Source organism: Lygodium microphyllum, chromosome 17 (genome assembly GCF_053477565.2).
Source record: "Lygodium microphyllum isolate KBCC chromosome 17, Lygodium_microphyllum_v1.1.10, whole genome shotgun sequence".
NCBI classification, from domain to species: domain Eukaryota; kingdom Viridiplantae; phylum Streptophyta; class Polypodiopsida; order Schizaeales; family Lygodiaceae; genus Lygodium; species Lygodium microphyllum.
The window spans coordinates 140,217,966-140,362,144 of NC_141151.1; the positions used below are offsets into that span (position 1 = coordinate 140,217,966).

The 144,179-nt window shown below is 41.1% G+C and overlaps 1 protein-coding gene across 1 annotated transcript; it reads left to right on the plus strand.

The window, feature by feature from the left end:
- The first annotated feature begins 7,612 nt into the window (after positions 1 to 7,612).
- On the plus strand, positions 7,613 to 80,963 carry LOC148022412 (protein ROOT INITIATION DEFECTIVE 3-like). Its single transcript, XM_087696863.1, has 9 exons — positions 7,613 to 7,693; positions 31,709 to 31,984; positions 32,380 to 32,493; positions 32,614 to 32,747; positions 57,814 to 57,973; positions 58,195 to 58,397; positions 59,029 to 59,156; positions 78,710 to 78,984; positions 80,577 to 80,963. The coding sequence occupies exons 1-9, from the start codon at positions 7,613 to 7,615 to the stop codon at positions 80,811 to 80,813; spliced, it is 1,608 nt and encodes a 535-aa protein (XP_087552989.1). The 3' UTR covers positions 80,814 to 80,963.
- Positions 80,964 to 144,179: the final 63,216 nt, after the last annotated feature.

Sequence of the window (144,179 nt, forward strand, 5' to 3'; positions counted from 1 at the left end):
TTCTTCTTGATTTTATGCACTCATTTTGAACTCGATTATGGGTTGGAATTTTCTGTTTTAAAACAGGGCTGAAGCTAAAATTATTCTTTTCCCATTCATTTCATGTATCTTTGGCCCAAATCTTGGATGCATTTGATTCTATCAACAACATACTTGATCCAAAGGATTGAAATCCATCTATGTACATGAAATAAATGCCATTAGAGCTTGCATTTGACACTCATAAATGAATTGGAAATCTAAAAATATCCTTTATGAAATGATGTATGTATCCTGAAGCATTTGATGTAATCAAGTTAGTCTTATTCCTTCTGTTCATGTATACTATGTACAAAGTGAGAAGGCTTGAATTCCTCTTTCGTACCTAAATCATTTCTAAACCCCGAATCTTATTAAAACCCAATCCATCTTTCATTTCTGAATCTTGAATCCTAAACTCTTCTTCTACACTAAAAGCCCCGGTGGTAGACCTTCAACTCTTAACGCGATGACAGTGGTGAACCCGACGTGAAGGTCCGCTGCGGAAGAAGAAGTCCAATGGGAGAATCATCAAGCTCAGGAGGAGATGCTTTGCAACAATTGGTTCGTCTAATGCAAGAGAGCCAACAACAACAGCTGCAATTTTAGCAGCAGTTGCAATTGCAACAACAATGGAGACAAGAAGAAGAGCGGATTGATGATGCTATCATTAAGGCCTTAGAAGCAGTTGGGTATGAGCTCAAGCAATTTAATGGGCAAAATGTGTCCTCTTTTATCCGTCTCTACACTGACAAGATCGTCTTCTTTGGACTTCCTCGACATGCCTGGAGCCGTTACTTTGCCCGCCTGGCTGTGCATGGTCTCCAGGACCAAATTCATGGTCTTTCCCAAAAAGATGCTGGATGGACTGTGTTCAAAAAGGCTCTTCGAGAAGAATTTTTCCTTGAAGATTCTGGCCTTATGACAAAGAAAATATTCACCGAATGGGTCGAAAGGCCCAATAAGGGTCTAACTGCTACTGCTCTTCATCGAGAATTTGAAAGCAAATTTGTGCAACTAGATCCCAATGACCAACAAGGTATGGAAAGTCAAAAGATTGAGTTATTTTTAAAAGCTGCAGATTCTTCTCTTCAGGAGAAATTGACCGACCGACTTGAAGACCCTGACTCTGAGTCGGGATTAAAGACTGCTTGGAGTGATGTTACTGAAGTAGTTAATATGATTGCTCGAAGAGAGCGATTGTGCCTAAGATGGGGATCAACCCCTGTAACAACTGATTTTATGAAGGAGCCTGTTCCAGCTTCTCGACCTCCTGTCTCTATGGCCGAGCAATCAAGAAATTCTGCTATTCCTTCTCCAAAGAAGGATGTTATGGATGAATTAATTAAAAGCATGCGGGATCTTCATCTTAATTTAACAGAAATCAATTCTAAAGTAGAAAGGCTTGATGTAAAAGTAGAAGAAAGGGGTCGGTTAACTGCCCAAAGACCTGCACGAAAAGGCTTTAAAAGACGCTGCATTTGGTGTGATAGCCTTCAACATGACAAGAGGGAGTGCGGAGCATTCCGTGAAGCTGAAGCACAAAAATTAGTCTTTTGGAAGGATGGTAAAATTCATGCAATCGAAACCAGGCTTCCTCTTGAGCCAAACTTCGGTAACTGCGGCATGAAGAAAAGATTGGAGGATTTGGCAACAAGAACAGCCTATGCAGCTGTTGATGCTGCAACTTATGGGTTGCAAATTGAGCCAACTAATGAAATTGTTAAAGCATGTAAAACTAATGCAAAATCTAAAGTGTGGACGCAGGCCTTGGAACGCATGGAGCAAGGCAAGGCAACTAAGGATGATTTAACCACTGCCAGTCAATGTATTCGAGGGAGAACCGGATGGTCCGAGCCTGTGGATTCATTTTCAGCCTTTGCCCGGCTAGCTGAAATTAATAATCAAGAAGCCATGATAGAAGAAAAAAGAAGAAGAAAAGAAGATGTTGTCGGTCCTTCTTATTCAGGACCGACTAAACACATAACAAGAAGTAAACCAGACCAATAGAAGGCTGCTGAAAATCCGCCACCACCGGAATTTGACATGGGAGATGCCCCTCAAGCAAAGAAGACAGAAGGAAAAAGGAAAAGCAAACATCCCAGTTACAAGTTGCAGTCAGACATAGAGACCGCAATGGATCTTAAACGGATCCTAGAAGAAAGGATTCTTGAAAGTAGAATTGAATTTACATTAGGTGAAATTCTCGGTATTACAAAACGAGGATTTCATGATGTAATAATTGATGTAATTAAACGAAAAAGACAATATGTTGGTGAGGAAACTGAAGAATCTGTTCATGCTTTTTTGCAAGTACTTCATGTGTATTTGCAGGATGAAGAGAAGCTGAAAACTCAAGGTATTCGATTGGAGGCAATCAAAGAATTGATTGCACCCATCGAAGCCAAAGATGAAGACATTTATGAAGCAGAAGCTGAAGAAGCCATAATGGTGGAAACTTCTCAATCTAAAGTGCAGCCCATGCATAAGAAAGAGACTTTTCTTCACAACATGCAGGAAGAAAGTGAAACTCACTTTATTCCAAGTAGTCACTATTCCCGTACCCATTGGGCAAGGGTGACTACTGAAACTGTTGTTAAAATCGGTGAGAAAGAAACTCCATGCATTGCCCTTATAGACCATGGTTCAGAAATCAATGTTATGTCAAGAAGTCTCTATGAGAATGGTGGATGGCCCATTGATGTGGACCCAGGATGGCGCATGAAGGCAGCCAATAACTCTTCTCGCGATCTTTATGCAGCATGTCCTTATGTACAAGTTACTATTGGTAATGTAAAAGATGAATTTCATTTCTTTGTTCAAGATTCCTGCAATTATCCAATCATTCTTGGACGACCATTTATTTCCGAGTCTCGTTTAGAGACAAAGGCTCTTGATGATGGTTCATCATATGCTCCGATAAGAAGCAAGGATAATGATAAAGCTATTCAATTTCTAACTGTCTATGTTAATCACCATCGGAATAGGGATCGATTGAGAGATCATCCTGTTCCTCCTAATGCCCAAGAATTTAAGGGTTTTCGGGTAGCGCTGCTATAAGTGGAGGCTATGGCAGTGCATCATGTTACAAAAAATTGTCTCCACATATGAAGGAGGCAAGGCCAAAAGCTGATTTTCAGGTTTTTTCAGCCAATGGAGTGGGCTGTTATAAACAGTTTTCAGCCATGAATAGGGCTGAAAGAAAGTATTTGAGTCATATAGAGCAAGAGCTGAAGCAAATTGATGTTATACCCAAAGATGAAGAAATTTCAGGACTATTTTATGGGATGAATTATAATGATACAATGGTTGAAATTTATATAGCCATTCATGCAGAAAATCAAGCTGAAAATCAGTCCATACAGGTATGTACATTGGATATGTATGACATAATTCAAGAATTTCAGATTATGAAGCTATTGGACAGCCAAACAAGGATAAAGCAAGAGTAGAAACAAAATATAAAACAGTTGATAAGAAGATCAAGCCGGTAGCAACTCCTCTACCACCTGAAAGTGAAGGATTGGCAGAAAGGGTATCCAAACAACCAAGCCTTCGTGATCCTCAAGATATTGGTCACCAATTTACAGTTGAAAGTCTACAAAAGCTGAAAATTGGTGAAGACTCTTTCCTCTTGCCGCGGCTGAAAAACAAATCTTCATGCAGATGTTAAAGAACCATGGTAAAGCCTTTTCATTTCAACCGCATGAAATCGGCTGTGTAGATCCAAGCATTGTGGCACCAATGGTAATTTTTAGGGTCCCACATGTGCCTTGGAATCTTAAACCAATTCCGGTTCCAAGGGCTCATTTGCTTAAGTTATTGGAACTTTAAAATGAAAACATAAAAATGCAAATATTGGAGCCATCTTGAGCTCCATATTCCAACCGATGGTTTACTGTATCGAAGAAGAATGGATCTTTACGATTCATTCAAGATTTACAATGCGTCAATAAAGTTACTATTAGAAATGTTGGATCAGGACCAATTGTGGATGAGTTTGCTGAAGCTTTTGCGGGCAGGGCAATCTATTCCATGGGAGACTTATATTCAGGCTACGACCAATTTTAGCTTGCTTTGGAAAGCCGTGACATTACTACAATGAAGACACCTCTTGGCCTAGTCCGCATGTGTACTCTACCTCAAGGGGCTACAAATTCAGTAGCTCACATGATGAATGCCATGCATAAAGTATTGAGGGATTATATTCCTCAATTGACTCGCTTTGGAGCAAAGGTTCTTAATGAACGACAAAGAAGGTATGCTCAAATTAAAAGAGAGCTTTGGGGAGTAGTAATTGCGTTAAAATGTGACAGGGAGTACTTCATGGGCGCACATGTTATAGTTGAGACAGATTGCCTTCCACTCTTGGGCATGATAGCCAACTATTCCACTCCTGACATAGCCATGCTAAGATGGATAGCCTATATTAAATCCTTAAATCCTGATTTGAAACATATTGCAGGTAGAGATAATCCAGTTGCTGACATGCTTTCACGTGCCAGATATATGGATGAAGAAGAAATGATGGATGAAGAAGAATCAAAGTTTATAAATGAAGCTGTTTATGTAGGTACAACAAAAATTACAACAAGAACAACAGGTTCAGCTGTTAAGACAACTTTTACATCAGCAAGAAGGATGAATCAACCAAAGAAGGACAATGGACAGCTAGTAAACAACATATTCCATGTTTTGTTATGGTTTGTTCACACTTTAAAGAAGAATATTATGCATATGATTGGCTAAAAATTGGCCAATATTTGAGCACTATGACAAAGAAGGAAGAATGAACTCATGAAGAGTTCAAGAGAATTAAGAGAAAAGCCTATGGTTTTTTTCTTAAAGATGGCTACCTTTGGAGGCATGCAAAAAAGAAAGCAAGGGCACTTGTTCCTGTCTTAGGTGAAAAAAAGACACAAAGACAGGTCATGCAAGAATTCCATGAAAGCCTATTAGCTGGTCATAGAGGCATATGGGGTACTTTTGCCAAAATAAAAGAGAAATTTTGGTGGCAAAACATGTATAAAGACATTGAGCATTTTGTTGAGTCTTGTCATGTTTGCCAAATGTATTCTATGGTAAAGCATAGAGATGGGCTTCAGCCTACCTATCCTTTATCCATTCACTATAGATGGGTTACTGATTTAGTAACCATGCCTACAAGAATTTGGAACATGAGATATCTAGTACTTGCTAGAGAAGATCTCACAAATGAAGTGGAAGGAAAGGCCTTGACAACAAAGTCCACTCATGCTATTTGTAGATTTTTACTTGAAGAAGTATTTTGCAGGTATGGATGTGTTGCTAAAGTAACTGCTGATAGAGAAGAATTGGATGCTGATGAAGCTCGCCATTTCTTTGCTCAATTGGGAATTAAGCTATCTCTTACTTCAGCCTACAATCTTGAAGGCAATGGTAAGAGTGAAAGAGGTCATCAACCAATTCTTAAAAATTTAGCAAAATCATGTAAAGAAAAATTGAGGGAATGGCCTAAAATGCTACCATTTGCATTATGGACTGATAGAACAACCCATAGTGCAGTGACAGGATATATGCCAACTGAACTTATGTATGGACAGCCACCTATTATGCCTATTGAGGAATCCATTGTCACATGGAGTATCTTGCCTTGGGATGAAGGTATGAACAGGGAAGAATTGTTGTCTTTACGCATAAGGCAACTTGAAAGAAGGCCAGAAGATGTCAAAATAGCCATTGAAAGGCTAAAAACAGCAAGATTAAAGAATAAGAAGAGGTTTGATAAGCACCATCGACTCCATCCAAGAGGTATTTAAGAGAATGACTGGGTTCTTGTCTATGATAGCAGCCTGGAAAATCAATATAGTGCTCATAGGAAGTTAGCCAAGTGATGGTTTGGACCATATGTTGTAAAAGTAGTACATAATAATGCTACTTACTCTTTGGCTGAAATGGATGGGACCATGATTAAGATTCCAATAGCTGGGAAACGAATCAAACTCTTCAAAAGAAGAGAATCTTCAAGTTATGAACTTGATGACATAGATATGAGTCCTCTACTTGAAGACATACAGGAATAAAAAGACTTAGAGAATGAAGATGAAGAAGAAGACCCTCCTTGACCTGTAATCTTATGAAATGGCACATGCCGGAGGATGTGTAGGTTAGGAGGGGGTGAATGTCAAAAAGTTTACTGTTTATAATATAAATCATGGGATTCTTATGAACACAAGAAGAGCTTCACTGGAAGTTATATGAGATATTTGCATACAAAATTTAGGCATTATTATCCAATAACCACCTTAGTTATACAAATTCTTTTGTATTTAGCATATAATTTGCAGCTATACCATGTACATTCATGAATAGACGACGAGGTTCCAAAGCAACATCTTCCAAAAGTAGATGCCAAGCATGTCCTCTACACCAAGACGTCTGCTCATGATAATGCTTCAAACTATCTGCTAGTAGGAGCTCAGCTAAGTGCACATACATCATTGCTTGTAAGATGGCATCTCCCACATACAAATTGAAATCCTCCTCATCGGGAATCTGCAAATGCCCCGTAAGATACATGAAAGACAACAACTATACTTCATGCGAAATCAGCTCATCGACAAATCTATCAAACACAGACTTTAACAAATCTCCAGACCAAAAATTCTGCCACCCATCCTTTGGAGGTTCTAAATCCACATTGCTCAAAGAGATATACAAGGAAAAACGTTGTTGATTATACTTGATCCAGAAAGACGGTGGGGGTGACACCAGCTCAGCATAACTAGTAAAATCATCCTGCACACAATTCATACGTTGTTGAAGGCATTCTAACTTAGCAGAAAAACCATTACACAACTTCACCTTCTCATGTAACTGGTCAAGCTCCTCGTTGGAAGATACTACAAAAGAAACCACAAGAGGTGGAGGAACAGAAAGAGTAACAATCTTCTGATTAAGCTCTGTAATCATCTTCTTCTGTGACTCAACAGTTTCGTGAGAAGATTGTAGCTGACCCTCACAAGTACCCAGCCTACTGGCTAAGTCAATCATCTCCTCAAGGGCAAAATTCTTCTCTTTAGTCAAGGACACATTCTCTGCTTCTAGGGTAACTACTTGAGCTTCTAACTTCTGAATGGTGGCCTTCTGGGAATCCATCAGGGTAGTAGCTTCAATCATTTGTTTGTGAATATCCATTAGGGCGGCTTTCTTAGATGCTAGATCCTCCAAAGCCGTACTCAATTGACTAGTCAGGGAATCCACTTTGTCCTGTAAGTATACACCCCTATGTAAATGGACTGAAGACGAGTCGTCAGTGAAGTCTCCAATGTAGCTGGATACCAGAAACTAGCTAAGGAAGCAAAGGTCCAGCTAACATTGTTTGTAAGAAAGCATGGATCTGTTTATCCAACTACCCATCCCTTTGTGCTGCAAATAGATTAGGACATGACAAGAATGAAGGAAGGGAACTGGTAGAAACAGGAGGAACGGAGTCCTGTGCAAAAGAATCAGAAACTGAAATAGAAACAGGACTAAGGAGCCCTTTAGTACGTATCCTTTTACTGCAAGAGAATCTGGCAGGGGGCTTCATCCTCCAAATCAGAATTGGGCTATAATGGAGGAGGAGTTGGAACAGAAGGTGGAGGCTGCTTCGGAAGAGGAGCAAGATCAAGAACTGGGACACCACCAAGAGGAGGTGTAAGGGAGATAATCTTTTGAAGAAAAACACCGTAGGAGACATTACTGCCCTGACCCTTCCGAACTCTCCGAAAATGATGATCCATCTTCGCGAGCATGAATGCTACCCAGTTGAACTTGGCTCCCTCCAGGATCCTAATAGAAGCAGTGAACACCTCCTTGGAGAGACATTTCGAAGCAGGCTTCCCTGACATGAACCTATCTTGCAAAAACTAACAAAGTTATTTCCATACCGGGGAGGAGATGTGAGCTACAGAAACCCCAAAACTAGTGATAACCTTGCTGGAAACCAAAGGAGTTGAGGTTTCTATCTGCAGGAGAGAAAGGATCTCCTCAGCTGTCAATAACTGATTTCCACTAGGGACGAAAGACGCTGAGAGAGGCAAACACAATGCATCACTGATATTTGCTGTGGATAAGCAAAAGCGTCGGTTATAAACCAAGCCAAACTAGTTCTTGTAGGATACCAGGAAGGAGTAGCAAATCATGTTGTCCACTGGTGGAAACTTCAAAGCCACAAACGGATGAAAACCAGCACAGTGAATGCAATCCGCCTCCAGGAGAAGAGCATAGTCATGCACCGGCAATGACACATGCTGGATGACAATAGGAGGAATAGAGGTAGATGCCATTCAGACTAAACAAAAAACCCACACACACAACCAAGGAAAAAGACAAAAAATTTCATGCAAAACCCAAACAAATCAACACCAAGAAGAATATTTAAAAAAAGGACAAACGACCAGACTAGACTAGACCAGACTTCCCCAAGCAATCCACATCCTACGGAAAAATTTTGACAAACGACCAAAATATTTTAAAAAAAGGACAAATGACTAGACTGGACCAAAATTCCCCAAGCAATCCACATCCTACGGAAAAATTTTGACATGACCTACACACTCGTGCGACCGAAAGCTTCATGCTATGCAACAAGCAGGCACTCTGATCCATGAAATCAAACAATCAAAAATAAAAATGCAAACACACCATACCCCAAACAATGACCAAACTCAAACAGAATCCAAGACTTGGACCAATAGAATAAAGACAGATGAATAAGACTAACATCTTGGACTTAACAAATTCCAACCCCTGTAGACGCATTGTGTAAACCTATGGTGCAATGAATGTGGATGGGTGAACACTATCGAATTCATTTTAACCATGTACAAATTAGATTGCATTTCATTATTAATTAACCATTAATGCATAGAGAGTCGACATCTATGCAAGTCACATGTGATCCAGTGCATTAGGAATAAATATTCGTTGCCAGAGTTAAAGGTCATTTAGGATGTACAAATATACTAAACGCACCATGAGCATGATGGGTAAGGATGATTAGAAAATTATGCATAGTACCTCACTAAGAGAAATGGAAGGGACGCATGCATCTAGACTGTATCCTGAAGGCCTAGATGATGAATCTTGCGTTGCCAAGTGTGTTAACTGAACTTGGTTAGAACTGGAAGAACAACGGACCCTTGGTTGGGTTGCGAATAAGGCACCCGAAGGTCCTACCCACATTCGTGGAATGTTGGGTCAATTGGATGCTCATGCAAATAACGATCTAGGGTTTCTACCGTAAGGATCATTCGATCAAATGCTAAAACTCGGATTGAGTTGGAATCCCTAGGACCGAACATTGTCGGCCTAGTGCAATTAGGATTGGTTTGGGTAAGAAGACACCCTAAACCCTGCTTCTTGTCGAAACATAATTCCTCGACTAGGAAACGCCGTTCAATCTACTTTATGCAGAAACATCAGGGTCGAAGCGGATCTATATTGCACTTGGTTCAAGGAGAATGGGAAACGAGAGGGATACAAAGCTTGACCTCTCTGCCCATAAGGCATAGTCCCATTCCGTTCCCCTAAGGTGGCACAAAGCGCATGCATGCGTGACGGCGGGGGTTCATTTTAATTAAAAATAAATTGTGTCTATAGCGCGTGTGCGCGTGCACGGTGGATCTATTTTAGAAAATTATGTGGGTTATTGTGCCATGTGCTCGTGCAACGGCGAGGTTCCTTTTACAATTAACAGTTGAGTTCCTTTTAAATTAAAAATTAATGAAGTGCATTCTATTTATTTGGTGGGTTCAACAGTCGGTTGATTGTATTACAATTACATGTGTGTTACGGTGCAACGTGATGGAGGAAAAAAGAGAAAAAACCTAGCAATGGGTGGGGTTGTCTGCAAAGTCTGATAGCACGTCTCCAAAAAAATAAAAGGAAAGGTGCAATCCACAAATACTCCACACAATGGACAAAAGGTCGACTAAAAATAACTGTCCTATCATACAGAAAAACGAAAAAACAACTAACACGTTGACCAAAAATAATGAAACAAATGATACGTATGACCAAAACAAAAAGATGGATAAGTTGGGATGTTGAATTGATTGGGATTTATGGTTATGATTTTTTTAATAATATATTTTGGTATTATTATTTTAAAAGGATGTGAACATGAAATTTCAGCAACTAATCATGAGCATCAAGTGTCAAAAAGATAATTAGATTTAATTCACATTATTCAGCTCATTTTTTAGATTTAAAATGAATTTTACATGAATTTGGGCATCAAAATCAAAGTTTTATCTTCAAATAATACTTTGGCAACTTAGGGAAGCATTTTCAATTGGTCAAATATTCTCAAAATGTACATGGGAGTTTATGGAATTTTTTAAATTTTTTTTGAAATTATGTTGGTATTTTTATCAATTTTTAATGAATTTTGACCAATTTTTAATGTTTTTGAAAAGAATTTTTGATTTTTGATTTTTTGCAAAAAAAAATATGAGATTTCTAGTTTGAAAAATATTTCAATTGTTTGCAGAAATATTGGAGATTTTTTAGAAATTTTTTTGTAATTTTTTTAATTCTAATTAAATTTTAATGAATATTTGATTTTTTAAATGTGTTTTTAGAGATTTTGGGATTTGAAGTATCCGTGACTGCATATGAATGGCTGCTGATGACTGTGACTACGTACGAATGGCTACAAGACCCTACCGCACGAACAAGGCAGACGCGCGTCCTCGCGCGTGAACAAACGTGAACAGCCACATCGACACCAAAAGATCGACCGTGGCGCACGAAGGGGGGCAAACAAGGGTGGAGGGGCAAAGGGCGGAGGGAGGGGGTGGGACAGGGGCCTTAGGTGGGAGGTGAGGTAAAGGAAGAGAAGGGGAGGGGTAAATGTAGGGAGGGGGTTAAATTTAGGGAAAAGGGCCAAATTTAGAGGGAGGGGGTTAAAGTTGGAGGTGGGAGGTAAAGCTAGGGGTGGGGGTAAAATTTGGGGGGGTTTAAATATGGGGGGTCAAAAATGGGGGGGCGGGGGGGGGGGGTTTTCCAGAAAATGGGCAGGTGGGGGGGTTCAAAAAAGGGGGGGGGGGGGGGGGGGGCGGGGGGGCGTGAACAAGAAGTTGACAAAACCCCCCACATCCTGTAACCGAGTCCTAGTAGCCCTTGCCAATGAGAAAATTCTCCATTCTGAACTTCCAGATAGCATAGTTGTTATTGTCTAATATTTCACCCACTATTTGAGTTATGTTATTAGTACTTTTAGGATTTGCCATCTCTGCAACTCTATGTATTTAATGTAGTCTAAATTAGATAGTGTTTGACTCATTGCATACTAAGTAAACTTTACATAGGATGGTTTTAGTCCTCAGATTTATGCCAATAAATTGACTCCAAAAATCAATGATTTCTCTGCTCAAAAGCATGGCAAATATCTCCAGACATATGTCATAACAACCAGGTCGAATCGGAAGAAACTGGTTTGTTGGATTGAAATTGTGCTTAAGAAAAACACACAGAAAAAACTCAAATCTCAAATCTCAAACACAAAATGCAAACTCATACTCTCCTTGTTGGATTTCTTGTGTGACAAGGTTGCGCATATGCTATTAATTTTTGTGTCTTCTTGGAAATCTTGCAATTCATCTAATGGTGGAAAAAGTATTAAAAGAAGGTAGAAAATAAGGGGTGAAGGGAGAAGAGAAAGGAGAAGAAGAAGAAGAAGAGATAGCGGTACCATTACTTTGATCATATACTCTACCCACTCATCCCTCACTCACACTCACTCATTCTCTCATACTCATCCCTACCCACTCATCCCTCACTCATACGCACTTACTCATTCTCTCAATACTCATCCCTCACTCATACCCACTCACTCATCCTCATTCACACTCATATCTATACTCACTCACTCATACCTACCTCACTCATACTCTCACTCTCTCATCTCTACCCACTCATCCCTCACTCACACTCACTCATTATCTCATAATCATGCCTCATCACTCATCCCTCACTCACACTCACTCATTATCTCATAATCATGCCTCATCACTCATCCCTCACTAATACCCACTCACTCACACTCATTCTCTCATCACTCATCCCTCACTCATACCCACTCCCTCATACCCACTCACTCATCCTTATTCACACTCATACCTATACTCACTCACTCATATCCACAATAACTCATACCCATAACACTCACATCTCACTTATCCTTCACTCACACTCATACCTCACTTATCCCTCACTCACTCACACTAACCAATCACTCACACTCCCACTTACACACACACTACGCCTCAAGGCTCACCCATAACACTCACATCTCACTTATCCTTCACTCACACTCATACCTCACTTATCCCTCACTCATACTCACTCACTCACACTAACCAATCACTCACACTCCCACTTACACACACACTACGCCTCAAGGCTCACTCATACTTGTCTTACTCACATTCTAAATTTGAACCTCTTGCTTTATGTATTTGCATCAAACTACCATCCTTGCCATATTGTTAGCATGACATGGTTGTGATACTTTGAGGAATTTCTTGCACCCATGCACATTGCATTGGAAAGGAAGAAAGCTTGATTTTGTTTACTCTTGCAAGTTTTTGAATCAAAGTGTTGTAAAGTTTTTGAAGTCAAGCATTTGAAGTAAATATCTTAATGACTTAAGAACTCAACAAGGAGATTGTTAAACTAAGTAACACCTCAAGATATTGCAAGGATGTGGCACACATTGCACATAGCACCTAGGCAACCACTGCAACACACACTGGGCTAACATTACCTTAGGTCATTTGGGATCATAATGCACAACTACAATAGTCACTTTCACATCTACATAGGACACACTCCAAGTCATTAGGGAAAAAATCATCCAACCAAAGTTTCCATCATCATGTACTTCATTTCAATCATTATAAGGGTCCAATAAGAGTAAAATATTATCAACCAAGCTACCATGAGTCCTAAGCCCCCTTTGAATCATTTTGACTTATTCAAAGAAAGTTCCAAGACCATAGTAGTTGAGAGAAGAATCCAACCACTAATTTGATAATTTCACCACTTGCACTTAGTGCAAAATCACAAGACCAATTGACCACCAATTTGAAGGATAGGAACTCCAAGTAACAAAGTTGCAAAATCCCCAGTATTTTGAGAAGGCTACAAAAAGCACAAGTGTCAGCTACTATTTTTTGGGGGATTATAGACATCACCACATTATCATGGATGTATTATTTTGTGACAATTACTCCCGTACATATTGTATCTATCACTCGTTGACATTGTTTTCGTCGCACCCACAACTGTTGTGTGGGTTGTGCATATATATTTGTAATTAGAATATCTTAGACTTGGTCTAATTAGGCTAAGGTTGAAGCATGCAATGATGATTAACCAACCTAGAGCCCACAAAGTGGATAGGATTCCCAAGAAAGGGAGTAAACCCTAAACACAAAACACAAAAGGAGTGCAAACCCTAAATGCAAAAGAAGTTGCAACTCACTTCGACAACAATCTCTCACGACGATAATTAGCCTCCCTAACTCCAGCATTGTGTGGTTTTTCCTTTTGCTCTATCAGAAATGCGCCTGTTCATGGCCATATGTTCAATGTTATGCATACAATCCACGATTCATCCTATGGTTATAGGGCATTTGAAGCTTATTTTACAAGCTCTCTCTCAACCAAAGCTTGTAGAAAATGCTTATTGTTATGAGCTGTTACAATAGAAAAACCAATCGCCTGTCCAAAAACCCTAAAGGTAGCCATAGCCATTCTTACTAAAGTAAAAAATATCTTTATTCTCTCACTTCCCTTGGCTCAACCAAGTCATTGCCATTCTGATCTATTGCAGCACTCAGTTTCTAGCCAAGCTATCAGTAAGAAGAGGATTCAACTAAAAGATTCAAGCATTACAAATCCACATCAAGCTTCAAGATAGTATCTCTTGATACTCAAATAGTGTTGATTAGCATTGATGCTCTTGTGTCCTTTGACACAATACATCTTAGCTCTCTTAGTGATCTTAATATAGTCATTGCTGTAGATCCTTGGTCAAACAAGAAGTTTTTAATGTGGATGCAGAGTAATATGACTCTTGTTACTTATCTATGCTACATGGAAACATTGTTTGCTCAACTTGCAAGAATGAGTGAAGGTGTTTGCATCCAAGTGCTACTAAGGATTTAATCAAAATAATATGAAGAGATTTCAGCCACCTTGATCAACATGCCAAAGACAAGCTAGTGGACATCAAAGCCTCTCTCCTTGGAAGAGAAGATCAAGAACAAAGGGGAGAAGCAAGCAAGGACAAGGATAAAGAGAAGAAGGATATAGTTTGTGATTCTTGTCACAAAGTTAAGCATATTGAGAAGATTTTGTTTACTAGAAGAAGATCACAAAGAGCTGACATTGCAACTATTCAAGAAGATAAAGACCATGAAGAAGAAGAAGAAGAAGATACTTAAGAGTAGAAGGACAAGCCTCATCAATCCTTCTATTCCTACTATTCAAAATGGACTTTTTTAGAGTATTGTATGTACTTGCCTTAATGTTCTTATCATAGGCCTTATACTCCTCATATAACCTATGCACCACATCCTTTGCACACTTAGTGAGGCCTTGTAATAGCCCCTAGATGTTTTTCCATGTTTATGGTATGCCCATATAGCCTATGCACCACGTCCTCTACACACTTAGTGAGGCCTTGTAATAGCCCCTAGATATTTTTCCATGTTTATGGTATGCCCACACTTAGCAAGGTTCTGATTGAGGAGGGGTGTTGAGAAATATGCAATCACACCCATATGTGTCTCTTTGTATGGAATAGCTAGGAAAGGAACATGCAGCTCACTCTAGGAAGATTTTCCTTTATCCCATAGGCATAATGGAGGAAAGTGGAACCATCCTACAACTATAAAAGAGTATACTTGACAATCATTTGAATATGAATGTCATTTCCTTTGTCCCATAGGCACAATGGAGAAAAGTGGTACCATCCTACAATTATGAAGAGTGTAGTTGATAATCGTTTGAATATGAATGCCATTGTACTTTGTACTTTCAGTTCTTCTCATGTCCACTCAAGATTGTGTTTATAAGTCTAAGTCAATTAATCTTGGAACCTAGTTCACTTAAGTAATAGTCAATGTGTCTACTCTATATCAACATGCTTCTTGTTGTTGACTTCCAACCTCCATAGCTAACCTTGCTCAAAATCTATGTTTCTCAATAGGCCTCGTCAATTAGTTTATGCAGATACCTAGAAAGCCTCACTTGGATATAGTTAGATACATATTGAGATATGTGAAGTCCCTCTCTCGTTCAAGTCTCTTTGTGACATTATGGACTAGAGAGAGAGAGAGAGAGAGAGAGAGAGAGAGAGAGAGAGAGAGAAACATGAAGAGACTCAAAACAAAAGATGATTCATGTGTATTCTTAGGGTTTTCCATACCTTATATTTTATAGCCACGAAACCCTAATTCCACACCCCTAATTCTTAGGGGTTCTCACACCCTATTCCCCTTTGCCTCATGCAAGGGGATTCAACTCCTTCTATGGCTATGAGAAAATTTCCTTCCTCCCATGAGGGTATCTTCTAAACATCTCCCATCATTTCCAATTTTGTTGTAGACCAAGCCATCTCCGAATGGTGGACATCTTCTTGATCTACCCATGAAACCTCATTGAGTGTCTTTAGTGCCGCTTTTAGCTTCTTATTCGACTAGATTAGTACATTGACTTCCAACTCATGAATTTCCTCAATTTGCACAGTACTCACTAAAGGCGTGGATGCCTTATTCTAACCTTGCTCCTTTGGGCATCATACACCTAGGCTTCTTGGCATTCTCCTCTCTAGTGTTCATCTTGCATCCAAAAGAAATATTGCTTATATCCATGGTAGAAAGTTTCCCCTCGCCCTCCTTCACCTCTTCCTCACCCGTAGCAGTCCTTGCCAAAAGATAGATAATCTTGGTGGATATAAGAAATTGCCCAAACTGAAGGTGTGGATGGCCCCGAGGTATTCCATTTGGAAGGTTGTGATCCGCCTTTGCCTTGCCATGCCCATGTAAGGACCATCAAACTCCAAGCATTGTACTGATATAGACATACATATAATATGTAACTATCCTCCTACAAATCCCACACCAACAAGACTATGGTAAACCATAGGCGATTATGAGATTATGTGGATTGTTTTGTGGCGCATTCACGCTTACTGCTTTCGTGAACCCATTGCAAAATTATGCATGTATTCCTATGCACCAGAGCTTGAGATTCCTCCAAGATGCTTACAAAATGGAAAATTGAATAAATTTTGAAAGTTCCTTTTGGATTACCCTCCTGATTGACAACAAGACCTGTATCTGTCGAAGAACCTATCAATGACGCAGTTTTTCCCGTTGCTTTTACGGAACCCCCTTCCTGTATGGTCGAACCATCGCCCATCAGCCTTCTTTTTTAGACTTTTTGAGCTTCTTAGTACCCTCCTCCTTAAAGTCATTTTCTTCATTACTCCACTATCTTCCTTTCAGTCCACCTCCCAATCTAAATCACTAGACTTCAAACCACAATTTTTAGCAACAAAATTAGTGGTCTTTTTTATTTTCCCTTTTTGACTTTTCCTAAGGACCATGGTGGCCTTGAGAGTACCTGATGGAAATATGCAAAAGTATTGGTAGCTAGATTTTTTGTAGCCAAATCCTTCTAAATCTCTAGATGAAAACCATGGATATACATAGCATGAAGCATCTCCCCAGCTAGCTATTATGCTTGTGTAATTCACACCAACAAAACCTTGAATTGGGCCATATAAGCCTACACAATAAAATCATATTGGTTGGGTTTATGCAACCATTCTAGCTTCTAGGTCAATCTTTTTGGAACTAATGTGCAAAGGTTGCTTGAACTAGGGACTAAGTAGCCCAACCATGATCTTTTCCTAGCCATGCTACCACCTTCTTCCAGAGGGTCAATTTATACACCACCACCTTATGAGCATCATCCACCAATGTAGGAAAATTCATTATATTAGTCCCCTCAATTTTCCACATGAAAGCATTTGGATCATTAAAGGAAGACCCAAAAAATGTCAAGAAAATACGATAGGTGGGTTGAGTGTGAGCCACCATCCAAATACTAATAGAAAAACCAGTCAATGAGATAGGAAAGACCAAAATCAAAGTAAAAGAGGCAAACAACTTGCTGGTGAGCTTTAATGGAGTTTTTAGATCCAAGTCATAGGTGCATCACAAACTAGAGGAATCGAGTGAGACCACTATAGTTGAGACCATTATGGAGTAACATCCTCGAGCTTGTCATTGCTAAAAATGGAAGGAACCTCTAAAGTAGTCGCCCAACACCATTGCCTATGCTACAATCACTGCCCACCAAGTGTAATTAGGTAAAAATAGAAACATCAAACCCTAAAACATGCCATATCTAAAACCAATATCGAAGTGTTTAAACATAACAAATCACTTATAGTGCACAAAACTAAAATATAGAATAGACAATACACCAAAATGAAGAAAGCTTCATGATATATAATACATCAGAGGATACATCAGAGTAGGTAGCACTTGTTTATAATGCTCTGAGAATACAACAATTCACTTAGCATGAATACAATGAGTACATCCATATCAAAGAATACATCAATGTAATAAAAATAAACATATTTGAACTATGAACAAATAGATCTGAATAGTCACACTCCATGACCCTAAGCACTTTGATACTTTAGCACTCCATTGTTTGATCCACTCCAATCCAATGCCCAGTACTAGATTGTACGGGGTAATGAATTGTTGCACCTTTCTCATTGCAAAACTAATCAAATTCCTTAGAGAAATATTCACCCCTATTGTCAGACCTTGGTTATTTTAGCCTATACCTAAACTAGTTCTCAACAAGAGCAACACAGTGCTAAAATGTAGCTAGAATATTCAATTTCTCCTTAATAGGACAAGCCCAAACCTTATATAAATAATCATCAATAGATGTCACAAAGTACTTTGCAACATCCAATGACTAATAGGGCATGGGACCATATATATCGGAATGCAAAAGAGCTAGAGCCTCACCCATGCACATAGAACTAGACTTCTTATATGAGTTACGAGTCTACTTGCCATAAAGACAATGATCACATGAGTCAAAATGTAACCCCTTCAAAGATATGTGCCCAAGGTGACAATGTCATAAAGATACATGTGGAAAGTTTATGATATCCAGTACATGGTCAAGAGTGAAGGGGATGCAATGGCAGTGGAGAAGGAGAAGAGGAAGATGCGGGAGAGAGGAGCACACACAATGTAGGTGCTGTCAAGAATGATATATGACAACCTTATTGCACTATCTCATATATATATGAATAAAGAATATGAGCGGTCACTATACACAGGTAGGCCCAAGTGCTTTTTATCCCAACAACCTCCCACTAAAAGGCCGATGGGCCAGGGAGTGAAAAAACAAAGAAAAAAGAAAAGAGACAAGGTGAGGAATCATGACATCTCACCCAACGCTCAATCGAAAAGCGAGCTGTGTAATAAGCATCAGGAACCTCTGTAGAAGAGTGAAGCATTCCCAAGTCCATGACATCCAGGAGATAAGCGATCCCATAGCTCCATACAACGGAGCAGTCCAAGAATGCTTCTCATGAAGCAAGCACAACTCATGAGTGCAAGGCTGTAATGCATAAGCATTAGAGTAGCACATAGCATCAGCATGGTGCATAGGAGACAACTAAGAGCACATAGACTCTCCAAAGTCAATCATAGAAGAAGGGCTAGTGTCCCATACTACACATGTCATACGGGGTCTCAAGATAGTATGTGGCCTCAGTGAAGTGAAAGACCGACATACGACTGTAGCATCAACCATAAAGCGCACTAAACACGCATCAAGAGGCTTGAGAGATGTCTCCATCTCGTAAAAGATAGCATGACGGCTATGTATAACCTGCTGGGCATCCAAATCCCATAACCTATAAGCCTAAAAGTCACCATCTCCATAACCAAGGAGGATACATTTGTGTGACATAGGCATATTTGGCATACATACAAATTCCTGGCAACAAACATCCTCAAGTAATCATAGGAGCTTCACATTTTGTGACCTTCATTGATCACGCCACCCATCCTATTAAGCAAGTAGACTGCCATCATAAGGGCCTCATCCCAAAATCCATAAGATAACCCAGCTGTGGTAAGCTTAGAAGCAACCTTTGCCTGTAGAGTCAGGCACATGCCATGAGCAATCTCGTAATATCGTGGGCATAGGAAATCAATGCCAGAACTCTGACAATAGGACTAAAAGCTAGGAGAGATAGCATGACTCTCATAATCCATTTGCAAGCATTTAGGCCTGGAACCGGCAAAATCCATAAACTTGTCAAGCATAATTGAGGCATCCTCAATCCATACCAAGGGAAAAGCCCAAACACAATGGGTAGCGTGATCAACAAAGGTCACAAAATGTGAAGCTCTACCAAGTGACTAGATAGGCATAGGTCCATAAATTGCACAATGGACAAGATCTAGAGGATTATGCCTCTCACGATCACCATGAGCCAAAGGGCCTTGGAAGGACCATAAGAGAAATTAGGGCAAGAATCAAAATATGCATGTGACATAGGAGGTAGCAATGAGTCTGAACGAGACAAGATCTCCATCTCTCTGTGGTGCATATGGCCTAGGCGATAATGCCATAACAATGCATGTGGTATCTAAATAACTGCAACCATGGATGCAATGGCAGTGGAGAAGGAGAAGAGGAAGATGCGGGAGAGAGGAGCACACACAATGTAGGTGCTATCAAGAATGATATATGACAACCTTATTATTGCACCATCTCATATATATATGAATAAAGGATATGGGTGTTCACTATACATAGGCAGGCCCAAGGGCCTTTTACCCCAACAAAAAGACACAAATACAAACAAAAAATAAAGGTTCCCAACCTTGGCACTACAAGAAAAAATAAGGTGACCATAGTAGGTAATCTTCCATACATAATCATCACCAAAAGAGACATGATACCCTACATTGTCTAACTATCCATTAGGCTTTTGGTCAAAGGTGGTACATGGGTACATTATGCAAAATAAAAGAACTACATGAAGAAAAATATAGTCTAACATCTCCAATATCAATGATATTCAATGCAATATCATATAGTATCGCAGAATCTATAATTCTACGATAGTTATAAAACTGATCCTGATGTAGAGGAACATGGAAAGAAGCTCTCGAATCAAGTAGTGAACATTGAGAGCAATTAAATGAAGCATCAATCAACTAATGATTATGGACAATGTTGTGATCATCAGACATTGCATTATCCTCCATTTTCCCCTTGCCTTTTTGTTGCATCTATTATTGTGTTGAATATGACCCTATTGCCCACAATAATGACCTATCAAAGAGGGCATACATCTATAGGACTTATTGCAAGATTTTCCATGAGACTGAGACTTTTTCCTATTAGATTATGAGTCTCTACCATTGTTATTATTGCCATTACCACCATTTCTTCCTCTAATAGCCATGCATGAGAAGTGTAGGCTGCATTAATATTCTTCATGTTTGCCTCTTCTGTCAATAGAGCACTCTCTACATCATTACATTTAAAACCACCCTCAAGGGGATGAGTTAGAGCCATACAAAAGGTGTCCCGTGACTCAGGCAGTGTGACAAGAAAGAAAAAACACCTGATATTGTATTCCAATTCAATGCTTATGATACAAACTGGTTGAAAATGGAATGAAACTTATTTAAATGAGTATATATATCCATTTTGTCCCTCATGTGAAGATCCACAAGCTTCTTCAATGACGAGTATAACTTAGATGTAGGACTTTCCTTGTCATAAAGATCACAAATCCTTTTCCATAATGTGTAAATACTACCCTTAGTCTTAATGACATTAAAATAGACCTCATTTGATAATGAGATAGAATGAAAGTAGATTTGTATAGCTCATCAAGTCTTGCCTAATCCTTTTCATCATAAATCCCATCCTTTATACCCTCGAGCTTCAATGGTTTAACTTGCCTCTTTTGCACTAAGACTTGTCATATCTACATCTTCTAGTATTGGAGGTTATTGCCATCAAGCATTTTCTATGAGGTGTCCACCAGGCTCATTTCAAGGTGCACCTTTTTGTAGTCTATCAGTAGGTTTTCCAAATGATGCTACTCGGTGTTCCCTTGGAACATCATGGGGTTTGTCACTTAGACCCCACTGGGTCTACATCGCAACAGATGTAATTCGACCGATGAACTTACTGGGATCAACTTGAATTTTTGGGATCCTAAAATCAAGCAGGTCTCCTAAGAGCCAACTAGCATCACTAATTTTGAGTTCCCACTTCTACATGATTACTCAATAAGTGAACTTGCCATTGCACTTGGTTTGAAGAGAATGGGAGACAAAGGGGAGTGCGGTATGTCAACCCTCCTGCCCATAAGGCAAAATCCCATTCTGTCCCCCGATTCTACCTAATAACTAGTTGGTCAATATTTCATCTTCCTATTTCTATTGCTGATTTAGAAAACCTCCTAGCTAACTGGGACCACCCTACCATTGGACAAACCCGTTACACCCACCCGCTTTTCTTTGATGATGGAATCATCTTAAGTTTTTTTATTATCTATAGCACATTTATTGGAACATATACAACCAGTTTTCTTAATTAGTCCATTAAATCACAGGTTCCTTCACGTAATTTATCTCATGGACACGCACACAATTCAAACAACCCTTGAGTTTAAAAAAACTCTTTATTATATTGGAAGTTTATTACAATTTTCATCTTTTTGACCCTGCGAAAGATATATAGAATTCCATGAGGGTATTCTGCCCACCAAGATTTCACCCTTGTAACTAGTATTTAGGGTTCTAGGATCCCATCCTGGGTCACGAAGGGGCTCGTCAGGTTCTAGAAATAATGCGCAATTTATGGCTAGAGCCCCCCTGGCACCCACATTTCCTACTGCCCGAGGCTATCCCTATGGACAAACGTTTCGCTACACGGAGCCGGTCTAAGCCTCTTGGAGCGATAACCATGACTCCCTTGGAGTAGGGTCTTGTAGCTAGCTTGGGGATAGCCTAGCGTGATCTTTCCTTTTATCATGTTTCTCAATGTTTTTAATCAGAGATCTAGATTCTAGCAAACACAAACAATCCTTTCAAACAATGACAATCACACCATCGTGTAGTTCACAACTTCCTATAAACAATGTAGACCTTATCCTAAGGTAACCTTACATTCTAATGAGGATTCTACTCCCCATAAAGAAGTGTTGGATATATCTCTTACAAAATGTTAAGGAAGACATGAATTTTTCGTTCAGGGCTAACTTGCCCAACGTAAGTGAATTTGCTTTAGAAAAAATATTGCGATAAAAATTTAACGAGATGATTTACAAGACCCTTAAATAGACATTCACTTTTCAAAACAAGCATTAGTCTTGTCGCGTTGACATTATATCAAGTTATTTTATTAATCTCAAGTGCACATATAGTCTCTTACTCATTTCGTGCAATATCCTCCTGCAACTATTTCCATCATGATCTTATGAATTATAATCTTGATTAATCTAACTACAAATCATAGGTAGTAGTTAACTATTTATGTGTGTATTAATACGCTCTCTAGATAAAATTTTCAATTTGTGTAAGTGAAAAATATGGAAGCTAATATTTTTTTGTACTTAATTCTTATATGGATGTTGTCCGTGCAATCTAACAAGTAAAACTTGTACCATTTAATGAAAAAACTAACATTTTATGTAAACTTTTGATAAAATCCTTATTATTTTATGTGACGATATGAAAATAATATCCTATTTTTGAAACATGAATAACATGGTTTGGCACAATGACATTGGGAATTTTGTCTTTGCTTGCACTTATGTTTGCCACACTTGATGTTTTGTTGGTAGTGGCAACTCTGGCAACCTTGGGCCCTCTCGTATCGTAAGTGGACTCGAGAGATAAAGTAGGAGGAATGAACTTGGGATGGGAGAGCATAAGAGAATATGGCTTAGTTAGAAGACCGAGATAGGCCGGTTGAGCTAACTCTCTCCCTCACAACCTTTGTTGAGATATTTGCAATCACACCTACTTCAGTCCCTTTGTGAGGAGCAGTGAGGGCTTAGGACCAAAATCCCATATGCACAGTAAGAGAAAGTACCACCACTCAATTCCTATAAAGCATTGTACTTGCACTCTTTTTCTAATGCAATGATAGTACTATTTTCTTTCCAATAAAGTGTCATGTCACTATCAATACACAAGATTGTGTTTATGAGTCCAAGTCTCAATCTTGGAACCTAATTCACTTGTGTAACAATTTGTCCTTGTCAGGTTCAATGTCTTCATGAGTTTCTTTTTCCTCTTTCAACCTCCATAGTTTTTGCATCTGCCATGCTCTAGATCCCGTGTATTTTAACATGGTATCAGAATGCAACTGAGCATGGCTTAGCTCGGTTTATTAGATCTTCACCTCTGGTCCATCTCTACTCAGCTCAGCCTCAGTCTATGAACTCACTTTCCATCTCCACCTTCAAGTTTGCCTTCATGGCTGCCATAGCCAGCAGTACCCGTCAGATTGAAGTTATTGTATCTCACTCCACATGCCAAATCTTGCCAAACTTCCTTCTAGAGAAGTGGTCTGCCACTACTGATTCTTCTCTATATCATTTCAGAACTTGACATTGCCCCATCCAATACTCAGCATTGCCAATTTTCTCAAGTTCTATTCTATGGCCTCCATAGCCACCTAGGCATGTTCGAGCTTCTGGATCTCTCACTACATGCCACCATTGATCATGATGTCTTCTAGGAAAATCTTATTATTTAATGAAGGATGTAACATATTATTTAATGAAGTTCATTCCATGCCAACAGAATAAGGACAACACTAGCTAGGTGGTTTATTATAGCCATTGCCCAATCTTAAAGGAAAATGGGTGCATATAATAAGACTTTATTACTTGCTTACCTACAACTAAGGAGGGATGGAACAATATCTATGTGATGGTGGATAGAGCCACCAAGGTAGCTCATTTTATTCCTACAAAGATGCAATTTATTACATCACAGGTGCCTAGCCAATTCATGGAGCATATATTTAAGTTACATGGATTATCACAAGTGATTGTCCATGATAAGGACTCTAAGTTCATGAGTAACTTTGCTTGTCATATTAAGCTCCTAAGTTGGATTCCTCTATAGCTTATCATTCACAAACCGATAGCCACATAGAAAGGGTTAACAAGTGGCTAGAGATCTACCTTAGATGTTTCAAAAGAAACATTCTTGTTGATGTTATTCTATAGCTTCTATGATATCCCACATTAACATTTACATAAGATATTGTATGTAATTTCATATGTCTCACTTCCAGATAAGTAGATCTTTCCACATGGTTAAGGTGTTGCTAGACATATCTTGCATGCCTCACTTGATAATGAAGTCTAATTTAAGATACTTACATTGTCTGAGACACAATAGTGCAAGTGGAAGTGAGAATGCACAAGGAACCCAAGGCTAGTGTTCCATTCTTGTGGGCAACGCTGAGACACTTTCAAAATAATGAAAATCAAATGCTTTGATAGTAGGGAAGCCAAAAATTAGAAAATCAATGAAGATCCTCTTATTGACCCTCACCCACTCATTCAATGTGGGCAAAAGTGCTAGCTAGAGCATCCTTCATAGACTTGAGACATTGTTACGCGAGTGATGATCGAGAGCAAGCCTCACTCACAACCCGATAATGAGACGTTAAGAAGTGCCGGTTGGGATAATTGACTTTGTTGAATGCACAACACAACTTGAAAAATTCAAATATTTGACAATACACCACGAAAAACAAAACAATAAAAAACTGCCTCTCGTAGCTCAAACAACTAAAACCCTAATTCGGGTAGAGCATCACACAACCACAACTCAACAAAAAAAATCCAACAATTTGAAAACAAACCAAGTGAAAAAATATTCTCGTACCTTAACAACCATGATCCGACGCTTGGCGCTTTGACATCCAAAGGCTCTGACTTTCAAATTAGCATGACAAGAGCTCACTCTAGCATTGACCCTCCTCTCTCCTCTCTCACAAAATACAATTGTACAAGAGGGGAAAGGCCCTTAACTCTTCAATCTCATCTCCTTATATAGTTTTCTATCCACACTCACACACATTAGGCTTTTTGCTTTCAGCTTTTGGCTTTTGTTTTTCTACTGCTTTTCATTATTTTCGTTTTTTCTGCTCTATGCCTGTCTGCAACTTGTTTGGGTCATAACTTCGTCGTTTGAACTCCGAATATAATTGTTCGGGTACTCAAAACAATTAGAATGCATCTGGTCAACAAGCTCATGAGGGTAGAATTACGAAAATCTATCAAAAATGGGTAAAATTACTGATTTTCGTAAATCGTATCATTTTTCTCCATCTTTTATCTTGGACGACTTATTCCCTTCCTTGGCCTATTGTTCTTGTAATTGCACATACTTTTACCACACATGTCCTATTTTCCTTCAAGAAATACTCGCTGACGATGTAAAGCGTACAACCTTTTTCCTTTGATCCTTGAGTCTTCAAAATGAATATTCTCTGGACATGAACTTGTTTTTTATGCAGTGTGCCCTAGCAGAAATATGCTATGAAAGAGAACTCCATGCACAACCATACATGATCTGAGAAAATATACAATATCAAATCGATGCTATGCAACCATTCAATCGATGCTTCACACAAAAATATGGATGCACTAAAGAAGTTGTGCCTAGCCTATCTAGATGTGCTAGTGCGTCATGCAAAATGCAAACAAAATTTCTTTATTAATTTAAAATTCCTTATCCTCACCTCTTAACTCTCATAAAAAAGATATGATATACTCTGCTCCACCCATCCAAAATCTCACAATCACTCTAGAAAATGATGGTCCTCAAGATTTTGACCAGATAAGAACAACCCATCTCACAATTGGTGGCGTCCTTCACGACCCTCTAACTCACCCAACCTCCTTACACACTCAACCAGAGGTTCCTAACTTTGTGATGAGCATCCGAAATATTGTGCGTGCAAGAAATGTGCGTGCTCAATGACAGGTGCTCTCTCATGTGCACGTGCGTCTAAAATTTACTGCATATAGCTGCAGCGGACCTCATGCCATGCTAGTGCTCAATGATGGTGCAATGCGTGCATAATCCCAACCCATGGCATGGAAGTATTTGATAAAATCAGGAGACGACCCCGGAGTGGAGTGCATCAACAAGTGCAATGTGAAGTGCTCATGAACCCATTATCCCTGTGATGTGCAAAAGTCTTGACAAGAAAACATACCTAGCTCCTCAATGTTCAGTAGCTATTGACAAACACAAGCTTCATCCTGTCCAAAAAAATACCAAGCTCGACCAAGGCTATCAAGTTTCATACTCAACAAATCAAACAAAATGACAGAAGCAAATCCTAGGCTAAACAAACACAAGAAATCCAACTACGAAATAACAAGACAAACTTTCACGCAAATAAGTAAGCTAGCAAAAATCAAACCTAACTACAGTTTGACTAGGGCTTTCAGTTTTCAAAAAAACACTTGACAACGTCCTACCATAACAACATTCCGGGTAGCCCAAATGTGCTTGCCGGTCACACCCCTAATGGTATCTTAGATTCTCTTGGAGCCGTTATTTAGATTTCCTTTAACTTTGGTGAGTACTTGCTTCAAATTGATATTCCTATGTAGGCCATCCCTTCTCGTTAGGGAGAAAATTTTATTCAATAGTTGCTTTATTTTCAGTAAGACCATTAAAAATGTATGGTGTTGTCCTCCTTGCATTGAGATAGGAAACACAAAGGGTAGATTCCCTTGTACATTAACAATTCATCCTTTATGGGAAACTTCCTGGCAAGTATCCTCCACAAAAACAGATCCAATGGTGGGGGTGGTGTGGCTTTTTGAGCCTTTGCTAGCTTATTTTTCCAGTAATCTAGTAGGGTGCCTTGCATAGAGACCTTCCATTTCTTAGCGATGCCAAGACCCAATGGACATGCTTCGATGTGAAATCCTTTCTATGCTTAGCTTTGTTGATAAGCACATTGCAAAAATGTTAGATCTAGAGCATGGTAGGAGCTATGGAGGTTGGAAGGTGAATACTAAATTCATGTTGACATGGACAATGAGTAGACAATTGTTACACAAGTGAATTAGGTTCCAAGATGAAAGCTTGGACTCATAAAGACAATCTTGTGTATTGGATTGACAATGACAATGACAATGATACTAACTAAAAGAGGAAAGCATCGTGATATTGTATTCATCATTATGAAAGTGATAGTCAAGTACAATGCTTTATAGAAGTTGGGTTGTTCCACTCTTCTCACTGTGTATATGGGATTCAGGACATCTCTTCCTGGAGCATACATCATTTGTCTATTTCTCAACACCCCCCCTCAAATGATAGGTCTCTGCACTTGCTGGCTTTTGCCCCCCCCCCCCCCCCCCCAACCCCCCCCTTACATGGCGCACCGCATGGCCCGGGAGACTAGCTCATAGGTAGCCTAGTCAAGTTAAAGTTTGAAACTTTACATCTTTGGCAAGAGTTTTTACAAAGCAAATCTACTAAGGGAAAAATAGAGATCCACTATGGGAAAAACATATGAAATATACTATGAAAATTCTTTAGAACAATTTGTAGAGTTGATGGTAGCGGAAGCATCTTCTTCTTCATTCATGAACTGGTTTTGGTGGTGATCATTCTGCATCCGCTATGCTCTTTTATTGTGGAAACATTCACTGGCTGTATGGCCAATCTTGCCATAGTAATGACATATAATTTGATTCTTGTTGTTGTTGGTGTTGAGTCCTCGACCACGGCCTCTTGCTCCATAAGTGTCCTTGGTGTACAAAAGATTGTTGTTGGTGGTGTGCTCCTTTGCATCCTTGCTTTTAAATTTGCTTTCTCAATCAAGTAGTGAGGGTTCAATATCTTTAAGTGAGAGACTTGGAACATTACTCAGGGTGGACACAAGATTCTCATATGGATCCTTATTTACACTTGCAAGCAGTACATCTATTGCTTCACCTTCATCAATATTCTTCTTAAGAGTTGCAAGCTGGGTTTTAGGCTCTTGAACTTGTTAATGTGTATGGTCATGGAATCACTATCTTTTATATCTAGTTTATAAAACTGCACGAGTAATTTTACCTTTGAATTCTTTGCTTGGGTACCAAAGATCCTATCAAGTTCCTCCCAAGCAGTTCTAGCATCTCTAATGCCAGAGATATGATGTAGCACATCATCACTTAGTCCCTAGGCAATGATGTCTAATGCCTTGTTATTCATCTTCTTCCATTCTTTGGTTTTTGGTGGAGCTACTACAAGGATCCCACCTTCTGAATCTTCTCTCTTGCCATCTGCATCACCTTCATCATCTTCAAAGAGATCCTAGAGGTCTTTTCTCATGAGGTGGTACATTGTCTTTTCCTTCCAGGTATGAAAGCCTTCACCATTGAATTTAGCTATTTCCTCAAGTTCACTCATTTTGAAGGAGGTCTTACCACGAGTGTACTCAAGTATTGTCTATTCTTTTACAAAGGGGTTAAGACTTACAAGAGATTTGATCAATTAGGGCATTATAATAAGCAACTGAGATGGGATAAAAAAATGAGTTGTTCTTGAGTGAGCTGATGATCCAAGAGCTAAGAAGCACTAATGGACTATCACGAGATACTATGCCTTGACTATGCCTTGAAGACTCGATGTTGAGCTCGATAGTTGATACTTGAGTTTCAAATCTTCTTCTTGAGAATTTCTCTTGCTGGAAACTGATCGGACTTTAGTGTTTGAGGCTTCAGTGTGTTGGAATGGAGTGGAAAATGAAGTGAAAAAGGGCTTGAGTTATAATGGCTATGGTGGATTGTTTAGGGTTTTGATAGGCCACTGGTTTTTTATTTATTGCAGCGCGTTCGGGTAACCATTAGCAGAGATACTTGGTGAGGGATAAGCTCTTCTAGTGGGCTTTCATTGCCCTATAGCTGCAGAACAGATTGTGGCTTGTGTGTGGAGATTCGAACGTATGACAGGGATGGACGTAGATTTCGACAACGAGCTGCAATATTCGAAATGCTGGTGCATAGAGTGGCTAATGTCCTATTGTTATGTGCTAGCAAGGAGCGCCCTGAGTAGGAGAAGAGATATCTAGAAGGATTCTTGCCAAGATTTCACTTGGATGAAGAGATTCAAGTGCTCAAACAAAGGTGGGTGTAGCCTGGCTATGGCAGCCATGAAAGCTGGAATGAGGGTAGAGATGAAAATGAGGTTATAAGGTAGCATTGAGCTGGACTGAAGTTAAGAAAGCTTGAGAGAGCAAAGAGAAGAGCTAGATTAAGCTAGGCCATGCTCAATTGAGCTTTGATACCATGTAAAAATGTCGGATCTAGAGCATGGCAGGAGCTATGGAGATTGGAAGGTGAAGACTAAATTCATGTTGACATGGACAATGAGTAGACAATTGTTACACAAGTGAATTAGGTTCCAAGTTGGAAGCTTGGACTCATAAAGACAATCTTGTGTATTGGACTAACAATGGCAATGACACTAACTGAAAGAGGAAAGCATCATGATATTGTATTCATCATTATGAAAGTGATAGCCAAGTACAATGCTTTATAGAAGTCGAGTTGTTCCACTCTCCTCATTGTGCATATGGGATTCAGGATATCTCTTCCTAGAGTATACATCATTTGTCTATTTCTCAACACACACTAGACTTTAACTTAAGGTCGTGTGTTGAATTAGTTCTTTTAATCACATAAGAGGAGGATGAGTCTTCCTTGAGTAGGTCCATTGTGCTTTGCACAAAACTTGTATTAGGCATACTTAGCCTAAAAGTCAATTGCACTTGCTCAACATAAAGAATTTCGAGATTGGCTAGATCCCATAGGTTTGTCTAGCACTTGATTCCCTTATCATGCACCCTTTGAGCCATTACAAGGTCAACCTCTACTAGAGTTGTTTGGTCTCTATAGGGAAATTTGCATACCTAGATTGACAGTAAGAGAAAAGGGGTGTTTTTTATTTCTAAAAATTTCACAGATAAGGGTATTTTAAAATAGGTCTTTAATGCACATGACATAGAGGGTTTACATATAGTGAACCCCCTCGAGACTTTCATTTGTTGTCGTATTATAATGACATTATTGTATTTCCTTTTTACTTTCAATTACTTTGTAATACATTTATTGTGTTGTGCATTCCAGTGTTATATCACTATCATTAGTGCTTAAAGTTTTACACTCGCTTCGATATCTATGTACATTTGAGAGGATATGGACATAGATAGCAAGTATTTGGTCTAACAAGGGGTTAGATCCTTTCATTTTTTAAAACCTACACACATCAAAATATGCATCGACACTGTTTCGTATATACATCAAAATTTGCATAAAAAAGATCATTGCTAATTAATGACGAGATTTCAAAGGAACTCCTATTGAGTGCAAGTTATTACATTCTTCCAGTTTATTATTAAAGCTTGTGCAAGGTTTTAACACTATTACAATCACCTTAAAACTTCCCATTAGAGCTGGTCGTGGCAGTTGAGATCTTCAAAGCCTTTTGGCTTTAACTTGGCTTTGTTGATCACTTCTCTTAAAATCATTGCCCAATGCATGTTAGTATGCAAATCTTATAAGATTGAGAGAGAGTCTTCGGACCTTAAGTTTGAGATATTCCAATCTAACCCCCCTTTCATATTTAGCTTCAGCCACTTGCTCCCATCCTATGGGTGGTATTATGTCGTTTAGAGCCATAGGACCAAATGAAATCCCTAATAACTAGTTTTTCCACTTGCTACCGACATGCTTTGGCAAAGGGAAGATTTGTGCCTAGGTTTACCGTTGTTGATATCATGAAGCACTGTGTAGTTGCCAACTTGCCAATTGGGCATGTTGGAAAGCCTATCCATTGCTTCATTTTGGATTGGATTTGACTAGAGAACCAAGCAAACTTGTCATTCATAGTTATCCCCAATCCCAAGGGCAACCTAGATACCTAAGGGATTGCCGCATCTTGATGATTTTGTAGCCAGTGTTGAGTAGCTATTAGCTTGGGGGATCCTCTAGAGAGAGGTAGACTAGTTTAATTTTTGGGGGATCGATCCTCAATCTAGAGACCTTTGAAAATGGGTTGTATACATTGGGAAGGGTTTGTAATGAGTACTATTATGTAGCGATAACATTAGAGTTATTATCAGCAAGCATCTAGGCAACATATCGATTACTGTTTGGTAAGAAGAGGGCATTTATAGCTCCTTCCGACACCATGGCCTTCAAATTCTAGAAGGGGGCCAATGTTAGCTACCACAACACTGGCCCATTTACACTAACCCCCGAGAGTATTCGTCAAAAGCCATCACACATTGGCCGAGGTTTTCTCAAGGGTCTTACGTGCTTGCACAAGGGTGGTGTAAAAGAACCTAAGATGAGAGGAGGGGTGCTGGTCTTTGCATCAAAGTTTTAACGCCTCTCCTGTACGTGATACCTGTCCGCGGCATCGAATTCGAACAAAAGCAATCACGTTCTCTAACGATGAAATGGCTATGGCGGAGGCCCTGACAGGGCAAGAGAAGCTCGACGGCCTGACAGCAGCAAGGCTAGAGTGAATAGAGAAGAGAGAGAAATACAGCGGCCTCGCGGCCGTTGGTGGATGGGGGCAAACTGGCTTCTTTTGGCGAAGCCCTTGTTGTTTCGTCCCCGCTCGACGCAGGCGTCACTGTCTGGGACCTTGCCTCTGGCACAGAGATCGCACACCTGAAATCATGCGCCTCTCCACGCAATGGACTTGCTTGCGTTGGCAGACAGTTCCTTGCTGCATCACAAGTCCCTAAGCCTGGTTCATCAGCTGCTGGAGGTGGTGCCATCTTTCTTTGGGCCTGGAATAAGGTCAGGCTATGTCTGATGAACACGATCATGTCTCAACATGATGACCAAAGCTAATTGGCTAGTAGCTCTCTTCAAATAGCGCCACATAATCTATTTTAATAGCTTTGCGTGAAGAAGATTCTCCTGATTTCCAGAATTATATTAGAAAAAACTTATGTAGATTGATTATTAAACATATGGACATTGTACCAGTAGCAATTGGACTGACATTTTCTACGGTTGAATCTTTTTCTTGGTAATGTTGATATCGAGTCGCATCTGTATGACTGCAGCTATTAGCATTCTAGACGTTCTGTGGCAATTTTGATTCCAGCAGATTGTATATGTCTGTTTATTGTATTATGGACTATCTTTTTGTATGGAGAATTTGAAGAACGTGTGATGTGACTGTGCAGGCACAGCCTGAGTTCAAAAACTATCCGGTTGAATCAATTGGACCCCTTGCATGTACAAGTGATGGATCGTATATTGTGGGGGGCGGTGCATCTGGAAGGTTATACATCTGGGAGGTAATTTCTTGGTTGAATGATGACTTCAATCATAGTTGAATGTTAAGCTAAGTCTGGTTTGGTTAGAGATGTGCTTTTTTTACAATAATGTGATGTATCATAGGATCTTTGTGTCAATAGGTTGCAACTGGAAGATTGCTGAGAGTTTGGCCCGCTCACTATAAGGCAGCTAGCTGTCTGGTCTTCTCAGATGATGAATCACTGCTTATTAGTGGAGCTGATGATGGTTTTGTCAATGTATGGCCTCTGTTAAGGTATGCCAATATCGTTGCTTGCAAGCTTGCCAAACTTCCTACCCATGAAGGTTGTCTCTCATTCGTTTATTCAGGTTGCAGCACGAACGATAAGCATGATATGCTGGCTCTTGTCACTTCCCATTTGTAGGTTTTGTAAGTCCCTTTAGGATGGTAAACTAATAAATGCGTCTTTGCACATACAAAACCAACTTTCAAGCATTTAACTATGGTAACACCCATTTGGACCATAGACACCTCATTGAATGCACATGCATAGTGACTGAATTGGGTCTATTGGAGGATTTGATGATTTCCATGAGCAGTTGTAGAGCTAGCTAGATCTCTTAGCTGCCATAATACTTTCCTTGGAGCAAGATAGGCATGAGTAGATGAGCGTTGATGATATTGACTTGGGGAAGCGGGGGTAGGTGGAGGTATGAGGGAATATTGACTTTTGTGAGTAGGCATGATTGGAAGATTTGTAAGATACAAAAAAAGAGAGGAAAATCCAATGGTAGAATTGATCTCTTTACTATGACATATATAATTATGAAGGTGAGAAGGGTAGGTTGCAAATAGTGAATCCTTGTTGCACGCAATCTTGTGCGACTTTTCACTTTGTATCCTTTGAATACCCAATTGTTTGCTATCCAACATAGATCGCCTCTAATCATGAACCATGATCTTAGCATTGTCTAGTACTTGGTGTAAATTTTCAACAAATAAATTGATAAAGACTGATAAGCACATGAGGAGAGCCTTCAATAATCCACCAAATTAGTTTTATTAGCTGCCTATCTGTTTGACTAGTCCCATTTGGGTAGTCGATGGGTGCTAGCATATTTGTCAGTTCCCCCTACAACATCATTGAATTGCCACATCATGAGCCCATTCTTGGTCTTGGTTATATAATGACCACTTTGATACACATGGCACTTACACACACACACACACACACACACACACACACACACACACACACACACAACGCCACACCACACCACACCCAACACACCCAACACACACCAACCTCATCTCTACACTGTTAGAGATACAGTTATTGGTCATCCCCTAGACAGGCAGCCACGTCAACAATGCCACGTCAGCAGCCACATTAGATCACCACTTTAATAGCAATCAGATAGGTAGTCAGACAGTTCTGGTGCAGTTGGCCAGATTTGGCAGGCCGACTGCTATTTTTGTTGCCCAATTTTTCTGCTATAAGTTGCAGATTTGCAGCACACATTGGCATTCATTTTGATTGCGGATTTAGGCTCAATTCGGGGCAGAGATTGTGCTGGTTGCTGCAGACTTCAAGGTGTACAACAGGGTGACATCATTGAGTCGGAGATACGTAGACATACAAATTGTGCTCGTGTACATGTCAGTATTCCTTACTCAGTATTCTTCATACAGATATGCTTTCTTCTCTCTCCCTCTCCTCTCTCTGTGTTCACTCTATCTCTTAGTCTCGGTCATACACTTCTGCGCTACTGCACTTTGACATGGTGTCAGAGCAGCATAAAGACTGATTGATCGTGGGTAGACTTGAAGAGGAGTTTTCAAGTGCGACACAAGGCTGCGTTTTCAGCATTCGAGGGCGAGTGGGAGGGTTGCACATCGAAACAAGGTTGAGATCAGCGTGGGCGTGCGGAAAAGGAGCGAAATTACTGATTTTGCTGTGGATTTTTGCTGTACAAGAAGGAGGAAGGCTATGTTTTGAGCCTTCAATTACATATTTTACATTTTCATTGCTTTCGGTGGGTGAAGAAGGCATGAGATGAGTGAAGAAGAGCCCTAGCAGGCTGCATTTTAACAGTTAGAGGGGGTTGCTTTTGTGTTTTTGCAGGCATTTCGGGTGAAGTTGTCTTCAGAGGCTGATATGGAGTTTTAGTCGATTATGGATTGGAAGGTGCTCGTTCTACCGGTTCTGCCATCGGATTAGAAGCTCGATGGTGAGAACTACGGCATCTTTGTGTTATGATGCTTTCCGTCTTGGACTCCTATGATTTGACAGAGCTTGTTACGGAGGCCATTGACTGTCCTACATTGAGAATTGAGTCCAAACTTTTTGCAGGCGATTGTGTGGAGTTGGCCAAGGTTCAGGCACATTGGGACAAATTGAATGCTTGCATGTACTCTTTTCTCTCTCTTTCATATGCTCCAGCCGTGATTGGCCATATTGAACACTTGACGATGGCTAGGAACATATGGTTGGAACTTGATCAGATGTACAATTGAATGACCGTCGTGAAACGGGTGTCTTTGGAGGTGTAGATGAGGTTGTTGAATCCTTCCAAGTTATCTTCTATGCGGGAGTATGTGAACAAGCTACGACAACTTCAGATGTAGGTTCAAAACTTGATTGCTTTACGGTGAGAGGCAACTCTTTGGTGGGAGGAGTTGGTTCCTATGGTCGTGGACCAAGAGGAACAATTTAAAGGATAGAATGTTTCCAAGTTAGATGCATTGACAGGTGAATCTCTTAGAAGAAGGGGAAGGACAAGAAGAAGAAGAAGGATGACAATAGAAGGACTACTTGTCACATCTGTGGCAACATAAGTCATTGGAAAAAAGGATTGCCTCAACAAGGATAAGGACATCAAGAAGGAGAAGGCTTCAAAGAGTTCAGGAGCGGTGGCTGCTCCCTCACCAGCGGCTTTCCTCCATTTGGAGGTGGTTTAGGCATTGTTCCCTAAGGCTTCTGATGCTGTATTGACGGCCCCATACCCCCATGAATGAATTGTTGACATTGGCACATGACCCTTCTTCTGTAGGTATTGTCCATTTGAAGCCTTCATATGGGCAGACTCTCGTAGGAGAGAGCTCTTTTGTTTCCATATAGGGTAGGGGTTATATGCATCCGATTCTAGATGGACGGGGTGGTACTCATACTTCAGAGCTGCTTTATGTGCTAGGTTTGAGTTACCATTTTCTTTCCGTGCACAAGATTTGTGCTCTTGGCTTGTTGGTTGAGTTTGATACAATTTTTTTTTTGTATTCTTAAGCGTGGCTCGAGAATGGTTTTTCCTACAAGTTACGAGGAGAATGGTGTCTACAAGTTGAAGTCTCCTTCTGCCTTGGCTTATTTTCTTCTTCCTTCATAGACACAATCCAAGCTATTGCATGGTTGGTTTGGCCACCTGAACTATGACTATCTTCAGAAGGCGTTTGAGGGGCAGCTTGTTTGAGGTTTGCTGAATATAGTGGTGAGCCGGAGCCTTGTATATCTTGCATTTGTGGAAAACAACGATGCCATTTCTAGCAAGGCTTTGAGGCAGTGTTTAGCACCCTTGGAGCTTGTTTCTACATATATTTGTGGATCTATGTGGTCCAAGTCCTTTGAGGGGAGTTTGTAATTTTATGCTTATTGTTGACGATTTTAGCAAGATGACATGGGCATACTTTTTGATGCTAAAGTCCGAGGCTCTCTCCAACTTCAAGGATTGGTTGCTCTTTGAGGAGAATCGATCACGTCGGAAGTTGAAGACCTTGCAGTCAGACATGGAAGGAGTGTTTGTTTCTAACGAGCTTGCTAGATTTTGTGCAAATTGTGGTATTCACTAGGAGTTTGCCAACACAAACACACCTCAAGAGAATGGCATATTGGAGCGGAAGAAGAGAAGTGCGATCGAGATGGCTCACACCATGACGGAACATTTTCAGACATATCAGTGTCTTTGGGTCGAGGTTGTGGCTACTGCTATCCATATCCTCAATTGGTCACCCACTTCGGTTGTGGTTATTATGACTCCTCAAGAGGCTTATTTTGGAGCCAAGCCAGATGTTTCTTATTTCTTGATCTTTGGGTGTGATGCTTATGTTCATATCCCAAAGACTAAGAGGGACAAGTTTGAAGTGGCTTGAAACGACAGGTGTTTGTGGGCTATAGTCGCAATCCCAGGGCTATCGCTTGCATGATCTCGCTAAGTGAGATGTCTACACAAATTGTGATGTGTGATTTGTTGAGGTTCTAGCTTTAGAGGGGGGGGGGGGGGGTTTAAGAAGCACCTTGTACTTGGAGATCCAGGAGATAGTTGGGCACCAAAGATTGTTCCTTTGCAGCTAGTGTCTCTTGGGGATGTTTCTTATTCAGATGAGGATTCTTTTCCACCACCAGCCACCCCACATAAGCCCTTGCCGGTGGATGTTCCAGAGACCAGTAGATGGAGAGCGATGAGGAGCGATCCGGCCTCTTTGTTGGACACGTGATACACTCTGTGAGGTAGGGATTGAGGGGGTCCTTGCGGAGTGGTAGCTGCGGGGTGGCTCGCGGTGTTCTCGAAGGAACCAAGCCCATTCCATTGAGCTTCTTTGTTCTAACTATTGTTTGATGACATGTCTTATGCAAGATAGTTGGGATCTTGTGCCTTGACTTGTTCATAGGAAGGTGATTGGTGTCAAATGGGTCTTCAAGACCAAATATCACAATGATCGTACTTTGGATAAGCACAAGGCGTGGCTCGTTGTAAAGGGTTTTGCATAGCAGCTAGGGGTGGATTTCCATGATATCTTCTCACCTATAGCTCGGATGGCTACCATTAGAGTGTTAGCAGAGTATTTGTCAGCTCATGTGTGAGTCTGAGCTTGATTTGGGCTGGGCATTTTTATTAGGTATTTTAGGTATTTTTCTGGTGCGGCATTTTATACCAGTGGAGCATTTTATGCACCAGTCGGCCAGCATTAATGCTGTCCGACCAGCATTAATGCTGTCCGACCAGCATTAATGCTGTCCGACCAGCATTATTGCTCCCCACTTTTTTAGCCTATTTATACTCAGTGGCTTCTCCTTAGTCAGTCACTTCACTTCACCATTTGCAGACTCTGTGGAGAGAGGAGCCAGAGCCAGTGCCAGTGCCCACGCAGCCAGTGACTCATTGTTGTATGCGACTGTCTCGTGTTCAGATATATGGATTCCATTTCCCGTGCATACATCTGAGTTCTCATCTGTATTGTGTTCTTTTCTTTTCTTTTCTTTTCTCTTTTTGTCTTGTGTTTCAGCAGTTTATTTCAGCACATGTTTATGCTTCCACCGCTGGTCCACTTCTGACATGGTATCAGTTTTCAGGATGTGTGTTTCTGCTGTGTTTTATTGCTGATTTCAAGACTGTTTTCCCCTTTTCTGCTCAGGCTGCTGCTCCCTACAGGCGACCTGTTTGACCTGCGTTTTCTGCAGTTTTACCATTGCCTGCTGCCTACGCACCCTCTGCTGCCTGTGTTTTTCATCTGCAGCTGCTGGCGACAGTTTTCTACCTGTTTTTCTCCAGTTTATAGCCTGCGTTTTGCTGATTCAGCATCTCTCGTGGCTGGGTGACTGTTACTTCAGGCCGTTTTTGCTGTTTTTGGCAGTTTTTGACTGATTTTTTGACTTTCTGCAGCAGATTTTGTCTTCTATTGATCCGATTTTGGGTTCTATTGCATGTGAACTCTCATTTTCTGCAGTCTGTGCTTGTGTTTTGGCTGTGTTTCCTCTCTAAATTCCATCTCTTCTCTACTTCTCTTCTTATCCTCTCCAGATGGCTCCTCCGTGCACTTCCACTGATGATAAGTTACATGGACTTGATTATCTCACATGGAGTGCTGTCATGAAAGCTTGGTTTGTGCAGAAGTGGTTATGGTACATCGTTTGTGGAGCTATTCCTCGGATGTTTCTTATTTCTTGATCTTTGGGTGTGATGCTTATGTTCATATCCCAAAGACTGAGAGGGACAAGTTTGAAGTGGCTTTGAAACGATAGGTGTTTGTGGGCTATAGTCGCAATCCCAGGGCTATCGCTTGCATGATCTCGCTAAGTGAGATGTCTACACAAATTGTGATGTGTGATTTGTTGAGGTTCTAGCTTCCGAGGGGGGGGGGGGGTAAAAAGCACTTTGTACTTGGAGATCCAGGAGATAGTTGGGCACCAAAGATTGTTCCTTTGCAGCTAGTGTCTCTTGGGGATGTTTCTTATTCAGATGAGGATTCTTTTCCACCACCAGCCACCCCACATAAGCCCTTGCCGGTGGATGTTCCAGAGACTGGTAGATGGAGAGCGATGAGGAGCGATCCGGCCTCCTTGTTGGACACGTGATACACTCTGTGAGGTAGGGATTGAGGGGGTCCTTGCGGAGTGGTAGCTGCGGGGTGGCTCGTGGCGTTCTCGAAGGAACCAAGCCCATTCCATTGAGCTTGTTTGTTCTAACTATTGTTTGATGACATGTCTTATGCAAGATAGTTGGGATCTTGTGCCTTGACTTGTTCATAGGAAGGTGATTGGTGTCAAATGGGTCTTCAAGACCAAATATCACAATGATCGTACTTTGGATAAGCACAAGGCGTGGCTCGTTGTAAAGGGTTTTGCATAGCAGCTAGGGGTGGATTTCCATGATATCTTCTCACCTATAGCTCGGATGGCTACCATTAGAGTTGTTCTTGCCTTAGCGAGCCATAGGAGATGGCCGGTTTATTAGCTTGATGTGAAGTCTACCTTCCTCGATGGTGATTTGAAGGAGGAAATCTATGTTGAGCAGCCTCTTGCTTTTCCTCATCAGATGGATAGGTATATTGGTTGAAGAAGGCTCTCTATGGCCTCAAATAGGCTCCTCGTGCTTGAAACGAGAAGATAGACTTGTTTCTCTAGTAGAGATTGGGGTACTGGTGCTCCATGGCGGATCCACAGCTTTATGTCCACATTTCAGAGGGGGCACATGCCTTGTTTGTGCTCTATGTGGATGATTTGATTTTGACAGGTGATCATGTACAGATGGTCAAGACAACTAAGGCCGCACTTCACGAGCAGTTCAAGATGACGGACATGGGACTTCTCCATTTCTTCTTACCACATGAGATCTATTAGACTCCGTTGGGGATCTTTATCTCTTAGCAACGGTATGTGCAGCAGCTCTTGTCTACGTTTGAGATGGAGATGCAGGTCTCTATTGACTCTAATGGATTTGAACTGGAAGGCCACAGCCCATGTTGATTCTCCTTTGGTGGATGCTACCCATTATAGGCAACTTATTGGGTCCTTGATTTGGCTTCTCAACACTCCTCTTGATTTGTGTTATGCTGTTAGTTTGTTAGCCGGGTTTATGATTGAACCTAAAGAGGTACATTGGTAGACTGCTTTGAGGATTTTGAGGTTCTTGAGGGGGGACCCCCAATCTAGGGTTCTTGTATCTAGTAGGTACAGATGGTTCAGATCTTGTGCTTATTGGTTGGAGTGAGTCGGATTGTGCTGAAAATGTGGACTGTTGGCGGTCCATGATAGGTTATTGCTTTACCTTGGGTGCAAGTGCTGTTTCGTGGAGCAGTAAGAAGCAACCCATAGTTGCCTTATGTTCAACTAAGACGGAGTATTGAGTAGTGTCTTCCACCACATGCGAGATGGTGTGGCTTCGGAGGTGGTTGGAGGAGCTTGGCTGTCCGCCAACCAGTCCTACTACACTTCATTGCCACAATGAAAGTTGCATTGCCTTGGCCCGGAACCCCATGTTTCATGCTAGGATGAAGCATATTGAGATCTAGGATCATTTACTCTGGGAGAAGCTTCTGGATGAGGCTATTGAGAAAGAGAACAACTTAGTAGATTTGTTTATGAAGGTGCTTCCCTAGGTTTTACTTCATTAGCATTCTAGATCCCTCAGTTTCCTGCTGTGTCCAAGATCTAAGAGGGGGTGTCCGAGTTATGGTTATCTGGTCATTCCCTGGACAGAGACAGCCACGTCAGTGGTGCCACCTCAGTAGCCACATCAGATTGCCATGTCAACAGCAGTTGGACAGGCAATTGGCCAGTTCTGGTGCAGTCGGCCAGATTTGGCAGGCCGACTGCTATTTTTGCCGCCTATTTTTTCTGCTATAAATTGCAGATTTCGAGCACACTTTGGCATTCATTCTGATTGCAGATTCAGGCTCAGTTCGGGGCAGAGATCATACTGGTTGTTGCAGACTTTGAGGTGTTAGTAGGGTGACATCATCAAGGTGGAGATACGTAGACATATGAATTGTGCCCGCGTACATATTTGTATTCCTTAGCATTCTTTGTATAGATCTGTGTTTTTTTTCTCTCTCTTTCTCCTCTCCATGTTCACTATGTCTCTCAGTCTTGGTTATACGCTTCGCACCGCTGCACTCTAACGCACACAACACACCCACTGCTGTTAGTTTATTTGTCCTAGACATTTTAGGTAGAGATTTGTTTTTGCATTTGTCATTTCCAGGCAGGCAATTATTGTTAGAGTTGGGGACACATTTTATTGGCCATAGCAGCATTTTTAGTGCATGTTACTTGCATTTGGTCTGACTTGCATTGAATGTAGATTGACCAATTTCAACATTTTGCCCTATTTATATGTGCTTGCCTCTCCACCATGTTATTCATTCAATCATTCTCATCTTTAGTGCCAGCCCTCTTCATCATCAACTTTATATCTCGCCTCCATCTTCTTGCGACCTCACCGACACTCAGAGTTGCATGCAAGGGCTTACTAAGACTAGCCTTGTATCATTTAGGTGAGGACCACTGGATTGATGACCAAGATGGAGAAGATTGGTGTTCTGATTGCCATGAATGAGAGTGTCATCCCGAAGGTTGTTGAGATGGAGATACAGATTGTGACATGGACCAACAAGTGGATTGTGATAGGGTTTGTGCTCACCATATTCTTATTGTGGACTATGATTGGATCCATGATTGGCAATAATGGCACCACCTGTACTGGTGCCGGTCCTATTCACTTTTTTTGCTTTCAAAAAGTTGAATGGAAAGAACTATTGTTTATAGTTGTGCAAAGTTGAGTGCATTCTCGACACTTTTAACCTATAGGAGTTCGTCATAGTTCCTTATCACCGAACTATTGTTGGAGTGACCCAAGACTTGGCAACTTTATGAAATCATCTCAATGCTAGAGCATGCTTATTTCTATTTTTGAGTTGCATATGTATTTTGCGCATACATGTAAGATGTAAACTCATTACCACAAAGGTCTAGTGTCATGAGGACATGCATTTTTGGAACCTCACTTAACATGTGGATTAATTTTTAATCACATGATTAAGTAAATGTTGCACATGTGAGGTGCAACTCGGATTACAGTAAATTTATGAGCTCGGGATCCGAAGAAATCACAGGATGTCAAAGGCAAAAGTTACTATAAGTTATGCCACATAGGTACTTGGTGGTATATGGTGCCAGTTGTCCGCCTAGGTCATCCTTTTGGCCATAAGTGTCAGTTTGGTGACACTAGAGAAGAGGTGTTTAAGGGTACCTAACGCTAATCTGATGGTCAAAGATGGCGCTGAGACACTCGGGAATGGAAGTTGCCTAGTCAATTTAATTATTGGCCAGTGAGATTATTTTTCAGGGCACTGAAATAATTATTAGATTAATTTTCAGTATTTAAAGACTGAAAATTAATATTTAATTATGAAAAATGTTGGAAAAACCATTTGGGAAGATTGCCACTTGTCAAAAATGCCCATGCAAGACTAAAAAACGTCTTTAGAGGTTGGAGAGAGGCATTTCTATAAATTCAGCCTGCAAAGAGAGAGGGAGGGGAGGCTGCTGGACTGATTTGCAGCCATTGGAGGACCTTCTGAGGTAGGCAGGGGCAAAAGAAGACCAATCAACAGTAAGAGACAGCATCTACAGGCTGTTGAGGCAGGGCAACATCAGTAAATGATTGATTTTCTTCAGTTCTTTGCATCTACATGCTATTGTGGCAGGGCAGCAGCTGCACTTGACTGATTTTCAGTCATTCTTCGCGACTAAACTTTGAATTTTCTCTCTCTACAGCTTTTCCTCTCATCTCCCAGTTAATTCATAGCCTTGCTTCGAAGATCTCAGCATTTGGACCCTTGGAGGCTAAAAAATTTCAGATTTCTCTGCTGTAAACCCTAATATCCAGCAGATATTAGGGTTTAGCAGCAACCTCGAGAATCGTGCCAAGAATTGGAAGCTCCAAGACTTGGATTGAATAGGACTGAAGCTGTTTTAGCCTATTTAAGTGGAGGGATTTGTAAATAATTGAATTTGGGGCATTTTCCATTTCCATCAAAGCGGGTGAAGACCAATGGATTGCTCGAATCAATGGGCAAATCGGATTAAAGACTTGTTGGTGATTCATCACAGCAAGGGGAGTTGGAATATCGAAAGGGATTGGGGGAATCCCATTGTAATTCAACTTATTCTTCAATAAAGCTAAAGAATTGCCGAAAGGGGTGCCAATTTTGGGGCCAATCGGGTGTGCATTGTCCAAGATTAGTAGGTAAATTTATATTTTCAGATTTGCATTTATTGTTTGTTGTTGTAATTAAGTTGTAATAAGGGATTTACCACCCTATCCGAGGAGAAAGGCTGGTTTCATGGTTCCATTGCTGCTCTCAGCTGAGAAATTACAGCAATATGTCTTCATACAGTGAGATGGACTCAAGCAGTGATGATGCCTCTTAGTATGAACGTTCACATGGGAATGAAGGAAATGCAATGCCTGACCTTGGACAAGGCTCAGACCATGGACAACAAGCTGAAAATGTTGCTGTTGGGCAAGATGCACGGCCTTCAGGGAATAAGGAGGCTGATGACCAGCAAAGTGAAGAGGAATTTGATGACTAGTTCAAGAATCGGATGAGGACAATACCATATCTCTTTGCTGAATTGGCAAAGAATCCTCAATTTACCCGATTTTTGAATGCTCCAAAGAAGGACAACAAAGGCAAGAAGAAGAAGACGTCCTCTACACCTTTGGGACGGCAAGCCCGAAGAGAATGCCAAACCCTTCATTTGAAGCTCCCAAAGATGCTAATGAAATAAAACAGTTGGTACCTATGGGGCAAGGAATGCAAATGCAATGCCATTTCGGAAGTGCCAATCCAATGGATCTTGGACAGCTAGGCGTGTAGGCTATGATGGGGCAGCTTGGATATTTTGGTGGAAGCACGATTTTTCATGCTATGGTTGGACAAGGACCGCATATACGGGAATGTATAGCACAAATCCCTATGGTATGCAGCGACCAATGCATGGAGTGCAAGGCCCAATGTATTTGGGTATGGTTGGAAATATGCAAAACCCTATGTATGGCAACATAGATTGGCTCAATGCTTGGGGCACAAAGTAGCATGTTTTGTACTGCATCTACACCCTCGAATGCTTATGGGGCTCGAGGAATGAATGTTGGTCATGCAATGCTCCGTTTGGCGTGGTTTTGATGTAAATTCAGCAAATGAAACCTTTTTGCAGCAGCCAATGTATGACAACTTGACACCCAAAGAGGCAGCAAAAGACTATGATGAGGGTGGAAAAGGAGTGAAGTTTGAGTCCTTCAGCGGTGTATAAGATAGGCTGAAAGCTTTGACTTTTATTCATCAGTTTGATGCAGCCTATTCAGGGGGGAACTTCACGGAGTCCTCAAAGATTCGAAAGGCAATCACTTTCTTGAAAGGGAATGCATTACACTGGTGGTCCACTCTTTTGATGCAAGGTAGAGCACCGTCAACGTGGGTACAATTCAAGCAAGTGTTTGCATCGAATTGGTTGACAAGTACCTTTGAGGTGGATATCATGACAGCTTGGAATAAGCTGGATGCTGGAAAAATATGTTTGTGGGCTGCCCAAAGGAATCAGGGATTTTTATATTAAATCCACTGTGTTTAGCATATCTTAGCTTATAGAGATTGCTGCTACAGCCGATGCTTGCTGTGTGGGAAGGATTTGGGCTTCCTAGAGAGTGGGGAGAAGCCAAATAAAAAGTTGTTTAAGACTGAGAAAAGAGGCAGATCTGAATGTTAGCTTGAAAAGAGGCCAAAACAACAAAGAAAGGGCTCGAAAATATTGGCACAACATAGGAAATTGATGGCTACAAATAAATGTTTTATTTGTGAACATGAGGGTTACATTGCAAGGGACTGTCCCAATAGGCAACAAGCTGGAAAATCAGAAAATCAGGGAGATTCTAAAGGAAAGAAGCCTAAAACATTAGTGAGATTGACGCTCGATGTTGTTAGTGATCAGCCCAATGATGATGCTACTAAGTTGTGCAGAGCATGGGGCAAAATTAGAGATCAACATGCATTGATTTTCTTTGATAATGGTGCACGAGCCAACTTCATCTCTGTTGACATGGCCGCCCGTCTAGGCATCAGAGAGGATGAGATGGGACCCATGGGGGAAGTTTGAATGGCATTTAAAGGCCATGCAGAGCCTGTCACACCGCTCATTGGAAAGCTTCGGTTGCACATACAAGGATATGTAGACAGTGAAGAGTTCTTCATTGCTCCACTTGAGGGTTGTGATGTATTGCTTGGTATGCTGTGGTGTCATTGTATGCATGTAGTGATTGATTCTCGTGCAAAAAAGATCACCCTTCAACGTAAGGGAAAGGTACTCACACTTGATGTAAAGTTGAAAGGTGAATCTGTCCTTGTTGTATCTGCAATTGCCATTTCTAAAGTAATGAAAAATCATCTTTTAGTGTACTTGGGTTTTACTAAGGATAAAGATGATAGTGAGAATGTTGGGAACGTGTCTAAGTTAGAGAAGGATCGCATGTCATTTCTGAAAATGTATGCTGATTGCTTCTCTTAGTCACTTTCAAGGTAGCTACCGCCTGAAAGGCCAAAAGAACATGGCATAGATCTTATCCCTGGAAATAGCCCATCTAATAAGTCACCCTACAGAGTCAATGCAGCCCAACAAGAGGAGATTATGACTCAGGTAAATGAGTTACTAGAAAAAGGGTTGATTCAGCCTAGGTCATCTCCTTTTTGTTCTCCAGTGCTTTTGGTGGAGAAAAAGAATGGTTCATGGTGTATGTGCATTGATTATCGTGCTTTGAACAAGATCACAATAAAGAATCGCTTTCCGATTTCTCGAATTGATGATGTTATGGATAGATTGCAAGGGGCAACCATATTTAGCCGTATAGATTTGAAAAGTGGGTATCATCAGATACGCATTAGACTAGAAGATGTGCCTAAGATAACTTTTAGGACATCTTTTGGATTGTATGAGTTCCTTGTTATGCCTTTTGGACTTGTGAATGCTCTTGCCACTTTTAATCGGATGATTAATCGTATCTTTAGGTCACATAGAGGATTTGTGGGCACTTTCTTTGATGACATGATTGTCTATTCAAAGAACGAGGTAGAGTATAGAAAACACTTGGATATGGTGTTCCATGAACTGTGTGACCATAGATTGATTATTAGTGAGACAAGAAAAGTGAATTCTTCTTGCATGAAATCCACTTTTTGGGGCATATTGTATCAGCTGATGGTATTCTCATGGACCTTGCAAAGGTTGAAGCAATATGATCATGGCCACCTTTGAGGAATGTGCATGAGATCCGCAGCTTCTTAGGTTTATGTTCTTAGGTTTATCTCCATTGCATGCCTTGCAGAAGAAGGATGTGTCATTTAGATGGACAACAGTGGAAATTTCAGCATTTGAAAAGTTGCAGGAAAAGACGACTTCAGATATTGTGCTTGTGTTGCCTGATCTAAGGAAGTCATTTATAGTTCAATGTGATGCATGTGGTAACAACATTGGGGCTGTTCTTATGCAAGACGGTCGAGTTATGGCTTATGAGAGCCGAATTCTCCACGGTGCAGAAAAGAATTTGTAGGTCTATGAGAAAGAGCTCTTGGCTATAATTCATGTATTGCCTACGCGGAAACATTATTTGTTGGGGGTTTATTTACAGTGTAGACAGACCATCAAACTTTAAGGTACTTTCTGACGCAGACAAAGTTGTCAGAGAAGCATATGAGATGGGCAAATTTTCTCTCTATGTTTCATTTTCAGATTGTACATATTGATGGTAAAAAGAATGTTGTGGCTAATGCACTGTCACGTAAGCCACAAATTTCAACCGTCAGCATGGTATCACACTGAGTTGGATGCCATGAAAGAGCAATATGTTGCTGATTTCAACTTTGCTAATGTTTATGATCAACTTTGTAATCGTCAAAGGCATGAACACTTTGTGGTAAGAGATGGATTTCTGATGATGTATAGACGACTATGTGTCACAAAGCCTTTAAAGCCTAGAGTTATCACTGAAAGTCATGTTTCTCCATATGCAGGACACAGAGGTATTGATGCCACGGTCAAGGCAGTGGAGCATTTCTTTTATTGGCCAGCTTTGAGACATGATGTAGAATAGTTTGTTAAGACATGCATCGTATGCCAGAAGGTAAAGCATGATAGGTAAAAGTTGCCAGGTTTATTGCAGCCCTTGCCTATTCCAGATCGGCCTTAGCAAAGCATTGCAATAGACTTTATTTTTGAGCTTCCTAAGATGGCTACAGGGAATGATGGGATATGGACTATCATTTGCATGTTTAGCAAACAAGCCCATTTTATTCCGGTGAGGAAGAAAATAAAGGCTGATTATATAGCATTATTGTTTTTGCAGCATATCTTTAAATATCATGGTATGCCAGAGTCGATCATTAGTGATCGAGACCCTCGGATGACCAGTTTATTTTGGAAGGGCTTGTTTGAGAATATGGGTACCACGTTGAAATTCTCATCATCCTTCCATCCGTAGATAGATGGTCAGTCTGAGAGAAAGCAAATTCCATAGTGTTAGATCTTTTAAGGTGCTATGTTTCAGACCACAAGACGCAATGGGAGCAGTATTTGCCCTTGGTCGAGTTTGCTTACAACAACACAGTGCATAGTTCTACGGGCAAAGCTCCATTTGAGGTGGTTGAGGGTGGCAAGAAGGTACCACTTATTTTGAAAACTAAGGATAAGATCTTTGAGGTTGATCATTATGTAAAAAACTTGGATGTAGCCTATGCAAAGATAAAATATGCACTTCAGAGATCGCAAGAAAAGCAAAAGAGGGCAGCTGATCGACATAGACGTGCTTTGCAATTTGCAGAGGGTGATTATTTATTGCTGCGTTTTGAAAAGGCAAGGCTGAAAAAGATGAAAGGAAGAGAAAGATTGTATCCGAAGTTGAGTATGAGATACTATGGGCCCTTCCAGGTGTTGGAGAAGATAAACAATGTGGCATATCGGCTGAAATTACCTCCATATTGGCGGATACATAATGCCTTTCACGTCAGTTTGTTGAGGCCTTTTCATAGTGATGTGCTAGAGGATATGTCTACTGAAATTCAGCCTGAGGTTGAGGAGCTAGATGAGATTTTGGTACGTGAGCAGATTTTGGCACATAAGGAAAGAAAGGTCAAAGGTAAAGTTTCCAGGAGATACTTGGTGAAATTTCATAATTATTCACCAATGGATGCCAAATGGATGGAAGAGGATGACTTGGCAGACCATCCTCAGTTGTTGCAGCTTTATCTAGATGCCTTTCAGTTAGAGTCGACTTTAGTTCGAGCTCCGTCAGGTTTAGCAGAGCAAGGGTTTGGAGTATTGCCTGATGCTCAAGGGGGAGGTAGCACTTCCCCTCCTCCAGTTAAGGACAACTCTCGTATGTAGTGAATCTCGGATGTATTCAGCATGCATCCAAGGTACTGTGCTAACAGTATGTTTGCCATGAGGTCACTACTTAGTGTACTAGTCACTGTGAGATGTATGCAGATGAGTATGAGTTTCACGCGGGTACTGGAACTATACTTTTGTATCGACTTATGATCAATTTAGCATGAATTTTGCTTGAATTTTGAGACAAAAATTTTGATCAGTTTTAGCTCGGTTTTGATCATTTTGAGAACCATTTATGGTCACTTTCTGGATTAGTTTTGCATCAGTTTTTGCACTGATTGCTGGTCAGTTTTTGCAATGAGTTTGTGATCAGTTTGGGGTCACATTTGCAGCAGTTTGTGATCAGTTCTCAGATCAGTAAGTAATCAGTTTATGATCAGATGATGCTCAGTTTTCAATGGTTTACATCTAGTTCCATGGACAATAGCATATGTTATGATGTCATTGATGTTTTAGCTATGGTGTATGCTTGGTTTTCGCTACTGTGGTTTGGTTTTGCGAGATGAGTTGAGCTCATGACTAATAGACATGTCACATGATAATCTGGCAATGTTTTTGAGATTCTTTATGTGTCATATGTTATGTTATGTTGGCTGGTAATTTTCAACATATGTTGGGCATATGGAATGGTTGAACAACAGTGTGCAATGTTGTGTTGACCATGATGCCCTATGGAAATTTCTGTGAGAGTGCGCAACGGAAAAAGAACACGAACACAGAGGAGGAGAGAGAGAACAGAAAATGAAGGAAGAAAATCTGCACTGACTGTAATGAATGCTGAATACAAAACTGTGGACTGGTCAGTCCCTGCACGCAGCCCGAAGCGTCAGTGAGGGCACCAGATCAGGCTGATGATGACGGCAGCACCGAAGACGGAGGAAGATGACGGAGTCGGAGTGTGCACCTGCCAAAGAAGGAGGGAAGTTGATAATACAACTGACTGCCAAGTGGGAAATGGCTATAAATAGCCAAAAAACCCAAAAACTGGCCGACCTGAAATTTGAGGCCATAAATATGTCCGACCAGCATTTAATGCTGGTAAAAATGCCAGGAATGCTCAGAAAAATCCTGGAAAGGGTGGACAGGCTGATGATGACGGCAGCACCGAAGACGGAGGAAGATGACGGAGTCGGAGTGTGCACCTGCCAAAGAAGGAGGGAAGTTGATAATACAACTGACTGCCAAGTGGGAAATGGCTATAAATAGCCAAAAAACCCAAAAACTGGCCGACCTGAAATTTGAGGCCATAAATATGTCCGACCAGCATTTAATGCTGATCCGACCAGCATTTAATGCTAGTAAAAATGCCAGGAATGCTCAGAAAAATCCCGGAAAGGGTGGACAATGTCCGGCAGGTGAGGCAGGCTGAAGAATGCAGAAACTGCCTCGGGAAATGCACATAAAATCCCGACTGGAGGAGAAAATGCACTAAAATGCAATAAACTGAGTGCTCTAGAATGAGCTACCTCCTCCATCAAAACAAGTGATAGACAAGTCAGAGCTCCTAAAGTTCTCATCTGACTCAGACTGAGGCTCACAGGTAGGAGATGACAAGGCATGACAAACATGACTGCTAACACCCCCTCTCAGATCCTGGATGTGGCAGAAGGCCAAGGGAGAAACGGATCCTGGGATGGCAAGAGGAATGCCAAGGTCAATGAAGTCCGTCGATGTAGACTGCCGCTGAAGGAGCTCCTCACGATCCTGGGAATCCCCCTCTAAACCACTAGGGGCCAGGGAATCCACAGCCGCATCACCGAGATCGTCCCTCTCTGAAAGGGATGGGGGGTACGAGGGAACCATCGGAGGAGAAGTTGGGGGATGGGAAGGAACCTGTGGAATAGAAGGTGCACAAGCGGGAACGGGTGTAGCAATAGACTGCCTCGGAGGACCCTGCATCAAAGAAGGGGAATGGAGCTTGTGAAGCCCGCTCTCCTGCCAACCTGTAGATAAGACAGCGCCTGTAAAAGAATCCTCAATAACAACGGCATGCTCGGTGAAGATCACTCGTGTGCCAAGCCTCGTAAGGCCATAAACTGAGAGGAGGGAAGGCCCAAATCCGGAACATGTAGGGCCTGTGAAAAGGAGCTCGAAGGTCGGTCGGTAAACAAAGGCAATGTGCCAACACCACTAATAGGCACCGATAAAATGTCACCAACAGTGACTGAACCCTCGGATGGACGGAGATCCTGTAACAAATCACCTCGGGGAGTCATATGACTCGAAGCACCACTGTCCACTAACCAAGGCTGCGCAGAAGACACTGCAGCCATGGAAGAAGGATCCTCCTCCAAAGCATGGATATGAAGGAACACTGACTCATGGGTAACAGCTGGTGTAGCGGTAGAAGAAGGCTCCGATGTAGATCCACCCTTCGCTCCCGGACGAAGGTGAGGGTACTTCTTCCAACATTTATCCTCGGGATGTGTCCCTTTCCCACAGTGTGGGCACTTCGGTCTCTCTGAATCTGAGTCAGAGCCTGAAGAATTGTCCTTTTTCTTAGCCTTTGACTTCTTCTTCTTCTTCTGTCCTCCCGAACCTGCAACAAAGGCTCTAGTGGAGTCGGATCCACTAGCACTGACCTCTCTGAGTCGCTCGTCATGCTTCAAGACAAGCGGGGATAGCTCCTCCCATAGAAGCTTCTCACGGGTCCTCGATGTAAGAAGGCTGGTGTAGAAGACATCAAACCGAGGCGATGGCAGCTGAGTCAAAAGAATCATAGCCATGTCTTCAGAAGATATCGTCCGACCGAGGGATGCAAGCTCATCCCTCATATCCTGTAATCTGTTGATGTGGTCCTTCATGGAAGGACTATCATCAATAGCGAGCATCCGCAACTTCTTTTCAAGAGATATCTGGTGGGCAAACGTCTTTTGTTGATAGAGAGACGCGAGCTTTCTCCACACGTCTGCTGCAGTCTTCAACCTGTGAACATGAACAAGGACAGAATCCTGCAAACTCAGAAAGAGGAAAGATCTGGCTCTAGAATTGAGCCGATCCCATAATGCTGCACGATCCATAGATGTCCCATTTGCGGGATCCACCTGAGGCCGGGGAATAGGAACAGAAACAAGCTCCCAAAGATCGAAGAAGTCCAAGATACACTCCACCTTGCAAGACCATAGAGAAAAGTTGGAGCCATCCAACCGGTCCTCTTTGGGCAGCTGAGGAAGTACGGGTACCTGTACAGGGGGTACCAAAGGCTGCATCTTCGGCCCACTGGAAGGGGCTCACCGAGATACATGAATAGAAGGGGGACGGGAAAGAGGAATAGACTCCGGACGACGGTCCTCGTGATAGAAATCACGCCTCCGTTCAGAGGAATGATGAGAAAGAAGTTCATCCTCTGAGTTATCAAAGCCCGAAAACTGGTAAGACATCTTCCAATTTGCAAAATACCAAAGAAAGTTGTGCCGATGTCGAAATATGACCAGCAGTGTGGTCACCAACCACCAAGACGCAGGCTGAGAATGCCTACAAACACCTGGATCTGCAAAACGCAAAGATAACTGATGACGATCACCAGAAAAGAGACCATCAGCACCAGGAAACAGCCAGGAAATGAGTCGCCAGCAGGAAATGTGCCTCCTGGAGTGGAAGCGACCAGCAGAACAGCAAAACGCAGGCTGTAGATGAGTCGCCCAACAGAAGGAGGGACAGCCTGGTGGAAAACATAGGGTTGTTGGGTCACTGGATGACGTGGCAGCCTCTGTAGACAGTGTGGACAGAAAACGCAGGCTGAAAAGCCTCCAGAAGAAGGCGCCTGAGCAGTTGTTGATCAGATGGCAGCAGCAGTAAGGTATATCTCTCCAGAAGGTATGTCCTCCGTGCTCTCAATCAGGCGATGATACCATGTGAGAGTGCGCAACGGAAGAAGAGCACGAACACAGAGGAGGAGAGAGAGACAGCAGAAAATGAAGGAAGAAAATCTGCATTGACTGTAATGAATGCTGAATACAAAACTGTGGACTGGTCAGTCCTTGCACGCAGCCCGAAGCGTTAGTGAGGGCACCGGATCAGGCTGATGATGACGGCAGCACCGAAGACGGAGGAAGATGACGGAGTCGGAGTGTGCACCTGCCAAAGAAGGAGGGAAGTTGATAATACAACTGACTGCCAAGTGGGAAATGGCTATAAATAGCCAAAAAACCCAAAAACTGGCCGACCTGAAATTTGAGGCCATAAATATGTCCGACCAGCATTTAATGCTGGTAAAAATGCCAGGAATGCTTAGAAAAATGCCAGAAAGGGTGGACAATGTCCGGCAGGTGAGGCAGGCTGAAGAATGCAGAAACTGCCCCGGGAAATGCACATAAAATCTCGACTGGAGGAGAAAATGCACTAAAATGCAATAAACTGAGTGCTCTAGAATGAGCTACCTCCTCTGTCAAAACAAGTGATAGACAAGTCAGAGCTCCTAAAGTCCTCATCTGACTCAGACTGAGGCTCACAGGTAGGAGATGACAAGGCATGACAAACATGACTGCTAACAATTTCAATGTAGTACTTTGCTTTTGATGCATTTGGGAGTGCAATCGAGGATGATTGCAAGGATTTCAAGGGGGAGGGCTATCATGAGGACATGCATTTTTGAAACCTCACTTAATATGTGGATTAATTTTTAATCACATGATTAAGTAAATGTTGCACATGTGAGGCGCAACTGGGGTTAAAGTAAATTTATGAGCTTGGGACCTGAAGAAATCACAGGATGTCAAAGGCAAAAGTTGCTATAAGTTATGCTGCATAGGTACTTGGTGGTATTTGGTGCCAGTTGTCGGTCTAGGTCATCCTTTTGGCCATAAGTGTCAGCTGGGGACATTAGAGAAGAGGCATTTAATGGTACCTAACGCCAATCTGATGGTCAAAGATGACGTAGAGACACTCGGGAATGGAAGTTGCCTAGCAATTTAATTATTGGCAAGTGATTATTTTTCAGGGCATTGAAATAATTATTAGATTAATTTTCAGTATTTAAAGACTGAAAATTAATATTTAATTATGAAAAATGTTGGGAAAACCATTTGGGAAGACTGCTACTTGTCAAAAGCGCCCATGCAAGACTGAAAAACGTCTTTAGAGACTGGAGAGGGGCATTTCTATAAATTCAGCCTGCAAGAGAGAGGGAAGGGAGGCTGTTGGACTGATTTGCAGCCATTGGAGGGCCTTCTGAGGCAGGTAGGGGCAAAAGAAGACCAATCAACAGCAGGAGACATCATCTACAGGCTGTTGAGGCAGGGCAACATCAGTAAATGATTGATTTTCTTCAGTTCTTTGTATCTACATGCTATTGTGGCAGGGCAGCAACTGCACTTGACTGATTTTCAGTCATTCTTCACGACTAAACTCTGAATTTTCTCTCTCTACAGCTTTCCCTCTCATCTCCCAGCTAATTCACAGCCTTGCTTCGAAGATCTCAGCATTTGGACCCTTGGAGGCTAAGAAATTTCAGATTTCTCTGCTGTAAATCCTAATATCCAGCAGATATTAGGGTTTAGCAGCAACCTTGAGAATCGCGCCAGAAATTGGAAGCTCCAAGACTTGGTTTGAATAGGACTGAAGCTGTTTTTAGCCTATTCAAGTGGAGGGATCTGCAAATAATTGAATTTGGGGCATTTTCCATTTCCATCAAAGCGGGTGAAGGCCAATGGATTGCCCGAATCAAGGGGCAAATCGGATTAAAGACTTGCTGGTCATTCATCACAGCAAGGGGAGTTGGAATACTGAAAGGGATTAGGGGAATCCTGTTGCTATTCAACTTATTCTTTAATAAAGCTAAAGAAATACCGAAAGGGGCGCCAATTTTGGGGCCAATCGGGTGTGCATTGTGCAAGATCAGTAGATACATTTGTATTTTCAGATTTGCATTTATTGTTTGTTGTTGTAATTAAGTTGTAATAAGGGATTTACCACCCTATCTGAGGAGGAAGGTTGGTTACATCTAGATCTAACTTGCATCATCCAGATGGAGGAGATTTAGGATAAGTTTACATCCCTAAGGAAGATTATGGTTGTCAAAGACCTTGTTGTGACACCCTTGTTACATCTCTTGCCATTGAAGTTTGATGTTGACATGCGAGCAACAAATAATGGAAATGCTTTCTACTAACAATCGAATTGTGAAGGAGTGCTAATAGGGGATCTAGACCTTAGAATTTGGTTTATTTTGGCTAGAAACTCTGGCAAAACTGTCAACAACAACAATGTCTAGATAATTACAAGCACACCTAGACACAACTAGGTTCAATCCTTTGAGACTTACGAATGGCTCTCTCTTTTAGTTCACATGGTCACAAAACTCATAACCTCAACCTCAAAACCTTGAGGGGTTTCACGTTTCCCTGTCTTGATGTCGGTATGTGCATAAGTTTCAACAACACCATCCACAACACAATAGCTAACGATCACCACCACTCAAAATGACAGTAGCTAACGATCACCACCACTCATATTTTGATTTGGGGATTGAGATTGATAGAAGTTTGGTGATATATTGTGATAATATAAGTATCATGTTGGCCAAGAATCTAGTTTATCATGTAAAAGAAAAAGCACATAGAAGTTCATCATCACTTTATAAGAGAGAAGGTACTTGAAGGAAAAATTGACTTGGTCCACATGAAGACAAATAACCAAGTGGAAAACATCTAACCAAGGCATTAGGTAAAGACAAGTTTGAGTATTTCTGTGCTACATTGGGGCTATACCTAGTGCAAGCTTATGTTGAGTTTGAGGGAGAGCATTCATCCGATATATTTGTAATAATGTACTACTACAATTAGTGTGGACAACCACCTTGTTCGAAGAGGGAGGTAACAAATTTAATAGCTCTACTGACAACAATAAAGTTGGACTCTGGATCCCAAAGCCTATTAAGTATTACAAGTGGTACTATACCCATAGATATGTGCTCTTGAGACTTAGAGTCAAAGGGACTTATCGGTACAAATAGCATAAAGGGCCATGCTTGCATCACAAGGGCTTGTATCTTAAACCACCAACCCCCACCATCCCCATTTATGATGGGCTTAAGTCCAAGTGTGGTAATCACACAAAGTGCATCACAAATGAGCCCTTGTAATCTTTAACCATCTTAGCATAAGAGCACTTTTAGTCGACGTGTGATAATCACATATGGTGCATCTTGAACGAGGCCTTGTAATCTTTAACTACCTTAGCCTAAGAGCACTTCCTTTGAGTTGTTGTTTATATGTGCTTCTTCTATGTTTGAAGTTAATGTAGGTCGTGGATAAGGGATCATGATGCATATAAATGTTGATGTTATGTTGATTGTTCATTTGTATAGTATAGAAGCCATGGACAATCATCGATATGTGTTAGCTATGCCACAAGAGTCATATTTTATATGTACACAAGGATACATAGTTCTTTTCTATCTCGAATGGGACTTGTTTCTAACATTTCATGAAACTCGTACGAAAGCTCTAAAAGTTAAAACTCATTTCATATCTCTTGTTTCAAAAACCCGTGGCAATTAGGTACATGCTACACCTTTTAGATAGTAGAAAACCTTGCACTGGCAAGCTATATGGTCTTTACAACATGAATGAGCCCACTAAGGAGTTGGAGCTAGCTTAGGCTATATGTCATTCTAGGTGGGAGGATAATTCCCAACTTCATGCAATTGTTTATGTATCTGACCTTCAATTCCAAGGAAATCGGGAAGAGCAAAACATAGGAATCTTATATGGCTGGGGCTTTTTGCTTGAGAGGTTGGTTGAGCTTTTTTAAAGTATGGATTGATCCAAACACAATTGAACCGCTCTAGCAAGCAAGCAAGGTTTTTGGTGGGCAAATGTGTAAAGAGAGAGTCGTTGTAGGCCATTAGTACTCTATGGTGGGAATATCATGGAGCCAAAACATCAAAGCTAAAAGTTTAGCGACCACAATTTTCGGTCACAATGGTAGCTCCCAATATATAGAGCACTTATGGTAATTTCAATCATGTGACAAATTATTGTCTACATGCTTCGGTACGGGTTAAATGTGTCAGAAGTGGATGTGGCAATGGAAGCATAAACAGATGCTGTAATAAACTGCTGAACACACGGATAGAAGAGTAAAACAGAGAAGAACATTGCAAAGAAGAGAACTCAAAAGAATGCTCGGGAAATGGAATCCATATACCAAACATGAGAATGTCGCATACAATAGTGAGTCATTGGTTGTGCATTGACTCCCTCTCTTCAATAGAACCTATAGGTGATAATGATTGACAGTGGAGGAGGAGCTTGAATAAATAGGCCATTAAGAATGAAAACAATGCATGAGGTTGGCCATGTTTAATGCGGGTCAGCCAACATAAAATGCATAAATAATCACTAATATGACCTTCAAAAAATACCTATAATAGTTTAAAATACTGGGCTGAGCCCAGACTCACGTATGAGTTGACTAGATTGCTAACATCCTCTCTTAGATCATGGTTGATGTGATACAATACAATGGTACAATGATAATGACTCATCATAGTCCATATAACAAAAGCATTGGAATAGGACCATGGATACCCAACCAGTGGGTGATCAAGCCACCACCGTGGTGCCTCGGAGAGAACTTGTTGTCGATGTCAATTGTACTAGAATCTAAAAAATAGAGAAGAATCATAACAGATCTCTATGTTTGTCAACAATGTCTCGCAAGAGCATACAAGACCACCCTATCAAAAATGCCTTTGAATATATGTGACTATGGATTCCCTACCTTTGGCCAAGATTGTCAAAGCGTCCCCCCATGTGAGCTCGGACTAGGAGCCATTCTCGCTCTTTGTCAAGTGATAGCCTATCATGGATTTGGATGTCAATCCCAACTCTAGGATTTGAACCTACTATGTAGCCATGGAAGCATAAACAGATGCTGTAATAAATTGCTGAACACAAGGACAGAAGAGAAAAACACAGAAGAACACTGCAAAGAAGAGAACTCAGAAGAATGCTCGGGAAATGGAATCCACATACCAAACACGAGAATGTCATGTATAACAGTGAGTCACTGGTTGCGTAGGCAATGACACCGGCTCCTCCTCTCCAACAGAACCTGCAGGTGATAATGATTGAGTGGTTGCCTACGCAATGAGCCGGTGTCATTGCGTAGGCAATGACACCGGCTCCTCCTCTCCAACAGAACCTGCAGGTGATAATGATTGATAGTGGAGGAGGAGCCTGAATAAATAGGCCAGAAAGAATGCAAATAATGCATCAGGTTGACCAGCATAAAATGCATAAATAATCACTAATGTGACCTTTGAAAAATGCCTAAAATACTCTAGAATACCTGGCTCAGCCCAAACTCACAAATGAGCTGACTAGATTGCTAGCAAAATGATGCTTATAGTTTGGACCTTTTTGTAGTACATAGAGATTTTGAGAGAACAATCTTGTGACCTTTGCATTATTGGATTCATCATTTTCCCTCAAAATGTTCTAATTCTTTGGTTCCTTATCCAAGCTACCTTTGGATGATAAAGTCAAATAGTTTATGTGCCTTCAATTAGTGATTTGCAACAATAATTTTGTGCCTTGTCTTCCTAATGTTGGAACTAATCCATAATATGTCAGTAGATCAAGTGAAAGAGTCTTTCTGTGGTGATAACCAACTAATTTATTGGAATTACTTGTTCAATGGTAGGGTTCTGGATGTATCAGAAGACGGTGGAGCCCAAGGGAAGATACAAGTACCATACCTTTATTCATGGTCAGGTCACACTTTGGGAGTGACAGGGCTTTTCTGTGGATGCGGGGGTTCAAGTTCCATTGTTGTTTCCTGCTCTCTTGACACTCTTTGTAAGGTCTGTAGATGAACTTTGGACTTAGAAAGCCCATTTCTGAGCTTAATGGCATATTCTATATCAGATTCCATATTTTCTTTCCCATTTACACATGAAGTCAATATTTTTCGTGCCTTTTGTCTATATTAAGGAATTCTATTTGTTGTAGCAGTCGTCTGATGCTTCAACTGCACAGGTTTGGATTTATGTTGTGTCACTGGCTGCTGTTTGATTTTCTACAGATATGGAGTTTATCTTTTGGAACTTTACTGCGCACAATCAAGTTTCCCACTGCAATCAATGCAGTGGTCTTAGATCCTGGAGAATATTCACTGTATGCAGGTGGTTGTGATGGCAGGATATTTGCCACCGCTCTTAATTTAGGGATACCTGACACGACTGGGGTAGTCACTGATGACCTGCTCTCTTCTCTTATAGGTCACAGGTATCTGCTGTTTTCTATCAAAATTATATTTTATCAAGTTCCATTTTGGTGAAGATTGATTATCTGTACGACCATAGCATTAACATTTGAAAAATATCAATTGAGGGGAATGGCCATTAACTTGAATTTGATGCATTGGCTGGATTTGGTTCATCTTTTGTGGAGTGCTCTTTTCTCCATGTTAGGTCTTTCGTTGCAGGAAAGTTGGAAACCATTTTAGGTCTCTCGTTGGAGGAAAGCAGGGGTATTTCTTAGATTCTTAATTTGTCACACAATGTGCTGTTTAGCATAATCTGCCTTTTTTAATGCATTCATTCATGACATTGTGCATTTGATTCACCTGGAAGTGTGTTTTGTATTGAGGCAGAATGTACGCTAGTTGGGAAGCCACACTTCGTGATTGATGTTGCTCCTGTGTTTTAGCATAGGAGTGTAGAAAGTATGCATTCAGTGCCTGTTGAGGCCATCTCACAATTCAACATGTGAAGAGAGTTCACATTGAGTTGTATTTTAAGACCAATAAATGAGAGCAGTTGCTCAAATTAGCAACAATGGAGCGTGTTACTTACAGTTGATTCGTTTGTAAGGTTTTCTAACTAATTGTTTTATTTTTTCCTTTGGTTCTCTGCAGTCGCTCAGTGACAGCTTTGGCATTTAGCATGGATGGGATCTCATTGGTATCTGCATCAGAGGATTGTACTGTTTGCATTTGGGACACTGTCAGCTGTCAAACACTGCGTATTTATAAGCATAATAAAGGTAAAATTTATAAGCATTTTAAAAATAAGTACTAAGACAGATACATTGATAGTTTGAACTTAGAAAGTTACTCTGAACGTTCTGAAGCAAACAACTGAAAGAGGCATGATAAATAGCCAAAAAACAAAATCTGAGGTTTTATTGCAGGATATCCACAGCATATGCAAGAGCAGATCTTTAAAGCGCAAGAAAACTGAAAGCAAGAACTTTCAGAAACATTTAGGGAAAACATTGCTGAAGCCTACATAGCATCAATAAACATTCAGTAGTAAACATGCGACCCACATTGCATTTGTTAAACTTGAGGTGAAAGAGGCTATGATGTGCTCAGTATAATTAACCAGTAGACTTGTCTGGCTTGACAGTCTGATCTGGAACATATGAAACCATGGTCCTGTGGTCCCGAAGGACTTTGAATGTTAAAATGTGAAGATATACCCTAGCCATAGAGTTGTGGGAGCTCTCTCTTGAGCTCTTGTGTGGCTTTGTAAGCATCTTTGTGTGACTCTATATATGTGCTTAGCTATCTTGGATACTGCTGATTTCTGGGTGTGTGCCTGTCCATTCTCTCTCCATGTCCTCTTGCACATTATTGGTCACTCTGCTCTCTCACTGCTGTTCTGTACCTGTGCCCTCTTTGGCATAGTGTACATCGAGAAGATATATGGGTCTGCAAGTCCATATGTTGACCATGTGATCATGGACTAGCACATGGTTTCCTCTTTTTAAGTTATGGAACTTGAGGATGGAAGGGCGGTTTAGTTAGCTTCTTCCTGAAGCTTTGGTTAGGTTGCAGGTGCTCTTTGATAGGTAGGGCCTGAGATTTGGCTGGACTGCTTTTGCTATTGTGGTGGAGCTTTAGGGCTGAATTTACAGAGGTTAATGTCTAGAGCTTAGAAGAATTGAGGTTGAGTCATCCCCAACAAGCTCTACCATGACACTCTATTGTTTTTAATCCTCTCTTCTTTTCTACACATCTATTTGTAAGATCCCAACGTAAGGGCGCTCTTTATTTTGGATATAGCTTCTTCATAAATGACTACCATGCTTTTGGGCTGTTGCAATGCTATTCATAGTAAGTATATCAGAGAATTTACAGATTGCACAAATTGTAGGTGAAAAGTTTGCACTGGACAGTTTAAGCACGTACAGGTACATATTCAGTGCAATACTTTTCATGACTTCTTTGACCCAACTTGCATATGCTTTCTTCTCGTCCTCAATAGGACGCAAATGCATGCATTACATCAACACCTCAATTAGATCACATACACATTTTCCAATCAAGAATCTCTCCATTCCATACAAAGGATTCCACATATCAAGAGAGCATGAGAATTAGTATAGAAGATGTATGGCATAAGCATTGAGGGTAAGTTAGCATTGTTAGTACTACCTTCTTATGTCATTTTCTGAGTTAGAAATGTGCAATTAAAAGATGCACATGTGTTGCACATGTGAGGTGCAAGCTACTTTCTCACACTTGAAGACCGAAGGACCCTGTGAAAAAGATGGGTGTCAAAGGCAAAAGTTGTAACAAGTTACACTTGTTAGATTCTAGGTGAATTTTGGTGTCAGGTTGCCCCTAGGACCATTAATTGGCCATTAAGTGTCAGTGGTGACACTAGGGACTAGGCATTAATTAATGGATTAATGCTTGCCCAAGGGTCAATTAATGCATGGGACCACTTTGGGTTGCAAATGGCCTAGCCAATTAATTTTTGGATGGGCAAGGTCAATTTTTTGGGCATGGATTAAGGGCTGAATTAATTTTCAGAATTAATCAATTCTGAAAATTAATTAAATGGCCGGAAATTGCTGAAAATGGATTAAGAAAGTTGCCACTTGGCAAAACTTTCCCATGCAAGTGGGGGAAAGGCTAAATAGGGCTGAAGGGAGAGGGAAATCTCGTTTTTTCATTTTGGAGCTGTTGGAAAGAGGTGTTGGATTGTTGCTGCTAGCTTTTGGGGCCAATTCCCAGCCATTGGAGACCATTTTGGTGATGGAGATTGCATATTTTTGACCTTGGGAAGCTGACAATTGCTGCTGATGCACTTTCTCTGGAAGATCACAGTCTCTGATGCTTCTATTGTTGTTGGTGCATCCGTTTGGGGCTGGTACAACAGGGCAACAACTGATTTTGATAAGTTCTTCGCAACAAATCTCAAAATTTTCTCTCTCTACAGCATTCTCTCATCTCCTTCAGCCTATGCTCAGCAATTCTCAGCAATTCTCAGCCATTCGGAGGAGATCTCAGCCATTTTGGTGGGCTGATCTGTAATTTCTGCAGTAAACCCTAATTCATAGCAGAAATTAGGGTTTAGCAGCCACCTTGGGATTTGTGCCAGAGATTGAAGGCTCAGGGGACTGAAATCAGCAGCTGATAATTGAAGATTATCAAGGGATTTCAGGAGCCAGCCCATCCCGAATTGATTTGGGGCAGCATTTGGCTAGCCAAGGGTCAAATTGGAGAAGAAGTCCTGGGTGAAACAAGGGGCAAATGACCCAAAAGGCTTGCTGGACATTTATGACAGCAAGAGCAATTGGTTAGTAGGAGGAGATTGAAGAATCTCAAGTTGTACTCCTTCCAATTGAATGAAAGCTAAAGAAATACCGCAAGGGGCGCCGATTTTGGGGCCAACAGGGTGTCTACTGTCCAAGAATGTTATGGTAAAGTGTGTATTTCATTTTATGTGCATTTATTTATTGCTGTAATTAACTCTTAAATCAGGTTATCACCACCCATTCCAAGAAGAAAGGCTGGTATCATTGACCCTCCCCCATTCTCAATTTCTCTTCTCTTTTCCAAGACGGACGCGTCAACTTCTTCGTCTTTGCCGAGTATTTCTACCCCCTTCAGCCTCCCCTTCGGAGTCTTTTAGGGATGCTGAGCTTTGTTAGAGGGGGGACCTGTCAGAGTGAAGCAATGCGGAAGCGAATGATCGTGACAAAGAGTGAACAGAGAGAGAAGAGAGAGAGAGAAAGAGACAGTGAAACACAGAAAATCTGCAATGAAGAATGCCATATAAGAATGCAAAATTATACATGGGTGCAGAGGAAATATCTGTGTATGTCTCCACCACGAGGACCTTGATCTCTGTCGGCCTTGAGTGCAGTCTTCGTCTCCAGCAGACTGAAATCAGTTAGATACAAGTGTGGAAGTCTGTTGGAAACTCAGCCTTATAAAGGCTGCAAAGAATGCTTGAAAAATACCTGAAATAATCAGGTCGGCTGCAAGCCGACTGCAGTGGGCGGACAGTCCGACTGCTGCCACGTGGCACTGCTGATGTGGCAGGAGATGACTCTTTACACCCCCTCTCAGATCCTGGACAAGCCAGCAGACGAAGGGATTTGCTCTACACTATGTGACTGATTTCCAGCCAGCGTGACCATCGTTTGCTCATTTTCAGCCTGTTTTCTGCTATTTTTCTCAGTGTTTTGCTGTCTGCCATCTGCATTTACAGTTTATTGGACTGTTTTAGGGCTGGGGACCTGTAACTGACTCTTTGTGTTATGGGGACAGGAGGCTGAGGCCACCTGTTTTCCTGCAGGTAGACTGTATTTATTGTAGTTTTTGATTGTGTTTTATTGATCAGCCTCTCCATTTTACTTTTTTTTTTTTGTCGTGTAGGCTGGGTGATAGTATTTCAGGCTGGTTTTGACTGTGTTTGTTCGGTTTTTTCACTTTATGATACTCTACTTAGCTTTAGAGGGTTCATGTGCATTTGGTTGTCGTGTTCTCATCACTACACTCTAGTTACTATTGATCTTTTCTGTATGTGCTTTCTTCATTGCTTTGAACTTGTGCAATCCTTGTGAGTCTATATTTTTGGCCTCCTTTTATCCCTCAAGATTCCTTGCCTCTCCTCATCTTCTTTGTATCTCCCTCCTCATGGCTCCTTTGGCATCTCCTCACGATGGTCAGTATGTAAGACATTCTTTACTCATCTACTAGTGTTATATTGAAGACTTGCTATGTTCAGCTTCAAGTTTATGTGAGGATGCTATCTCTTGGTATTTTAGATGTTCTAGTTTTAGAGAGGGATGCTACACTGAAGAAGAAGAAGAAGAAGAAGAAGAAGAAGAAGAAGAAGAAGAAGAAGAAGAAGAAGAAGAAGTAGTAGTAGTAGTAGTAGTAGTAGTAGTCTCAGTGCTATTATTGTGGCAAGAAGGGACATCTTTGGAAGGATTGCAAGACATTAGTAGCTTTATGGTAGGAGCAAGAGCGGACAATGACGTAGGGTGATGACTCTCTCGATGCATCTTCCTCATCTCCAAGTTCCTGTTTAGGCTCCAGCTATGTGGCCTTGGCAATGGCTGCAAGAGCCTCCCTTCTAGGTTGCTAGTGCAGGTGATACAGTCATCCCTCACAACTCTCCAGTGCTAGAGAGGGAGTGTGAGAGGGTGGTGAGGTGGGGCAATTATGTACTCTTTTTGATAGAATGGTTTTGTATGCTATTGCGAGACATCGTTGACAGATATTGAGAGCTGCTACTATTCTTCTATGTTTTCAGGAATTGGTACGATCAACATTACCCTTTGATGCTCTTTGAGGTATCTTGGTGATGGGTTGGCCACTCCTTGCATGGCTATCCATAGTTCTCTTCTAGTGGTTATTGTTGTATGGACTATGATGGGTTTTTATCATTGTATCATTATATTGTATCAGATCACCCATGATTTGAGAGAGGGTATTAGTGGATATGTTAGTTCATGTGTGAGCTTGTGCATGCCATTTAGGGCTGGGCACATTGTAGTTATTTTAGGCATTCTTTCTTGTGGTCATTTCATGTTAGTTTGGCATTTATGATGCTAGTCGGCCGGCATTAACAACATTTATTTGAGGTCAATTTCATGCCTCATTCACCACCTTCATGTGCACAAAGCATATAGATGTGTGATATCACTTTATCTTTTGCATGGTTGGAATTTGGAAAAGGGGGGTGGGGTGAGGTATCTAAGGCTTCCCACCCCCCCCAAAAGCGCAACAGTGCAAGAAAAGCGCGAAACACGGGACGCGGGGGTGCAGGAAACGCGGAACGAAGACGCGCAGGTGAGGTGGTTGAAAGAGGCCAATTTTAACTTACGAAATCGTACCGTACGGACTGTTCCGTACCACGTACGGAGGCAACTATGGTGGAAGCTAGCTATGTAGGAAGAGATTAAATCTTTGTATGCTAATGATACTTGGGATCTTGTGTCGTTGCCCAAAGGAATAAAGCCTCTTCCAAACTAATGGGTTTATAAAGTAAAGACAGTTGATGGGAAACCCAAGTACAAGGCAAGACTGGTTGCCAAAGGGTATGCATAGAAGGAAGGGATTGACTTCCAAGAGGTATTCTCACCTGTTGTGAAGATGATCACTTTATGTGTGCTTTTTGCTCTCACTGTTGTATTGGATTTAGAGCTGTATCAAATGGATGTGAAAATAGATTTTTTGCATGGTGACATTGATGAGGAAATCTACATGAAACAGCCCAAGGGCTTTGTAGTTCCTGGAAAAGAGCAATTGGTGTGTAAACTAAAATGCAGCTTGTATGGGTTGAAGCAAGCACCACGGCAGTGGCACAAGAGTTTGACACTTTTATGCTCTCTCATGGGTTTATACTTAGCCATGTAGATCATTGTTTGTACATGAAAAAGGATACAGATGGCAACCCCATCATACTTTTTTGTATGTGGATGATATGTTGCTAGCTAGGAAAAGATAGACTAGCTTGGATGCTCTCAAAGACCAGCTGAAATCAGCTTTCTCCATGAAAGATTTGGGGAATGCAAAGCATATATTAGGCATGAGGATTTGCAGGGATAGAACGCAAAAAAGTCAAGAGAAGTACATTGAAAAGGTACTAGACAGATTTAACATGGCTGAAGCTAAGCCTCTTGGGATGCCCTTACCTCCATATCTTAAGCTTAGTAAAGCCAACAGCCCAAAAGATGACATGGAAGCCAATGCGATGAAGGGACTCCCTTATACATCAGCTTGTGGCTCTCTATGTATGCTATAGTCGCTACTCATCCAAACATTCATCCAAACATTGCTCATGCAGTGGGAGTTGTCAGTAAGTTTATGTCAACTCCTGGCAAACCACATTGGGAGACTGTCAAGTGTATTCTTCGATATCTAAGGTATGGGCAGGGTGCACTTAGTCTGTAGGGTTATTGTGATGCAGACATGGCAGGTGACTTGGATACTCGCAGGTCCACTAGTGGGTATGTCTTTATAGTTATGGTGGGGCCGTTTCTTGATGTTCCAAGTTGCAGAACATCGTAGCATCGAGTACTAATGAAGCTGAATACATATCAGCTACTGAAGCTTCTAAGTAAGCTATATGGTTGAGTAGACTTGTAGAGGATCTCGACATGCCTATGAGTACTCGAGTGTTGGGATGTGATAGCCAGAGTGCTGTGTATTTGGCTAAGAATGCCACGTATCATTCATGCACAAAGCTTATAGATGTGCGATATCACTTTATCTTTTGCATGGCTGGAATTTGGAAAAGGGGGGTGGGGTGAGGTATCCAAGGCTTCCCACCCCCCCAAAAAGCGCAATAGTGTAGGAAAATCGCGAAACATGGGATGCGGGGGTGCAGGAAACGCTAAACGAGGACACGCAGGCGAGGTGGTTGAAAGAGGCCAGTTTTAACGTACGAAATCATACCGTACGGACTGTTCCGTACCACGTACGGAGGCAACTATGGTGGGAGCTTGTCAGAGTGCAGCGGTGCGGAAGCGTAGGACTGAGAGAGAGAGAACGCAGAGAGAGAAGAGAGAGAAAGAGACAGTGGAAGATGAAGATCTGCTGTATAAAGTGTGCTGAATACAAAGATATGCAGATGTATACACGGGCGCAATGCGCTGGACTGCGTGTCTCCACCTCGACGATGCAACCTGCTGTTCACCTCGAAGTCCCCTGCAGTCTGCACTGTCTCCTGTTTGAAATCTGCGAACAAAGACGGAATCTGCGCGTGCCACCGGTCTGTAATCTGCGAGCAGAGAAGTGTGGGAGACTGCTGGAGAACTCCGCTATTTATAGCCAGAATCTGGGCGAAAAACAGGGCGCCAGAAATAGCCTGTCTCATTGTCTGAACAGGTCGGACTGCCATGTGGCAGTCCGACTGCACACGGACGGCACTTGTCCGACTGCACCTGCTGCACAGGCTGTGATCTCCTCTAACACCCCCTCTCAGAGCCTGGGCGGGGCAGAAGCTTGAGGGATCTGGAATGTCTCCGAAGTAGTGCCTGGGGAAGTGCCTTCGTAAACAAATCCGCAAGATTGTCCTCCGTCTTGCAGTACTCCACAGTGATGGTCTCATCCAGAAGCTTTTCTCTGATGAAGTGGTACTGGATCTCTATGTGTTTCGTCCGGGCATGAAACACAAGGTTCCGTGCCAAGGCAATGCAACTCTCATTGTCACATTGCAGCAAAGTAGGACGAGTCTGGGGCCACCCAAGCTCCTCCAATATTCTCCGAAGACACACAGCCTCACATGTGGTGGAAGACGCGGCCCGATACTCTGTCTCAGTAGACGAAAGGGCTACCGTGGGCTGCTTCTTGCTACTCCATGAGATAACACCTGTACCCAAGGTAAAACAGTAACCTGTAGTAGACCGCCTGTGGTCCACATCACCGGCCCAATCCGAGTCGCTCCAACCTGCAAGTACAAGATCTGAACCATCTGTCCCTGCGGGATAATGAATCTCTAAATCAGATGTCCCCCTCAAATACCGAAGTATCCTCTGAGCAGCCTGCCAATGCACCGTCTTAGGTTCACTCATTAACCCTGCCAAGAGCCTAACAGCAAAACAAACATCAACCCGAGTGTTGAGAAGCCAAATCAAGGATCCAATCAACTGACGATAGCAGGAAGCATCCGCCAGGGGAGAAGCTGAATGGGAAGTGGCCTTCCAGTTCGGATCCATAGGAGTAGAAAGGGTCCGACAATCCTCCATCGCAAAAGACACCAAGAACTCCTGTACATATCTCTGCTGAGAGATAAAGATCCCCCTCTGAGACTGATAAATCTCATGACCCAAAAAGAAATGGAGTAGACCCAAGTCCGTCATCTCGAACGTCCGATGTAAAGCTGACTTCGTCTCTTGGACCTGCTGTGCATGATTACCTGTGACAATCAAATCATCAACATACAACACAAAAAGCACACAACCATCCTCGGAAGTGTGAACATAAAGCTGCGGATCGGCCTTAGAACGCCGATATCCCAACTGAGACTGAAGGAACGAATCAATCTTCTCGTTCCATGCACGCGGGGCTTGCTTGAGGCCATACAAGGCCTTCTTCAACCTGTAGACTTTCCCATCTGAAGATCCAAAGCCAGGAGGCTGCTCAACATAGATCTCCTTCTTCAAATCACCATTGAGGAAGGCCGACTTCACATCCAACTGGTAAACACGCCATCTCCTATGGCCAGCCAAGGCAAGAACAGCTCTAATGGTTGCCATACGAGCAGTGGGGGCAAAAGTATCATGACAATCAATCCCTGGGCGCTGTGCAAAACCTTTAGCAACAAGGCGAGCCTTGTGCTTATCCAAAGAACCATCGCTAAGGTATTTGGTCTTGAAGATCCACTTGACGCCAATCACCTTCTTATTTGGGGGGCGGGGCACGAGTGACCAAGTGCCATTCCTCTCAATAGCCTCCAACTCGGCTTCCATAGCTTTCTTCCATGGTGCGGGCTGTAAAGCCTCCTTCACGGAGGTGGGCTCTCGATCCTGCATAACACGGGTCATCAAACAATAGTTAGAGCAAACAAGCTTCGTAGAATGTGCCTGGTGCCTCCATGACCGCTACGGACCATTCTCCTCAGAAACCCCCTCGATCCCTGAATCACAGAGTGTGTCACGGGCCCATCGAGGAGGAGGCCGAACCTCCCCTCGTCTCTCTCCATCAGCTGAAGACTCTGGAATATCCATCGGCGGTAACTCCTCAGGGGTGACCGGTGGGACAATAGACTCTGTGTCAGAAACAGAATCATAATCAAAAGGCACGGGCTCCAATGGAACGGTAGCAGGAGCCCAACTCTCCCCTGGATCTCCAAGAACGGGATGCTCCTCACCCGTTGATATGGCCGGAACCTCCACAATCCGCACATCTCGACTAGTGTACACATCTCGCTTGACGGGATCATACAATCGATAGCCTTGGGACTGGGAGCTATAGCCAACAAATACCTGTCTTCTGGAAGCTGCTTCAAATTTATCACGGTGAGCCTTGGGAATGTGATGTTAGCAGATATTAGTCAGCTCATGGTGTGAGCTTGTGTGCAGAGGCTGGGCATTTTATGTAGCATTTTATGCAGTATTTTATGGCACATTTTTGTGGTCATTTATGATGTACTTTTAGCATTTATTGCTGGCCGACCTGCATTTTATGCTCCCCACTTTTGTGGCTATTTATAGGGCTCCTCCTCCACAGTCTTTGGTACTTCAGCCATCAGTGGAGATCCTTCTGGGAGAGAGGAGCCGGTGCCGAGGAGCCCATGCAGCCAGTGACTCACCGTTGTATGCTGCTGTCTCGTGTTCGATATGGATTCCATTTCCCGAGCATACATCTGAGTTCTCATCTGTCTACTGTGTTCATTCTTTCTTCTGTCTTGTGTTTCAACATTTATTTCAGCATATTCTTTACGCTTCCATTGCTGCACCACTTCTGACATGGTATCAGATTTCAGGCTGCAACCTATTTGTGCTGTGTTTTCTTGCTGATTTCAGGATTTACACCCTTCTTGCTGATCAGCCAGCTGTCCTTTCTGCTGGCGATTGCTGATTTGCTGTTGGCGACCGTGTTTCAGCATTTGCGTTTTGCGTTTTTCTGGACAGATTTGCGTTTACTGCTGTTCCACTCTTTGCTGCCCGTGTTTCCTTCATCCAACTGCTGGCAACAGTCTTTAGCCCCTGTTTCTTCAGTTTGCAGCCTACGTTTTGCTGTTTACAGCATTATTTTTGCCTGTTTTTCTGATTATTCAGGCCGTTTTTGCTGTTTTTGGCAGTTTTAACCTGATTTTTTCACTTTGTGCAGCAGCTTTTGGCTTAGTTTGGTCAGCCTTTGGGTTATATTGCATGTGAACTCACTATTTTTGGTGTTTTTGGTTGCGTTTTGGCTGTGCTCACTCTCCAAACGACCTTCTTTTCTTCTACTTCTCTTCTTATCCTCTCCATATGGCTCCTCCGTGCACTTCCTACAAGCTCCCCCCGGAGTTTGATGGAGTGGCCAATGCTTTGCGGGCGCAGACATCATTGACTCCTGTTAGTTTTACACATATGACCTCGATGCTTCTTGAGCATGAGGCATCCTTGAGATTACAGGGGCGGCTTCTGGCACATTATGGAGGTGAGGCTTATGTAGCTTCAGAGAGGGGTGACGGGAAGAAGAAGTCGAAGGCCCAGTGTTACCACTGTGGCAAGAAGGGACATTTGCGGAAGGACTGCAAGAAGTTAGCGGCTTCCAGGAAGGAGGAGCAGAAGACGAAGCGGGATGCTGACTCTACCGATGAGTCCTCTCCTTCATCAGACTCCGACTCCGATCCTCCGACCAAGGAGAAGTCCAAGGCGCGGAAGGGATCCTCTTCTTCGGATCGCGGGAAGGGCTTGGTGGCTGCTTTCTAGTGGTGGTGATGAGGTCATCCCTCATGACTCTCTTGTGCCAGAGAGGGAGTGTGAGCGGGTGTTGGTGGGGCTGCAGTGCCTCATCTATATTTTGATACAGGTGCACAGGTTCCAGAGAGGGATGTCCCTGACGCATCGACGGTATCTGGCAGTGAAATCCTAGAGACTGGAGTTGATTTCTGGGTTCATGATGAGCTGTTCTTCTTGACAGAGAGCGAGAGGCTTTCGTCTGGAGCTCACATGAGGGGATACTTTGGTGGTTTGGCCAAAGGCGGGGAATCCATGGTCACATGTTCAGAGACATGTTTGGCAGATTGGCTTTGTATGTCCTGAGTGACATAGGTGACATTACACAGAGAGCTGCTATGATTCTTCTCTATTTTCAGGTGTTGTTGGCACGATCGACATCAACATCAGATACTCTCCGAGGCTTCTTGGTGGTGGGCTGGCCACTCACCGCTTGGACATCCATGGTCCTTCTGGTGTTTCTTTGTTGTGTAGTTTATGACTCTCCATCATTGTACTATTTTATTGTATCCGATCACACATGATCTGAGAGAGGGTGTTAGCAGATATTAGTCAGCTCATGGTGTGAGTCTGTGTGCAGAGGCTGGGCATTTTATGTAGCATTTTATGCAGTATTTTATGGCACATTTTTGTGGCCATTTATGATGTACTTTTAGCATTTATTGCTGGCCGACCAGCATTAAATGCTGGCCGACCTGCATTTTATGCTCCCCACTTTTGTGGCTATTTATAGGGCTCCTCCTCCACAGTCTTTGGTACTTCAGCCATCAGTGGAGATCCTTCTGGGAGAGAGGAGCCGGTGCTGAGGAGCCTACGCAGCCAGTGACTCACCGTTGTATGCTGCTGTCTCGTGTTCGATATGGATTCCATTTCCCGAGCATACATCTGAGTTCTCATCTGTCTACTGTGTTCATTCTTTCTTCTGTCTTGTGTTTCAGCATTTATTTCAGCATATTCTTTACGCTTCCATTGCTGCACCACTTCTGACAATGTGAACATAGGCCTCACACCCAAAGACCCTAAAGTAAGAAACATCGGGCTTAGTCCCAAAGTAAGCCTCAAAAGGGGTCATCCCATCAACGGCCGAAGTGGGGGATCGATTAAGGATATGGACGGCAGTAGCCACAGTCTTGGCCCACAGAACCTGAGGGGTCTGTCGGTGCTCCATCATGGTGCGCGCCATCTCGATCACACTGCGGTTTTTCCGTTCAAGAATGCCATTTTCTCGAGGAGTGTTGGTATTGGCAAACTCCTGGTGAATACCTTTATCTGCACAAAATCGAGCAAACTCATTAGAAACAAATTTACCACCCTTGTCGGATCGCAAGGTCTTCAACTTCCGGCCCGATCGGTTCTTCTCAAAGAGAAGCCAATCCTTGAAGTAGGAGAAAGCTTTTGACTTCAATGCCAAGAAATAGGCCCATGTCATCTTGCTGTAGTCATCTACGATCAACATGAAGTACGAGCTCCCACTCAAGGACTCGTTCCTCATAGGGCCACATAGATCCGTAGATACAAGCTCCATCGGTGAAGTAGATTGCCGCGAAGCTGTGTGGGGAATGGCATCCCTATGCTGCTTCCCCCGAATGCAGGAGACACATGGCTGCTGGCTCACCACTATATCCAGCAACCCTCGAACAAGCTGTCAACGTGACGCTCTCCGAAGATAATCATAGTTGAGGTGACTAAACCGAGCATGCCATAACTCTGACTGTGACTAAGAGGTAAGAAGAAGAGTAGAAAGGGCGGTGGAAGACTTTAATTTATAGATGCCGTTCTCCTCATATCCGGATGATAGAACCTTCCTCGACCCACGATCAAGGACTCGCACCGTAGTACTGTCAAACTCCACCAAAAGGCCAAGGGAGCAAATCTTATGAACTGATAGGAGATGATACCCTAAGCTTGGTACATGCAAAACCTCAAAGGTATGGGTACCACCTCGTCCATCTGGAATAAGCTGCATCTTACCCCGTCCTGCAATAGATACTGAAGAGCTATCTCCAATGAGAATATGCCCACGTGAGGGTCGCAACTGGGCAACACCATCTGATGAAGGAGTCATGTGCCGGGAGGCACCACTATCAACGATCCACTCTGGAGCCTGGGGAGCCGTCATCGCAGCATCAGAAGCATTCGGTGAAGAGTTCTCAATGACAGCTAGATGAAGAAATGTATCTGATGAGGGTGCAGCCACCGCTCCAGAATCCTTTGTGTCCTTCTTGTTGGTGTCCTTCTTGTCTTTGTCAGGGCAATCCTTCTTCCAATGGCCAGTCTTTCCACAGATATGACATGTGGATTCTTTGTCCTTGTCCTTGTCCTTGTCCTTCTTTGACTTGTTATCCCCCTTCTTCTTCTTTTGGTCCTTCCCCTTCTTCTGAGAGGCTTGACCTGTCAGCGCCTCCGACTTGGAAGCATTCTGTCCCTTTAGCTGTTCCTCTTGGTCCAAGACCATAGGAACCAACTCTTCCCACCGAAGAGTAGACTCTCGCCCCGAAGCAATAAGGGCAGAGTAGAATGTACCGAATCGTGGCGGCAACTGGGACAGTAGTGTGATCGCCATGTCTTTGGAGGAAATCGGCTTCCCCGCATTCTGAACCTGCATCTGAAGCTGCCTTAGCTTGTTGATGTGCTCCCACAGCGAAGAAGACTTGTTTACGGACAAAGTCCGCATCTGTACCTCCAAAGAAATCGGCTTCATAAGGGTCATCCGATTGTACATCTGATCAAGCTCCAGCCATATCTCCGGAGCCACCGTCAAGTGCTCGATGTGAGTGATCACGGCTGTAGTACAAGATAGAAAAAGAAAGGAACGAATCCTGGCATTCAGTTTGTCCCAATGAGACTGAGCCTTGGCCAACTCCGCACGAGCATCGGAAGAGAGTTTGGACTCATCTCTTACCGAGGGCCGGTCGATCTCCTCCTGTACAAGCTGCGCCAAATCATAGGACTCAAGGATGGCCAACATCATGATGCGCCAAATGTGGTAGTTGTTGCCGTCGAGCTTCTGATCTGCGGGAAGAGCCGGTAAGACAGGCACCTTCCGGTCCATAATCAATTGGAACTCCAAGTCAATCTCTGTAGACATCATCACCTGTAATGCCTTCACAAACGCAAAAGTAGCCCCCTCTGACTGTGAAAACTCAGCTTGCTAAGGCTCTTCCGCGTCCTGAACCTTCTTCACCCGTCGGAGGCGATGAAAAAGCAAAACCTGCACTTGTAGGCTGAAAACTCAAACTTCCTCTGCGTCAAACAGCAGTAAACAGCAGCAAATCCACCACCTGGACTCCTTTCCTGTGCACCCACACTCGCTTCAGCCTTGTTCCGAGGCGCAGCCCTCCTGCCTGCCCTCAAACGCTGAAAACGCAAATTTGTGTCGCGATAGAAACTCCTCTTCAGGTTGGTTCTGCGCTCAGTCAGCCCTCTAACACTGCTCTGATACCATGTCAGAGTGCAGCGGTGCGGAAGCGTAGGATTGAGAGAGAGAGAACGCAGAGAGAGAAGAGAGAGAAAGAGACAGTGGAAGATGAAGATCTGCTGTATAAAGTGTGCTGAATACAAAGATATGCAGATATCTACACGGGCGCAGTGCGCTGGACTGCGTGTCTCCACCTCGACGATGCAACCTGCTATTCACCTCGAAGTCCGCTGTAGTCTGCAATGTCTCCTGTCTGAAATCTGCGAACAGAGACGGAATCTGCGCGTGCCACCGGTCTGTAATCTGCGAGCAGAGAAGTGTGGGAGACTGCTGGACAGCTCGGCTATTTATAGCCAGAATCTGGGCGAAAAACAGGGCGCCAGAAATAGCCTGTCAGTTGCATTAAATGCAGCCGACTATCTGAACAGGTCGGACTGCCACGTGGCAGTCCGATTGCACACGGACAGCACCTGTCCAACTGCACCTGCTGCACAGGCTGTGATCTCCTCTAACAGAGCTAGCTATGTAGGAAGAGATTAAATCTTTGTATGCTAATGATACTTGGGATCTTGTGTCATTGCCCAAAGGAATAAAGCCTCTTCCAAACAAATGGGTTTATAAAGTAAAGACAGTTGATGGGAAACCCAAGTACAAGGCAAGACTGGTTGCCAAAGGGTATGCATAGAAGGAAGGGATTGACTTCCAAGAGGTCTTCTCACCTGTTGTGAAGATGACTATTTTATGTGTGCTTTTTGCTCTCACTGCTATATTGGATTTAGAGCTGTACCAAATGGATGTGAAAGCAGATTTTTTGCATGGTGACATTGATGAGGAAATCTACATGAAACAGCCCAAGGGCTTTGTAGTTCCTGGAAAAGAGCAATTGGTGTGTAAACTAAAATGCAGCTTGTATGGGTTGAAGCAAGCACCACGGCAGTGGCACAAGAGTTTGACACTTTTATGCTCTCTCATGGGTTTATACGTAGCCATGTAGATCATTGTTTGTACATGAAAAAGGATACAGATGGCAACCCTATCATACTTGTTTTGTATGTGGATGATATGTTGCTAGCTAGGAAAAGATAGACTAGCTTGGATGCTCTCAAAGACCAGCTGAAATCAGCTTTCTCCATGAAAGATTTGGGGAATGCAAAGCATATATTGGGCATGAGGATTTGCAGGGATAGAACGCAAAAAAGTCAAGAGAAGTACATTGAAAAGGTACTAGACAGATTTAACATGGCTGAAGCTAAGCCTCTTGGGATGCCCTTACCTCCATATCTTAAGCTTAGTAAAGCCAACAGCCCAAAAGATGACGTGGAAGCCAATGCGATGAAGGGACTCCCTTATACATCAGCTTGTGGCTCTCTATGTATGCTATGGTCGCTACTCATCCAAACATTGCTCATGCAGTGGGAGTTGTCAGCAGGTTTATGTCAACTTCTGGCAAACCACATTGGGAGACTGTCAAGTGTATTTTTCAATATCTAATGTATGGGCAGGGTGCACTTAGTCTGTAGGGTTATTGTGATGCAGACATGGCAGGTGACTTGGAATTTCGCAGGTCCACTAGTGGGTATGTCTTTATAGTTATTGGTGGGGCCGTTTCTTGATGTTCCAGGTTGCAGAACATCGTAGCATCGAGTACTAATGAAGCTGAATATATATCAACTACTGAAGCTTCTAAGGAAGCTATATGGTTGAGTAGACTTGCAGAGGATCTCGACATGCCTACGAGTACTCGAGTGTTGGGATGTGATAGCCAGAGTGCTGTGTATTTGGCTAAGAATGCCATGTATCATTCATGCACAAAGCATATAGATGTGCGATATCACTTTATCTTTTGCATGGCTGGAATTTGGAAAAGGGGGGTGGGGTGAGGTATCCAAGGCTTCCCACCCCCCCAAAAAGCGCAACAGTGCAGGAAAAGCGAGAAACACGGGATGCGGGGGCGCAGGAAACGCGGAACGAGGACGCGCAGGCGAGGTGGTTGAAAGAGGCCGGTTTTAACGTATGAAATCGTATCGTACGGATTGTTCCGTACCATGTACGGAGGCAACTATGGTGGGAGCTAGCTATGTAGGAAGAGATTAAATCTTTGTATGCTAATGATACTTGGGATCTTGTGTCATTGCCCAAAGGAATAAAGCCTCTTCCAAACAAATGGGTTTATAAAGTAAAGACAGTTGATGGGAAACCCAAGTACAAGGCAAGACTGGTTGCCAAAGGGTATGCATAGAAGGAAGGGATTGATTTCCAAGAGGTCTTCTCACTTGTTGTGAAGATGACCACTTTATGTGTGCTTTTTGCTCTTACTGCTGTATTGGATTTAGAGCTGTACCAAATGGATGTGAAAACAGATTTTTTGCATGGTGATATTGATGAGGAAATCTACATGAAACAGCTCGAGAGCTTTGTAGTTCCTGGAAAAGAGCAATTGATATGTAAACTAAAATGCAGCTTGTATGGGTTGAAGCAAGCACCACGGCAGCATATATTGGGCATGAGGATTTGCAGGGATAGAGCGCAAAAAAGTCAAGAGAAGTACATTGAAAAGGTACTAGACAGATTTAACATGGCTGAAGCTAAGCCTCTTGGGACGCCCTTACCTCCATATCTTAAGCTTAGTAAAGCCAACAGCCCAAAAGATGACATGGAAGCCAATGCGATGAAGGGACTCCCTTATACATCCCTTATACATCAGCTTGTGGCTCTCTATGTATGCTATGGTCGCTACTCATCCAAACATTGCTCATGCAGTGGGAGTTGTCAGCAGGTTTATGTCAACTCCTGGCAAACCACATTGGGAGGCTGTCAAGTGTATTTTTCGATATCTAAGGTATGGGCAGGGTGCACTTAGTCTGCAGGGTTATTGTGATGCAGACATGGCAGGTGACTTGGATACTCGCAGGTCCACTAGTGGGTATGTCTTTATAGTTATGGTGGGGCCGTTTCTTGATGTTCCAGGTTGCAGAACATCGTAGCATCGAGTACTAATGAAGCTGAATATATATTAGCTATTGAAGCTTCTAAGGAAGCTATATGGTTGAGTAGACTTGCAAAGGATCTCGACATGCCTATGAGTACTCGAGTGTTGGGATGTGATAGCCAGAGTGTTGTGTATTTGGCTAAGAATGCCATGTATCATTCATGCACACAACATATAGATGTGCGATATCACTTTATCAGATAGATTCTGGAAGATGGTCTAATCACATTGACCAAGATCAAAACACAGGACAACCTTGCAGATGTTGTCACTAAAAGTTTAAGCAAGGCTTAGCACGAGCATTGCATAGGACTAGTGGGAGTTGGTTAAAGGTTCACTTCGAACCTTTAAGTGGGAGGTTGTTGGGATGTAAAGGTCCTTTATTCACTTCTCCGTGTATTATATACGTGTATTATTAGTTGTACAAGTGAATGCACCCTTATGAGCCCTAAGTATAAATACATTTTATTCTTTGTGTACCAACACATTGTTGGTACACCCAAATCAGATTGTACTCTCTCTTTGTTGCTCTTACTCACCTGCACACTTCTCCCGTTGCAAATCCTTACGCTTCCTCTATCCACACGCTCAACATGCTTCGACTGTTGGTCTCTTGATGTATGTTATGGTTGCTATACGTCATAACATTTCATTTGCGGTGGGAGTGGTTAGCAGATACATGGCATATCCTGGCAAAAAGCATTGGGAAGCAGTGAAGGGTATCATGAGATACCTTAAGGGCACAAAGGATTTGTGTATTTGCTTTGGTGAGCAGAAGTCATCTGTTGTCGGTTTCACGGATGCAAACTATGTTGGCCATCTTGACTGTAGGAAGTCTATTTAGGATATGTGTTCATGTTCACAGGAGGAACAGTCCCTTGGATATCTAGGCTGCAAAAGTGTGTTGCATTGTCTACTACAGAGGCAGAATATGTGGCTGCCACAAAGGCATGCAAAAAGGCTTTATGGCTTTCACGTCTTGTGTGAGAGCTTGGGATTACAGAGGTTCCTATTCTCACTGTGACAGTCAGAGTGCTATCATGCTAGCACGGAATCCTGTCTTTCATGCAAAGACAAAGCACATACAGGTGAAGTATCACTTTATCAGGGATGTACTCGACAACAAAGGCATTGAGCTTGTCAAGGTACATACAGATGATAACCGTACAGGCCTTCTTATGAAGGGTCTTCCAGCCGAGCAGTTTGCTCATTGCCACCAGATGATGGGGGTTGGATAGTATATGTCTTTCAGCTTTGTACACACATAGACTTAGCTGATTCTTTCCTCTACCTTCATGCATGTTGCCTTTAGGTGGGAGGTTGTTGGAAATAAAGGCTCACCGTGCCTTTTTACCGAGTTCGGGTGTGTGGGTGTGAACACACCCTTCACTTGTTGTACTTTATATATATATTCAAAACCTAAAAGTGGTACACTAGTCTTTGTACCGAACATCAAGTGTCGTGCTCACTCTCTACTGCTCTCAACTCTCTGCACATTCACTCTCAGCTTCGAAAACATCACATCACTTCATACTTATCAGATGCATGTGCTGAAGTGAGGCATACCAACAATGTGGAAACATCTAATGTACATTTGCTTTGATTGAGAGATGGTTGTGAGCTGTGAAGGCTTTATAATGTTTTTCAGTGTGATAGCACTTGAAGACTTTGTGAAGATCCCTATACCTTTGCATGCAGCAATACTTGTCTTTATCTTCAATTTTGGTCTAATGGGAAAAGACAAACAATGAGGTGCTAGATGTATTGGAAAATCGTATTGTGCTTTGTAGTTCAAAACTTTTGGAAGAATGATTATAAGAATCGTTTATGGTAGACTTGGTTCTTTTTATATGCAACTAGATGGAGTGGAACTGGAGTCTTGTTATGAGTGGTGCAGGTATACTAAGGCTTGAACATTTTGCAATACATGGTTCTCTCCTCTAGGGATACTCTCTGTCTCCTCCCTCTTTAGAGATTGCAATATTCACTTGCTCACATTGCATTGGAGAAGCAGAATTTTCTTGGTGTAAAAAAGCCAAGATCTTGTATAAAGTTTTTGGCCAGTTGGAGAGTCTTGGATAAGAAACAAGGACAAAGCTGGACTTGGATGAGGAAAGACCCTGCGAACAGATGTATTACTGCCCCTGAGCGCTCTTAAGCAAATGCTCCAAAATATTTTTGTCCATTGCTTATTTGATACAGGCGTTCGCTCTGTTGGAAGTTCTCTCTCTCTTTGTTTCTTTGTGCTCTTTTGCTACAAGTGCATGTGTTGTTTTGGGGTGGGTTTGGGTTGTTTGTGGAGAAAGAGAGTGCTGTAAATGGAAATGTGAAACTGAAGCTATCATCCTTTTGCTTCATGTTAGATATACCACACATTAGGAAGTGGTGATACTATTCATGTCATAACTTTATTTTCAAAAGTCTCTTTGGAAGCGATGATTTAAGTTTTATGACCTGGGGGATAATGTTCTAGCAATTGTTTTCACTGCACAGGTCCTGTCAGTAACCTGCTGGTCATTCCACGACCAGCCATACTGCAGCATGGGTTACTTGTTGATCCTCAAGGTGGGCTGATGAATAGGCGCACGTCAATGCTGTCAGCTGCACCGTTAAGCAAGTACATTGCAGCTGATTCGACTTCTCAAGATCTCAACTTCTGCAAGGGAACTGTGGTAGTGGTTCCTTCAGAATGCTGTGCAGATAGTAACGTTTTGGATAGATACACTCATAGTCTGAAGGCAATGGAGCGCCAAATGAAGGAATTCGAGGTGGGGCTAATCATAGGAAGTAAATTTCTTCGTAAATTAGTTTGGTCATCTCAATTATTCTTTTTTGAATGTCTTAATTTACTCTAAAGATTCTTCTTTTGTCAATCCTAAAAATGTAGTTTACATTTCTCTTTATTGCAACTCCTGCCAAGTTAAATGCTTTGTGTCTCATGTTTGGTACAATGGAAAATAATTGTTGAATTATTGATAGGGTGGCATTAAAGTATTACAAAGGCAATTAATCTGTTTTTAAGTACAGATACAACATTAGGGTGAGAAATTTGCCCGGCTCCTCCATGAAAATCTCTGTAGTATCAACAAGTGTTTCAAAGGAGTCAGTAAAAGACAGATGGTTATAGAGAAGTCTTCAGTTAGCATCATGAGGGCAATACATGTAACACACTGAAGCACTCTAAGCTGGTTGAATTTCTTAGGAGACTTATATATGTGGAAGTCTATTGACATGTGTTTAGTTTTATTTTTGCTAACTTTTGCAGACTTCTACGCTTTGTTTTTCTTTTCACTTGGATTCTTTCTCAGCAAAAACAGATCCACAGTATTACTACATTACTTTCTTCCTTGTCTTGTTGCATGGACATGTGCTTGCAAGTACTTAAACTTAAGCTGGATTTCATCAAAAATGAAATTTTGTTCAGAATAAGCTGATGAGGCAAACTCCATGCTAGTCTGAAATTCTAGGAAGCATTAGTTGGTGATTATTACCACCAAATTATTGGCTCAAAGTTAATGCACTTGGTTTAGTAAATCAACTATTGATTTTGGGGTGCATTCTCAACACACTATAAAAGCTGATGCTTGGACTGCAATGTAGTGGTCATTCAAGGTTGCCAAACTCATTGAGGACTCGAAAGTTTGGAGAGCTGGTTGGAAAGGTGAGTTGGTTCAAACCTACGAAAGATGGGGATGCTTGGGCTAGTGCCTAAGATTGTGTCTAGCAACAAGCATATGTAAATATTTTTGAAGGATGCATCATGAGCAAAGTGCAGGTGGATGCGCTGAAGTCTCAAATTGACTTAACTGCCATTTTATTCCTTAACCCAAGCTTGCTTTGACAGTTACAAAACCATGTGGGATCATCCTAATTGTCTTGAATATACTACTGTGCATATGCTAAAGTAGGCAACCCAAACCTGTAGATTACTAAAAAACCTAGATTAATAAACTCCATGTTAGTGTATTTTCATCACAGTTGAGAGAATGCTTTTCTAACGTTTTGAAGCTTGGAAGCTGTTGTGCAAGAGGTCCATTCAAGTGTCCTGCTTGGGCTACTGGAAGAATGCCTTGGGCATTGACTTCTTGATGGGCTTGGAGTCATGTCAAGCTTGTTGGAAATCCTACTCTATCCTCTGCCTATTTCTTTTAGCTTGATAAGTGATGGAGCTTGGTTTCTTCTTGTGTTCACCATGGCTGAACAGAGGGAAAAGAGGGAGGAGTAAAATGAGGCTTAGAGTGAAATTACCTCGTTGACCTTGAAGTTAAAAGACTCCAAATTGGTTCCCCTATAAAACTAGTTTATTATTGTGTTAAACTGCCAGCTTGGATTAACATGTATCTGTTGTGGATATTTGCAGCAACAGGGATCAACTGCTGCCATGCAATTGGAGCTTGAGAGATTACGGTCCGATAGAAGGCGAGCACTCATTATGATTCAGCAGTGGCAGCAGGTCCATCAGGATCTTTATTATTTTTGTGTGGAAGAGCTGATGGGTGGGAATAAAGAAAGAGAAGGTGAAGATGATACAGAGAAAGAGCGTGAGCGCGAAAAGGGTAAGAAGGGAAGAACTAAAGTGGCATCTAAGGCAAGGTGAATATTTGTAATTCATCTGGTGGAAAGATTGGACCTGATATGAGAAAAATGTAAATCAGTATTTAAAGTTTGAGGCAATTTTGTCTATTGAGTGTCTCAAATAGTAGCTTTAATATACAATCAAGATGCTGAAAATCATGGTTTCATGTTTTTTCCTCTGGTGCTAATACTAGATTTAGTGAAGTTGCATTTTAGTAAATGAGTGAAATACACATTTTGCTTTTTAGGCACACAAGCGAGTCAAATGTAGCTATCTGTTTCTGTTTCTTATGGAGATGTCTATCATAACTTCTTAGAAGTCAGCTTTGCTTTTATTCTTGAGGTTTTCTTCCAGTTATAGGACTCCTATTTGTCAAATGTTTATAGGTCTCTTGCATATTGTATAGCTGCATAAAAATAAGTGACTCCTATTTGACAAATGTTTAGAGCATGTAGAACCATATGCATACAACAGTTGTCAGATATTTTGTATTTATGAAATCAAAAACTGAGCTTTAAGTCTGAGAATATATGCGTATTTGCAGGCTTAGGCTTGATATTGTTTGGTGTGAATGGGATTATTCCAAACTGTATAGAGGTGGGCGGTATTTTTCTGAATTGTTCAAGTGGAATTGCGCAGAAAAAGAAGGGAAGATGTTTAAATGCATATAGAAGTTGCATGATGACATGTGAGGCACAAAAAAAGGATATCATGTACTTGGCATGGGGTACATGACACAATACAACTAGTTGGTGATGATTTTGGAAAAAGTGAGCTGAGTATATTTTTTGGGTGTGAGCTTGTTTGTGGATCCACAAATAGTACGTACTATGTGTGAATCTATTTATTGTGTAAATGGTCTCTTATTCAACATTGCTTGAAGCATTTGAATGATTGGTCTCTTGGTGTCACAATAATGGCAGGGTTGATGAATACATTTGAAAGGTGCATGCAGCCTTTTACCCTACATGATCACCATGAAAACAAAAGTTAAATAAGCCTCTGTGTGTGTGTGCATATGATGATAATGTTCACTGGTCTTTCGATGGTAGTGACCATACCAGGCTTTTTGGGAATTATGTGCTTGCTTCATTAATGAAAAAAGTGAGTCTGAATTCACAACTAGTTTACTATGAAGTGGTCTTTAGATGGCATATTAAAAGCATGTTCAACTTGTCGGGGATGCTGTACCGGCTGGATAAGATGCGGTTCTGATGAATCATGAATCTTGACTGAAAAGTGTAGCCCTTAATGTCGGTGAATGCTACACTCTGTAATGTGAGGAAGAGGGAAACCATTCAAGTGCAATGCTATGTCGCCCTTGGTGATTGGATTGGCGAATTCTATGTTTGCAGGGTAGAACATGATGTCCATTCAGAACTTTACCCTATTCAACTTTGTAATAGTTGGAAGAGGGAGGCAATTCCATGTATATAAGATCTGTATTGATTTGTACATACTGAGAATGTGAGGTAGGTTTAGGCAAATCAACTGGCTGGTGTGCCAACCTATTTTAAAAGGTGGTCCGGTTTTAGCATTCATTATGAATCCAAAGCAGGTTTGGGTATCTGTGCAATGGATCTCTCTCAAGTTTACAGGCCTTTGCCTAAGACGAGGACTTGGTCATTGATGGAGCTTCATATAGCTCCTCTCCTACAATCTCACCAAGAACTGGTGCCTATGCCTAAGACAAGGACTTGGTCATTGATGGAGCTGCATATAGCTCCTCTCCTACAATCTCACCAAGAACTGGTGGCTGATTGTGGATTAGTTGGGAGATGATCATACCTAATAGTAGCTTGATCACCTTCCAACTACTGTTCCATGATATAAGCTTTGTTCCCATATAAATATAGCAGAAAATAATGTAGGAACAAACATCTCATCGAAGAGTTCCATTCGCAACCCACGGAAAGTTGTGGGCACAATGCCTAGTGCTTATACCTCTTGTTAAGCATGCCCTTCGAATGGAGATTCAAGGCATTGCAGCAGCTGTGGTAGTTTGTGCATGCAATTTGATACCTTGCTAGTGCTCTTGCAAGAAAGGGTGGGGGTAGTTAGATCTTGACTTGCGTGGTGGTTGGTATTGACTTTGAGAGCTCTTTATTATGTCCAATAGACATTGACTGTGTACTTTCCCATCGCTAAAAGTTGGCTTGTGATGTCTTGGAGATTTGGCCCTTGTTTCAGTGTTAACCAATTGAGTTGGTCCATCAAGATTGAGCTAGTACCAATTGGCCAAGGAGTGACCAATCATGATGGGGATGTAGCTATCCATATCCCTCAAATCTTTTGCTTTCAAGGTTCATAGAATAGCATTGGTTGCCCTACTAGTTTGGAAGCCCTTGTGTGTGGCTTGATTTAACATACATTTGTATCTTGTTGCATGGGAACATGCTCTACAATGGCCATCATGATCTTGTGCTATGGCATCTCATTGTGTTTGTGTAAAGGCATGTGAGTTGTGTTTCATATGATGAGGTGCTTCGTACAAAGTGGCACATGATTCCCAATGGAGTTGTAATGGAATGGTTTGTGGATCAAGTTGTTTGGGTGAGAGGGTTTAAACCTTGTGCTTTGCATCTGTCGAGATGTAAGAAAATATCTATTTGCATCCATAGTAGTATGCCGTTGGCTCAATGTCACAAGGATTCATATAAAGTGTGCTTCAATTCTTGCACTTGGACTATTCTTCTTAAACAAGATGGCAACTACACTTGATATGTCTTTTGGACATGGTTGGGGTTGATGCACTAGCACCAATAGTAATCGTTTGTTGTGCCACTTGTGTAATTGTGTATACATGGTGTCATGCACGAGAGGCATATGGCTTTCTTTTGTGTGCATGCAAGTGCCTATGCACCTCCATGCTTATGCATATGGATATGTAATCATTGTCTAGTAGAGGGCATTCAATGTGTGTGTATCAAATGAACCTCTTTTTGTCCCTCTTATGAAAAGCTTTGTGCACATTATTTTGCTAAACTAAAAGTGAAGTCATTAGAAATAAAAAATGTAGGAAGGTTACGGTGTAACTTAAAAATATGGAAATTAAAAGAGCTAAGAGATGAAAGTGAAGTCATTAGAAAGAAAAAATGTAAGAAGGTTCCTTGTTTGTTTAGAGGCAAAGGGTTTAACTTAAAAATATGGAAATTAAAAGAGCTTACATACGAAAGCCTTGTTGCTAGGTAACTTAATAGGGATTGTGATTGCTTTTTATAGTAAATGCTAAGCAATTAGCAAACATATGTACAATTTTTGATACTATAGAGAGCAATAGGATACATAAAAAATAATTGTTGTCTTCCCTAGGCAGTTAACTATCATAGTATACCTACACGAGTTCACCTCTTGATATTACAAAAGAATTGTGCATATGTGAGCTATAGCTATTTGACGCTAAATTGCTCTTGTCAAGAATATGGGGAACAAGACCTTTTTGTTGTTAGAAGAATCATAGACAAATAGACACACAAGATGTATTTTTATGGAATCCCTAAACATGCACATACATGCATATAAAGAGAATACATAGGTGTTGGTGTACACAAACGGTGAACCAAATAGGCATGGTGCGCACGCACACGCACACGCACACGCACACGCACACGCACACGCACACGCACACGCACACACACACACACACACACACACACACACACACATTGCATGAATAACTTCTAAATGCATGTGTGCATACAAAGAAACTCACTTATACATGTGCATGGGTTTCCCCAAGTTGTATGTCCATAGGCATACATTGCTTTGTTAACAAGTACAAATGCATTGGACAAAATTGAACTATGCACCTTTGTTAAGAGCATGGTTTCATGTGCACAAGCGATTGACAATTGTGTCAAGAGAGAATCTCTCTTCCTCTTATGTAGATGCCACAAATTTGTTATGATGAAATATGTGTCTCAAGCATGTGTGAATGTGCCACACTATTATTTATGTACATGTGTCAAAATCATGGTCACATGTATATTGATTGTTGTTGATTATAACAAATGTGTTAGATGGATCAATGAACATTTATTGGCCCCTAGCACATGTACTAACTTAGTGTTAATTCATGCATATCTACTTGGTCTAGCTTATTTTCAATGTGCAACATATACACAAAGGGTTCATTTTTTAGCTTTTATTTCTAAAATTGAATATGGAATGAAAATCTACATGTTTTGATTGGTTATTTAATTTAAAAGAGAATGTACTTATCCCAATCGAGGGGAACAAGCCATTCAACAAAGAGATGCAGGAGCTTTAGAGGCTTGGTTCAATCAGGCTGCTGAGTATTGGAAACAAGCAATAGCACTTTCCCCAGGTAATTACATTGAAGCACAAAATTGGTTAAAAATTACAGGTCGTTATTCGGGGGGGGGGGGGGGGGGGGGGGGGTTACGTGAGTTTCCCTATAATCCTAGTACCAATTTAGTGATGGAAATGCAAGTTTGTACCTGATATAATCACAAGCAAATCTTAAATAGTTTGCTTAGTGCTATGTCAAACAAAGGATGGAAAAAAAGAAAGAAGAAAATGATGGGTAAGGTACAAAGTAAGTTCGAAAATTCATTTGAGTGAAAGTATACCCTTTGTCTATATTTTGAATAGACTATATTGACTATAGTTATTTTATAAAGTGAGATCTTTTGAAATTTTAGCTTTAATTTCTTACAACTAATATTTTATTTAATTTTACATGTTTTGATTGTTTATTAAACTATGAAAAGCACTTTAGTTAAAGTGTACATGTTGTCTATCTTTTGAATATAGGCTTTGTACCACAATTTCAAATTTATTGTAATTGTTGTGAAGTAATGTGATTTTTAAATTCACATTTTTAAATGGATTAATTAATTGTGTGCATATAGGCACACACATGTTTGCTTGAGTAGGCACATATACAGAAATTGTCCTTGCTCCCTCCCTCCCTTTAGTTCATGATTGCCTAGCTCAAGAAAAACTTTGTATATGCTACATTAATATGTTTTATGACTTTTATTTAGATTAGGTACTTGTGAATGATTGATATTACATAAACTTTGACCTTAGTTATTTTTATTTTAAATCAGCCCATCGAAAAAAATTTGAGTTATATATTTATGTCTTTCATATGAAAGATTGACTAGTAATTGGATTATACCATGCTTGTTGCTTCAAATGCTAAAAGGAAAATAATTGGTCAAAACTTAATCTACATATCGTTTAGTGTGCAATAGTCTTTACCTATATTTACGTATCAAGTGTTGTCACTTTATGTGGACTGCCATTTCTCATTCTTCAACTACTTACAAGGCTATTCAAGTTCGAATGTGAACATTTTGTAAAAATACATTTCATAAGCACTACTAAGGTTCATGTTTTTTAGAGCTTGCTTGTTGAGGCACTTGCTAAAGATTAATGAACATATGCTTAAAGGCATATTTACAATTTTGGATTCAAGTAGTTATCTTCCTTGTAACTTGCTTGCTAACAGTTTAGTGAAAGTAATCTTGAAGACAAATTTGTAAATTCGATATCAATTGGTCATCAATGGTATTCTAGGTTCACACTTCAAAGCATGATCACAATGTTGTTGACCAGAAGGTTTCCTTCTAAGAAAACAATATCCATTACTAGGTCCCAAGATGGAATCAAAAGTGTGATCACAATGTTGTTGAGCATAAGGTTACCTTCTAAAAGCATATGCATTAGTAGGTCCCCATATAATGGATGAACTCAATGTTTGAAAATAACGTAATGAGTTTATTATTGGTAGTTCCATTGTCTATGATGTTAAAGGGGTCGAAGACTAACATTGTATAAAAACTTGAGTTGATATGAAATATAGTTTTGTCATAGATAATCCGAATATGGTATGTTTTCAATATTATAAAATGTTCAAAAAACCCTTAAATAAACAAGGAAAAAGATAGTGCATATACCTCCCATATGAAAAGACAAAATACTCTTTGAATCCATGCAAATTCTATGTCTATTTTCTAAAACGGTTTGAATGAGTCCTAATAAATTTTCAATTTTCATCCTAATGAACTTTGGAAAGAAATAGCAAACTAGCCAATATTAACCAAAAGTAATCTTTGAATCACATGCTCAAAGATTTCTATACGAGCACCCTTGGCTCATTGTAATAAACTTCAAGCAATACAACTTCGAGTCATCTCATAATTTTGCCTTTAAGCCCATTGCTTTCAATTTCTTATTTCATCTATGTAGACAATCATGTTCTACTTAGTTTTTCATTTGCCATGGTTAAGATATAGCTCTAGTTCCATGATATATTTATCATGGCACCATTGTGAGCTATAACTAAACTAAGTGTGGATTTAATGAAGCTTGTTTGTAGTATAAGTTGAAGACAACATTTTCATCTTCACCTCTTTTTAATATACTTCACAATAAACTGTGTGGGGGAGTTGTTGTTTTTCTAAGACACATGGAAGAAAATAACAAAGAGAAAAGAGAAGCACAAGGAAGTGAATGGAGACAATGAAGGGAAGAGTTTAAGGAAAGCTTGAAGTAAAAGTCATTAGCTAGAGTGAAGATACATGAGTTGCTTATGAAGAGTGCAAGAAGAAATGCTTTTGCCAAGATATTCCATCAAGCTAATAACCACTTTTGAGCCCTACATATTGGAGCCATTGTTCTTACCATAGCTATAAGGAAAAACCATACTACTCATGGAGAACCCTAGAACACTTCTGTAGAAAACATAAGAAGCTTGTTGTGAGGACAATCCAATTCCCGCTTGCCTAAAAAGACAACCACTCTCTATTGCCTCATGCCATGACAAAATAAATAGGTTAGTTTCTATCCAAAGTCTTGATTGTGACTTCTGAAAATATTTTACAATGATGTGTGCATCCATAAATTGGGTGGTAGGTGGGGAAAAGGTGTATCCATAAAGTAGGATCCATTAAAGTGAGAGGGAGGTGGATGGATAGGGTTGTTAGGGAGTAGGAATTATTGAATTAAATATCTTCCATCAACATGTAGGATATTAAATATCCTCCAACACGGTTCCCCTTAACTCATAACTTGCATGTTTCACTTTAACTCTCCATCCACATGGTCCACTTGACCCACCAACCACCACCCAAGAATATTGCCAAGTATATTTCCCAAATCCCCATAACTCACCACTCAATGTATACAATTTATTCTTTCCCTCTTGACCATCAAGTTCCCATAGGCCATCTCATAACCTAATCTTCAAGGTTAGATCCCTTCTAATGTCTACTTTGGGAACCCTACCAATACCTAGTTCCCATCTGATATTCAAGGTTAGACCCCTTTTAGTGTCTACTGCAAGAACCTTGCCAATGCCCAATTTCCAACATGGCTTCTCCTCATTTGGGAGCCTTACAACATCAGAACTTGGATAATAGGTAGGTCAATTGAGAGGTGAGTATTTTGACTACTTCCAACAGATTGAGCCTCACCCTTGCTAGTGGGTCTTTTGGCGTTGATATAAAAAAGAGGGGGGTGACAATTGATCTTTGTCTAAGTAGGTGGGGATAAAATTAGAAGAATGAGAAGCCTAAGATAATTTATAGTGATAATGAAAGTGTGTCCAAGGTAATCAGTGAAGTATTTAATAAAGGTGTAGAAGGAAAGGATAAGATCTCAAAGATTGAACAAAATATAGAAGTCAAAGGTTAGATCCTATTTATAATCTTTGAGAAGTTATCACCCCCATCCACTTGTGTTTTAAGAGCAAGGTTGTACCGGCATGGATATGGGCAATACAATGCATCCATTTTGATGTTGCAAAAGAAACAAATATAGAGCACCACCCTAGACCTAGGTATGTAACAAAAATTATGACTCACCTAAAAAATTATGACTCACCAAAAGAACAATGATACCATGGTTAGTGCTCACATATTGAAACATACATATCAAGTGCATAGTTTTGTATAGCTTAGGAACAAGATACAACATCATAGCCTTTATGGTGATGATTATGGATGTTAGAGGTGGTGATAGTTAGTAGCCTTTAAAGCTAGGAGCTACCAGTGATGCATTAATGAGCCAACGGATGAAAGAGCAGTGAAGACCATTTGGCATGGCACATGGATGAAGAGAATGTCATAACAAGTAGTGGGCTATATAAGGAAGGGAGCAAGGAGATCAAGGGTTGCACAGTCCAAGAATTCAAGGGTCAAGTATCCAAGGGAAATTAGGATTCAAAGGCAAAGGGCTCCCATGCTTGATTGTTAGACCTTTCATGAGTCCGTTTGGTTAGTGTCTTGACATCCTGAGTGCTATCTAGCAATAGAGCTAGTTCTTGTTTTGTCCTTAGTCATGACATTTGGTAGTAGTATTGCCATTGTTTTGTATTTTTCAATTGTGTCTTGTATTCATGAGGGTTCTATGATCCCTTGGTAGTTATTTCCAGAGTATTGTGTCAATATCACTTTTTATCTGTGCTAAAATAGTTTAATCATTCTTTTCATATAGAAATATCTATTTGGGTTTGATTAATTGAGTACACTTTGCAATTGATTTCATTGTTGTGACTATGTCAAGCTCTAAACCCCAGATGCTGATGATAGAGTATGATGTTGGTGTCCACCTATGTTAGCCTCTGAGTATGACTGCATTCTCTTGTATGGCGGTAGTGCTTGGACCTGATTACACATGACAATCACGATTATCGTTCATTTGTGTGCTAAGATGAATGCATATGCATTCACATGGTCCATCTCGATGCAATTTCAGCTCTAGGCCACACATGGCCGTCTAGGTCTAAAAAGTGCCAAATGATACCATCTCGTCAGGTTTCTTTGATCCTCAACAATGATGTATCTCGAGCACAACAATCTTCTTTATAGTTCCAAAGATATTATTTGCATTCCACTCCTTCGATTGGTAGTGAATCTATGCTTCCCCTAATTGCTCACACTACCCCACTAAACTTCACGTCGTTTCTTGACCAAATTAATGAGCTTCATAAGGTTGCCATATTCAAATCTTTGATGCGAAAAAAGGCTGCAACCTTAGCAAAAAAAGGCTACAACCTTAGCATTAGAACATGGCTAGCCAATATGGAATGATGCCCTCTTCACCACATTCCATGTTTAGTTCCAACCCAACCAACAGATGCATAAAAACTTGAAAGACTCCATTACCTTAAGCAAAGGAGATTGATCTGTTTAGGTGTACAGTACAAAGTTTACTATTCTTAATAGTCAAATTTTTGTGGGTCGAGCAAGATAAGATCTGCCATCGGATGGCAGAGTTGACAATGATGAAATATTCAACTGTGAGCTCTAATCCCAAGGTTTGCTAGCTCATGTGTAGGAAAACAACCACAATTTAACATGCGCAACCTACTCGCTTAGGGAATGCAACACAATGTGAAGAAAAAACTACATCTAGCATTGAGTCACTTAAACCCCAAATTGGCCATAAGCCTAGATTCTACAAAGTTCAAAATGCAACATGAATGTGCACGGGGAGTAGCAAACCTAGCATAGGAGAAAAAAAAGAAAATTGTGAGAGAGCATCCACAACCTAGTGGAGTGAAGAATTCGGGTACTCACCTTGGAATTCACAAAGAGAAGTAGCCAGGAGTTTATCCTAACAAGCAAAAAATTCAATTACCGAATGATAACCTTGATAAAGATTGTAAGATGAATCCAAAAAATCACCCATGTGCCAAAGGTAGTGTAAAGCCTCAGATGCTAACCCCGATGGAAGTAGAACCAAGCTGCCTAATGCTAAGACCACAACATTGGAAGGGAACACACCAAACACTTCTGCTGTTTTGGACACATTCGAAGGATCAGTGTGTGGGATGGGGACCTATGAATATTATTGTGCCAATTTTGAATGGCATTTCTTTCAGCTGTGCTGCACATTCACATGACCAATTCTCTTATGCCAAATTTCAATTTCATCCACAACACCTAAACCTTATATAAACATGGCAACATCCATTTTAGGCACATTTACATCGAGTAAACAATCTGCTAGTAAGTTTTCCTTTTGCAATCAACATGTAAGCATTTTTTAGACATTCTACATAACAACCATTAGATGTGAACCAAACTTGCAATTCCTATTCTACTATCTGACCAACAAAAAACTAATTTTTTGGTAATATTTGGTACATGCATCACATAAGCTAAACACTTAGTTTTTCCATCCTGCATATTCAAAGGAAAGGAATATTTCCAACATGAGTAATGTAGTGTGCTATATCATCCCTTGTCTCTACATAGCCTTAGAGACTCTGGATTGCACATCTCTCTAAATCACTCTCCATGAGAAGTCATTTGGTTAGAGGCACCTGAATCTACATACAATACATTATTCTTTAATGAACCATTAGCAATCATAGTATTCATAAAGTGTTGCACAACAAATAACTGTTCACTTCTATCATCATTGTTTCTACTATTGGATGAATAGTTACCTTACTACTTTTTTTCATTTATAATTTCAGCCTTCTTTTTAAAGCAATATTAGGAATATGGCATTTTTTACCACAATTCCAACATTCTGTGTTACCACAAAATTTTGCATCGTATTAGAATTTGCTACTTGTCCTCTTTGACTCCCCCTTCGTCTGGACTATCCTCCTCTATTCCACTTTGCATTATAACCCTGACCACGACCACCACCTTGGCCTTTTCCATTATGATCTCTACCTTTGATAGTAGAGTAAAACACCTATTCAAACTTATACTTGCTTCGAGAAGAAGAGGAATCCAATCCAAGGTTCTTCTCCTCAAGGATCAACATAGAAATCAAGTCTGCAAAATTAGGCATATCATCCCTCATATTCATAGATGACCTGAAGCACTTGTATTCATCTCCAAGTCCATATAAATATACATGCACAACAACATCATCATCTACCACAGTGATAGATCCAAGAGCTTCCACAAGACTCTTGATCTTGAAGGCATAAGCATTAATGGATATATTCTCTCTTTTCACTTGGTTTAGCTCCTCTGACTTAAGTTACAACTTAATGGCTTTTGTATTGTTGAGAGATAGGCATGTGAACCCTATGTATGAAAGGATGGATAAGGGTAGCTGGGTGTGAATGAACTAGAGGGTAGGGAGAAACCCTAACCCTAGCCATCCAAAGGCTATTTAAATAGCCTAGAGGTCACTCTAAGGTAGAGGAGAGTGTACCATTTGCACTTCTAAACAACTCATTAAGCAATAAGATCTTATTCTTGTAGTTGAGCTCTCTCTCCCTCTTGTGCACACTTTCTATTGCTCTCACTCTAATCTTTTGACATGGTATTAGAGCCACCTCTGATCGAGCAAGCTTCCTTCAACTCCATTTTCCACTAAATGCACAACATCATACCAGTTTCTCATCATATCCTTCACCTCCATAGCTGTCTACCATACCCACCGATGTTGGAGGACATGGGGAGACAAAAAGAGAGAATTTTAACTCAAGACCTCTTCTAAAGATCTCTTCCCTAGCTCAAGGCATAGCAGCATGGTATATAAAACCGACACTGTGGTCGTAGGAGCATGACATTGCTACAGACATAGTTTTGGCACAATTTTAGACAGTGATATGCTTTGAGCTAGACCACGGTAGCATAGGGAAGATTGGAGGTGGCTATTATGGGGATTTCATAGCCCCCCAAGAGGGCCATCTACACCTAAGAGGGCTTAGAGAAATTCCCTCAATATTGCCTGTAAACCTCAAATCCGTAAGTTTGATGAAAAAGAATTTCATCCATGGCAGGTATTAGTGAAGTATAAAATGATGGAATGGGGCTATTGGCCCTTCATCAAAGGGACCAAGGTTATTGATCCATCAAACCCACTTGATGTAGAAGATGATGAAAGATCCCAAGCCATAATCATCCTTTATCTAGATGAATCCTTAATTCATCACATTGGCCACTGCTAAGGAGAAATGGGATGAGCTTTAAAAGCTTTACGGGGCTAAAGAAAAGAACTCTAAAGTTTTCCTTAAGATTGAAATTTTTAGCCTAGAGTATAAGCAAGGAGAAGACCTAGGTAAGTTCATTTCTCACATGAAGGGGTTCATGGCACAACTTTCCTCAGTTCAAGCTCCAATTCATGATGAAGATGCCATTGCAATTCTCTTGAAAGATGTAAAGAGAGTATTCCCAACCCTTGTAACTACTCTTACAAATATCCCAAATCCAACCTTGGAAAGCACCATCCAATCTTGTTTAGATTAGGAGAAAAGAAATCAGAAAGAAGGCAACACCAGTCAGGGATCTATTTCAATAGCTTGTGAGCAACTCTTGGTTCATACTATCTCCACCAAATTCTCCTTTTGCAATAAGAAGGGATATCTTGTCAGTAATTGTTGGAAAAAATATCCTAACAAAATGAAGTGCAACAAATGTAAGGAGACATGGCATATTACTAGTAGATGTCCTACCAATCCTAAAGTACCAAAATAATTGGAGGCAAACTTTGTCTTCAAAACACCTAATGATTGACTTTTCTAAATCTATAAATCCTCTACTTATAAGAACTCTTGTAGCTTGATTTATAAAGGCATTCCATTTTATTTGGGAGTCATTAACATGTCTTGTTGTCCAATGCCACTCTGGCATTGAGGGGGAGTGTTGAGAGATAGGCATGTGAACCCTATGTATGCAAGGATGGATAAGTGTAGTTGGGAGTGAATGAACTGGAGGGCAAGGGGAACCCTAACCCTAGCCATCCAGAGGCTATTGAAATAGCCTAGAGGTCACTCTCAAGATAGAGGAGAGTGTACTAGTTGTCCTTGTGAACAACTCATTAAGCAAGATCTTCTTCTTGTACTTGAGCTCTCTCTCCCTCTTGTGCACACTTTCTCTTGCTCTCACTCTGATATTTCAATATGTATTTACCTCGAACAACCTTGCCAAATTTTTCCATGCAATAGCAAGGGTTTCAGATTCTTGCAAACATCCCATGATGCTATCTATGTCACAAACAGATAGCCAACACATGACTTTACCTTGTGCCTGCTCCCAATCTTTCTTAGTCTTTAACTGTTCTATAGTAGCATTTCATGCAAGAGCTTTAGTTGCTATTACAATGTCTCCTTCAAATGTAATTCCAAACACCTTTTTCCTACAAGAAATTTGTCATCTTGTAAAGTGTGTGAAGCATGCCAGTTTGGTAACCGGGCAAGATAACCATTTTTGCATGATAGAGATGTGAGCAGAATTATGATTGATGTTGTGCATACAGATGTTTGAGGGTCTACACAAAATGTATATCTTGGTGATAACAAATACTTTGTCACGTTTATTGATGATTATTCAAGGAAGCTATGGGTATATTTCATGAAGGAAAAGAGTGATGTATTTGAGCACTTTAAATCTTTCAAGGTCATTATTGAAATAGAAACAAGCTTGAAAGTTAAGTGCTTGAGATCAAATGGAGAGGACAAGTACCTCTCTAATGAGTTTATTGGCTTCTTGAGGTCTCATGGGATAAAGAGATAGTTTACTTGTAGGTATAGCCCACAACAAAATGGGGTTGTAGAAAGAAAAAATGGGCATATTATAGAAGTTGCATGGGCATTAATGGCTGAAAAGAATATGCAGAAATATTTTTGGTCCGAAGCTATTCATACTACTGTTTATATTATGAACAAAACTCCCACAACTTTAGTTCATGGGATAACCCTCGAAGAATGCTTTACAAGTAAGAAGCCTAATGTGTCACACTTTGAAAGTGTTTAGTTGTACTGCATATATTCACGTGCCAAATAAGCTACAAAATAAGCTTGATCCAAGGGCTGAAAAATGTATTTTTATTGGATATTCTTTAGAGAGCAGAAAAGGTATCATTATTATAACCCTATCACATGTGAGTTTAGAGTGAGCAGGGTCATTATTTTTTATGAGATGAGTAGTTGGTATGCATCTATTGGTGATGTATTAGATGATGATAATGATCATGATAGCTATGTGCAAAAAGAAAAGCAAGAATCACGGAGTCTTAGTAGACCAAAAACATCATCTAGTACTACACTTACAATTAGCCCTTGGTCAGGGGCTAAGTAGCCCCACATCTTCAAGTGGATCTATAAGTGTTGCAAGCAAAGACAAAAGAAAGAAGAAAGTGTTGGATGGTTATGATACATCTACTAGTCATTTGAGATTTGATGGAGATTCTAGTAGTTTAGAGAGTTTGGATAATGAGCTTAGTATTCTATTAGTCAGCACACAAAGTGTACAGAGAGCACATAGTAATGTAAAGGCTCCAGTGGAGTGATCCAGTGGTACATAGGTCTAGCAAGGTCAAATACCCTATTAAAATATTTGATTTTGAAGGTTATGTAGCTCACCAATATGCTTATAGGGTGAAGGTAGTTGAGGATGTTGAGCCCACTTGTCTTGAGGATGTTGTTGGTCATGCTCATTGGGATGTAGCAACAATGGATGAGGAGATGGGTGCATTAGAAGCCAATAAGACTTGGGATTTGGTACCCTCGCCTAATGGCAAGAAAGCTATTGGTTGTAAGTGGATTTACAAAATCAAGCATAATGCAGATGGTTCAGTTATCAAGTATAAGGCTAGCATGGTTACAAAAGGCTATGCTCAAATATATGGCATAGATTATGAAGAGACATTCAGTCGAGTGGCTAGGATGGCAACTATTAGATATGTGATTGCTTTGGCAACAACCAAAGGTTGGAGTTTACAACAAATAGATATTAAGAATGCCTTCTTGCATGGTGAATTGCAAGAAGAGGTGTATATGGAGTAGCCAGCAGGTTATGAGGATTCAAAGCATCCCAAATAGGTGTGGAGGTTAAAGAAGGTACTCTATGGGCTGAAGCAATCACCTAGAGAATGGTCTAACAAGATTGGAGAGTATCTTGTCGATATTGGCTTTTCTATTTCTTATGTTAATCACTCACTTTATTTGAGAAAGGAAGGTGCAAATTTGGTCATTATAGTCATCTATGTGGATGACTTGATTATTACAAGTAAAACTGACAAGGAAATTGTTGAAGTTAAGAACTTTTTGAAGAAGAAGTTTGAGATGAAGAATTTGAGTGAGCTAAGTTACTTTCTTGGTATTAAGGTGATCAAATGTGATGATGGTATATGACTTTTCCAAAGGTAGTATGGCTTGGATATATTATCCAAGTATGGTATGACAAAATGTAAGCCTCTTTTAGTACCATTGGAGCAAGATATGAAGTTGAGTGCTGATGTTGGAGATGAGATAGAAGACCCTACTATGTTCAGGAGGATAATAGGGAGTCTAATTTACATGACAATCACAAGGCCAAACTTGAGCTATTTATTGGCCTTATCAATCAGTATATGCAGATACCTAGAAAGCCTCATTTGGATGTAGTTAGACACATATTGAGGTATGTGAAGTCCACTTTACATTATGGACTTTTTCACGAGGCAGGTAAGGATGCATAGGTATTTGGATACACACATGCAGATTGGGCTAGTAGCATGTCAAGCAAAAGATCTACCAATGGATTCATGTTTTCCCTTGGTAGTGTAGCAGTTACATGGGGCAACAAAAAGCAACCTACAGTTGCTTTATCGAGTACAAAAGCTAAGTATAAAGGTGATGTTATGGTAGCATGTGAGGTGGTATGGCTGCAAAAGTTATTAGGTGATTTGGATGTGCAAGGAGATGGTCTAGTTGTTATTCACTGTGACAATATGAGTAGCATACAGCTAGTGAGAGCAGAATTTAAACACCGAGGAAATGTCAAACAAGTACCAAATGACGCAAACTTAAGGTGGAATTTAAATATCGACGAAAGAAAAAGATACGGATCCAAAAATTTTAAGTGGCCTTAGAAGACGAGAATTCAAATTACTTCAAAAGACGTATCTTGTAGTGGTTGTGGTTTTTGCATAATTTTTGCAAGTACCGAATTGAACTAGGACAAGTTCCTGCAGTTCAAAACTTCAAGACGGATATGGAAAAATTTTCGAAATTAGAATTGGATACCAGATGCGGCAAGAATTGGAGGCGGGACACTTGGGGGGGTCAAATAGTATAAGATTTGAAAGGGTACGATCCTTGGCCAACCCCTCAATAAAAAATTGATGAATCATGGGGGGCGGGGAGGGGCCTTTTTTGGTGTGAAGAAAAAAAAGGGGGCGTCTACATTACGTCAACAATTTGATGGAAAAGCAAGATTGGGGGCCTGAAAACAACCTATCAATCTAAAGACACAAGTCAAATTCTCCAATTTTTCACTCTCAATCGCATATCTTCATGCAAGAAATGGTGGCATGAAGAGGAAATGTAGAAATTAGTCTTTCTCTCTCCTCCAAGAGACTATTCATGCGGGAAATAGAAAGAGAAGAACAAGATGAAGAATGCTTGTCCGGCATGCATCAGATTGATGCAAGTTTAAGAGGACACTGAGAATTGATGCCCAACATTGTCTGGAGATTGATGGCGGGTTTGATGGCTATCCATACATTCAATTTTCGTGACCCGTAATGCAATTTAGTGATATGTCCATTATATGAAAAAAATGGCTTATCTTTTACGTTTTATGGTCCAAATGAAATGCATATGGGATGAAAATTTTTATGAACCTTTTTTGACATGTCTTTGAGGGATCCGAGTAATAATATGTAGAACTCGTAGTTAAATGTGGTCGTTATTAATAATTTAAATCCCGAAATGCGGTATTTAAGTAAAAAAATAAGGATTTTTTTGTTTCAGGATGGGAAAATCATAATCTTATGGGATGAAATAAAAAATAGTGATGAATCTCAGTAATCTAATCAGATTGAAGTAGAAAATCATAAAATTAGAGTAATTACTCATAAATAAATAGAGAAAAATAAAAAATAAATTTATACACAAAAAATTCAAATATGTTTGTGGATGTATGGTGGGGCCTAAGGCATAAGTTTTAGCCTCATCTTAGCTTCATTTCCATGTTACAATATGTGATTTATTGCTTTTTGGATAAGAAAATGACATGAAAACATTCTCTATACCTATCACCACAAGCATAACATTAAACGGTAGGGAGAGAGGGGGATATATGAGTGTTGATATCGTGGTTCTAAATCCGATTTATGCGTTGCATTTTGAATATAGAGTTCATTTGGTTCAAGTGTTAAAGGGTTCGATAGCATGAGTATGCTCGGTGTTGTCCCCTACTACGTAATAAAATAAATACATTAATAATATGAAAATCATGAAAATAATTGGTTGTGTACATCCACTTTGATAATTTGATGAAATAAATTATTTGTGCACTTGTGGGCATTCACATTTGCATCACATTCTATATACATGGTATCAAACAAGTATTTGCTCTCCTGGATTGCATAACACTTGGTTTCCTAAATGTTGACCCATGTTGAGAGAGCATGAGAAGTCCTAGGCTGCAGGTTTAGTACATTCATCTCTTTGGGGATTGATTCAGTAAGGACTATATTTCATCTCTTGGAATAATTTTTATAAAGAGAAGATTATATATCGAACGTGTTATATGTGTGAACGATGCATCTTGAGGCCAATCTCCGAGGTATAAGAGAGCCATAGTGGGGTTGCGGTAGTCAGTCGAGGGTTGCTCCCTGTGTACATGCTATGAGGTGCTATACATTGATAGGAGGTGCTATACATTGATATGAGGTGCTATACATTGATCTGTTTGTATACTCCCTATGAGGAGTTGGAAAGGGATTTGTTGGACTATGAAGAATATTACAAACGCATATATAAGTTGGATCAATGTGTGTAGCCTCTAGACGCTCCTCACCGCGAGGCCATGGGGTGTTTTGGTTGAGCATATAGGCCCAGCTAGAGTCTTGGAGCTAGTGTTGGGTCCATTTTTGGTCCCAACAGCTAGCTAGGAACCCAATGTTCCATGCTAGGACAAAACACATTGAGATGCACTGCCACTTTGTGGGGGAGAAGATACTTGCAGGAGAGATTGGCTTGGTATATGTCAATACACAGGATTAGATAGCTAAAATTTTCACAAAGGCATTGGATGTAGAGAAGCTTCAAAATTTTCAAAGATTACTTGGAGTTATAGAGATACAATTGAGCTTAAAGGGGACTGTTAATATGGCAAGCTCAATAAGTGCGGACATTGATGATGGACCGCTTGGCTAGATGGGTCCGCACATCTACACTTAGTACATCATTGGTCATTATGATCCTCACATGGCTACTGACTTATCACTTATTATACACAGTTTATTACGCTTACCTACAATTGGCATAGTTATAATGCAAGTCTATTAGTAGAGTTAGATATGCACTATTTGACTTAATAGGCCACTTTTCTTTATGTTTTATCTTATCTATATTTTGTGTACATTGTATTACATGTGGAAAAAGGAGAAAAAACTAGCAAGAAAACGTTTTGGCCTCCATCTCTCTTATTGTGCCATTGAGTGAGCTTTCTCTTAAGTGTATGGCATCTATTTGGTACAACAGCTCAAGCAAGTTCCCCCACCATGTGATTCGTCACAAGCCATAGCCACTCTTTTGGAATGATTGACTTGATAAGCAGTCCGTAGGGTCTCTGCAGTTGCTAGTGATAACAATGATACTCACAATACTTTAACATTAGTTTATTAAAAATTGAAAAATCACATCAAAGCAAGGGATTAAGAGAGATAAGAGTACAAGATAAGAGAATATTTGTGCAAGTTCACTTTTTGAATGTAATAATAGGGATTTATTGTGCTATTGTATCCACCCATAGGATAGTGTGAGGAATTTTCCCAAAGAAGAAATCAAATTAAGGATGGAATGGTGCCATATGAACTAGCAAAAATAAGTGATGGAGGGAATGTTTTTGTATCTTTGAAAGGATGAATTCGGATTACTTTAGCAACTGGATTTCACATTAAGCTTGTTTTTCATTACCCTATTGATATGATTTTTTGGTCTTCGAGCTAGCTTGTCATAATACTATTGATGTTGTTTTAATGCCTTTACAACCTCTCTCATGGAGAAGCAATAGACAATAAGAGAAATAGGACCATCAACAAAGACTTATGGCTCCCAAGTATTCCCTTATATCATAACAATAACTCCCCTATCTTCCAGTCCCATGAATTTTTGTTAAACCTAAAGAACAAGCTAGAAATGTTGTAATTGAGCTCAATGTTCAACTATCGTATGGGGGCCATGTGGTTCTCCATATAGAGGTAGACATGAGTTTGGAGTGCACAAACTTAGAGAAAAACTTGTCAAAGGGGCAATCAAAACATACTCTATTAGCTTAGGTGCACAGATGCACCTTGAAGATTTTCTACCATTACCAATAAGGTTTTTCTTGATCCACAGATACTATAGAAGGAGTTTCAAGTTTTTTGGCTAGGTGCAAGAAGTATTGTTGGGCACAAAGGTTAGAGCTCTAATATATTGATGACATAAGCATCTATATTATCATAACATGGAAGGCCAAATTTATCGTGCCTATGTGGTCAATTAAGACTAAATGGAGCTTGGGTGCTTGATGTAACCTTTTTTTGACCAACAATGTACTAGATTGATGACTTGGGGTGATAGTTTTGGGATACACCTTGCTAAAAGAGCATGTGGACACGTGAGTGGCTTGGTGAACACACCCATAAGTTCATTTGCTAGAGTGATGATGTGGCATGGACACCTTAGATATAGCCCACATTATGACTTGGAAAGCAAGCTACTAGAGAGCTAGATCATGGTTGCTTTTAGTGAAGAAAGAAACACATCATGTGAGAGCCAACACAACCAAAAAGGACCAAAGCAATGATGATGGGGATGATGCAACAAGCATAAAGTAATGCAAGAGAGAAGAAAAAGTGTAAAGTGGAAATGCTATTTGTGGGGGATCTATATAGCATTTGAGGAAAAAGTGAAAGAAAAGCTAATGAAAGCAATAGAAGAAGCCAAATGATAAAGGCATTTATGGCACCACCCCATGAGTACGTAAGGAGCATAGCATGCTAATGAAAGCAAAAGAAGAAGCTAAATGATAGAGGTGTTTATGGCACCACCCCCATGAGAACGTAAGGAGTGTAGCAAGCATAATTGGGGGTGATAGCGAAGAAGAAAAGGTGACACTCATGGAGGCATTGAAGATAGTTGTAGAGGAGAGCAAGATATTTGGAAGTTGAGTTGGTGGAGTTGTGGTTAGTATCAACAAAGAAGACAATTTCTAAAGTTTTGAAAGTTGATGAATGACGTACATGCTTAAATCTAAGGCTCCTACAAAGGTGCCTATGGAAGTGTAGGCATGACTAGTGGAGTTGATCCTTGTGGATTGGAGTTGTCTCGGAGATGACCTTCTTGAAGGCAATCAAAGGGTTTCTACTTGTCCACTTTGCTTGGAGTTATAGAGGATTGTGATGCTCATGTTGTTGGCATTGCAATCCTTGGGTTATGTGAAGATTTTCTTTATGTTCACAATGTCTAAAGAGAAGACTTTCCCAAAAATTTAACCCTTTCAAAATCATAAAAATCAAGTCTTTTTGGGAGTGTGCTATAACATGGACACACCCCTATACATTGTGTTCCAGTGTAATTGGGTCCAAGCACTTCCACCATAGAATAGAGGGCAGTCGTACTCAAAGCCAACATAGGTGGACATCGGCATCATACTCTATAATCAATGTCCAAGTTTCAGAGCTTGACATAGTCACAACAATGAAATCAGATACCAAAGTGTACTTAACCGATCAAACTCAAATACATATTTCTATATGAAAAGAATGATACAACTATCTCAACAAAGACAGAAAGTGATACCAACATAGTACTTGGGGAACAACTAGTGAGGGATCACAAAATCCTCATGAATATAAGATAACTAAGGAATACAAAACAATGGTAGTACTACTACTAGATGTCATGACTGAGGACATAACAAGAACTAGCTCTGTTGCTAGATAGTACTCAAGATGCCAATTAGACCAAAGGGACTCGCAAAAGGTCTAACAATTAAGCATGGGAGCCCTTTGCATTCGAATCCTAATTTCCCTTGGATACTTGATCCTTGAACTTGTAGACTGTGCAACCCTTGATCTCCTTGCTCCCTTCCTTATATAGCCTATTGTGTGCTATGGCATTCTCTCCACCCATATGCCATGCCAGATGGTCTTCACTACTCCTACACTATCGACTCATTATTGCATCGCTGGTAGCTCTTAGCTTTAAAGGCCGCTAACTGCCACCTCCTTTAACACCAGCATGTGTAGTCAACTCAAATCCACAAAATTACTTACTAATGTCGCCTCCATCCTTTATGTCAAGTGCATCATCTTGTTGGAACTAGTCCAAGGGCAGAGATGGAGCAATGAGAACCAGAGGCAAGAATTCAATTATCTCTTGGGAGAGCAGGTTCACACCATCCAGGTTCTTTGCTCTAGCCACACACACTTGGAGAAAAACATTCTTCTACTCCAACTATTGTGCTCTGCTCCTAACATCATCGGTAAAGGCCACCTACACTTGTTGGCATGCCTCCAACCTTTGTCAATATTCCTAGAGAGTGGCATCCTTTTTCCAAAGTTTCTTGGAGAGGGCAGTGTTGGTCTACTTGAGGCAATGATCCACTTGGGTGGTATGGTCATGCTACTAATGTTGTTGCCTAGTCAAGAACCCATTGATGAAGTTCAATGTCCGATGAGCTATCTCACAATTGAACTCGGGGAGAATCAACACTAGTTACTAGGACAAGTTGGTGGAAAGAGGCATGGCGATAGCAGAGGAGGTGTCGTCTAAACTGGTGAGGATAGAAGTGAGAGCGGGAGGCTTGTTTTTGTTTGTGGTCTCCTCCTCCCTCTATCTCTTTTGGCTCTTCAACTTGAGGAGGGCAAGTTTGGTAAATAGGCTAGTGGAAAAGGTGGACTTCTTGGGGGACTAGGGAGGTTGGTGCTTCTGGGGTGGCGAGTCTTGCTCGGCGATTTGCTAGGCATTGGTACTAGTGGGATGGTCCTCCTTTTTGATGAGTTGGTCTTCAACACGAGGCTCCATGGGGTCCTCACAATACAAGTAGGGGTGGGATATGGTACGGTTATTATCTCAAGGTGAGATGGGGTGACATCCACCACAGGCGAGGAAAGCTGTAAAGGAGGGTCAAGAAGGGTGGGTAGGGGGAAGAGCAAGGTGAAGTGCTATCCACACATCACCTTCATGGTTTTGATGGATGGGTGGGGGATAGGTGCCTCACCTCACAGAAGAGGCATTCCCAAAGTACATTGGCCCAAGTGATGGGGGTATTAAAAGGAGAGAAGAAAAGAGAGACTACCTTCTTGGAGATGTTGAATGCCTTGGCTTGTAGACAAAGGGCCTCAACCAAGAACCTAAGGGCATCAAGCTTGGGTCTGTGGGTGTCAACGAGCTTGCTTAGATAGTACTTCTTGTTGAGAATTGGGCCGAAGATGTCCTCAATGGTTGCAATGGAGAGTGTTGGAAGGTCAGCTTCACCATGGCTAGGCAAGCACAAGTTCTCCTATACTCTCTTTGTAGAGAGGGTATATTTGTGGCCCTGCATGTGGACACTAGAGCTTGTAAGAAGCTGCTCTAGGATGGTTTGGGTGTTAGGGTGGACTCATCATGTAATGCTCCATGGGAAGTTGATGGAGTTGTTGAGCTACAGAGAGTCCCAATCCATGCTTATGCATCTACAAGAGCCTCGGTTTGGGGGGAACCGGGGGGGGGGGGGGGGATTTCCTTAATGGCGAGTTGAAAGGATGCCATGGCAGGGAGATGGAAGAAGGGAAAGACACAAAGAAAGTGAGAGAAGTGAAAGTAGGTTTGTTGCACAAGTATTGGGTGAGAAACAAGGGTTTTGAAGAGCAAAATCTTTCTTTAAAGACCATATGATTAATGCAAAAGGACTATGGCCAATGCATGTGACCACATCAGTAAACAAGCGATAACAAAACATGATTAGATGGGTTTTTTGATATACCATGGCACTGTCAAAGGTATGATGAGTGGGATTCATAAATGAGTGCCATGTTAGCAAGAGTAGTGATGTGTGACAACAATTCAATTTGCAGGTGAGCAATCGGTGGGGAAGTAAATCCAAAATTTGATTGTGAAGGAGTGGTAAGGGAACCAAGCTTGGTAGGGAAGGGGAGCGGTCTTCTTCTAGTTGAGCAATGGCTTCCATTCGAAATGGAAGGGATTCCTCTAGGATAAGTCTACATACTTCAAGGGTGTAATGGTTTCTAAGCCAAATTCTAATTGGTACAGGGTCATGTCGGTAGCGACCTTGAAGGAAGTTTGAAAGGCCCATAGTGCTGTGGGGAGCTTAGTATCCCAATCTTTTCTATTTTGATCTACTAACTTGGTTAAAATTGTACACATGACTTTATTGGTTGATTTTGTTGAGCCATTAGCTTGTGGATAATAAGAAGAAGACTTTTTATGCACAATGAGAACACAATGAGGTGACCTCTTTGATGACTTTATTGACAAAATCGGTGTAAGTTTAAGTTTAAATTCTCTAACATGTGTGCTTGCTGTTTGAGGCAACATTTTACTAGACCACATCATTTCTCAAGATGGCATTGCTATTGACCCCACCAAGGTGGCCGCAATCACTTTAGATCCTGCCAAAACATTCCCATTCAGTGATTGAATAGTTTCTCTCTATAGGGAACAATCATCTACTCTGCATAAAACATTGGTTGGGTGGCATTCTGTTGCATAAGTACACTATCAATAGCCATGTTAAAGGCATCAATACATACGTGAAAAGTTTTTACCCAATTTGGTGGGATTACGATTGAGGCTCTAGAGAGTAATAGCTAAAGATGACGGAATGCTACATCAACTTCTTCATTCCACTAATAGACATGTTTAGCCACATGTGCCAATTTATTCGAGGGGACATGTGCCAAAAGTAGTAGGTGATGCCCTCAAGTTAAGTCCAATATTTCGATTCCTACCAAAGGTTGGGTCAACTTGGAGAGCGAGAGACTGCTTGTGCTTTGACCAATCGTACCTTTGGAACCCTTATAGAAATGGGGACTAGACTTCATTGCTTTGATTTCTTTGACTGTGCTGGTTAAGAAAAAAATAAGTATATCTTGACAACAAATTAATTATTGCACAAAATGGATTAAAGCACGGGCTTTATACTCAATAATACCACCAAATTAGTTGCTAAATATTTATTTTGAGATCTCTTGAATAGGGTGTGACACTTCGATTGAGTTGGTTAGTGTGATAGAGGTACACATTGATGAAGAAAAGAATACATCTTGTGGCCAGCCACTTCATCCAATATAGTATCTAGATAGGGATTAGGGAAGGGATCTAGGATTGTAGCTGCATTGAGCTTTTTATAGTTCACACATATTCACAAGTTCTTATTCTTTTTAGAAACTATGACAATTAGGAAAATCCAATCCGTTCTATCTACTAGAGCGATGAATCCAACTCACAGTAGTCAAACTAACTCCTCTTTAAAGTGTTTGGCCATGTGAGGGTTCATCCTATAGCGATGCATCCGCACTCAGATAGCATCATATTTCAAAGGAATCTGGTGTTGATAGAAGCAAGGATCCAATCCTTTCATCTCAAAGTATTTCCAGGAAAAAACATCTTCAAACTCAGTCAGAAAATTGATGAGTTGTCGATGGAAGTCTAAGCACTGATCCTAACTAGTTTGGTGTCAAACCAAGATATACTATGTCCAATTCATCTTGACTGGTTTGGACCAAGATATGTTGTGTCCAATTCATCTTCCTCTACCCCTTGTGACCTTCTGCATTTGTGTCTCAAACTCATGCTCTTGATTTAGATTTTCTTTTATGTTAGCATCAACAATTTGACCAGCATCAGTATTATCTTTTTCACAATGTGGGTTATGAGTTCCAAGACTACCTAGACTGTTGTCCTTTCCCTGCTCGTCTGGGACTTCGGATTGTAAAATGTGTGGTTACATGTACTGTTCACTGATTTGTAACACTTTAATGAGACACCAGGGCTGCAAATTGGCATTAACCTTCAAGAATTCCTCTTCTTCATCATCACTTAAGTGCTCCACCATATTGATTGTTTCTTAGCGAGACAACTAGTCTAGAGAGTGTCGGGCAGAGATGGGACAACATTGGTCAAGAAGACAACTAGTGTTGATTCCTACATATTATAAGTTTGCCTTTATCCCAATTATGGCTTGCTGTTACTTGGCATAGCCAAGGTCTTCCCAATAGTAGGTGGTAAACTTCGTCAGCATGCTCCATATTTAACACAATCAAGGAAATAAAAAATTGAATTGTGGCAATTTCAAGAAGTACAGAGTGGATGGTATCAAGAGGTCTTTAGTAATTCCACTTGAAGGCTTGAAGATATATTGTATATATATACTCTTGGATGTATACATGATGTATTCTCGACACTCAGATGCTATGAGCTATGCATTGAGCTTCCTTTGCTACTTGGATACTCTGGATTTACTTCTAGTGGGAGTACTTGGAATTTTCATCATAGAGCTTGATTCATGAGTCAATGGGCCATACTTTCTCATGCTTTCTTAGTTTATGCATAGACCATCACTATAGAGGTTTATGACTATGGGCTAATTTGCCCTTGATTTGGATACTAGAAAGGGAGTTGGTTCTGAATCCATCAATTCCAATTCTTGACAAGTGGCCAATGTGATGATATTGACACTAGATCCATTGTTGAGCAAGACATTTTGGATAATCTTGACCTTGCACCTAACAAGAAACTAGAATGGTTGCATCAAACATGCCTATTAGCACTGGCTCTTGCTGGTTTTTTTGAATCGTTGCCTTCATAGCATGAGCTATCATAGCCGCTACTTCTAGTTTTGGTAATACATGGTGCTCTGATGAGACTGAATCATGTTCAAGAGGTGATCCTTGAAAGCCATGATAAGATTTAAGAGGTCACAATGGCTTGCCTAAGTTTAGAGTTGATGGTATGCACAAAGTATGTGAAGCATATCAACTTCGAAAGCAAGAAAGGCATATGTTTCCACATGAAAATCATGTATATAAGAAGCCACTTGAATCAATACATTCTATTGTATGGGGTCCTACAAAGAGTACAACTTTGAGTGGTTGCAGATATCATATTTCCTTCATTGATGATCATACTTGCAAAGTATGGGCTTACTTCATGCATGAGAAAAGTAAGGTGTTGGCTCACTTTAAAAGCTTTAAGGCTTTAGTTGAGAAGGGGAAAAGGCTACATATTAAATGCCTAAGGTCAGTTGGAGGGGGAGAATATCTATCTAATGATTTTTTTGTTTTTTTGTAGAGAAACGATATACATAGGCAATATACATGTAGATTTACTCCGTAGAAAAATGGAGTTGTTGAGTAGAAAAACATGCATATTGCAAAGGTGGCTCGTGCATTAATATAAAAAAGAAACTTGCCCCATTACTATTGGGCTAACGCAATTGCTACTACTATATACATTATGAACAGGACATCCACTGTTGCTGTACATGGTATGACATCTGAAGAGAAATTTACAGACACAAAGCTAAATCTGCCCCATCTAAAGGTATTTGGATGTATTTCTTATGTACATATTCTTGATGATGAGGTGCATAATAAATTGGATCCCAAAGTAGAAAAATGTGTATTTGTTGGATATTCTCTTGAGTTGTTACTCGTGAGTTGAGAGTTAGGAGGGATGTTGTTTTCGATTAAATGAGTAGCTAGTATAATAATGTGCATAATGCAATTGGGATTGATGAGTATGAGAGTGTGACTATGCAAAAAATAGATTAAGAGTCACACACATTGAGTGGACCACAAGAGTCTCCTAGTCATGGCTCTATTGGTAGACCTTGGAATGGTTGATTGAGATAACATGTTACTCCACCAAGTATACCACATATGTTAAGAAAAGGTAAAGAGAAGGTTGGGAACTCACATATTGTGATAGATATATCATTAGGTTTCTCTCATGTTGATACTAATTTAGATGGATTTGAGCAGAGCTTGGATGAGGAGTTTGGAATTCTATCTATTGAAACGCCTATGTGCGAAAGGCACAAGAGGATGCTAAGGCACCTAGTAGTGATCTAGTTCCACATAGGCCAAGTAGAGTGAGAAATCCAACGTAGTGATTGGCATATGATAGCTATGTAGCTCATCACTACGCACACATGGCTAAGATTGTGCAGGTGGAATCCACTTGTTTTGAGGATGCAATGGGTAATGAGTATTGGGATCATGTTATGGATAAAGAAATGGCTACACTTATGGATATTAATATATGGGAGTTAGTACTCTTACCTAAAGCCAAGAAAGTTATTAGCTACAAATGGATTTACAAGGTCAAGCATAAAGCAGATGGATCTATTGAGTGCTATAAGGCATGGCTTTCTGCCAAAGGGTATGTGTAGACTCATGTATTGATTATGAGGAGACCTTTGCTCCAGTGGCCAAAATAGACAATATAAGGGTTGTCATAGTAGTGGCTATATGAAAAGGTTGGATTATGCATAAAATGGATATTAAGAATATCTTCTTGTAGGAGGAGTTACAAGATGAAGTTTATGTGGAGCAGCCACCTAGTTATGTGAATGAGAATAATCTAAATTATATATGTAGGCTTCGTAAGGCCTTGTATGGGGGGTTGAAGCAAGCAGCTACTAGGGCATGGCATGATAGGATTGTAGAATACCTTGTCAATATTGGATTTCATAGAGCACAGGCTGATCATTCACTCTATGTATGCGAGAGTGATGCAAGTATTGTGGTCATTAGCTAGGGCATGGCATGATAGGATTGTAGAATGCCTTATCAATATTGGATTTCATAGAGCACAGGTTGATCACTCACTCTATGTATCTGAGAGTGATGCAAGTATTGTGGTCATTACTATATATGTGGATGATTTGATCATTGTGGGTGATACTGAGGCAGAGATTGACAATGTGAAGGGTCTTCTCAAGGTTGAATTTGATATGAAGGATTTAGAAGAGTTATGCTATTTTCTTGGTATAGAGATTATTAGGACTCCAGAGGGTATATGGTTGTCACAGAGACAGTATGCATTAGATATGTTGAAGAAGTATGGTATGGATGATTGCAAGCCTATCTCTATACCTTTGGATGTTAATGCTAAGCTTAGTGCACATGAGGGTGACTTGATTGAGGATGTCCTTATGTATTGAAAGATTGTGGGAAACCTTATCTATTTGATGAGTACTAGGCTAGACCTAAACTAAAAAATTGGTTTGGAGAGTCCATTTATGTAGCTTCTCCAGAAGCCACATTTGGATGCAGTGAGATGTACATTGTGCTATGTCAAGTCCAATTTGGACTATGCCTTATTCTATGGTGTAGGTGTACAATTAGACTTGCATGGTTACGAAAATGCAAATTGGGCTGGCAGTATTTTAGATAGGAGATCTACTAATGGTTTTATGTTCTCCTTTGGTAGTGATGCTATTATTTGGAGCAGTAAGAAATAGCCAACAATTGCATTGTCTAGTACTACAGAGGTAGAGTATAGAGGTGTTGCAATTGTAGCATGTGAGGTAGTTTAGTTACACAAGCTACTTGGTGATTTGGGGATGTATGTGGATAATAAGGTTATCATCTATTATGATAACCTTAGCAGCATTCAATTAGCTAGAAACCTAGTCTATCATGTGCAGACCAAACACATAGAGGTCCATTATTATTTCCTTCGAGAGCAAGTTCTAGCAGAGGTGATATTAACTTCTTTTATATCATCATAGAGGATCAAACTACTGATATTTTAAACTAAGGCCTTGGGTGTTGAAAAGCTTTGATGCTTTAGGACTATGCTTGGAGTTCAGGAGCTCATGCTGAGCTTGAGGGTGAGTGTTGAGATGTCGATCTCTACATGAGTTGTCATCCACTACGTGCCTTGGGGATGTAGCACAATATTATTCATTGGTATGTTAGGTGACCAACATGAGGATACACCATATACCCACATAGTCCATCCTTGGTTATGGCACATTTATTGTGCCACCTCTTCCTTCTTAGCGTGTTCACAATTAGCGACCACATGTTCATATGTTGTGACACTTTCATTTTAGTATTTTATCATATTGTAGACTTGCTTCTTTTGTGGGAAAGAAGAAAGAAGAAGGAGGAGAAGAAGAAGAAGAATATTTCAGCCCTATCTCTCTATGTTCTTAAGTGTCCATTGATTTTTTGTGTGTGTGTGCTCTTGAGCGCTTCACCTCCCTCCCCACTTGTTTGTTTTCATTGAGGAAGTTGGTTATGGGCATCTATAACAACAATGATAAAAAGATCATGCCATGATGAGTAGCAACAATATCTAAACCGGATCCATGTCAAGAGGAGGTGTAAAAGCAACATGCTTAAAGCTCATGCAGTAGTGTATATAAGGCGAAGAGGTTGCCTCTTGTGAAGGAGGAAGAAAAAGAGGACAAGATGATACTGATAAAAAACCAAATGTGGAGGTGAAGACTAAAGAGAGTTCAGAGAATGACCCTGATGTGGAAGGGCATGAAGGTAGTAATAATCTTAGAATGCAAAGCAACAGTATGGAGTCTGAGTGTGAAAGGAGTGCAGAAGAATTAGAGGAGGTTGAGGAATATGAAATAGTTTTTCAGGAGGGGGAGCAGAATCAGCAATGGGATCCACTTGTAGTAGGAGCAGTGGTTTTAAACGGCTATTATTTGCAAGAAGGAGATTACAATTTGATCCTTTGAGTGTAGGGGGGCTTACAAGCACCACCTCCATCACTAGTGACATCAGCATCTTCTATAGGAAATCTATTCCCAAATACACGGCAAAGGATGGCAGCACAGCGAGCAAATTTCCACGTCAAGTTTGGGAGCTTTTCAGGGAAGTCTAAAGAAGACCCTGATTGCCACCCACATAGCTCAATTTGAGACAAGATGGTAGGCCAGAGGATTTGACGAAGTGTATGATGCTCAAGCTAAGATGCGACAATTCAAAGCGACATTGGAAGGAAGAGTCATGAAGTGGCTAAGCAATTTCAATCTAGCTCATTTTGCAGACTATTTGGATTTGAAGACAACATTCTTGAATAGATTTTGGAAGGAGAAAACTCCAAATGATGTTCTTGCTAAGATTAAAGAAATCAAGTAGAGGAAGATGTTTGTGGAAGACTATAGTCAGAAGTTTAATTAGTATTTGAGACGACTTACAGTGGCAGAAAGACCCACTGATGAGATGTTGGCAGGATATTACATGGATGGTTTGAGGAAGGAACTGCAAAATGCAATAGCAAGTGTGGATGTAGGAGCACGTTTGGATGATTTAATACAAATGACAACAAGAGTAGAAAAGCGATTTGGTGTGATAAATTCAGGGTCTACAAAATGGAGCTCAAGGAAGAGGAAAGGGAAGAAAATGAGATCTTTGGATGACAACAGTGATGAAGATTCTGAGTCAGATACAGATTCAAGTGCTAGGTCAAGCACAAGCAGTGGATCAGATTCTGATACCGATTCAGATTCAGATTAAGAAAAGGAGGATAAAAGGAGGAAGCACAAGAAGAAGGATAAAGACAAGTTTAAAGATAACATGGTAGAAAAGATGGTGGAGAAAAAGTTAAAAGAGATGGGGGTGAAGTAGGAGTCTGAGTCAAGTGGTAAGCGGCATCATTGTAACATATGTGATATTAATGGTCATAAAACACAGAATTGTTGGTATAATCCAAACTATAGAGGACCAATTCCAGAAAGACTTCAGCAGAGGATTCATCAAGGTATAGCACAAGCAAGTGGAATATTTCCGGATGTTGTAGGACAGCAGAGCAGACATACAACAATCCGGGATGGAGAGGACCCCGACAGCAATGGAGGCCACCTTACAATCAAAATCGGCCATATCAAGGTAATTTCAATTCAGGCTTTAGACCTCGTTATCCATATTTTAGACCACGGGGAGGAAATTCGCAAGAACAGCAAGGATGGCGGCAAAATTCAAATTGGAATCAGCCAAATTGGAATCAGCAAGGATGGAATCAACAAGTACCAAATACACAAATGGCACAATTACCTGCACCATCGGTACAGTAGGGAGAGGTAGATAAAGCACCTCAGAGTAATCTGATTGAGATTGAGGTTTCAGAAGTACATGAGACAAATTAGGTGTTGGTGGAATGTTCTCCGGAATGTGATTGTCATCAATGTAAATCAGAGAAGCCTGAAGCAATGGCTGTCACACGTTCAAAATCAAAATTGAAATCACCACTGGATTGGGAAGTACAAAAGGAGGCTTTTGCTCCTATCTTTCATGCTGAGAGAGGGTCACAAATAGATTGGGCATCTTTTATATTTGATCGTCTACAGTTGTTTGAGTCTAGGGATAAGAGGCGTTCTCCTTCTCTTGCCAAACTATCACCATATTTGAGTGCTATCTATTCTCATGTGTTGAATGTTCCTTTGGCAACATCTGGTTCAAAGGTTAGTTTGAGTAAGAATGTGGAGCATGGACAGTCTGTGGATTATAAAAAGAGGAAGTTAGTGTGGGATATAGTGTTGATGGAGGAAGGAAAGCGTCAAATGCAGATGGGCTCTCAGGAACTTGGGGGAAGTCCCGGGTTGCAGAAACCAGGGGGCAGAATTTCTTTGTTTCCACAACCACCAATAGTGGTAAAATCAAAAATAAAAAATAGGTCCATTATCTTGTTCATGAAGAAGCTGGGGGAAGGTACATCGGATATGACTCCGGGTATGCAAGGGGTTGGCTTTACCTCACTATCTAAAGGATTTTCTCAGAAATCTTTTTGTGTTTCATCAACACAGGAGGCAGTGCAGAGTTTGTTAGTAGTGAGTTCTTTTATGAACAGCCAACATGCCTTGCTTGTGGTTGCAGAGGCTAAGAAGGCGGACTTTTATCGGAAGGAGGCATTGGAGCAAGAGGTAGCAGCCCTACGCATTAAAATTGATGAAGGTGCACAGGAAATAAGGGCTTTGAAAGAAGACAAGGTAAAGATGGAAGCTGATATGCAAGGGAAGTATGTGGACCTGCTTACGATTGCGAATGAATTCGAAATTTGGGTGGATGGCTTAAAAGCAGCAACAAATAAGCAGTTTCATGAATTAGAGGAGAGGATGGTTGAGCTCATTGCATAGAATAACTTCTTAAAGAATCTCATTACTCCATTAGTGTAATTGGAACAAGCTACCTTGGGTGGCCAGGAAGTCACTGGTATTTTAGTGTCTGATGCAGATGCAGATGTATTGCGGGCTGAAGTTTTTGACTATGTCAAAGCTCTGTGGAATCAAACCTCATCTCTGTTAGAAAAGCATTTAGTATCACCTATTGAAAATTTTAAAGGATGGTTTGAGGCTGTTGGAGGGCTGGTTGCCAAAGAAGAGAGTAAGGCATTGAAAGGTAAGATATCTGAACTGGAAGCGCAGTTGGAGGCTGTAAAGCAGGAGGTGGAGCTTCAGAAGGCCACCTTACGGATTGAGTGGATCACTGAGCAGGTGGAGGATAACAAGGAGACATGATTGACGGAGGATGAAGCAGCAAAGGATGGTCGTGAGGAGGAAGCAGTGGAAGTGACTGTGCAGTTGTGCCCAGATGAAGAACTAAAGCCAATATCTGAGGGGCAGATTGTAGACAAAGTGGAGGAACCAACTATTTAAGTCGGATCAAGGGATTGTGAATTTGAAGTCAGCCAGATGGCTCAGGCCATTGAGCAGTGCCAGGTGTTTAAGGCATACATACCAATGGGCGGATATTTAGAATATTTTTTTTTTGTAATAGTCGGATTTTTGGAAGTTTGTTGGTCATGAGTTCTTGGAATGTAGAAAGGCAAGGGTCTATCTATATATAGTGGAAGTACCATTTGTTGGGACACGCCTGTAGTTCTTGGCGGATGTTCTTTGGATTGTAGCTATGGCGGATAGTATATGACAACCCAGTTTACAGTTTTCTCTCTACATGATGTTTTGTCTATCTTCTTTTTCTTCTATTCTGTATCATTTGTTTCAAGTGTCGAGCAGTAGTAGATCTCTGTGAGATATGTGTGTACAGTTGGTAGGATTTCTTAAGGTAGAAGATGGAGTGTAGGTTGTCAGTTTAGATGACAGGTAGTGTAGTCAGATCAAGAAGAGTGTGGAAACTACATTGTTCAAGCAACAATAAACAATCATGTTCAAAATAAGATAGTGGTTTGAAGAAGGTGGCATCGTTGCTCGTGTCAAAGGCCCAACAATATCAAATGTGATTGTGGAGTGTGTAGATAACTCATAAATTGGGAGCTTTCCTTACTGTTTCTAATATTTTAGAGTTGAAATATAACCAAAGGATTCTCCAAGAGCTTCTACTTGCCCACTAATTTATGTGTTGTAGAGTATTGTGATGTTGATAATATCAGTGTGCAAATGATGGGTAGAGAATTTGGTTTTTCAAGGTGAAGTCTATAACTATGGAGCAATTATGTCTAAATTGTAGAGTTTCTTTCATTATGCCTAAGAATAAGTCATTGTCTAAGAGTTTTTCTCCCAAAGTTGTAGACATCAAGTTCATTATTAAGTGAATTGGGCTATAAACACATCTCTATACATTGTGTTCCACTGATTGGCTGAAGACGATGATGTTGTACCCTAATTTGAGCTACAAAGGGGTTATATTTTTGTTTTATATGAGTTGCCCTTTCTCAATTAGTTATCGAGTTGTTTCCATTTGTGGTTTTGGATTTAACATGTGCTAGTGCCTTGGGGTTATTCTCTAGTTCTTACTCCTTTTCATTATCACATGAAGCTTCTCTCTCTCTCTCTCTCTCTCTCTCTCTCTCTCTCTCTCTCTCTCTCTCTCTCTCTCTCTCTCTCTCTCTCTCTCTCTCTCTCTCTCTCTCCCTCTCTCTCTCTCTCTCTCTCTCTTTATGCCTCTGCATACATACATACTTATATAGCAATAATTAAGGTGAAAGTAAGAAGCTAAAGAAGGAATCTTGAGCAAAAATTGCACACACAGGGATGAGGATTCCTGTTCATTTTACACAAGGTTTACTAAGCATATAACTTCAACCCATGGCCTCTCTCTCAATTTTGGCCATCTCTTTTACATAGCCATGCTTTTCTAGTTTAGAATGATGGACCTGCTTGCACATCCACATATTTTGTGGGCCTTATATGTATATATTAGTAGAAATTTAGAAATTTAGAATGTGATCCCAAGAGATATTACAATTTTCACAAGAGTAATAATGGGTCTTGCTTTTTAATAAATATTCTACATGTGAACTTTTCATAGTTGTGCTTATTTAATATTTTCCAAACAATACATATTATCTTCATTTTCAACATCCTTTTCTATTGAAACTAGCTCTAGCTTTTTTTCTAATCCATTCATTAGTTTCCATTGAATCCTTTGATCATACTTTGTTTATCAAACTCTGACCAACCCTTCGACTTTAAAATTTTTAATTGAATTTTTTACCATCCTCCTATAGCATGCTTTGACCAACTCCTTGATTGACTATGAGTGCTATCCAATTTCATTGTTATCCTCAGAATGACACAAGGCGCTAAGGCACAAAACAAATAACACAAGGTGTAAAGAGACTTATGAAGGAGCATGAAAAGGCAGCTTGTTGGAAAAACAATACCAAGAAGCATGGGAAAAATGTTAAAATAACAAGAACAAGATACACACAAATTAAAGTGTATTTTTAAAGAAACTGTATTTTTTCCCTTTGTAAAAGAGTGCCAACCTCCCTCCTGTGCAAAGTTATAAATGAAAAGATGCACGTAAAAGAGCCATGAGAATAGGAAAATAATAGAAAAGAAAGTATAGAAGAGGATCAAGGCCAGATGTTTGGTCATGGAAAAAGGGTTGGGTGTCCAAAGGGAGAAGGGCATGTATAAAGGTAAAAAAGTGAATGGATAAGCTCATTCCTGGTGTGTGTGCAAACTAGCTCTCTTCTTGCTCTTGCTCTTGCTCTTACTCTTGCTTTCTTCCTATGCATGAGAGAGGGAGAGAGTAAGTGTGAGAGAGGGAGAGTGCAAGTATGTGAGAGTGAGGAATCATGGAAAAGCTCTTCTTCTCCTCTCTTCATCTTCTCCTTTTCTCTTCTCTTTTCTCATGCAGACAACTATGAAGGTTGTAGCTTGGAGCATGGGCATGGAGATTGCTTGAGCTATTGCCTTGAATCATGGAGCCATCGAGGGATTTGTGGAAGAGGACTACAATGATTGGATTCAACAGTAAGCTCACTACATCCTTGAGTGGGAGCATGCATGGCTATATGAGAGGTAGCTATAGCCACTCACTTGAAATGCTTAACTTGATAAGTGGTCCGTAGGGTCTCAACAGTTGCTAGTGATAGAGACGATATTTTGGTTATGTTGCCGGGACCAATGGATTCAAGCTTGAGTGCTTGTGCACTCCAAATCGAGTGACAGAGTAGGAGTTTGTCTCAAAAAGAGTGCTTGGCTTAGGTAGGAAGCAAGGGAGCTGGAGGGTATTCGATCTCCTTTACTTGATAGTTCAAGTGTTGGAAGATTTAGGAGGTTTACTAAGATTAATGGTATGTTTTTTTAAATTAATAGGATGCATTAAGGTTCGGGAAATAAGGAAAAAAGAAGGAAAAGATAAGTCTCTGTAACAACCAGGAAATATGGGAACAGAGAAAGAAAGAAAAAAAGATTTTGAATATCTTGGAAGGAAAATAGATAGCAAGGGAAGAGAGAGAGAGAGAATTAAAAGAAAAGAAAATGGGGGGAAGAGCTCATTTGAGTTTGTGAGAGATTGAAAGAGAGAGTGCAACAAGTCTAAGGAGAGTAGTAGGCCAAAGGAGTAGTAGAAATCCATGTGTCCTCGCCCTCGGTGGTTCTAAGTATGCTTAAAACCCTCCCTATCCTGTGAGTTGATGAATGAGAACAAGATCATAGTTAGGCACATGTGTGGTTAAGGGAATCATTACCATTGATTTTTTATCATTTGGTATATTTTTTCTGCCACTCGAACAGCACCCCCAGGCCTCGGATGGTCAAGTTGCTTTTAAGTCCACTCAAACACTTAACAAAGTCCACTTGGACAGTTCTCACTATTGTGCCACTACGTGGGCATTGTGTGAAAAACTCTGAAGTGCATCATCATCTGACTTTCTTATTGATGTAGAGAGTTAATGTGATCTGAGTCATTAGTGCTAGTGTTCGTAGCATGGATGGTCCAAAAATACTAGATTTTTGGATAATTTTAGCATATTTTTGATATTATTTATTGTAAAAATCCTAAAAAGTTAGGAAAGCTTCTACATTAGGATGGCATGCAAAAAGAAATTTACTTTTTCAGCCAATTTTGGATTTTTCATAAAAAATAAGGATGGGCAAAATCACATGGGTCGCAATCGCAGTTGATAGGCTGAAAACAACACTTTAAACTGGAAGAAGAAGGAGTGAACTGGGAGATACTGGAGTCGGTGTCCTGAGGTTTTACTCCCCTTTCGGAGCCAACGGAGCCATCAAATTCAGGTTCTGAGCAACAGAGAGGAAGCTATTGTTTTGATCCACGTTTTTGGTCTGCGAGGGAGCTCTAGGAGATCTAATGCTTGGAGATTGCTTCTGATGAGTAGTACCAAACAAGGGATTTCAAGTTCTATCAATACATATTGATTCGATTCATTGTGCTTTGTCTTTGTCGTATTTACCCCTCATCTATTCTTTTTCTTCTATTCCATCTGCTATCTCTACTTCCTTCTATCTTTGATCCTCGATGGATACGACCTTTCGACAAAAACCCCTCCAACATTGATGAACTTGACATGAAAGGTTGTCAGAAGAAAAGACAAGATGGAAGAACCTTCAAGCACAATTTCCAGTGATGTTTTGCAGCAACTAGTGCAAAATTTGAATATGCTTATGTAGGTACAACAACAACAACAATAGGTGATGCAGACTTATACTCAAATAGAAACTTTTGTGATGAATGCTCTGCAAAAGTAGCGTGAGATGAAGTTGTTCAATGGCAGGAATGTATCTGCATATGTACATACCTATTCTCAAAAGATGGAATTCTTTGGAGTAGCTCAGCTTGCATGGAGCCAATATTTTGTTCGAATCAATGTACATGAATTGAAAGCACGAATTACTCAATTTTACATGCAGGATGCTAACTAGGTAGCTTTCAAGAAGACTCTTAGGGAAGAATTTTACATTGAAGACACTAGTTTGATTATACGCAAGAATTTTCAGGAGTGGGTTTTACAACCCAATAAGGGTCTTATGGCTACATAATTGTTAAGAGAATTTGAAAGTTGATTTGAACAGTTAGATCTTGCAGAATAGAAAGCTCTTGCAAGTTTGAAAATTGAATTGTTTCTACAAGCAACAGATCCTGAGCTTCAAGAGAAGCTTGATGATTTGCTAGAGGATTAGACTACAAAGACATGTATTAAAATAGAGTGGAGGCATGTCAAGGAAGTTTTTACTGCACTTGTGAAAAAGGATAGAAGGAGAGAAAGATTACATGTCTCTAGCTTGCCCAATATTACGGGCAAAACAGTTGACGTATCCAGTAAGCCACCCACTTCTATGGCTAAAGCTATGGTTGTACCTACTGTTCCCAATGTTAGGGAAGGTATATTAGATGAATTGGTCAAAGGCATGTGGGATCTTCAATTGAAGGTTGCAAAATTGGATGAGAAAGAAGAAGATAAAAGAGGATGGGCAACAACCCCTAAACCAGGAAAAAGATGTATGTGGTGCGATAGTTTTTAGCATGAGAGAAAGGATTGTGGTGCTTATCAGGAGGCCTTGGCATGACGTCTCATCTTTTGGAAAGATGGTAAGATCCATGCACAAGAAACAACATTTCCTCTTGCTTTGAATTTTGGAAAGGGAGGTATGCAAAAGTTGTTGGAAGACTTGCCTGTTTGAAATGCTTATGCGGTGTACATGCTTCTACTTTTGGTCTACAGTTGGATAAAATGCATGGCCAAGTGATGGTTGGTCCAAAGGCTGCAATATGGATACATGCTTTGCATGCAGCTGAAAAGAGGAAAGTTACTGATAGTGAAATATCTCATGTAGGGCAAGAAATTGGTGACATAGCTGGTTGGGAATCACCGATAGATGCATATTCAGTGGATCCATATTTAGAAAAAGGAAAAAACATGGATGTACTTATGGAAGAGAAACAAAAGAGAGATGAAGATAATGTAGGGATATCTAAGGAAGTGACAAGAATTGTGGTTTTGTCTAAAGCTGCAAATCAGCCACCTCCCGAGCATGTTATGGAAGAGATTGAGCAGGAGCAAAAATAGGATAGCAAGTAAGAGGGCAAACAATTGAGGAGATACTGGATCAAGTGTGTTGGGGTTTTACCCCCCTTTCGAAGCCAAGGGAGCCATCAGATTTGGGTTTCGAGCAGCAAAGAGGAAGCTATTGTTTGATCCATGTTTTGGTCTACGAAGGAGCTCTAGGAGAACTAATGCTTTGAGATTGCTTCTGAGAAGTGCCAAACAAGGGATTTTAGGTTCTGTCAATATATATTGATTTGATTCATTGTGCTTTGTCTTTATCGTGTTTACCTCTTGTCTATTCTTTTTCTTCTCTTCCATCTCCTATCTCTACTTCCTTCTATCTCTAATCCTCGGTGGATACGACCTTTCGACAAAAACCCCTCCAACATTGGGGTGGATGTGGTGCCACTACGCGGGCACATTGTGAAAAACTCTAGAGTGCATCATCATCCAACAAAACTCTGGAGTGCATCATCATTCGACTTTCTTATTGATGTAGAGAGTCAATGTGATCCGAGTCATTAGTGTTAGTGTTTGTGGCATGGATGGTAAAAAAATACTAGATTTTTGGACAATATTAGCCTATTTTTGATATTATTTATTGTAAAAATCCTAAAAGTTAGGAAAGCTTCTAGATTAGGATGGCATGCAAAAAGAAAGTTACTTTTTCAGACAGTTTTGGATTTTTCATAAAAAAGAAAGATGGGCAAAATCGCATGCGTCGCAATTGCATCGCAATTGCAGTTGACAGGCTGAAAACAACACTTTGAACTGGAAGAAGAAGAAGGAGTGAACTGAGAGATCTTGGACTAGGTGTCATGGAGTTTTACCCCCCTTTCGGAGCCAACAAAGCCATTAGATTTGGGTTCTGAGCAGTAGAGAGGAAGCTATTGTTTGATCCATGTTTTTGGTCTACGAAGGACCTCTAGGAGAACTAATGCTTGGAGATTGCTTTTGAGAAGTGCCAAACAAGGGATTTTAGGTTTTGTCAATACATATTGATTTGATTCATTGTGCTTTGTCTTTATCATGTTTATCTCTTGTCTATTATTTTTTTTCTCTTCCATCTCCTATCTCTACTTCCTTCTATCTTTGACCCTTCGACAAAAAACCCTCTGACATTGGGGTGGATATTATGCCACTACGCGGGCACTGTGTGAAAAACTCTTGAGATCATCATCATTCGACTTTCTTATTGATGTAGAGAGTCAATGTGATCTGAGTAGTGTTCGTGGCATGGATGGTCCAAAAATACTAGATTTTTGGACAAATTTAGTCTATTTTTAAAAATTATTTATTGTGAAAATCCTTAAAAATTTAGGAACGCTTCTAGAGTAGGATGGCATGCAAAAAGTAAGTTACTTTTTTAGTCAGTTTTGGATTTTTCATAAAAAAGAAAGATGGGAAAAATCATGCGCGTCACAATTGCAGTTGACAGGTTGAAAACATCACTTTGAGCTGGAAGAAGAAGAAGGAGTGAACTGAGAGACCTTGGACTAGGTGTCTTGGAGTTTTACCCCCCTTTTGGAGCCAATAGAGCCATCAGATTTGGGTTCACACTAGCAGAGAGAAAGCTATTGATCCACATTTTTGGTCTATGAAGGAGCTCCAGGAGAACTAATGCTTGGAGATTGCTTTTGAGAAGTGTCAGACAAGGGATTTCAGGTTTTGTCAATACATATTGATTTGATTCATTGTGCTTTGTCTCTATCATGTTTACCTCTTGTTTATTCTTTTTCCTCTCCTCAATCTCCTATCTCTACTTCCTTCTATATCTGATCGTCGGTGGATATGACCCTTCGACAAAAACCCCTTCGACATTGGGGTGGATTTTGTGCCACTATGTGGGCATTGTGTGAAAAACTCTTGAGTGCATCATCATTCAACTTTCTTATTGAAGTAGTAAGTCAATGTGATTTGAGTCATTAATGCTAGTGTCCGTGGCATGGATGGTCCAAAATAACTAGATTTTTGGATAATTTTAGCCTATTTTTTATATTATATATTGTAAAAATCCTAAAAAGTTAAGAAAGCTTCTAGATTAAGATGGCATGCAAAAAGTGTCAAGATTGTGGGAGAGAAGGAAGGAGTCTCACTTGTAGCTTTCTTGCTTGCACAATGGGGGAATACACAAAAAGGTGGAGGCTGAAAACAGTTTTCCTATTCTTAGTTGTGTAAGCCAAAAGAACTCAAGTACATAGAAATAGAAGAACCCTATATATGGGTCTCAAACCAAACTCAACTAACTAAGGTGGCATACTAATTGAGCCACGAACTAGAATAGATAAGGATAGCTGTCATCTAGCTATTATTCATGGGCGGTGTACCAACCGCATCTGCAACTGACAAGTCGGTGACATAAATGCACAACGATCACCCTGGCATATCACGAGTGGAGATCGATATCTCAACACTCCCCCTCGAGCTCAATCCCAATTCCTACACACCAAGCAGGTCTCTGAACTTGCGCAGCTTCTCTGCGCCCAATGCCTTCGTGAATATGTCAGCTACCTGATCCTCTATGCTGACATAAACTAGATCAATAAGACCTAGTAAAACCCTCTCCCGCACATAGTGATAATGCACCTCAATGTGCTTTGTTCTAGCATGATAGACTGGGTTATTTGCCAAGTGTATACTACTCATGTTGTCACAATAAATGACAACTGGCCCATTTGTAGGCTGATGCATATCATAAAGTAGCTTATGCAACCAAGCTACCTCACATGCAACCATTGCTGTGCCCCTGTACTCAGCCTCTGTGCTCGACAAGGCAACTGTAGGCTGTTTCTTGCTGCTCCAAGTGACTGCAGTACTCCCAAAAGAGAATACATATCCACTGGTAGGTCGTCTATCAGAAATACTACTAGCCCAATCAGCATCAGTGTATCCATACAACTGTATCTGAACCCCAGTCTCATAAAGTAGTCCATACTGCAATGTGGACTTCACATACCTGAGTATGCATCTAGCCGCATCCAAATGCGGTTTCCTTGGAGCCTGCATAAACTGACTTACCAATCCAGCAGCATAGCTCAAATTTGGCCTGGTAATAGTCATATAAATCAAACTTCCTACTATGCGTCTGTATATAGTAGGGTCTTCCAGAAGCTCACCTGCATCTGCGCTCAACTTCACATTCTGCTCCAAAGGAACTGAAATAGGCTTACAGCCTGTCATCCCATATTTGGACAGCATGTCCAATCCATACTGCCTCTGCAAGAGCCGTATCCCACTTGGTGATCTAATCACCTCAATGCCCAAGAAATAACGCAGCTCTCCCAAATCCTTCATCTCAAACTTCTGCTTCAATAGCATTTTCACATGAAGGATATCTTCATCACTATCACCTGTCATAATCAAATCATCAACATAAATCACAAGTAGCATAATACCTTTCTCTGTTTTTCTCACATAAAGTGAGAAATCTGCCTTGGAAATCTGAAAGCCAATAGTGACAAGATACTGTCCTATCTTGTTAGACCATGCTCTAGGTGCTTGCTTCAAACCATACAAGGCTTTCTTCAACCTACAAACAAACTCAGGATGAACAGCATGCACATAACCTGGTGGCTGCTCCATATAGACCTCTTCTGCAAATCACCATGCAAGAATGCATTCTTTACATCCATCTGATGTAAAGACCATCCCTTTGATGCAGCCATAGCAATGACTGCTCTTACGGTTGTCATCCTTGCAACCGGACTGAATGTTTCTTCATAATCAATGCCATATGTTTGTGCATACCCCTTGACTACTAATCTTGCCTTGTATCTGTTCACAGAACCATCTGCATTGTGATTCACCTTATAAACCCACTTACAACCAATTGCATTCTTATCTTTAGGCAAAGGTACCAATTCCCATGTAGCATTTGCTTCCAAGGCATCCATTTCTTCATCCATGGCTTTCTCCCATTTTTCTTTTCCCATGGCTTGCTCAAAAGAAGTGGGTTTTGGTTCCTGTATCACTTTGACCATATAGGCATAGTGAATGGCTGTAAATCCATCATATTTCAGCCTATCCAATAGGATACCTAGCTCTGGTAGACCTGCGCAAAGTAGGTTCACTCCCAGATACTCTCAAAACATCCCTGGTCTTCCTTACTCCAGGTGTAACAATAGAAGGAATACCCAACTCATCATCAATGCTCTGTTCAGAGCCATTGGATTTACCATCCACATAAGAGTGACCTGCATTCACATCAAACATGGGGTGATCTACCTTCTCTTTTCCTTTTCGTGAAACCTGCATACCACTATCTGCATTGTTTTGAGGAGATTCTCATGATCTCAATCTGCCTGTGCATGGTAAAGAATGTGAACCATTGCTAGAGGACACTCCAGGTCCACTAATATTTTGTGACTGCTGCTGTGAATTCTGTGCAGCATTACCATTTTGTGCATCTACATCATCAATCACATTTACTGGTTTATACCAGCTACTCATCTCATAAAAAACAACGTCTCTACTCACTGTAAACTTACGAGTAGAAGGGTTATAGTATCTATACTCTTTATGTTGTGTAGAGAGTAACCAATAAAGATGCACTTCTTAGCTTTTGGATCCAACTTGGATCCCAACTCATCTGGCACATGAACATAGGCAATGCAACCAAAAATCTTCAAATGAGAAATATCTGGTTTCCTACCAGTATACCTTTCCTCTAGAGTTATCCCATGTATTGCTGCAGTGGGAGTCCTGTTCATTATGTAGACTGCTGTAGCAACTGCTTCAGCCCAGTAAAAATCTGGCAAGTCTTTTTCATTGAGCATGGGACGAGATACCTCTCCAATATACATATTTTTCCTTTCAGCAATTCCATTTTGTTGTGGGGTATGACTGCATGAATATTGCTGCTTTATGCCATGCTCCTACAGGAACCTTGCAAACTCATTTGAGAGGTACTCTCCCCCTCCATCTGACCTTAGGCATTTTATTTGCAGGCCTGTTTCTTTTTCAACCATAGCTTTAAGAGTTTTGAAATGCCCAAAAACTTCACTTTTCTTTTTCATAAAATACACCCAAACTTTTCTGCTATAGTCATCAATAAAAGTGACAAAATAATGACAGCCTCCAAGAGATGCAGCTTTAGTAGTCCACACATCAGAGTGGATTAATTCCAATGGCTTTTTACTCTCTTGAACATGTCTAGGAAATGGTTTCCTTGCCTGTTTTCCAAATTCACAGGCTTCACATACCTTATGCATTTCTGCAACCTTGAATTTAGGCAATCCTGCAACAATATTTTGGGCTTGCATTGATTTAAGTCGTTGTACATTAACATGACCAATGCGTTTATGCCAGATATCAATATCTGCAACTACACCGGTCCCATGTGCAAACATTGCTGCACTCAATTCACGCATGTCTGCATCCAACGTAAACATTCTACCCTTCTTCTTTCCTTTTACTATCAAGCGACCTTTATTTTTCATATCCTCAACAAAGCATTCATGAGAATTAAATATGACCTGCAATCCCTGCTCAACCATTTGACCAACATATACTAGGTTCTTGGTGATATTCGGGACATGAAATACATCCGACAGGTATTTCTTTTTCCCATCCTGGATAGACAAAGGAATATTTCCAATCTGCACAATAGGATGTGCAGTATTATCACCAGTCTCCACAAATCCTGGTTTTTCCATTTTCCTTGCACTCTTGCATCCATTCTGCATGACCTGTCATGTGGTTTGATGCACCTGAGTCAACATACCACACATCGTTGCTTTCTTCTGCACTTGTCACAGAATTGGTCATGTGCTGTACCATAAACAAATGCTCATCTCTGTCATCACCCTGTCTACTATAAGATGCATAATTTCCTTGTTGCAATTTTTCATTCATGATGTCATTCTGCTTTTTATAGCAGTCTTTAGCCATATGACCTATTTTACCATAGTAGTAGCATTCAACATTCCTGTTTGCATTTTGGTCTCTTTGCCATCCACCACGACCTCTTTGGCTCCCTCTACCTCTAGAGTTACCATGTCCTCCTCCAAAGGACTGGTTTTCTTGAGTTTGCTGTATATTTTGATTTCTACCATGGGCTCCAGATCGGCCTCCTCTACCTCTGTCTCTACTTCTTCCAGCATTTGAGTAGAAGATAGCTTCTTTTGAAGTTCCTCCTGAAGAAGATGCACCACCATTTCTCTGCTCCTCAGAAATTAGAAGAGCAATCAACTCCTCAAAATCAGGAAATCTTTCACGAACGGAAATGGATGTTCGGAACTGTGTATAATCCTTTCCTAGACCATTCAAGGTCACAGAAACTAAATCATCATCTTCCACTGGTGACCCAATGGAAGCAAGTGCATCTGCAATCTTCTTCACCTTCATGTGGTAGTCATTGATGCTCATACTTTCTCTTTGCACATTGTGCAACTCTTGCTTGAGCTGCATTTTCCTGGCTTGCGTATTTGTGCTATACATTTTTGACAAAGTATACCATGCCTCCTTTGGTGTACTTGCATCTTGAATATGCACAATCATAGAGTCTAAAATGCTGATAGACAGCCAGTACATAACTTTCTTGGCTCTCTCATGCCATGCTTTAAATGCCTGCATTTGCTGTTGATTGGGAACAGTAGGAAGAACTGGTTCTTCTTCATTTCCTGCAACGAATTCCCAATATCCTTTTCCCATAAGGAAATTCGTCATTCTGAACTTCCATGCTTGGAAGTTGTTCTTGTCAAGCTTTTCAGTGACAATCTATGAAAGAGAATCAGACGCCATTACGGAACACTGCAAAAAATTCTGTCACTGCAAAGAACACAGCTTCAGCCTCACCAGGGCAAATCTGCAAAATTGATGAAAGTGGTATTTGACCACACAGTCACTTCCTAGTGACGATTTTGCATCAATAGGCAACAAGGATGATTCTGTTACTCCCAATGTCTCTGCGCATAGGCATACGATGCAATTTCTACAGTAACTTTTCACCGACCTGTAGAACAGTGGTCGCACAGCATAAAACAGGGTCTTTTCCTGAGTGCGTGTAGAAAACTTCCGCCTCCAAAACAAGCCCCGAAATGGCCTTAAATAAAAAAAACAGAGCAACCATGGGCTAAAGCCCTTTCCCGCAGCATATATTGCCCTCTTGCTACACCGCGAAGGGCGTCTCAATCTGAGACAATGCACTCTTGCACTTTCCGGCTGTGTTATGCAGAGACTTGGTCCCAAAACAGAAAAATGAAAGCAACACTGGTCCTCTTACCAGAACACCGCGAACTTGGCTTACTTTCTTGAGCTCCTTACCACGAACAAGGCTCTGATACCATGTCAAGATTGTGGGAGAGAAGGAAGGAGTCTCACTTGTAGCTTTCCTGCTTGCACAATGGGGGAATACACACAAAGATGGAGGCTGAAAACAGTTTTCCTCTTCTTAGTTGTGTAAGCCAAAAGAACTCAAGTACATAGAAATAGAAGTGTTCAAATTCATAGAGGCAGATAGATGTCAGACAGAGTGAAGCAGCATGCTTCCTCTCTCACTCTCCATTATTCATTCCACACTCTATAGTGAAAGTACAACCTAAGGTCATAAGACCATTCACACTAGTAGTGGCACCGACTTATTTAATGTACCTAACTACTATGGCTAGACTAGCTGTGTCCGGTCAACACACATAAATGAGCTTGATATTCTAACACTTCCCCTCAAGCTCAAGACAGCATCTGAACTCCAAGCAGCTGTCTAAAACCACAAAACTTATCTTTACCCAAGGACTTGGTAAAGATATCCGCTACCTGTTCATCAGTCTTCACATGCATAAGATCAACTCGTCCTGCAAGAACCATCTCTCTGATGAAATGGTAGTGTACCTCAATGTGTTTTGTCTTGGCATGATAGACTGGATTCATAGCCAGGAGTACACTACTCAGATTGTCACATAGTAACTTCACTGGAGCATCTACCTGTATATCCAAATCAGCCATAAGCTTGAGCAGCCATGAAATCTCGCATGCTGCCAATGCAGCACCCCTGTACTCTGCCTCAGTACTCGATAAAGCAACCGTAGGTTGCTTCTTGCTGCTCCAGCTAATCATGCCGCTACCAAATCCAAATGCATATCCACTCGTAGATCTACGATCATATGAGCAACCTGCCCAATCTGCATCCTTGTATCCAGTCAATATCAAGGGCTTATCTCTGACATAGAACAGCCCATACTCTACAGTGGACTTAACATATCTCATAATGCGTCTAACTGCATCCAAGTGCGACTTTCTAGGCTTCTGCATAAACTGGCTTATGAGCCCTACATCATAGCTCAAGTCAGGCCTAGTGATGGTCAAGTAAATCAAGCTGCCAACCATCTACCTGTACATAGTCACTTCCTCTACTTCAGCCCCAGTGTTCATGTCTAGCTTGACATTCTGATCAAGAGGTGTATCCAGCGGTTTGCATTCAGCCATGCCATACTTCTTCAGCATCTCTATGGCATAGTGCTTTTGCATCAGCCATAACCCATTGTCAGCTGGAATTACCTCAATGCCTAAGAAATACTTCAGTTCTCCCAGGTCTTTCATGTCAAATTCAGATTTCAGCATCTTCATTGCATGCTGTATGCCCAAGTCATCATCACCAGTGATTATCAAATCATCAACATATATGACCAGCACTACTAAACCACTGTCCGTCTTCTTTGTAAATAGGCTATGATCAGCCCTACCAACAGCAAAACCGAATCTCTGCAAGTAGTTACTGAATCTAGCATGCCAAGCTCTCGGAGCCTATTTCAGCCCGTATAATGCCTTTTTCAGCCTGCATACATAATGCTTAAAATCAGGGTGCACATACCCTTCCGGCTGAACCATATAGACATCCTCTGCTAGGTCACTGTTAAGAAATGCATTCTTAACATCCATGTGCTACAATTTCCAGCCTTTAGCAGCAGCCAAGGCAATCACAGTGCGTATAGTTGCCATCTTGGAAACAGGGCTGAATGTTTCCTCATAATCAAGTCCATACTATTGGGCATACCCCTTTGCAACCAGCCTGGCTTTGTATCTCTCCACACTGCCATCTGACTTACATTTGATTTTGTAGACCCATTTGTAGCCAATGGTCTTTTTCCCTTCAGGCAGTGGTACTAAATCCCATGTTTTATTTTCAGCCAAGGCATTCATTTCTTCATCCATGGCTACACACCAATTCTCATCTTTCACTGCTTCAGCATATGTACTTGGTTCTTTGACCTCCATCACTTTTGTCATGTACGCATAATGCTTTGCAGAGTAGCCACTATATGTCAACATGTCAACAAGGTATCTGACCCTCTGCGAGCATCTAAGCTGTGGTGCACTACTCGATTCACCTCTCTCATGAGGCGAAATGTACCTGTTCTGCCTTGTGCCAGGGGTATAGACAGTCGGAATACCAAGTTCGCTGTCTAAAGTATCACTAGACTCATAGCCCGAAGTCATTCTGCCAGGTGTCATCATACCAGATGCATCCTCAATAGTTTTCTCTTTTCCTTTGCTATCCAAGACATCATGTCTCCCCCTCACTGACATACCCGTGTCAGTGGACGGTGAGCTCCTCAATCTCCCTGTCCATGGGGATACTGTCTGACTGATAGGTCCTGTCATAGCAGTGCTCTGCTACTGCAAATCAACTGTAGAGACATGAGTGGAAGGCATATCAGATGGCACTGCAACTGGTGATACATACCAAGAACCCATCTCATCAAAGATAACATCCTTGCTGACCAAAGTCTCCCTGGTAGAGGGATCATAGCATTTATATGCCTTCTTCTCCTGTGAATATCCAATGAAAACACACTTATGTGCTTTGGGATCCAACTTCTTCCTTTTCTCATCTGGAATATGCACATAAGCAAGACAGCCAAATACTTTCATGTGACTTACATCTGGCTTATAGCCATACAACTTCTCAAATGGTGTGATCTCATGAATACCTGCAGTGGGAGTCCTGTTCAAAATATATACGGCTATCATAACAGCCTCTGCCCAATAGTAAAGTGGAATATGCTTCTCATTTATCATAGCCCTAGCAGCTTCCATCAGAATTCTATTCTTCCTTTTAGCTACTCCGTTTTGCTGTGAAGTGTAGCGGCAGGTGTGTTGCCTACGAATGCCATTTTCAGTCAAGAAATCATCAAATTCATTTGATACATACTCCCCACCACTATCAGATCTCAAGCAAGATATGTAGCATTCAAACTCCTTCTCAACCTGTGCTTTAAATTGCTGAAAAACAGCAAAGACCTCATCTTTTGTTTTCAATATGTAAAGCCAGGTATATCGACTGTAGTCGTCAATGAAGGATACATAATATCTAGAACCTCCCATAGATACATTATGAGCTGGTCCCCAAACATCAAAATGCACTAACTGCAATGGACATGTACTCTGTCATACATTCCTGATAAATGGCAATCGTGACTGCTTACCAAACTGGCAAGCCTCGCATACATGACCAATATCTGAATATTGGAACTTCGGTAACCCTGTAACCAGCTGTTTCTTTTGCATAATTTGCAGCCTTTGCAAATTTACATGCCCCACTCTCTTGTGCCATATTTCCAAATCCCTAACAGTGCTAGAACCATGAGCAAACATAGCTGAATTCAGCTCTGGCAAAGAAGCATCAACAATAAACATTCTGCCGTTCCTGTGACCACGAGCTATCAACTTGCAGCCATTGCCAAACTCTTCAATAAAGCAACCATGCTTATTGAATCTAACCTGCAAGTTCTGCTCCGCCAACAGACAATAAGTTCTTCGTAATTGAAGGGACATGCAAGACATCATGCAGATTTTTCTTCCTGCCATCATGAACCACCAGAGGCACTTTGCCTTTATGCTCAATGCTATGCTACGTGTCATCACCTGTGCATACATAACCATGCTTTTCAGCCACCATATCCATGAACCAATCACCATGAGGGGTCATGTGATTCGACACCCCTGAGTCAATGTACCACACTGCATCATCAGATGATTGTTCAGCAGCCTTATCTTTGACATGCTGCATGGCAAACAGTCTATCACCAGACATCATCTGCCTGACTGGACGTAGCATAATGTCCATGCTGCTTGCCCTTCTGATTTCCCTGCTTCTTCCAGAAATCCTTTGCAATATGCCCATACTTTTCGCAGTAGTGACAATCCTTATCTTTATTTGGATTGTCTGACTGACGCTGCTGCTGCCATGAGCCTCTGCCACGGGAGTTAGATCTCCCCCTGCCTCGAAAGTTTCCACCACCTCTTGCATTTGATGACTGCTGATTGCTATTACTATAGGATGCATTCTGCTGGCCTCCTCTGCCAGATCCATAGTCTCTACCATGGCTACCGCGACCACGCTGATTCGAATAAAAAACTGCATCCTTATTCTTTGAGCTGCTTGACCCTGTAGCTAAGCCAAGCTTCACCTCTTCATGAATCAATAATGCAACCAGCTCATTAAAATCAGGCATCTCAGCCCTCACAGATACTGAAGTGTCAAAATAATTGTACTCCGGACCCAAGCCATTTAAGGTCACTGCAACCATATCCTCATCTTCTACCTGTGAGCCAACAGATGCCAGCTGATCTGCTATGGTCTTAACCTCTGTGACATAATCTTGTATGGATCTATTCTTCCTCTCCATGTTATTGAATTTCTGCTTCAGTTGTATCTTACTTGCACTTGTAGTTGTGCCATAGTATTTGACCAATATATTCCATGCATCTGCTGGGGATTTACAGTTCATGATCTGCATCACCATAGCATCCGAGATACATAATGACAGCCAATGTAAAACTCTGCGAGCTCTTTCCATCCAAGCTCGATGCGCTCGTCTTTGATCAGCTGTAGGATTCCTATCTGGAACTTCAGGTTCAGCCTCAACACCTGTCACTAAGTCCCAGTATCCTTTGCCTATCAGAAAGTTCTCCATGTGGAACTTCCATATTGCATAATTGTTGCTATCAAGCTTTTCTCCCACAATCTGGGTTACATTATCAGTTCTATCAGCATTTGCCATGTTGCAGACCTTGCCTGACTACCTGCAAACCAAGATCTTCTTAACAGTTCAACTTCAGCCCGGAACTGTTTATGACAGTTTTTTGCAATTAATTGTAGTAAAAAAATAGGGTATTTCAGCCCATTAACAATCCAAAACAGCTCACACCAAGTGGCTTAACCTGTGATTAAAGCAGTCAATGCAAATACTATGTATTCACTTCAGTTTGAACTCCTGCAACCTCACTGCCAGGGTACACATATGCAGTCTGAAAACTGTAAACTGTAAATAATCAGCAGGACTTTCAAGTCCAAAACTGAGTCGTAATCATGTCACACATGTCCCAAAAACTCCCAGATAGCTGCTAGTACACTTGGCAGTCATGACATGAGCATAGAGTCACAGAACAGTGCATAACCAGCACATACAAGTGTCAACAATTTCAGTTGCAGGTTGCAATCAACCAAAGTTCAGCATATCAAGTTCCAATCAGCCCCAAACTGTCTTCCAATCATGTCATACATTTACTTCGTAATGACAAGGTCAATACATGAGCATCTGGGTATACATAGGCAACCTGCTTTCACTGACCAAAGCATAAAACTTCATGAACCATTTGTACTTGACCAAGACAATATGTCTGCATTTACTTCCGCTCCAGACTTCAGTTTTCAATGATGCTCATTGTATGTTTCAAGCCTCCATACATCCAGCATGTATATGACAGCTCTCATAGGTGATAGAGCTCTAAAAATGCCTTGTATTGCATCAGTAGTATCCAATGCTTGTCACTGACAGTATGTGACAGTTTTCAGCAGTGAAACAGTTCTCAGATCTGAATAATTTAATGAGAAAATACAGCTCAAGTACTTCACATCAAATACATATGACTTCTTGACTTGTGTTGTCTGCAATGCAATCTTCCCAGCATATTAGGGAGTTTCAAGTGCTCTTCAGGATCAAAACAGTGATGTAAATCACTGTATTCAGCAGTGTACATTCAGTTTCAGACCTGTATACCTGCATAACAGTCCATGCCTCATCACCCAAGCTTCCATTGACATGTCAGACCTTCAAGGTCACACCCCAGGGTCAGCATACACTTCATAGAGCATGTACAAGATGCTTGATGCCTCGTTTTGAAGCTGCAGGACATGAATATGGACCTAGCGCAACAGCGCAGACTGGCAGGAGGGGCAGCACAGCTCACGATTTTGTTAACCATGGCAATGTAGCACTCCAAGGTGCTCAACACATCCCTCTCAAGGCTACAAACAAACCTTTGACAATGCCTTTGATCATTGAGCATAAAACCATACACTGCATACCTTCTATTATTGCATGGTTTCCTCCTGTTTGAAGAAGAATGACCTTTCCTCTAACTTCAGCTCCTGAAGTCCAATGCCACACTCCCAGGCACCCAGTCTTTGCCAATTCATGGCTCTGATACCATGTTCAAATTCATAGAGGCAGATAGATGTCAGACAGAGTGAAGCAACATGCTTCCTCTCTCACTCTCCATTATTCATTCCACACTCTATAGTGAAATTACAACCTAAGGTCATAAGACCATTCACACCAGCAGTGGCACTGACTTATTTAATGTACCTAACTACTATGGCTAGACTAGCTGTGTCCAGCTCATGTCGGTCAACACACATAAATGAGCTTGATATTCTAACAAGAAGAACCCTATATATGGGTTTCAAACCAAACTCAACTAACTAAGGTGGCATACTAACTGAGCCACAAATTAGAGTAGATAAGGATAGTTGTCATCTAGCTATTATTCATGGGCAGTGTACCAACTGCATTTGCAACTGACAAGTCGGTGACATAAATGCACAATGGTCACCCTGGCATATCACGAGTGGAGCTCGATATCTCAACAAAAAGCATGTTGCTTTTTCAGCCAGTTTTAGATTTTTCATAAAAAGGAAAGATGGGCAAAATCGCATGCGTCGCGATCACAGTTGAGAGGTTGAAAACAAAATTTTTAACTGGAAGAAGAAGAAGGAGTGAACTGAGAGATCCTCGACTAGGTGTCCTAGAGTTTTACCCCCCTTTCAGAGCCAATGGAGCCATCAGATTTGGGTTTCCAGCAGTAGAGATGAAGCCGTTGTTTGGATGCACGTTTTTGGTCTACGAGGGAGGTCTAGGAGATTTAATGCTTGGAGATTGCTTTTGAGTAGTGCCAGACAAGGGATTCTAGGTTCTATCAATACATATTGATTCGATTCTTTGTGCTTTGTCTTTATTGTGTTTACCTATTGTCTATTCTTTTTCTTCTCTTCCATCTTCTATCTCTACTTCCTTCTCTCTCTAATCGTCGGTGGATATGACCCTTCGACAAAAACCCCTTCGACATTGGGGTGGATATTGTGCCATTATGTGGGCACTGTGTGAAAAAGTCTTGAATGCATCATCATCTGACTTTCTTATTGATGTAGAGAGTCAATGTGATCTGAGTCATTAGTGCTAGTGTCCGTGGCATGGATGGTCCAAAAATACTAGATTTTTTGGACAATTTTAGCCTATTTTTTATATTATATATTGTAAAAATCCTAAAAAGTTAGGAAAGCTTCTAGATTAAGATGGCATGCAAAAAGCATGTTACTTTTTTAGGCAGTTTTAGATTTTTCATAAAAAAGAAAGATGGGCAAAATCGCACGCGTCACGATCGCAGTTGACAAGTTGAAAACAACACTTTGAACTGGAAGAAGAAGGAGTGAGCTAAGAGATCCTAGACTATGTGTCTTGGAGTTTTACCCCCCTTTCAGAGCCAACAGAGCCATCAGATTTGGGTTTCCAGCAGCAGAGAGGAAGCTATTGTTTGGATGCATGTTTTTGGTCTACGAGGGAGCTCTAGGAGATCTAATGCTTGGAGATTGCTTCTGAGTAGTGCCAAACAAGGGATTCCAGGTTCTATCAATACATATTGATTCAATTCTTTGTGCTTTGTCTTTATCGTATTTATCTCTTGTCTATCCTTTTTCTTCTCTTCCATCTCCTATCTCTAATTCCTTCTATCTCTGATCCCCGGTGGATACAACCTTTCAACAAAAACCGCTCCGAGAACACTCGGATGGTCAAATTGGCCACTCGAATACATTTTTTCAGACTCAAACGGGCATCCTATTTGACTCAAACCCAACCATTTGGACAAGCCAAAACCACAACCTCAGATGGATAGTTGAGTCCTAGGACTTGGACATTCATAGACCTCTAGCTTGGACATCCAAATTGGAAGATTATTAGGATCAAAACACAATCATAGGGGAACACACCATGGGAGATCCACAGACAAAATCGTAGCTAATCTCGAGGAGGATAATAGGTTAGGAAGAGTTTCCATGCAATGCTTGGCGAGGTCTACAATCAAGAGCAACGTGCTCAAAGACTACGCTAGGAAATAGAGCTTAACGAGGTCCAATAAGTCCTAGCCATCACAAAAAAAAACAGAGCTGGAGGAAATGGAGATAGGGAGAGAGCATTAGAGGTTGATCTTACATTGACTAAGCTCCACACAAAGCGATTGTTGGATAACACTACTGTAGAGTAAAGCATAGCATCCCTAGCAACTTCGTTTCTAGCTGGACTAGGGACCACCCCAAATGCTAGAAGTTAGACTAAGATACATATAGTTGCAAAGAAACTTGAGAAGTATCAAATAGGTAATGATTCTTATAGCTTTGTTGAGCAGTTTGAGTAGATGTGTGAGCAAAACAACCTCAATGACCACGCTCAGTGTGCTCAAGTTTTTGGACTTTGCCTATACGAGATAAGGGATGAACTTGGTTTTCTAGCCTAGACAACACTGATCTTAATAACTCTATATCACTCATGTGAGAAGTCTCCACAAGAGGATACTAGCAAGATAATGACTGAGCAACCAATGAGAGAGCATTCTCCACTATATTTATCAATAGAATTCGAAAGAAAGAGATCTATAAGGCCTTAGCCATAACTTGAACTTGCAAAGGGATGTGTTAGCCAAGGTCTTTGAAGAGGAAATATGGGTGGATGACTTGTTGCGAGAGAGAAGCTCAAGAGTCACACCGCACAAGAATAGCACTTCTAGGAATACCAAGAGAGCCACAATCAAGAAATAGTTGACTTGAAGTTGGAGTTGGCCAAGCTACAAGAGATTCTAAGAAGGCTAGTGAGACCCCACCTATAGTGTATGCATTGCAATGGGAATCATCTCCTAGTTGAATGTCCCGACCCTAGATCACAACATTGTGCTAATTGTGGTAGATTTGGACATGATGCATTGCATTGTTGGTTGCCAAGAAGGATCCCATACCCACAACTATACACTCAACCCTACTATCCAGGGAATAGGCAACCGAACTTTGGAAGAGGAGTTCCATTATCTCTACCAACACCCAATTACTCAAAGCTAGCTACCCTAGGATTGACATCAACCCCATAGGAATCTGAAGGCTATCCAGACCCATAGTGACCCATCCACCAAGTGACACTCCGATACACTTTGTAGAGGAGCGACTAGAGGACAAAGTGTATGAGAACCTGTATGTCTCCTATGATGAGGAGGGTAATCCTATATTGATGGACTTTGGACACCGATTAAGGCTTTAGGTAGGGGAAGAGGTAGAGGTCTAGGAAGGGGCCCGAACCAAGAGCCACTAGCATGTTGGGGACTTGTGAACATCGATGACACATTTCATCTCATTGCCTTGAAAAGGGGCAAGAAAATAGGGATAAGGCTAAGATGTCCGAAGTATGGAATTACACATTTATAAATTGATTGCCCTAGACTCTTTAGCATTGAAATACTTGGACTCTTTAGCATTGAAACACCTGATAATAGTAATTTAGATGCAACATTTGAGGGAAAGAAGAGCTAGAGAATTTGAAGGAAGAAATCAGACACTAAGATAACACTTAAAATAAATAGTGCCACCACACTAACCAAAGGGAAACATGTTACAAACATAGAGGTAGAAATATTTGCTCCTAAGATAGTGCAAAAGGGAAGTGCAAAGGTGAGAATATCCCAACCCAAAACACCAATTAGAAGTTGTGAACAATGTCAAGGAGTGCATGAAAGAAGCTCAAGTGCACTTGTAAGTTGCAAAGCCTATTATGGAGGATGAGATTAATAAGCACTCTAGCATGAGTCCACTAGTCTACCCTACACACTTATAATCAAGAGCATATCAATACCCCATGTCGCACCAGACAAGCAGAATCTAGATGCACGAACCATCCACCAAGAGCTTTGGAATAGAAAGGTCTTGAATTAGGGAAAAAGGAAAAGATTGGAAAATTTCTCACAATGCTAATATAAACTCTTGTAGCCTTGCCATTAGGTGAATTGCTTAGGCAAAACCCCATGCTATGTGTTGGGGGTAAATGCGCCTCCGCCTAGCCACCACTGCATTACTACACTGACAGTACCTACCACTATACACTGTAGGTGGTGAGTGCCCATCACCATCACTTTATTCTTTATTCTTTTAGTGACAGTTTGAATAAAGGAAGGCCCAGTCACACATTGTGAGTGTTGGAGTTTCCATTTGTGTGTCTCTCTCTCTTCTTGCTCTTGCTTTCCGCCATAGCTCACTTCCAAGCAAGCTTCGATCATTCTCACCTTTTTCAACTGGTATTAGAGCTTGGCTTCCCAACTTCTCAAGCTTGGTTCATGGCATTCTTAGCTTCCATTCAAATACCTATAGCATTGGGTCTCCTTCCCGGCATCCATAGCCAACCTTCCTGAGCTCCCATCACTCCCCGGCTTTCCGAGCACCTTCCCGGCCTATTGAGGCACCCTCATGACATTGCTACAAAGGTATTAAAGTGTTCTTTCAGTGTTTTTATTCAGTTCTTAGGTTGTAGTCAATCAGGGCAGCCAAAGCTCAAACCTTTAGAGCTTGTATCTTGCTCCCTCTTGCATTTAGGCACTTGAGGCTTGTTATGTGCCTCCCTAGAGCCTCTAATCATTGCCATTGAGGCCATGTGGATGTACAGTAGCAGAAGCATACATCAAAAAATTTGCACCATTTTTTTTGGCTGATCTGGACATCATAACACAACAGCACACCTACTCCTCAGTGATGGCTATGTCATGCTTCTTTGGGCTTGGCAATGCAATGGTCTCTAACATGTGTTGAAGCCTCCTTGATCATTGGCATCGGATTTGGGTCTGATCTCTACATTCCCATGATTGTTTACAACAATCCCATAGTCATGTTATGCAGAAGTAACATTGGCATCTAATGCTATGCTTGTTTGGGCACTTCTACTTAACCAGTTTGGTACCTAGTGATGCCCGATTGTTTGGGGGATGCAAGGCACATGTTATGCCATCATTTTGGACCGATTTTTTGGATGAAAATACTTAGTTTTGAATAGTAAATCATTGCTGTACAACAGTGGGCTGAAGCCTATTACTTCATGTTTGGTTATGCTTATTGGTTTCAGGCTATGTCTTTGGGATATGCAATGAAGTATTGACCTTCAAGGTACGACATCAAGCTTGTCTTTGGTTTCGAATATTTATTTGAGCTTGGAATGCATTTGATGCTTTGTCTTGGATGTACATATGGGATGTATGTTATCTATGTCTGACTGGTCTTGACATGCTTGGCCTATGCCACTACTACATGCTAATTACATTGTTTGGAGCCAATTGCTACTAGAGCCTTGTCTTGGCTTGCACATGGATTCTCAAAACTTACTTGGGATATTCCTTGGCTTTCTAGAGTTGTATTTGGGATAAAATTGATGTTTGTGGATTCTATAGGCTACAGAGCCTATATGCTCATGATGTCTTATTGATGTTTGGTCTTGGTTCTTTCGTCACTGGTGCTATCATATGCCTTTCTTGAGCTTCTTGGCTTAATCCATAGGGCTTTTGTGCTAGTGGGAGCATCTTTGGATGCTTGACAGACATTGAGTAGGTGGTTTATGCTATTGAGCTTTGAGTCTTATGAGACTGGGATCTTCTTCACTTGGACATTGCATGGTTGATATGCCGTGGTTCGCATACATGTACTTGGGCTGATTTGGGCTTTGCACTCCTTGAGCATACACCTCTTTGTGTCAGGTCTTGCTAGTGTTGTGTACACTTTGCCCTATTACAGATGGGGTGTACCGGCTTACTGCTCATGTGACAGATTTGTTTGACATGCTTGGGTGTTTGCTTGATGTCCGTATGACTGTCATATGTTGATTTATGCCCGCTTGATGCTGGTTATGCTTTGACAGTCAGTGGTTTACTTGGTGCATTGATTTTGCCTACAATTTGCTCTCATTGTACCTGACTGTAATTTATTACAGCAAGCAGTAATGCATGGTATGATGTGAAATTTTCATGCCAAATCATCTTGATTTTATGTATTTTTGATGGTACTTGGTGGGCAGCATCATTAGCTATCAGTTTGTGGTCATTTTGCCTTGGTTTTGGTGGTATTTTGGCTATTTACAAAAGAAAACAACAAGCAATTTTGAACTGTTTGCACTATTTTGGACTGCATTATGGGTTCTTCTTCCACTGACAGTGCTATCTTCAACATCATTAAGCTTGATGGTATGAGTTATGCCTATTGGAAGAGCCAAGTTGGGTAGGTATTGGTGCAGAAATCACAGATAAAGCCATTAAGGATGCATGGCGAGCAGCCTAAAACAATGACTGATTACAAATGGGATGAGCTTGATGAGTTATGCAAGTCCACCCTCATCTTGTCTCTCACTGAATAGGTGCATTACAATGTGGTTGAGGAAGCACAGAGTGCTTGGCAACTTTGGGATAAGATCCTCTATGAAAAGAAAATTCTAGCAAGTGAAATGTATCGGTTGAAGTAACTTATGGACCTATGCATGAATGAGAATATGACGATGTCTGCTCACTCGAGCTAGTTTCATGCTATTCTCAAGAAGACTTCGCAGGGTATTACCTTTAATGATGAGGTTACTCCATTGTTTTTTCTTGGGACTCTAAGTGAGTCATGGGATGTATTCTGCATTGCCTTATGTGCTCCTGCTACTCATTTGACTTGCTTGATGTAGAGAGTGCTCTTCTGCAGGAAGAGATCAACCGTAAGAAATTGGATGCCTCTCGTGTGTCACATGCTTTGAGATTGTTAGAGGCATAGATGGTAATGGAAAGAATGACTGTGGATATGGACGTGGCAGAGACTCGCAGAAGTCTAGGTCCAAGTCACGTGGTAAGTTGCATAGTAAGTCTCATGGGAGAAATGATAATGTGACATGCCATCATTGCGGCAAGAAGGGGCACATATGCCCACAATGTCATGAGTTGCGCAATGAGAAGTGCAAAGAGAAGGGAAAATACAAACTACAAGAAAAGTCCTTTGATTGTAGCATGGTACCTGTGAAATCCAGTGTGAAAATTGAGGAGATAAATGTCATGCAGACTGATGACTCCGATGGAAAGTATATACTTGCAGCTAGTTCTTGTGATGCTATGCTATTGCCCGAGGTTCACTCTATGTATGCGCAGTGCTGGCTTTTGGATTTTGGTGCTTCATTTCATGTTACACCATGCCGTGAGTGGTTCCATTCTTACCGCACTGTCTCTGGTTCAATTCTCTTGGGTAATGACAGGTCACTTGCTATTGTTGGCATTGGGGATGTATAGCTGCACTTCTCTACTGGCGGCACTTTTTTGTTATAGGATATATGTCGTCATGTACGTGTGCTTACATGCAATCTTATGTCTGCAAAGCAGCTTGATGATGCTAGATTTGATATTTTATTGGGGGATTCTTCCTGGAAGATCACCCGTGGTAGACTTGTGCTTAGTAGAGGTGCCAAGGTTGGCAGCCTCTATCCTCTTCTAGTTGATGCATCCTCTATTGACCATGTTCAGTCCGTTCCATCCCACATGTATCTCTTTGGCATGCCCGTTTGGGCCATATGTCCTTTTGAAGGGAATGAAAATGCGTTCGGGTTTGCAGTACTGACCGCCCCTTGACTATGTATGTTTTGATTCATGTGAGCATTGTCTTTATGGCAGACAAACTAGGAATACACATAAGAAGTCTGATAGGATACACATAAGTGAGCCCCTGGCATCGGTACATTCGGATGTCTCTGGGCCCATGCCCTGTCTGTCTATGGGTGGTGCAAAGTATTTTGTAACGTTCATTGATGATTTTTCGCATAAAGTCTGGGCCTACCCCATTAAGCTTAAGTTAGAAGTCTTGGCTGATTTTCAGAGATGGCTTGCATTGATTGAGAACAAGAGTGGGCATAGGCTGAAATGCCTTACGACTGACAATGGGGGAGAATATGTATCACGTGCCTTTGAGCAGCTATGTGACAAGAGGGGTATTAAGTGTCAGTTGACCGCCCCCTATACCCCACCCCAAAATGGTATGGCTGAGTAGATGAATAGAACCATCCAGGAGCATGCACGGAGTATGCTTAGCCATGCATGCCTACCACAAAGATTTTGGGATAAGGCAGTCACTAGCTGTGCATACCATAAATAGATCACCTTGTAGTGGTTTGGATTTCTAGGTTGTAGAGGAGGTATGGACTGGGAAACCTCTGTCTTATGCACATCTACGTGTCTTTGGATGTGAGGCATTTTGCCAAGTGCACAGGGACAAGTGTACTAAGATGGATTCTAAGAGTGTCAAATGCATTTTCCTTGGATATGGAGATGCAGGCGAGATGGGTTACCGCCTCTAGGATCCGCAGGCTTGAAAAGTCATCCGCAATCATGATGTAGTCTTCCATGAAGACAAGATGCATCGGTAGCCTGAGAAGGTGGTAGAGATACATAGGGTTATATTCCAAGAAGAGCCCCGTGCTCCAGTACAGCCTGCACAACCAGTTGGTCAGCCTTCAGCAGCAATTGCTAAACATGGCCAGGATGTTGGACAGGCAGCAGAGCCTACCATGAGATAGTCTACTAGAGATAGATGTCCACCTGATAGATTTGAGCCCTCGATGCATTATGTCTTGGTTACAAATGCATGAGAGCCTCTAACCTATGATGAGGCTATGCGAAAGGGTGATAGTCACTCCTGGGAGAGGGCTACGTAGTCTAAGATCGACTCCTTGCACAAGAATATGACTTGGGATTTGATTGCATTGCCTCAATGCAAGAAAACTTTGCCATGCAAATGGGTGTACAAGCTGAAAAGTACCCTTAGACATCCCAAGCCCACTTATAAGGTAAGACTTGTTGCCAAGGATTTTAAACAGGAGCATGGAGTTGACTTTGATGAAGTCTTTTCTCCTGTGGTCAAGATGACCACCCTACGCTTGGTTTTGTCCTTAGCCACACAGCTTGACTTGGACATGTATCAGATGGAAGTCAAGACTACATTCTTGCATGGGGATTTGCATGATGAGATTTACATGGAGCAGTCTAAGGGCTTTGCAGAACCTCGCAGGAAGCACTTAGTGTGCAAATTGAAGAAAAGTCTTTATGGCTTGAAGCAAGCACCTAGAGAGTGGTATCATAAGTTTGATGCCTTTATGTAGTCACAGGGCTATAGTAAGAGTGCTATGGATCCGTGTCTTTACACGAAGAAAGCCTGTGATGGCTCATTGCTTATTTTGGTACTCTATGTGGATGATATGTTGATAGCAGGAAATGCTCATGATGAGTTGGATGCTCATAAATCTCAGTTGAAGAAGAGCTTTGACATGAAGGATTTGGGACATGCCTCTCACATTCTTGATATGCGCATTAAGCGTGACATGCATCAGGGACTACTCTACCTTCAGGACGTAAAGCCTATTGGCTGTCCATTACCTTCTTATGTGAAGGTTTCACAGGCCGCTTTTTCGCAGAGATAGATGAGTAGAGGGTTGAGATAGCCAAGATTCCTTATGCATCAGCTATGGAAAGTTTGATGTATGCCATGATAGCCACTCATCCAGATATTGCATTTGTAGTTGGTGTTGTGGCACGCTATAAGGCTACACCTGGCAAGAAACATTGGGATGCCGTGAAGGTATCATGAAATACCGGAAAGGCATAGCAAATATGTGTATTTGCTATGGCAGCCAGGATATTGGAGTTGTGGGGTACACAGAGCCCAATTATGCAAGACATGCAGATAGTAGGAAGTCCACTTCTGGCTATGTATTCACTTATCCCTTGAGGTGCTGTCTCCTCTTGGATGCCTAGGGTTCAGTCCAGGGTTCAGAAGTGTACAATTCTCTCTATCATTGAGGCCGAGTATGTTGTAGCCATTGAGGCTTGCAAGGAGGCCATATGGTTGGGTCGTTTGGTTCATGACTTGGGATTGATACTATACCTACGCTACATTCAGATTCTATGAGTGCTATTCAGCTAGCCAAGAATTCGGTCTTCCATGCAAAGACGAAACACATTGAGGTGAGGTATCACTTCATACGTAGGGTCGTGGAGAACAAGTCGGTTGATCTTGTTAATATCTCCACTAACAAAAATCCTACAGATCTGCTCACTAAAAGCCTCACTACTGGGCGCTTTGCCTTCCTCAAGAGATTGATGGGCGTTGGATGAGATGGCATTTTTCCTCATCCTATTGTACATGTGTACATTGTACCATCTTTTCTTTTTTCTTTTCACTACTCACTAGGGCAGATTCGCCTTTAAGTGGGAGGTTGTTGGGGGTAAAGGCACCTCCGCCTAGCCACCCATGTATTACATTACTACACTGACAGTACTCGCCACTGTACACTGCAGGTGGTGGGTGCCCATCACCGTCACTTTATTCTTTATTCTTTTAGTGATAGTTTGAATAAAGGAAGGCCCAGTCACACATTGTGACTGTTGGAGTTCCCATTTTTTTTTCTCTCTCTCTCTTCTTGCACTTGCTCTCTGCCATAGCTCACTTCCAAGCAAGCTTCGATCCTTCTCACCTTTCACTATGGCAAGTATTGAAATAGTGGGTGGAAAGACACGATGGACACGAAGCAACTGGCCTACCTAAGCATGATGTAGAGATGCATATACCATGCTTAACCCTAAACCCATTGTCTAAATCTCTACATAAGTAAATGTCTTTTGGGAAGGCATGGAAATGCATGCAATCTTACCTATTGTTGCACTAGGTGATGCCATACGGAAAGGAATTGTGGATACATGAACAAGCGTTAGTGTGCTTAACCATGGAGTTCTATAAGCTTGGGAAAACCCACCAATGAAAATTGCACGATTTAATGTTATGCCAATAAACTGAATGAAAGTTAGACCATTTGGAGTGCTAAAAGATTAGCCTATGAAGATCACAGGAGTTCAATTCTCGATTAACTTCATAGTTATGAAGGGAGTAGACTACGATATTTTGTTAGGAAGGCCATGGATGAGAAATGCCTGAGTGATAGAGGATTGGGGTAATGGTCTGATATTCTTGGGCAATAGAATAGAAGCTATGCAAGTAGAGATGGATACTTGGAAAACCTCACTAGTTGACCTTGATACAATATTTGCAATGCTAAAGGGTGACTCACAAGGAAAGTGCAACCATGGACCCTTAATTAAGTATATTCCTTGCCCTAAGAATGAACGAGATTCGATGTATGTATTGGGAACCATTAACTTGCCATTCTCAAACAATGAGGACGACTATAGGCAAAAGATGTAGAAGTAGCTAGTAAACCCAATGGAGTCACAGCTTTTGAGTTACCCAAGAATAATACCACACCATTAGTGCCTCTTTGCATGATGGCCATGGGTTCCATCAATCAACCAATGCTTGCCACCTAGCATGTGCCAACTAATAAAGTTGAGCTTCATGGAATTCTTGAGTACCCGATGAGAGAGCTAGTTGGTAATCCAATTGCAAACTTTTAACCTCTTAATAATCTCATGGAGAACCTAAAGTGTCAATGGACTAAGGTGCATGACCTAAATCTATTGTATAACTAGACCCTCATTGTGGATGAGAAAAATCCTACAAGTGGAAGCAAGGGAAACAATGAACAACCTGAGTACAAGGACTTGGATGAAGAATATGAAGACTACTGTTCCAATGGTGAGAAAAGTGAGAAAGAAGATGAAACCATAGAATATGACATAGAGGGATGAGATTAAGAGAATAAGAGTGGACTCCAAACCCTAAAAGGTCGGTGTGTTTAGAGTGAAAAGAGAAGTTATCAAGGTCGATTGTGATCATTCCTGGTTAAAGCACCTAGACATGGTGGACTATGAGCAAACTGGATCAAACAAGCACTATACCACTACTTAGAGTAGAATCAATCTTGGAGCTACTACCACTAGAGGAAACTCCTTCTTCGAGTGAAGGCTATGAGTTCAACTCTGAG

Excerpts from the sequence above, each read along its gene's own strand:
- LOC148022412 (XM_087696863.1), top strand. The coding sequence starts at position 7,613 with ATGGAGGAGGAGTTGGAACAGAAGGTGGAGGCTGCTTCGGAAGAGGAG. Across the intron at positions 31,985-32,379 it reads TTCTTTGGGCCTGGAATAAG|GCACAGCCTGAGTTCAAAAA; the intron begins GTCAGGCTATGT and ends GTGACTGTGCAG. Across the intron at positions 78,985-80,576 it reads GCCAAATGAAGGAATTCGAG|CAACAGGGATCAACTGCTGC; the intron begins GTGGGGCTAATC and ends GGATATTTGCAG.